Source organism: Canis lupus, chromosome 15 (genome assembly GCF_003254725.2).
Source record: "Canis lupus dingo isolate Sandy chromosome 15, ASM325472v2, whole genome shotgun sequence".
Taxonomy (NCBI): Eukaryota; Metazoa; Chordata; class Mammalia; order Carnivora; family Canidae; genus Canis; species Canis lupus.
In genome coordinates, this window is record NC_064257.1 from 10,882,038 (window position 1) to 11,026,216 (window position 144,179).

At 42.6% G+C, this 144,179-nt stretch overlaps 1 protein-coding gene and 2 pseudogenes across 6 annotated transcripts; 1 reads left to right on the forward strand and 2 right to left on the reverse strand.

The window, feature by feature from the left end:
- The first annotated feature begins 8,993 nt into the window (after positions 1 to 8,993).
- Positions 8,994 to 10,349, forward strand: LOC112642238 (glyceraldehyde-3-phosphate dehydrogenase-like; annotated as a pseudogene).
- Positions 10,350 to 20,120: 9,771 nt separating this feature from the next.
- On the reverse strand, positions 20,121 to 111,650 carry ELAVL4 (ELAV like RNA binding protein 4). Of its 6 annotated transcripts, XM_025420132.3 has the most exons (8): positions 107,388 to 107,755; positions 102,712 to 102,860; positions 71,364 to 71,604; positions 44,979 to 45,082; positions 29,447 to 29,600; positions 27,583 to 27,808; positions 25,918 to 25,956; positions 20,121 to 22,549 (listed from the first exon to the last, which is right to left on the reverse strand). In XM_025420132.3, exons 3-8 carry the CDS (start codon positions 71,590 to 71,592, stop codon positions 22,180 to 22,182), a joined length of 1,122 nt encoding a protein of 373 aa, XP_025275917.1. In that variant the 5' UTR covers positions 71,593 to 71,604; positions 102,712 to 102,860; positions 107,388 to 107,755; the 3' UTR covers positions 20,121 to 22,179. The 6 variants fall into 6 exon arrangements, with proteins under 6 accessions (XP_025275917.1, XP_025275911.1, XP_025275915.1 ...); XM_025420126.3 differs by lacking the exons at positions 102,712 to 102,860; positions 107,388 to 107,755 and adding an exon at positions 111,490 to 111,629; XM_025420130.3 differs by lacking the exons at positions 102,712 to 102,860; positions 107,388 to 107,755 and adding an exon at positions 111,490 to 111,623 and having other exon boundaries at positions 20,121 to 22,507.
- LOC112642494 (40S ribosomal protein S12-like) lies at positions 53,857 to 54,255 on the reverse strand (annotated as a pseudogene).
- Positions 111,651 to 144,179: the final 32,529 nt, after the last annotated feature.

Consider the following 144,179-nt stretch of genomic DNA (forward strand, 5'->3'; position numbering starts at 1 on the left):
TCTGAAACTCAGAAACTGTTTGCAAAATAAAGATAATAATATCCACTGAGTAGTGTCCTTGTAGGATTAAATGAGCCATTAGATGTGAAATTGCCTGGCAGGGTGCCTAGGATACTGCAAGGGTTTCCTAAGGATTAGCTTTTCTTCTCCATCTCTGCCAGCGCTCCTGGGAAATCAACCAGATAAAAGTCTTCCTTTGCATAGTGTCATCTCCCCTCCTGACCCCCAAAGGTCTTCAAAGAGTTGGAGTCCTGTGGAAAACTGCTTAAGAGTATGCAAATGATTTCCCTTGTCTTTGAAATTTCTGGATCCTCCGTGCCATTTATTGAGCTGTGAGTAGAGAGCAGAGAAGCAAGGACCAAGGGTCTGTTCCATCACATATTTTGTGTAACTTTGGTTCAAGGGTCTTCAATTCAAGAAATACTTATGGAAACACAGATGCCTTGTCCAGGCTTTCAAGGCCCTTCATGAACCTCTGCTTGAACCCTCCAATGGTGTCATTTCACTTAGAGTAAAAGCTCAAGTCTTACAGAGGCTTATGGCGCCTGTATCAATTGGTGCAGCTGGCAAAACACAACTCACACCAGGTAATCTAGTGGAGAACATTTAATACAGGGAGTTAGTTACAAAGGTGTTAGAAGAGCTGAAAGAGCAACCAAAAAGGTGAGGCAACTCTGAAATTAGCAACTGCAGCAGCTGCTCCTTCCCCTAGGGATAGAGGAATAAAAGGAGGAGGCCATGTTGCTAGAGCCCAAAGGCTGGAGCTGTCCCACTGGAGCCCAAACCTTGCCAACCAGAAGCCAGAGGGCAAGGGAGCAAGCAGTATGGGGAAGGATGAATATGAGAGGAAACCAGCACAGGTTGGCACAGGACCTTTGAGCTATGGCGCACGCCTCCCCAGTCCCCTATTATGTCTTTGGACTCATGTCCAAAATCTCACACTTTGCTCACTGTGCTCCAGGCACGTTGGCCTCAGGATTCTTCGGGCACTCCAGCCCTCTACATTTGCTATTCTTTCCATCTGGATTTTGACCATGGGATATCCACATGGCTCCCTTCTTTGCTTCTATCTCTTTCTAAGTGAGGCCTTGTCTGACCATCCCGATTAAGTCTCCACCCTCCTCCCCTACTGGTCCGGCTTATCACTTTGTTGCAGTATTCCTCTCTCTAGCTTTTAAGACCATTTAGCAGCCTGTGTAATTCACATATTTATGTATGTATTTTTAGTATTCACCTCCCTTCTCTAGAATGTAAACTCCACGAGGGTAGAGATTTTTCTCTGCTTTGTCTACTGCTATATTGCCAGTGCCTAGGACAGTGTCTGGCAAGTAGTGAATACTCAGTATTTGTTGAGCAAATGAAAGGATGAACCAAAATTCAAACATCCTCCTCATTTGTATTCATTTGTTCATACAATGAATCTCACGTGGTGAAGGGATCGGAAAAGGGAACGTAAGGGAGCAGTCTGAACAATTAGGATGTGTTTCGGTTTCCCCATTCATAAGGCACAGAGGTGGAGTGGGAGACCTCAAAGGACCCTTCAAGCCTCACCATTCTACAAATCTTAGAGTATTTCCCTGGCAGAAATACTTGGAAGATAAAATTAATCCTCTCCTTAATCAGAGGTTCCCATCTCTGCATGTGACTTGTCAGGGGAACTTTTCTCTGATGCTCACACGATGTGGGAACTTGTCACATCTTCCATCTCTGGGAACATCCTCACCTGAAATTGAAAGGTAAATATTTCAGTTGTGAGTCTCTTTGTCATGACTCAAATAATTTTAAAATTGCTTAGATGTCTTTGCCTAACAATGTTCAGATTGTTCTAATGCAGGGGAAAACGGTAGTTTTAGACACAGTAATATTGATAGCAGCTAGTAATTTCCATGTATTTCTCACGGTTATTGGCACTGGGAGGATTACCAAGGAGAACTTTTTACTTATTAAAAAGATGTTCTATGTCAAAGGCCTAGCATGGCACCTGGCAATACAAGGTGCTCACTAGATGATGATGTTTGCAAGCATTATTTTTATGGAGTTGGGCTGGAAAATGCCATGCTTGCTTCTGGGATGCTATCATGTCATCAGGGATCACGAGATTTTATCCCCAGTAGACCACTTTAGAGACCAGGACAGGATCACTGCAAGGGTAGCAGAACGTTCATAAAAAAGAATCAAAGGTTTATGACTAGGGGGTCAGTGGATGGACAGCTTAGGGTTGGCACAATCTTTCCCTCATTCATTCAGCAGATAGTCTCCAATGCCTTTGTGTGAATCAACCTCTGTTCTTGCCTTCTAGCAACTCCCTATCTAATCCAAAGGACAATATAATGTACTGTAAATATTGGTTAATGGATCTCAGTGCAATGGTTAGAGAGGGTAAAGGGTGCTTCTGTGAGTCTTTAGAATATCAAAGATGTTTCAAAAACTACACATTGAATCAAGCACAAATTTTGTTTTGGCACCTTCACTTACCAGTTCTAGCAAAAAGGGAAGAGGAGCTAATATGATAAGCAATTATCACAGCATTTAAAAGACTATATTAGGGGATCCCTGATGGCTCAGTGGTTTAGCACCTGCCTTTGGCCCAGGGCGCGATCCTGGAGTCCCGGGATCAAGTCCCGCGTCAGGCTCCTGGCATGGAGCCTGCTTCTCTTTCTGCCTGTCTCTCTCTCTCTCTCTCTCTCTCTCTATGTCTATCATGAATAAATAAATAAAATCTTAAAAAAAAATAAAAGACTGTATTGTTTATTTATGTGGTCATTTGTATTGTCTGTTTCTTCCTGGAGGCCAGGAAATTTTACCTGTTCTGTTACCTGCTTTTTCCTCTGCGTCTAGAACCATGTTGGGTGCATAATAAGCCCCCAATAAATATTTATTCACTGATAGACTAGACCACTTTAGGCCACTGTATAGGAAAAAGAAATAAAATTGGACCCTGGTCAAGAGAAAAAGTCTGGAAGAGCCCTGATGTCCTTGAAGTCAATGGGCACATGGAGGTCAGGAGTTGGGGGGTGGAGCACAAGGTGGCAGAGATTGGAGGTGTGGCCAGATCCTAGAAGTCTTGAATGCCAGGCTAAGCATCTTGGCCTGTGTTCTGAGGCCCTGGAGAGACATTGAAGGATTTTTTAGTTGAAGTGAGGACTTCTCAAACTCTTGCTCCATGACCTTCTTTTTCTTTCCAAGTTTCTTTTGTGTCACTTGCCTTATTGGACTGGCCCAGTCTTACTCGGGAGTTTTCTGGCCAGCAAAAGTCCTTTGGCAAGTGAAAGAGACCCAGTTATCTGCTCCCCCTTCCCTAAATCCAACTCAACCTAACTGAAGCCCACATTCTTCCTGTAATTCAACCCAACTCCAGCTAAGTTAGGGAAATATTTAAAAATGGCAACTCAAGAAGGTTGTTTTAACAATTATGTGATGAAGATGTCAGATCTCTATTGTCTCATTGCAGCCTGAGGGACAGCTGGGAGGGAAGTTACTTTGAGGGATTTTTATAATGTGCCTAATTACTGATGTGTATAAGGATGATGATAACTGGATGCTGGTTTCAGGGAGGGTGGGTCAAGTTTGGTTTGGTGTGTCTGTGCTACCCACCTTGTATATCAGGGTCTTTCAAGAAATTATTAACAAAACTCTATATTCATTGACAAACATTTTTCTTTTTCTTTTTTTTAATTTTGTTTATTTATTTAAGAGAGAGAGAGAGCACAAGTAGGGGGAGCTGCAGAGGGAGAGGGAGAAGCAGGATCCCGCAGAGCAGGGAGACTGATGCGGGGCTTGATCCTAGGACCCTGGGATGGACCTGAGCTAAAGGCAGATGCTTAACTGACTGAGTCACCCAGGCCCCCCGACAAACATTTCTTAAGCATCTACTAGATGCTGAGGTGAGGGAGTCTATATTCATAAGAAGCCAAGTCATTGCCATGAGGACCTTTTCATCTAGGAGGGATGATCTGACACAGGCCCTAAGATCATCACAACAAAAACAACATTTGTTATTTATTAGGTGTGTTTACATTTATTTTCACATTTAACCCTCATGACAACCCATTGGGGTTGATATTTTTGTTTACATTTTATTAGAAAAGGAAGCCAACTATTGTTAGATCAGTAAGTGATACAGTGGGGATATGAACTTAGGTCTGACCCAAATCCCCGCTCTTTCCAAAGTGTCTGTGTCTTGCCTTAGGGGAGAGCTGTTGCGTGTATGGGGAGTAGGACCAGGAGAAGAACAGCCATGCAGCACATCAGGAATTATTAGGAATGACGAAGGAGCAAATGGAAACTGGCTCAAATTACACAACGATGACTAGGACCAACCTGTACTAGGCTCTTGCTATGTGCTTGCCTGAGTTCTAAGTCCCTGAAATTCTTCCAACAATCTGACAAGATAACTATTCTTAAATTTCCACCTGTAAGGGGCCAAGGTGCCTTAGATGTCCCTTCCCTCTGGTTCTATGAAAGGAGGGACAAGTTAGATGCCCATGGAAAAGGTAGTGAGACTTTGTGGAAAGAGTTCATGAGCTTTGGAGCCAGACAGACCCCCTTCCCCATGGCCAAGCCGTAGATGCTGGAAAGCTTACAGGGCTCCTCTGCACCTCTGATTCCTTACCTGTAAATGGGAAAATATATGTACTTCAAAGAGGTGTTAGGAGGATCATAGAAAATGTATTAAAGCCTTAGGCTCCTGGTTGGTACTCGTGAAAAAGCAGTTGTTTTTATTACCTCTGCTCCGAGCTCTGAGGACCCCATGCCAGGGCCTGGCCTGGCCACGTTAGCAGTGGAAGTCTCTCCTCTTCCCTGACCTGCTTCAGCTCCCTTTGAGCAGCCGTAGGCAACTGTCTGAAAATGCAGGAGGAGATGTGCTGCCTGTAGCTACCGCTTTGCCCGGCCGGTGCTGGCTTGGAACCCTAGCCTGGCTCTTAGGTCACCAAGGCACGTGGTCAGCCTGACTCAGATGTCTTACTCCTTTTGTAATTCCTCTGGGGATGTCCTGACCTCCAGATAGCAGTGGCTACAGTGGCGTTTGGCTTATATGAACTCTCCCTGAGCAGAGATGAGGCGTGCAAGCCTAGCAGAGGGAGGAGGGTGAGAGTGGGGGTAGGCAAAGGGAGCCCTGATGAGGAGGCCTCAAGAGGATGGAGTTCTCACCTCCAGGTACTTACTTTTCTTTTTTTTTTTAATTAAAAAAATTTTTTTTTAAAGATTTTATTTACTTATTCATGAGAGACCCAGAGAGAGGCAGAGACACAGGCAGAGGGAGAAGCAGGCTCCATGCAGGGAGCCCGATGTGAGACTCAATCGGGGACTCCAGGATCTTTTCTGTCAGCAGGTCACTTCTCAACTTGTCTCTCAAATGCCAGGAACTTGGCTGGAATGCCTCAGGCATTGCTAGGAAATACCTTTTAACTTATACCATAGCTAAATAACCCTTGCTGACTTTAACCATACTTAACGTCTTTAAATGCAAACCATTCCCAGCTTTCCATTTTGCTTAGTCCACGTCTTTAACAATCTGGTTTAAATGTCCCCTAAGCTCTGGTAATGACACCTCTGAAGGTCCCTGGCTAATCTCACTTGAATCTGAAGACAATGGTACAAGGTAAGCAGGTCAGAAATAGTTATCCCTAGATTATAGATGTGGAGTTCAGAAAGGGAGAGATACTTGCTAGGGGTCACATACTGTAAGCCTGATAGAACAGGGAGCCAAATCCTCAGGTCTCTACATTACTCTACATTTTTTATTTAGGAAGTTGACAAGTGAACTCAGTGACCTTGGAATTAAAATCCACATTCCTTACTAGGGTCTGCAAAAGCCTACTGATCCAGCCCTGCTCAGTAATCCAGTGTCTGCTGGTACCTCTGTCTCTTCCCTGTTCTTTCTCTCACCCCTCTGGCCATCTGTTATTTCCTAGATCCCCTTAAACTCATCAGGCCTTTGCATTGATGTCCTTTGCTTGGCTCTTCCATAATGACTCCTTCTCATCCTTCAAGTCCCATTTCAAAATCATTTTCTGAGGGAAAAGACCTCTACGGGAAATAGAACCCCTCTGTTATTTTCTCCCACAACATCTTTCTTCCCAGCCTTTACCTAATCTAATTATTTTATTAAATGAACATATGGATGAATACTTTGGTATCCAAGACACTCAATTAAAGTAATTTAGTTATTCATCTATTTAGCAAAAATTTTTTGAACACCTACTAAAGGCCATTCTTTCAGGAGCTAAGGTTGTGATAGTGACCAAAACAGATACCAATCTCTGCATGATGGGGAGACTTTCTAAAGGACGGAAGAAAAGCAAATGGAGTTAGTGTCACTGCAGGGCTTTGGGCTTGAATGACTGGCAGGACAGGTTGCCATTTGCTAAAATGGGGAAGGGAGCAGGTTGGGTGGATGGGAGAGTAAAAAGCTATTTTTTAAATTATGTTAAGTATGAGATGCCCTTTATACAATTAGGTGGAGATGTCAACTTGGCAATAGTGTATATGGCTCCCAAGTTCTGGGCAGAGATCGGCTGGAAATACATTTGGGAGTCATCCGAATATTAATATACTAAAAGCCAAAACTCTGGATGAATGATCTTGGGGAGTGAATGTAGTTAGAGAAAAGGCCTAAGAACTCAGCCTTCAACATTTAGAGGTCAAAGAGATGAGGAAGACACTGAGGAGTGGCAGAAAGGTAGGATAGGAAGCAAAGTCTTTGCTTGAGAATGAAGATGAAGGTGGGGCTATTGGAAGTTTGAAGAAGGAGGAGAGAGCAGGAAAGTGCCATCTAGGAGAGAGGGAGAGAAAACGAACTAGGGAAACAGTGCTCCTTGAGGCAATTTCAGGCCCTGAGGCTGGTGGTCCCTAATTTAGAGGAAGCGTGATCAGCGTTAGCAGGTGCCTTCCTCTGGTCTGTTCAGGTGTGAAGGAGCAGGTGAGAGTAGCCGGAGAGCTCGACGGTGCGGTGGGTGAGGGCTGGCGAGGACAGCGAGAATGCACCAAAGGACCTAGATGTTTGACCGTTGAGTTGACCCTGGGTCGAAAGGAAGTGAGGACAGTGAGATGGGGGAGTGAGAGGGGAGACAGGGAAAGGGGAGCTGAGGGTCCCAGGGGGTTGACAGAGGGAGCTGGAGAGGAGCTTGAAACAGAAGGTGGTAAGGCCCGAGGTGCAGCCAGAAGGGAGTAACGAGGTGGAAGGAGAAGCCAAGGCTGAGGAATGGAGAAGCGGGATACTGGAGGGCTCGCCTCTGTGCATACTGACATCATCCAGGCTCCGTCGGACTGGTTTTGGAGCGAGTCTCAGCGTGGTTTGGGGGACGCTGGGAGTGAGGAATGCGCCTGGCACACGGTGGGTTCTCTGTCAATGTCCTTTAGTCGTGTGTTTGCATAGTGCTCGGTCAGGGCGCTGGGGCCTCTCCCTCAGTTGCTTCCAAAACAGAAGTCTCTGGGGGGTCAGGACATACCTTCGTGCATGGGGGGTGGGTGGGTTCCGAGCTGGCCCTGAGGGAACATGTGCCTGGGGCTAGGCCCAGGCCCTCTGCTGGTTGCAGGCTGGACTCCCACCAGAGCCGCCCGCCTTCGGCTCGGCGGCAGCAGCAGCAGATGGTGAGAAGTGGGTGGGCTGGGGGTATCTGCAACTGATCCCACAGTTGCTGGATTAATGAGGCCTCGTGCCCGCCTTCTTTTCTGCAGTGTGCCAGCCGACAGTAGCTTCCTTTGCTGGGGTGGGTTTGTTTGTGGGAAATTTTTTGGCAGTGAAAGCTCAGCACCTGATGAAAACTTCCTCTCCCCCACACTGCTCCCCCTCCTCTCGCTCCTAGACTGGTTCTGTATATTCTGGGGCCTCCAGCCTTCCCCTGGGGTTCCTTCTGGAGTCAGCATGGTGGAGCTGAGATCACAAAAGGGGAAACTGAGGCCTAGATACTGTAATCATTCATTCTGTGGCAGGAGGCTCAGGATTCCACATACATCCCATGCCTTTCCAGGGCCTAGCTACATCCCTGGTCCACGTGGACTCCATGGGTGAGAACTTGGACGGTTCCTATTTGAGCTTCAGACATATGTAAGCATATCTGATGGGCATCGAGATCATGGGGATGGGCCACTGGCAGCCAGGTTACACTAAGGACCACAGGGTGGCAAGAGAAGACATCACTGTAAGTGAGGAGGGGGGTGGCACAGGGGACCAGGCTAGCAAACAGGCTTGGAGACAAAAGGCGCCGGGTGGGCCCTTCTTAGCCCACTGTGACCTACCCCCACCCTGGCAAATCCAAAGAGTCACTAGGGGTCTAAGCAACTCTGTGGCAGGCCTGACTCTTTCCTAGCCAAGGGGGATAAGAGAAAGGGAGGGTGCATCCTAGTGATGAGTGAGAGTGAGAGTGAGCAAGTGAGAGAGAAATGAGCCCTACAGATCTGGAGGTGAGCAAAGACGCTGAGATATTCCAGTCAGCGATGTGGTGGGAATTGGGGCCACAAGGAGCATCAGGGGCTAAAAATAGGCCAGTGCCCCTGATGGGGAGCCCTGAGATGCATGGCAATGACACTACGGAGACAGGTGGGGATGGAACTCCTAGAAGTGGGGACAGCAGGCATTTTTAAAAAAGATTTTATCTACTTATTCATGAGAGACACACACAGAGAGGCAGAGACACAGGCAGAGGGAGCAGCAGGCTCCCTGCAGGGAACCCGATGTGGGACTCAATCCCGGGTCTCCAGGATCACACCCTGGGCCAAAGGCAGGTGCTCAACTGCTGAGCCACCCAGGCTGCCCCAACAGCAGGCATTTGTAGAGGCATCAGACATCTGGGGTGGGTCTGAAGACCAACATGGTCTCATCAGTGTTGTCAGGTTGAGAGGCGCAGGCAATGACCAGTCAGACAGGGTCATAATCAAACTTAAATCAGTGAGACAAAGTCGTCTATCCTTTCCCACATAGTGACAAACATACAAAAATATATGTCACAATAGGGTAGAGGGACAGACTGTCTAGGGCCAGAGCAAACAGCTTGGGCGCTCTAACAGCCCAGGGCCTCACTCGGCTGCCCAGAGTGTTGAGGAACTAGAATGAGTACATCAATAAAAGTTCGCGCTGGCTCTTTGCTCCTCCCCGTTCGCAGACAGCCGCCCCCTCTGGTGCAGGGCCAGCTCTGTCCCCGAGACACAATGGTGCAGGTCGGAGTGAACGGATTTGGCCGTATTGGGCGCCTGGTCACCAGGGCTGCTTTTAACTCTGGCAAAGTGGATCTTGTTGCCATCAATGACCTCTTCATTGATCTCAACTACATGGTGTACATGTTCCAGTAGGATTCGGCCCACGGCAAATTCACGGCACAGTCAAGGCTGAGAACGGGAAACTTGTCATCAACGGGAAGTCCATCTCCATCTTCCAGGAGCGAGATCCTGCCAACATCAAATGGGGTGATGCTGGTGCTGAGTATGTTGTGGAGTCCACTGGGGTCTTCACTACCATGGAGAAGGCTGGGGGCTCACTTGAAGGGCGGGGCCAAGAGGGTCATCATCTCTGCTCCTTCTGCTGATGCCCCCATGTTTGTGATGGGCATGAACCACGAGAAGTATGACAACTCCCTCAAGATTGTCAGCAATGCCTCCTGCACCACCAACTGCTTGGCTCCTCTGGCCAAAGTCATCCATGACAACTTTGGCATTGTGGAGGGCCTCATGACCACTGTCCACGCCATCACTGCCACCCAGAAGACCGTGGACGGCCCCTCTGGGAAGCTGTGGCGATGGCCAAGGGGCTGCCCAGAACAACGTCCCTGCTTCCACTGGCACCGCCAAGGCTGTGGGCAAGGTCATCCCTGAGCTGAACGGGAAGCTCACTGGCATGGCCTTCCGTGTCCCCACTCCCAATGTGTCAGTTGTGGATCTGACATGCCACCTGGAGAAAGCTGCCAAATATGATGACATCAAGAAGGTAGTGAAGCAGGCATTGGAAGGCCCCCTCAAGGGCATCCTGGGCTACACTGAGGACCAGGTTGTCTCCTGTGACTTCAACAGTGACACCCACTCTTCCACCTTCGACGCTGGAGCTGGCATTGCCCTCAATGACCACTTCGTCAAGCTCATTTCCTGGTATGACAATGAATTCGGCTACAGCAACCGGGTGGTGGACCTCATGGTCCACATGGCCTCCAAGGAGTAAGAGCCTCCTGGACCACCAGCCCCAGCAAGAACAAGAGGAAGAGAGAGGCCCTCAGCTGCTGGGGAGTCCCTGCCCCAACTTAATCCCCCAACACACTGAGAATCTCCTGACCTCCACCTTACATCCTAGACCCAGAGGAAGGGGAGGGGCTTGGGGAGCCCTGCCTTGTCATGTACCATCAATAAAGTATACTGTACCCAGCCAAAAAAAAAAAAAAAACAAATTTGCTCACTGGTTGGGAAACTCTGCAGTAAGGAAAGTATTTTTTCTTGTGTAATAAGAAGTGCAGGGCAGATAATCCAGGGCTGCTGCAGCAGTTTAGAGATGCCACTAAGGACCTAGGTGCCCCATATGTTTCTAATCTGCCATCTATGGTTATTGGCTGTTGCCTTCATAATTGCCACATGGCCCCTGCAGCTCCAGACATCACATCAGCATTCCGAGGGGGAAGAAAGAAGAGGTGTAGGGGGATGATGGCAAGGGGAAAACAATGTCCGCTGAGCTTGCTCTCCTTTAAAGCGCTTCCCTGGGAGCCTCACCAGGGACTTGCTACATCTCCTTGGCTGGAGCTGTGAGACGTGACCACCTCCAACTGCCAGGAAGGCTGGAGGACGTGTCGAAGCTAGGCGTTTTGTTGCCTAATAAAATTAGGGTTCTGTTAGGAAGGAAGGAGAGAGTTCATAAGGACAGTTTTGCGCAGGTAGACCCGGACCTGCGGGCAGGAAGGGGAGGGGATGAGGCTCATTAGCAGGCAGAGCCTCTGTGGTACAGGGCCTTGAAGTTGTGCTGGGGCATCCGGACTGAGTCCCCTGGGTGACGGGGCTCCCCTCTGGGGATTTAGGCTGCGAAGGGATTGGTCAGATGGATATTTTAGCTCATTCTGACTGAGGGGACGGGAGGGGTGCAGGGGCTGAGGAGGGGGTCTCCTGTGGGGTTAGTGCCAGAACCCACAGGCGCAGGAGGGGCCCAGCTCGGTCTCTGAGCCCTGATGGAGCTCACACTAGGAGAGCGGCTTCGGGGAGGGGGGGAAGGGGATGGATTTGAGAAATATTCAAGAGGTAAGAATCAGTTTGGTGACTGGGTGGTTGGGGGAAAGGGGTGGGGTTTTTAAGAAGCCCGCTGGGTTTCCCTGCACGGATTGGGATGTGGAACAGCAGAGAAAGAGCAGGTCTGGAATATGTAATTCGTTCAAAATCACACAAGAAATTGGTGGCAGAGCTGGGAATTGAGGCCAGGTCTCCTGGCCAGTGTTCCTTCCATTACTATACTTCATACTCCAGCCTCGATCCTCTGGAACCTGGAAAACAGTCCCCTGATCCCCCTTTGTCCACCCGCCAGGTCATGAGATCCTAGGGGTGGGATTCCCATGGCGGTGGCATCGTGCTTCTGGAAGCCACGTTGACAAGGCTAAAGCGGGCGGGCCCAGGGGCCACCCAGACAGCACCCTGGCTCTGACTGGGGCAAGGGGTGCGGGGAGTGCCTGGGTTGGGCATCGGCTCTCCCACAAGTATTCCTTCTCTAATCCCTGCTTTGCGCTTGGCTGGGACATTAATTTCCTACTGCTGCTGTAGCAAATTACTACAAACTGAGTGGCTTAAAACAACACCAATTTATTCTCTTAGGATTCTGGAGGTCCTTACCCCTTTCAGCTTGCAGAAACCCCCTGCAACCACCTTCCTGGGCTCCTGGGCCCAACCTTTTGCATCTCCTACTACTGACTGATCCTCTGGCTGCCCTTGTGATCGTATTGGGCTCACGTAGGTAATTCAGGATAATCTCTCCATTTTAGGATCCTTAACTTCCGCGCATATTTGCAAAGTCATGTTTATCATGTAATAAGGTAACATACCCCAAGGTCCAAGATCAGTACGTGGACATCTTGGGGGGCATTATTCATTCCGCCCACCGCAGTTGAGCACCTTCACTGACGTTCTTTTTGTGCCCAATCTTGTGCTGACAAATAGGTCACAGCCCTTGCCCAAGGAGCTTACAGTTTAGGGGTGAAGGCAGAGATGTAAGCAGCAAACGACTCTGCAGGCTGAGGCAGGGGAGCACAGAAACTTTGGGCACCCAGGGGAGTGGTCCATTATCCGATCTAGGAAGTTAGGGAAGGAGGGAGCGGGGGGGGGGGGGGGGGGGGGGTGGCTCAGCGGTTTAGTGCCTCCCTTAGGCCCAGGGCGTGGTCCTGGGGATCTGGGATCGAGTCCCACATCGGGCTCCCCGCATGGAGCCTGCTTCTCCCTCTGCCTGTGTCTCTGCATCTCTCTCTCTCTTTCTCTCTCTCTCTCTCTCTCTGTGTGTCTCATGAATAAATAAATAAAATCTTAAAAAAAAAAAAAGGAAGTTAGGGAAGGAGCTTCAGAGGAGGTGGCTTCCATGCTGAACTTTGAGGAATGTGTGAGAATTAGCCAGATGAATAATGACGGGATGATGATGATGATGATGATGATGATGATGATGATAGCAAACATTTGTATTGCTATTTGCCAGGTTGGGCTTTAATCACTTAACACATTAATGCATTTGATTCTTTCAATACCATATGAATTGGGAACTTTATCATTGCTAGTCTATAGATGAGTAAACTGAGGCTGAGAAAAGCTGATCCATTGGCTGGAATGCAGGTCCTTCCCATTACTCTTAAGGTACAGATCAAAGTCCTTTCTGCAGTGAGGCCCTGGGGTATCGGGTTCCTGCTACCACTCCCAGCCCGGCCCTAGCGCCTTCACTGGCTCCTTGCTGCTGAGCCTCCTCTCCACCTCTGGCCCTCCGTGCTCTTCCCCTCTGCCTAGGAGGCAACATGCCCCCTCATCCTTCGGACCTCAACTCAAATGCCACAGAAGCAGGGCATTCCTTGTCCTCAGACAGGCAGGTGTCCCTGTTACTGTCAGAGCAGCCTGTACTTGACTTTAACAGCATTCATCCCCCGCTGTATACAAACATCTCTTTTGTCCCCTCATTGTATCCTTAATGCCATAGAGGAGGTGGTCAATAAATATTTGCTGAATCAAAGAAAAACATAAGGAAAATGAAAGTCTAGCAGAAAGCAGGAGCAAGACCATCAGGAACCATCTAGTCCAACACCTTCCCTTAACTTCTGGGAAACTGAGGCCCAGTGAGGTGTATTGACTTGTCCAGTGTCACACAGTAAGTCATGGGGAAGGCTGAGGATTCTGAATCCTGGTCCTGGGTCACGTTCTTGGCTCCCGTTGTGATGCTCCTGACCTTGCCCCGGTGGCCGGCTGTCCAAGTCTGATTGATCCTTCAAGGCAAAGCCGATTCCTAAACATCTCTAGGATGCCTTTCTTATTACACCTCAATCTCACCCTCCCCTGCCAAAGTTACACTTGACTGTCTTTTTTCCCTGTGCTCCCCAAACACCCTCTAGCTTTGTTCTTGTTCTTCAATGCTCTGCTTGTGTTTGAGCTCTTCCAAGGCAGGCACTGCATCTGATTCCTCCGTCCCCAGGGAGGCATGCACGCAGCAGTACAAATGTGGTGTGTGAAGTGTGCTGTGAGACAGGAAAGGAGAGGGATATGGGATTGTCCAGGAATCCCTAACCCAGCCTGAGGTCAGGGAAAGTTCTCAGGAGGCTGTGAACCATGAGCTGAACAAGCAGGATTGGCCATGTGGACTGTGCAAGTGTTCATGTGTGTTTTGAGTGACAAAGGGCCTGGGGTTGGGGGGGAGGAGGGGAAGGGCTTTTTAAGGAGAGGAATCCTAATGTTTGTAGGATAGAATAAGGAGCTAGTCACCAGGGATGGGGTCGGGGAACCCAAAGTCCTTTTTCTCCCAAAGATTCAAATGCGGGGATGGAAGGAGCTCCCAAGGGTGTTCCCCAGCTAGCTGAGCAGGCAAGACAGGCCAACTGGGTGACAAACGGGGGAGGGCTGCCCTTTACAAATGGTCCAATTGGATCCCTTTCTTGTCTTGAGTCAGAACTTATGAGTCTTTCTTGTGCCCACAGCTAAGATGGGGAGGGCTTGGGGGTGCCCTCTTCCTCTGCCCTGGTGTCTCCGCCGGCCACCTGGCCCGCTGAGCCCCTGCTGGGGGCAGCTCCCCCAGGCCCTCCTTTGCAGCTCTCCGCACAGGACTGCAGCCCGGCCTCAGCCACCTGCACTGGGTGGTCTGTGAAAAGGAGAATTCACGGAGACAGTAGCCTCTAAACGCCAACCACCCAGGGCCCGCACGGTCCCTCTCTCTCAAGGACCCTCGCCGGCCGCTGGGAAAGGGACATCCTTGAAGGTGAGGTGAGAAGGTCACTGCGGTGGCCGGGCACCCGGGGTGGGGGAGGGGTGTGCACAGGGCCTGTGTTGCCGAGGGGCAGTCAGAGCCCCGATGGCATGTGGCTGGAGTTGCTGTCGTATTTCAAGAGAATTGCTCTAATTCCATGAGGCCGAGTGAGATTTCCCAGTGCTCGCTCTCCCTTCATCCTACTATTTCCCCCCTCCTGAGGCTTTCTGTGCTCTTTCCATCCATCCATCCATCCATCCATCCATCGGCACCCGCCAAACCCACTTCCCCTGCCAGAGGGTCTGGCCCAAGCGCCTTTCCTCTGGGAATCTTTCTGGCTACAGTTGAATTCCTACCCCCGTTGACCCATAGACAGCAGAAGTTTGAACTGTGAGCGTCCATCTATACACGGATTTTTTTATAGCACTGTGAATATGTTTTCTTTTCCTTATGATTTTCTTAATAACATCGTCTTTTCTCCAGCTTATTTTACTATAAGGATAGAGTATATAACACGTACAACATACAAAATACGTGTTAACTGTGTGTTATTGGTAAGGCTTCTGGTCAACAGCAGGCTGTTAGTACTCAAGTTTTGGGGGAGTCAAGAATTATATGTGGATTGTTGACTATGTGGTGGTCAGTGCCACAGGCCTCGTGTTGTTCAAGGGTCAAATGTATTCCTCATCAAGTGCCAGGAACTTGACATATTTTACCTCTAATCCTTCTTTATCTGATCACAAATCTCAGAGACACTAAATGAGTAACCCAGGGATCCAGACCTAGAACTTTCTTTCCCTCAAGCATATTCTCCTTCCACCAGGCTACACTCTCTTTCCTTCCTGGCTACCAAAATACTGTTTCACTCCACACAAATTTTCAAAATTTCCTGTAATTCTCTTTACAGCACAGAAACTACCTGGCATGGCTACCTAATTGTTTCATATATCTTGTCTTTATAACAAAAGTCTAAATGTCCTTCCCTTTGCCTGTTTGTTTCCTGTCACAATCCACTGCACAAAATAGGTGGCAGAAAAAAGTGTTGAATATGTTTGCTTATCGCTGTGCCCCCTAACTCAGCGCCTGGCATGTGGTAGATGTCCAGGGTAGGGATTCAGGTGTAGACAAGGCTTAGGCTGGGTCTCCACCCTCAGCCTGCCATACCTCACAGGTAGGTGGCTGTGCGACAAGTGGTGGTATCACACTGAAAGGCCATCAGTGTGGTTTAGTGGAAAGACATTGCAGTGACAACCTGGGTATAAATTCCAGGTCTGCAACATGCTGTAAAATCTTGGGCAAGGTACTTAATATCTCTGAGCCTATTTTTTCAGATGTAAAATAGGGATTATACTATGTGCCTCCTAGGAATGTTCTAAGGATTCAGAGGCAATACGGGTAGGAAAAGGAGCTCTCATCGTGGTGCTAGTGTTCACAGGACACCTTCATCTCTTAGGGAGACTTGGAGGGCCAGCTCTGAGGGTGGCTGAGTTGGCTTGTAAGCATTTCTTACCTTACGGTTCTATCATCAGTTCCTTTCTACCTTATTGACTTTTGGTGGTTTGAATAGACTTGTCAACGAAATTTTCATTTTTAAAAGCTGTTGCTCATCAGTATTTAAAAACTCTCATTTTTAGTTTTTCCTTGCCAATTTGCGTATAAACCACTGTTACTGGATCTGTTTTTCCATTAAAGATTTGGGGATTAGCCCCAGGCACAAAGCATTAATGTTATTTCCCTTGTCCCTTACATAACAGGACTCATCTCTACCTTTAATTGAAGTAAGGACCATTTGGTAACGGTTTTGGTTCTAATTATGATAGAATTGGCTCATAGCCAGGATGGTATAACTAGGGGCTTTGGGGTCAGGCGGATCTGGGTTTGAATTCCATTTTTACCACCTACCTGCTTGCACAAGATAACAAATCTCTCTGAGTCTCTTTTTGCTCTATGTAAAAGGAGGATACTCTTAACTGATTTTGCCGAAGGACCAAACGCTAAACGTATAGTGCCTGGCATAGCAGAACGGTAATAAATGCTAGTGCTCTTTCTAGAAATAATCTTTTAAACCTCAAGGACTTTGGTGGAAACTGTTTAAGATAATTACATGGTATCCTGGAGTGGCATGTGAGTCTACTTTGCATTTGAACCACTAGCAGATTAAGCCGGACTTGCACAGGGAAACCTTCCTGTAATTAACCTGGGGTTGGGTGATTTTAAGCCAGTTTTCATCCTGCCGCAGAAACAAAAAAGAGGAGACTGAAGAAATGCTACTCCTTTAATTGAAGGAACACTTTTATGTTCTCAAGTCTATTTTAATCTTAAGTGCCGATTATGCATCATTCTCTCCTGTTAACAGACACTTCTGTAAGTGATCTGCATGGCGAGAAATATGATTCTTACATAAATACTGTACCATGAGAAATTACCTTATTACTTAATATGCCAAAAAGCTAATAAGATAAAGGAATGGTACGAGTCATTTTTGGACAATATTAAAACTTGATTTTAGCTCATGGAAATAAAATGTAATTTCCTTTTATTATTCTCTTTTCCAGGTAGGACGAAGGCAGTGGAGGATGGAGGGATATTATACAGCTGTGTTCCAGGGGCTCTTCTTAGGGCTGTGGAATGGATCCAGGCAGGATGGACTCGAATTAAGATTGTAATGACTCTTCCGTTTAGAAAACACACTCTTGCTGTTAATGATGCCTTGTCAGGAATGATTTTTTAATTTGCAAATGAAAGTAAAACACCCATTTCCTATTCAGTTGTATGAATGCTTGCCTCCGTGTGTTTGCATGCGTATGTTGGTTAAAGAACAAAGGCATGGTGCCTGCAGAAAGTTAAGTGCAAAACAATGTGAAGAACTGAGAGTTTCCTGAACCAGCTCTGGTGAAAGGCGATTAAGTGCCAAATTTTGACACGGCTAAGGTAGCTAGACACAAATACTGTCTGCAGAGAAGCACTATGAGACTTTGAGTTTCAAATGTACTTTTAAATGTTCTCTGGGATTGAAATTTTTTTATTTATAAATGAACAAATAATGACTAGTCTTGTTGAAAGAAATTTAAATAGGACCCAAGTTGATAAAATCTTCTGGCTGTAATAACATTTGGTCATTGCTTGATCTTCGCTGCCAGATGTAGTTAGTGTTGATGCTGGTGATGATGCGGGATGGTTACAGACACAAGCGCATGTTTTTTGCCTTCCTTTCTTCCTATCGGTTTGACAGAAATAACACTAAGTAAATGCCTTCAGCCTTCCCTGGCATGCAATTTTTCATCCAAGCAAAACATAATGTACCTAGGACCTAAAAGAAATGTAATAATTTCTGCATTCTTGTGATTTGTTAAAACTTTCCCACAAACACCTACAGAAACTATATAATGTTTGCCTGGAGATTTAAGGTAACAGGCTTACACTCACAGCAAGATGAAATTTTTATTAGATGTTAGGCAGACATGTTATGCTGATGTTGAGAAGTGCTGCCAAGAGAGTGTATGTAGAATGGCCTGTTATGGATATTTTACAGACCTATTTAAACGCCTACAGCCATTTGTGAAACTTTCAGGATAGATCTGTTGGAAGCCGGGGAGTGAACATTAGGAACTGGTAAGATTCCACCGACTTCTAATATTCCAAAATAATATATCCATTTGCTTAAAGTGCACTAAAACGACACCTTTAAGGATCAGAGGTGGTGATGATTAGTAATAACCATTGCAGGTTTAGCAGTGACGTTTTTAGATCGTATACACACATTGTGAAGCTCTGTTATTCCTGGGAGCAGCTAGGAGTTTGTCCATTTTTCTTCAGAAAAGGAACATAGGGGCTTGTCTTTAAATAAAACTAAAATAAGAATCTTTAAGTTCAACTACGTGAAGTTCAGGCTGACTTAGTTTTAATATTTAGCTTGGTTAATTAAATCCCATTCTTTGCCCTGAATTTAATTATCCCAACCATTGAGGTAATTTAATATAATAATAAAAAGGGGGGTGGCTAATGAGAAATGGAAGAGAATCTGACTATTCCTTCATCTGGCTCAGTGGGAGCATTTCTTCTGCAAGTGTCAGTTTATGGACGGTGATGGTTTATGGGGCATTATGAATTTTCAATTAGGGAGAAAATGGAAACGAAAGACAGACAGTAGATCATCCAAGAGTGATCGTATCAGGAAATCACTAAAAAGCTCATCTGTAAAGTTCAAGGCATTATTTTAATATGACTTCATGATACCTTAGGCATTTTGTGCCGCCTCTCAGGGGAGCTCAAAATCCATGGCTTTTTTTAACTTTTATTTTTTTTTATATACACTGTTTAAGTCCTTGCTTAGGGTTTCTATTTAAGGTAAGAAAGTCAAATATTTGCCGCTTCTATGCAAAAGTGAATGCTAAAATAAAAAGGTGACCTTTCTTGTTTAGCTGTCACTTCCAATGCAAAGGTCTGTTTTAAGGTCTGTTTCCTTAAAACTGCGCAAGCTCTGTGACCTTGATGCTGAGGTGCTGTGCAGTACAATCAGACTGGGATCCAAAACCCAGCTGGGAACTTGCTGGCTGTTTCAAGCAGCTTATTCTATTGTGCCTCAGTCTTGCCATCTGTGAAATGAGGATAGTGCTATCCACTTCCCCCGGATTGCTGGGGAGCCAAGTGGGAGAATGCAGAGGGCACCACACAGCCTGACAATAGATGCTCTGCAAATAGTGATCTCCTTTCTTCTGAATAAGTCACAGATAAGTTATAAATGGATAACAGACGCCAATGTATCATCATGCCAAACATAAAGCCAAACGTGCCAGCTCGTTATCAATCAGGGCAGTGTTCCTCACTTTAAAGTGCCGGTGATTCACCTGGGAATCTGCTTAAATATAGATTTGCATTCAGCCCAAGATTCTGCATTTTAACAAGCTCCCAGATGATGCAGATACTGGCGGCTGGAGCCACACTTTCAGTCATAAGGAACTAGGCCAGTGACTTTTGAATACAGAATTGACTTGGAGAGACTGGGCTAAGTTGCAAAGAACAATTTTACTCTACTTTGTTTGTTTGTTTGTTTGTTTTTGCATTTGTTTAATGATAAAATTATTGGGGAAATCTGAAGATGCTACAAAAAAAAGTTTGAGTGAACACATTTAAAAATCTGGGAAGCTCAAATCCATTCTACACACTTTCATTTATTGTCTGGACAGATAAAGTACAAATAATTCAAACACAACAAGGTTATGGAAAAAAAAAAAACATTTACAATACTTCCCCTCAGAAATCATCTAAACTAGCAAGATTAACATGAAGTCATTCATTATAACTAAAGTATACAACTGCCTGGTCCTAAGATTTTTTTTCCCTTTTTTTTCCCCCAAGAGTGAACACATTATAGAGAAGAGATTTTTGGCATGCCTTTCCCACTAATGCTCAGCAAATGCATCAAAACTTTGCCAGCAAACTGCGTTCATTCATAGCAGGCGATGTAAAAAGTTTTCCCTGAATGTTGAACGAGTGTTCTCTGAACTGAAATCTGGTGGTTGTTTTTTTTTTTTTTTTTTTTTCCGCAACCGAAAAGAGGAAAAAAAACAGAAAAAAAATGTAAAGGAGGAGTCTATGATGCAGCCTTGGTTTTCGTGATCTGTCTACCACTACGACTGCTACTACAAAGCTTGCCTCTTCAGTGTGAAAACAACAGTTCTCTCTACATGCACTTAGTGGGTTCAGCATGGGAAAAAACGCACAAAATAAGCACAAGTTATAAATAACCATAACGTTTTATTACCATTAAGACTAAACTTGTATTGAAAAGATTTTATATAACAAGACAAGAAAAGCAATAGCAAATTTAACTATCAACTAGATTATGCATAGCGAGTAACTGTTTCTATTACCCAGGGAAGAGCATGAACCCTTGTATTTTTTTGTTTTGTTTTTGTTTTAAATATATAACCGTACAAAGCACAAACATACTAAAATGATCAGTGCACTGGACGCGGGAGGATGCTCCCTCAGTCATTTTGTTCCCTTAGCTCTGTTTTGTTTTCCCCAATCTGAATTACATTAAAATAAAGACCCAGTTGTTTTTATTTTTCTACTGTGCAGTAAGAAAAAATATTCACAACAAACATGACAATATATCAAACAATAGTTCTACACAAGTTACCTTGATACCTCTTTAACTGTCACTTAAATATCATAAGAAAACATTGTAAGACATATACAAACAAAACTAGCCAAGTGTTACAACTTATAATAAATTAACCCAAAGAAAAAATAACTTTATATATATATATTTATATTGTATATACACATACACACACAACAGAATGACACAATAATATGCTTCTTCCCATAGTTTAAGTAAACAAATAAGTAGTCTAGCCAATCTAGCTATATTTGATCTCGGCCATAGGCATCATCACATCGGCGATTAAATAAATAAGTGTTTCAAGCAACATAAACAGTGTTTCAAATGTACCAACACAGCCCAATTCTATCAGCATGGGCTACAAAGTGAATTTGAAAATTCCTTAATGAATTTAAAGCAAATGTATCTTTTGTTTTCCTCTCCTAAACACATTACATTTAACTATGATACTAAGATATGTAAATAATTTCGTAGCACCTACTGCTCAAACTAAGGAAGTTTTAGATCAAAAGGAAAATTAATCTTTTTAATTTTTGTTCTGCTGACATCCCATACTGATGACTTAAAGAAAAACTGTCTTTCAACTCATCTCCTTGCTTTTGGGTTTTGACTGTGGGGAACTGTGGTACCCTGGGTAGAACGAACACTCCTTTCCCCTAGTAATTAATAATTGTTTTTTATTATTATTACATGCTATGAAAAGATATGAAGATCATCTGTTTATAGCCCATCCTTCAAAAAACAGTCTACGAATCCAGTTTAAAACACACATCTTGATCTCTAAAAAGTTACCAGTGCAGTATGAACGCGACAAAGTTGTCAATTTCCCCTAAATTAGCCAGTCAAAATATTTTTTTCTCAAATCCAGATTCTCTTGTAAAAATTCTTTATATTTTATAAAAATAGATTTTTCTTGAAACCCATTTTCAGCAAAGAGACCACCTCTTTGGCAACAATGTTAATGTTATTAAATTGTTAATGTCATCAGGTATCCCCCTTGCCCCCATCCCCTAACAGAAGACTGTTTTTAGTTCACATGATATAAAAGAAAAAAGGAAAAATAAAAAAATTTGCAAAAGTTTTTTTTTCATTTTTGCAATTTTTATTATTCCTCTTTTGATTTGTGTGGGGGGTTTTTACCAATCTGATTGGATCAACTTTGTGACAAAAAAGAAAAATCTTTTTTTTTTCTTTCTTTGAATCCCATTACTTTGTAAAAATTGTTTTATTTTTATTATTTTTTTTTTGTTTTTTGTTTTTCTTCTTCAAATGAGCGAATGGTCATCTTAAAAAGACCCACCTTCAAGGAAGGTAGTAAAGTTAGCTGGCTGGGTTAAAATCCCTGCACATCGCTATCTATGTATATTATATTCAACAACGACAGCTATGAAAGAACATTCAATGCATCAAAGGTATTTTTTTGTTTTTTTTTTTTTCTTTTTTTCTAAGCATTATAAAATCCTTTCCTGGTACACGTCAGGATAATCCAATGTTTTAATACTTAGGCAACACTGGCTTATAAAGTCCATGGTTGAATATAAGCCTCGAAAAGTTTGTTTCTCTCTCTTTTGTGTGTGTGCGTGTGTATGTGTGTGTGTGTGTGTGCGCGCATGTGTTTTGTTCGTATATATTTATATATATATTTTAATAAGTAAGGATGGGAAATTCAGGACTTGTGGGCTTTGTTGGTTTTAAAGGAAACTTGCAACACTCGGTCTCCTAGGCGGTACCCGTTGAGGCTGGCAATGGCCATGGCCGCCTCATCATAGTTGGTCATGGTGACAAAGCCGAAGCCCTTGCACTTGTTGGTGTTGAAGTCGCGGATGACCTTGACGTTGTTCACGGCGCCGAAGGGGCCAAAGAGCTGCCAGAGGACACTCTCGTCGGAATCAGGGGACAGGTTGTAGACAAAGATGCACCAGCCCGTTCCCGTGTGACCAGGGATGTTCATTCCCACAAGGCTTGTCATCCCATCAATTGTGATTGGGGAGAACCTGGGGGAACAGGTAGAAGGGGGGACTGGTCCAGACATCAGTCTGACCACGGATAACACACAGATGCACAGACACAGACATGGGGCAGAGGGCTGAGTGAGTGTTTGCAAGGAGAGTCTTCAGGGTTTAAAAACCATAACACAAAAAAACGAGTGTCTGTGGCATTTCTTTTGAATGGAAAGGCTAAACTGGCTAAGGCCCATATATGGCAAGAAAAAGGCTAGGTCGATTCCTAATAACCACAAGGAACTCCCAGAGCAAGGCTCCATTATGCTTCTGCCACAGTATATGGTCATAGGGTCTCCCACCCTGATCCTTCTTGTCCCTCCCCACAACAGACAGTGAGCTCTTGGGAGGAGGAGCTCGGTTTCATTCATTCTGTTGCTCTACTTATTTATTCAGCTGGGCACATACGGGAACATCACAGACATAGTGACACATAGAAAATAGACTCTCAGTAAATACTTCTTGATTGCATGAGTGAATAACATTGGTGGATATCAATGCTTGGGAAATTTTATTTATTTTTTAGGGCAGATTTGGAGATGGCCCCAGGAGTGCTCAAGTCTACCGTCTTTGCAGTCCCCTGACTTATGGTTGTCAAAGATCTCTTGATATTTTGAGGAGAGAGACACATGAGAATGAACAGACATAACTTGTTATTAATCAGATGGGTGGTTCTGTTTCATTTAGCATCTATTCAAAAGAGTTCCAAAAGAAAAACCCCCAAGCCATAATAATAAAGACATTATCACTCCTTGATGCTATATTATCTGGAATTCATTTCTAAGCATCACAGGAGTGAGATTTCAAGTGGTTTGTGCATTTATGTATCTTGAATTAGAAAAGCTGAAAACTGTTATTTGCCCTATTACAGCTACTTTTGTATTGGGCTTTGAAATCTCAGTTTTCATGTTATCTTGAAAAGCAAAACAACCCTTCAGATTCTATTCACTGTCTGATAAAATATATCCATGTGTGATTCATAATGGATGCATCTAGATTAGGTAACCAGGGCCCACGGCAGAAAAATATTTGTTAACATTTTGTTTTATACCAAACGTATACAGGGATTTGGGCCCTATCCATTGACTAGTGTCCTGGTTTTCATGTGGTTGGGTTTTGTTTTGTTTTGTCTTATGAAAAAGGGGATAGGAAGAAGAGAGGAAGCAAAACTGGGGAAAGAATGGAGTAAAGTGTTATCTGGGACTTTTTTTTTTTAAAGATTTTATTTATTTATTCATGAGACACATAGAGAGGGGCAGAGACATGGGCAGAGCTGGAGAAGCAGGCTCCATGCAGGGAGCTCGATATGGAACTCAATTCCAGGACCCAGGGATCACAACCTGAGTCGAAGGCAGACATTCAACCACTGAGCCACCCAGGTGTCCCATATCTAGGATGTTTTGTTGTTTTGTGTTTTGTTTTTTAGGAGGGGGGGAAGATGGAGAGAGAGTCTCAAACAGGCTTCACACCCAGTGTGGGAGTTTGATTAGACATTAGGGACTCGATCTCACAACCCTGAGAACACGACCTGAGCCAAATCAAGAATCCTATGTTTAACTGACAGCTGCCCAGGCATCCCTAGGATGTCTTAAAATAAGCAAATATTCTCGGAGATCTGAAAGTCCAATGAAAGAACAGTTCTGCATCTAAAGAGAATTTAGATAATCAAATGGCTGCTGAAGATATGCTAAACATAACAACTCAATAGGTACTAATTTTGGCATCAGTCACTAAGTCAATCTTGTCTCTTGCTTAAAAACAAGTAACAAGACAAAACCAAAAAACAGCATGGTAAGGATTCTTAGAAGGGCAAATCCATGTCTGTTATTTGCATTATTTCTGAAGACTGTCTTCTCAGCCTTCTCTCCTCCAACTGAGTGAATTGACTCCGTTCAGGTTAAAGGTAGAGAACAGCGAGGTATTTATTTTAAGGCCATCAAAATCAGGAGCCAGCAAAGAGGTTTCAAGCAGAGTCTCAGCTCTAGTGGGTGATGGCCACCTGGAGCACTTTGGGAGGAAGGAGTCTGGATCCAAATCTGGGTCCAACAGGAAAAGAGAATGCTCTTATGGACTAGTGGTGTTTGCTCTGAGTGGGGAACCAGAGATGGTGGCAGCGTGCATGCTGCTGCTATGCCTTCTCTGGCCTCATCATGCCTAAGCATCCGTACATAATTGGTGCCACCTCCCTGAAGTTGGAGGGTAATGAAGGCCTGAGGTGGGAAAAATGTAAAAGTGGGAGAGGGAAGAGGCAAGCAGTGTGCCAGACACATGGAAGTAATTCACAGTCATCCTCCTGGTGCCAAGATTGAGATCTGAGAGGCTGGCGCTGTGCTAGTGAGTCTGCAGTCAGCTTACTTCCTCTACTGTGTGCCAGTTTCCAGAGTCGGGGTACTTACCATGCATGGCCAAGTGGTGAAACACTGCCTCATATGGGAGTGTGACTGGGACTATTAAGGACCACATCTCTTTGCCTGACTGTAGGAAGGGGAATTAAAGTGTGCAGCTCTATTGAGCAGGATGATGAAGATGCTATGTCCCTAGCAGCTCAGTGGAGCTTATCAAAAGCACATATGGGAATCTCATGGACACAGTGACATAACGTACTCAACTTCCTGAGACTCAGCTTTCAGACTAGGTCTGGATCATTCCTGTGACTGCATTCAGAGAGCCCCACAAACCTTGATTCTCTTTGAGCCCCCGACCCCACAGAAAGGCTTTAAATTAAAGAAACCGCAAGTTTAAAACATAATACATGTAAAACCAAGGGAGGATTTATAACTGCTAAAACCTGTAACAAAAGAAACTCCTGGTTGAGGTGCACACAGATACACTTCATTCTCAGGCTGTGCCCTGAAATGCACCCTGAGGTGGGGGTGAGAGTCAGCAGGTCATCCACACGTTTATTCATGCTTCGGCCAGGCCTGGTAGTCCAAAATCTAATTTTTCCACTGACAATCATAAGATTGTCAACCATGATTAGCAAAATGTTCTAATTTTGATTTGCTGGAATCTGCCCTCTTAACTGAATCTTGGCATTGCTAATGCCAAACAGTTGCTCTGCAAGTTTGCAAGATCAGCTGGCAAAGAGTAGGAGCCTTCTCCCTTAGGGGAGGCATCCAGAGAACCAGATTATGAAGGGCTTGGTAGCTGTGGCACCTGAACCGTAGGAGAAGCCCACCTGCAAATAAAAGAAAAAGTGAAACACACAAGCACACTTTGTGTGCCCTAAAAGAAACAAAACCAACTGAGGTCTGAAATTAAAATTAAGAATTTGACATGCTGGTGGAGGAAAAAGGAAGAATTAAAAAAAAAAAAAAAGTAAAGTTAGTGAATTAAAAAAAAAAAATTTCTAGCCCCAGTCTGTGCCAACACGGACATCTGGCAATCTGTGGAGTTTTAATTACCTCTTTACGCCATAGGCCATATTAAGCAAATTGTCCAGCCTGCAAAGAGAAGGAGGGTCTCTGGGTTAATGCCTCACAGATGGCAAGATCGCTCAATGGAACTATTAATAAGAATGCTCCATTTTCAAAGAAGAAAAGCTCAATAACTTTCCCCAATGCTTAGGAGTCTATCCACTGGTAGTTCCCCCTTTTCTGCCTCCAACTATGAGTAATTCATGTTCAGGTCAATGCTAGAGTTTAAAGCAAGTGTCTAATGAAGCTCCCTTTCTTTCAAGGTCTGAATTAATCCCACTCCCCCCCCCTCAGAACATTTGTGTGGATTTCATTTTATATCGTGTGTGAAATCATTAAAAGGGGGCAGTTTCTTACATCGTTCACCTTTTATTACGATTCACCTTTTATTGCAATTAAACTCGTGCATGAAAGGAATACACGTGCATGCACAATGCATAGCAGAATGGATCTTTTCTCTTATTCTAGCTACATTAACTAAATCTTCTTACCACACACATTTTTTGGGGGGAAGAAGGAGTTTGAGGGTTAAGATTTTTTACAATTAGCTTACTATTTACAACCTGAAAGCTCCTCCTAGCAAATTGCCATTATGTTATAATCTCCCTCATGTTCAGTATTTTACTGGAGGACAAGCTATTCACACCATGGGGCAGTAGTAACCATAGTTTCCACCATTAGAAGCCTGCTGGAAAGGCTTTTTACATAAATACTGCATGTGCTCTCACACAAAATAAAAATTAGATGACTTGGACTCTTCATGAAATCATTAACCCTTTCAAATTCCCAGGACAGGACACTGCTGAGGCTGATTTTCCTCCTCGTCATGGCCAGATGGAGGGCCTGCTATCTTTCCATGTGATGTTTGAAAAGGAGAAAAAAAACCAAAAAACAAAAACCCTTTCAATTAAAGGGTAGTTGGGAGATCGTGGAATAAAATAAGTATTTAAAATTATTATGGACACGTCAAAAATGTTCCTATCTCTTGTACAACAAAGGCAGTCAGGTTGATTGGCTTCAAGGAGTGAAACCTGCCTTTCCGAAATGTCCCAGGAGAAGGGAAGTGCCCCAGCACATTGGGAGGGTTGGGTGCCTGAGGAAACATTAACAAGGCTTAGAAAAATCTTCCTTCTTGTCTTCCCAGAATCTGCTGACTTCAGAGTCAGAGTGAAGTTAACACAAAAGAGACTACCTACCCTACAGAGTAACCTGCAGGAGAAAGAGGAGGACAGGCCAAACCATTCTCCCTGGGAGGATCTGCCTCCTGGCCTACACTTTTCTTTAACTTTATTAAAAGCCATTCCCTCAGCCTTAAGTCTAAGGTGTTGAATGTGGCCATTTATTTGTGGATGAACTTTTGTTGAAATGGAACCTTCTGGTTTGGTTAAATGTAGAAATTTTGTTCTAATCCAAGAATCTGAAGTTTACCAGTCACAGTGGTAAGTTGAAAGGGGGCTTGGAAGAGCATCTGGTCCAACCATTTCATTTTACAGTAGTGGAAACTGAGGCTCAGTGGGGAGGTTCGTTCACACAGGGACTCCTGGGGGCGGAGGTTCTTAGGCTTTGCCCCATCTTTCAGGGCTGTGGGTTTCCCTGGCCCTCGCCCAGCTGTGTATTTGTGTAGCAGGGCCCTTCCCTGGAGGCTGTGCCTACCTGAACCTCTGGGCCTGGTGGTGAAGCGGGCCAGGGTAGCGCCGGTTGGGGGATTGGTAGAGCTGGGACAGCAGCGCCTGGCTGGACTTCTGGCTGGGGTTGTTGGCAAACTTCACAGTAATCGGTTCCGTAGCACCGCTGGGCTTCTGGCCGTTCAGCCCTTTGATGGCTTCTTCTGCCTCGATTCTCTTATCAAACCGGATGAATCCCACCCCTCTGGACACTCCTGCGGAAAGAGAAAGAGCCTTCATAAAGCATGAACAAACCAAACTGGTAAACATCCTTGGGAAGAGATGGGCTGGGCCACATGGATATTCTAGGGGGAGTCAGCCCACTAGTGGGGCCAGGGCTGAGCCTGCCTCCCCAAATCCCTCTCACCCATCAGGATGCATCTGCCTGTGTTTTTGCTACCACGGCTCTGGACCAGTGACTGCCACCCACAGAACACAGGCACCTGTTACATCCATTCCAGCCTCTAGCACTGGCCCGTTCAGTCCTGGTCTCCCTTAGTTGTTGTCACCCATCACTCAGCGTCTAGTCCTGCCATGTGCCCTTCACACCTAGCAACTATGTAATCTATTTGACAAGCAAACTCTGACCACATTACACTCTTTAAAAACATCCTTTATACATTTTTCATAACTTTTCAATTCTTTACCTTGTGCATGGTACCTGTTTCCCACTCCACACACAGAATAACAAACAAAACCCACAAAAACCCTTTCCGTGGGCCCATGTTGCAAACAGATAAGTCAGACTTCTCAGTACGGCATCTAATGCCCCTGATGATGTGGCCCCAAATCCTCTGTTGAGCCTCATGCCAGCCGTATTTACTCCTTGAACAGGTTGTGTTCTTTCTCGACTCCACGCCTTACAATATGTCCTATCCACCTATTTTATAGGATGCATCACATCCACCTAGAAATCTCTATCCCTCCTTTGTGCCAAGTAACTGCAGGTCATCCTCCAAAACCCTGCTCAAACATCACTTCCTTGATGGAGCCTTCGCAACAAGGTGCAGCACACCTTCTCCTGAGCTCCCGTGGTCCCCTGGACAGCCCCTAGCAGGTGCTCATCATACTGGAGTCCAGCAAGGGCAGGACTGTGCCTCCTTTATCCCTGGTCCCCAGTGTCCCTCTGCACAGTGTCTGGGGGGCAGAGCTGCCTTCACTGAGGGTTTGTTGCATGCGTTGAATGATAAACACACGCTAAACTGCTCTCAGGGGGTGTTTTAAATTGGGATCAGATGTGGAGTAGGTGAAAACATTCGGTCACTAAAAACGCAACCCAGGGCACCTTACATTTCTTACCGAGAGGTGGTGGTTGCCTTTCTTTATTCTGGACAAAGTAGCACAGTACCAGGCCCTGGGTTCCTGTCCCTGTGCTGCTACTAACTAGCCGGGCAGGAGTCAGAGCCTTCACTCTGGACCTCCATTTTCTCATGTGTGAAATGAGGCAGCATGAGGTTCCCTCCAGCTCTACGATGCTGTCACCGGAGCCGGAGCTCTAATGCAGGTTCTTTTCACGCATAAAAGTAATGTTACTTGGTTGAGGGTTGAAAGAGACTTTGAAGGTCATTCAGTCCCACTCACAACCTGATGCCTGAATCTGCTTTACAGCCCTGCCAAGTAGTTTAGCTGCTGCTGGAACAATTCCCATGATGGAGATCTACCTCCTAAGATGGCCCATTTTAGATGTGGGCATTTGATTGGTAAGAAGTCTTTCTCCTAAGTCAAAAATCTACCTACGCATGACCCGTATCTCCTTTACCGTAAGTAACCATTATCTCTCTGCTCCAATGGGTCACAGGGCACTGGCTGCGGCATTGAGACACAAGGAAAGAAATGACAAAGAAACACTTAACCTGTGACTTGATCAACCAGGATTCGAGAGGTGATGATACGGCCATATTGCGAGAAAAGCTGCTCCAGTTCCTTCTGGGTCATGGTTTTGGGAAGGCCGCTAACGTAGAGGTTAGCATCCCTGATTGAGGCAGAGCTCGGACGGGCATATGAGACCTGGGAAAAGGCAAGAGGAGCTAAATCCATTATAGCAACACCCTCCAAGTAGAGGCTGAGTCAACAACTGAAATGGCAGCCCCTCGTCTATCATTCTAACTCATGGTGTCAGTTGAAATAACTCAGTAGTTGAGATTCTTCGCTACTCTTGCAATGGTAACGAGAATCAGGAGAACAGCAATAGAGGAACAAAAGGAGAGTTGGCGATAACTTAAAACAAATGCACAGATAAGGGTCTCTTAGAGCAGAACAAAATAGCTACTGTATGGCAGCTGTTAAATGCAGAACTACCCACGCACGGAGTTCTGAAGATTTACCTCCTGGATGTGGGTGTATAGATGATTTACTGTATCCAACACATAATAATCTTTGAATAAACCAAAAAAAAAAAAAAAAAAAAACCTCCATGAAATTCTGCTCTGCAGATTTCTCTCCTTGCCGCCCTCCCCACCCCCAAGCCCTTCGTCTTCAACACATTAAAGCAATCAGGTTCTCTGCAAGATTTTTTATGTCCCGTCCTTTGTGTTGTTCCAATCTGCTCCCACAAGGTCTGCTCTCACTGAATGACAAAGTGCTGGTGAAATGGGGCTTCATGAACATCTGCTTGTGAAACTGGATATGTGACCTTGTCATAACATCTGCAAGAACCAGTTGCCTTCTAACTTTGAGGAGGAGCAGATAAAACCACAATCAACAAAACGAGGGGCGGGGGGAGACGGTGAAGGAGGGAGGGAGAGGGCAGGGGGAGAAAGAAGCGAGCCTCACGGATGGTTATAATAAGTTCGACTTTGTAAATTTGTCCTCCCAGATCTCTCAACTGCTTTTTTTTCCCCCAAAAAGCTAACACAGAAGTGTAAACAGATCTGAAATTCCATCTGCAAGAAGCCAAATCTGTAGCAGTACACATAAGCAAAGCAAACCCCAGCAGTCATTAATTTTAGACTTTCATTTACTTATTTATTTATTTTTTAAGAAAACAACATCAGACATTTGAAATATAATTTACAGCTAGTCTAACAAAAGCACTTTCCTGCTAAAGCTATTTCTGGGGCAGTTATGGCTCAGAATAGATGATGAAAACAGTCATTTCGGAGCACATCTGACAATGTTGGACAGGAAGGGACCTATATGCCTTAGCATTTTTCAGTTGGGAGTTTTATTTAATCCATATAACCAATTTACAAGGCCTGCTAAGACTAGAGGGGTGAGCGAGTGTGCATGTGCTTGTGTACTGCGCACACACAGAAGCCTGGGTACAGAAGAAAGTGTACATGTTAAACTGGACCCTTGGCATCAAGAACTACATCTCGAGTGGTGAAGCAGAGCTTGCATGTGAGAATGGGTCTGACAGTGGATCTAGCAAAGAGGAATGAAGGCTTAGCAGACCCCTTACCCTTGGCACTCGCTCCCACTCCATGACAGAGATGCCAGGTCCCTAAAAATAGATGTTGACTCAACAGATAAAATGATGTGAGTGACGAATCTGCCTCGCTGGTCTCCTCCCTCTATTGGAGCGAGGCAGCCTATCTGCAGTATCTATCTCTTCTAGAAACTCAGGGCTGGCCCCAGTAGGCTGGTTCCCAGCAGAGGGCTGACGTGCAAAGGGACATTTACATGGCCAGTCCCTGGGGAGTGGGGGCTAAAGGAGCAGGAATTTCATGTGACTGCTTGCACAGACCATCACTCCACACAAGGCTCTCCTACCCCATCCTTTGAGGAACAAAGTCTTTCAGGTTATAACCCAGCAGAACTAATTTTTAGGCATGAGAAAGGAGTGGTAGGGAGAAGGGAATAAGAACACTGTAGTGATACATTCACAGTAATAAGAGTACCCCTGTCTCACCCCTGCCAATTATTAGACAAATTAATTACCTGAATTACATTTGTGCTGCCCCATAACATACCCCATAACATACCCTCCTACTTCTATGGCTTTGCTCATGGGGAAAACTTTTCCACCTACTTTCTCAGGCCCTAATCGTATTCTCCTTTAAGGCGCAGCTCCAAAGCCATGTTCTCTTGACAGCTTTCCCTGATCTTACTTCCTCCTAAAAATCCCCCCAACACACTACTAGTGCTCTCAATGAACTGCACCCATGGTCCATACTTAACCCATTCTGACCTTGATTCACCACCTTTCTATCTGGTCTGCTGATCTCATTGTGGTCATGGTGTGTGTGTGTGTGTGTGTGTGTGTGTGTGTGTGTGTGTTATTCATCTTTGTGGGCTCTACCTTGCAGCACAGAGCCTCATACCTGTAGAATGCTCAACGCTGACAGAAAGAATAAATGAACATGCCCATAAAACATACTGAACAATGTAGGTGTTGGTGATTCTCTGGGGCTAACTGCAGCTTGGGTTTCTCCACTTAGGGGCCTCACCAAGAGTTAAGCATCCAGAATCATAGCTGTGTTTCCCTATTAAGCTAAGAGCTAAGAGATAGGTTTCCTATTCCCCGGGGTCTGGGGTTGGAAGGACTGAAAGGAGATGGTTCTATGACTAGACATCACCTAGAGGCCTTCTCTTAGCAAACATTTCCTGAGGATCTGCTATGCAGCAGGCACCGTGCTGTGTGCTGGGGATGCCCAACAAGCGAGAACAAAGAGTGGTTTCTTGCTCTAAAGGATTTCCAAGTCCAGTGGGGACAACACACAGGAGGTACCCAATAAACATGAGTTGAATGCAAGAATGGCACGCATATGGACCAATTACCACAATGCCCCAGGATGTGTGCTATTCCAGGGCTAGAGAGCTGGGACTGGAACACAGAGAAGGGAAGACTACTAGCCCTTCTGATAAAGGGTTAAAAGGGCCAAGAAGAAGACAGAGCCGAGGTGAGACTGGTTGTGAGAGAGGTGTGTGGTGGGGACAGGGACCGGTGGTCTAGTGATAGCCCTCCTCTGCTGTGAGGACATAAGATGATGACAGTCAAGAGCTTAGTGCAGAGCCTGCTGGACATGCAATGGATACTAATGACCTTGACACCCAATGGTCTGGGCAGCCAGAGCTGGGGGAGGAGGTGGGCTGGGGACAGACCTGCTAGGAAAAGAAGCTGCCACTGGAAAGTCATTGGCAGAACCAAAACCATTTCCCCAAACCTCATCCGGGGAGAATTGCTGCCACACAGCACAGCACAGAGCCAAAACAAGGCCCAAAGATGAACATGGCACTTAGATCATTCACCAAACCTAACTCCTGCTTAGTTGTTCTCCTTTACTTGGAGCCTTAAGGCTTTTGTTCCCTCAATCCCCTGTCCAGGAACTCTGTAGAAGTGGGTGTGGGCAAAAATGACAGAAAAAGGACCTCCTTTTTAAATTAGCATTTAATATCTGAGTGCTTGTCCTGGTATTTGCACTTTTAAAGTGCTTCAGACCTTTATGAAATCCCGAGTGACTACAGGCATCAGGCACTTCGTTGTGCTAAAACATTTCTCAAAAATTATCCACTCCTAGCCCCGGCAGAGGGCCTGCCATTGCTGTTTTGTTAACCCCACTAAACTAGTGGCCTAGAGCCCAGGGCTTCCAGGGCTGAAGGCGGCGCCCAGGACAATCACGTGCCTCTGACTTTCAGGATCCTCCTCAATTCATTCCCCCAGAATCCCTGAAGACAGGGCTGGCATTTCTAGGCCGCAATGATCTTGCTCTGGAGCTCAGAAAGAGCTGGGAGCTGGGCAGCCACTCCTTTCTCTCTGGGTAAGGGTGGCCCAAGGCAGGTGACTTTACACATGATCTTGATAAAAGATTTACAGTCTCTCCAAAGTCCCCATCTCTACAGGCTCGACCTAACTCAGCGCTCTGCAAGCGCAACAGTACAGCGTGACGTAAGCCCTGACTGTGGGCTGGCCCCGGCGCTCACTAGCTGTGAGACATGGGGCAATTTGGTCTTGATAAATCTCAGTTTCTCTACTGGTATAAAGGGGGACAATTTTCCTTTGGTGAAGGACTGAGATAATAGATTTAATGTGTATAGCAGATTCCTAGGACTTAGTAGATCTCCAGTAAATATTATTATGTGGTAGGTACTACAGGCTTTTGTGGGCCAGCGTGGAACTCTAGCCCCATTGGACACACCTCAGTTTTACTGCACAAACATCTGGGATACCACCAGTGAGCACCTAGAGAGGCACCGCTGTCCTCCTCCATCAGCCTAGGGGAGTCATCCTTTACGACTTGGCTGCCATGCATTTTCTCTAGCACATTCCTACAGATTCCGCTGTACTTCCCAGTTTCCACAAAGTACTTCCTAGTTTCCAAAATGACTTCATAAGGTGCTGCCAGTGATTCTCACCAACATGGTATGGCAGGCCCAGGGCTGGGGCTGCCCCTCCCGCGCTGCCCAGCACTCGCAGGCTCCACTCCCTGCTCACAGCCAGGCCTTGGCCTGCGCACGGCGGGAAGGACAGCACAGCCTGGGGAGAAACCTATCCCGAATCCTCTGGCCACCCCTCCCCTCCTGTCTAATGTGCCACGGTACAGGAAAAGGAGAGGACTGGGAAAGCTGATAAATGCTCGCTTTGGGGTGCTGAGAAGCTGGTAGGATAAAGACGTCTTCCTCTGCCTTGGAAAGGTGCTCCTTTAGCAGAATCCTGGCCTTAGAAGAAGATGAGAGAGTTCATTCATTCCTCCCCTTCCTGAGCACTTCCTGTCTGGCAGGCCCCGTGCTGGGTGCTGGGTGCTGGGTGCTGGGTGCTGGGTGCTGGCGGTGCCTCTGCTTCAAGGACCCCGTGGTCCAGTGAGGAAGTGAGCAAGTAAATGACGGGTGCCGTACAGGGCCTGTCCCGGGCAAGGGGCTCCTCATTTCCCACCCGGGTGTTAGCTTCTGAGTGCAGGGAGCCCCTGGGGTGGCAGTCCAGGCCTCTCAGTGCCCCCCGCTCCCCCGCCCAGGGGACATACTGGGACCACTGGGACAGGCTTCAGGAAAGGCAATGGGCACGGGGGCCTCAGCTGCTGCCTGCTCCCTTCAGCAGCCAGACACAGCTGGAAGTGCACTTTCCGGCCCAGGCTCTGTACTGTGGGAGCAGGCTCTGCTTTCGTGGGGGAGGCCTGTGGGGTCCATAGCACCTGTGACAAGGGCTGTCAAAGTGTGGGGTTCTGTGTTAGGAAGCCCATTGTGTTCAGGAAATCCATCCAGGATGAAATCCGTAATAAAGGGGACTTTAGGATTTAATACACCTTTCTCTTTTCGTCTTCTCTCTCAACCGGCTTACAGCTAGGATGTGGAAAACAAGGGCATCACTTGTTAGGCCCCCTCAAAATAGAGTAAGGATCTCTGTCATTGACTGGATGGTTTCATGAGCCGGGCATTCTATTCACAAAACTGCTAATCTCTACAACTGCGGCTCAGGGTAAGTGGAAATAAAGGTGACAGGTGCCATCGGCGATCCCAGTAGAAAGCACCATCCTTCAAATCTGCTCCACAGAAAGTTTGGTGTTGGAAGTGGCCTGCAAAGGTCTGGGTGAGACCCCAGGTAGCCAGCCACCCGCATAATGCGCTACACAGGAAGCTCACTACTTCACGAGGCACCGCGCCCCATCACTGGCCATCACTGATTATTGGCAAGCTCACCCTTCCACTGAGTTCAAACCTGTCTCTTCTATAGCTTCCATCCTCCTCCTATTTCTGTTCTAGCTCCACACACTAGGACAGGAGCATCCTTCCTGTCCACATCACCCCTTATCTCGTGGGTTTCTCTCGTTGGGAGGTGTTAGGGCAGTAAGCAACTGTATTTTGAGACGGGCCATTCCAAGGAAGTTCTTGCTTATGTTACTTTAACTGCCACTGAGCATCTATTTCTGAAATGGAAAAGAGACAAAGGTTAAGAGCAAGGGCTTTGGGGCTAGAAAGATATGGATTTAAATCCTGATTACTTACTAGCTACGTAAGCTTGGGTAAGTCACAACCTTTCTGAGCTGTATCACTTGAATAACATAGATTAGAAGCTTTCTAACAGAGCACTTGGAGCATGAAACAAGCTACTGCGTATAAGATTTCTAGGCACTCTGGAGCACCTGGGTGGCTCAGTCATGTAAGCATCTGACTTTTTTTATGATTTTATTTATTTATTCATGAGAGACACAGAGAGAGGCAGAGACACACACAGGCAAAGGGAGAAGCAGGCTGCATGCGGGGAGCCCGATGTGGGCCCCGATCCTGGATCCTGGGATCACGCCCTGAGTTGAAGGAAGGCGCTCAACTGCTGAGCCACTCAGGCATCCTGCATCTGACCCTTAATTTCAGCTCAGGTCATGATGTCAGGGTCATGAGATCGAGCCCCATGTTAAGCTCCCTGTGCTTGAGATTCTCTTCCTCTCCCTCTGCCCTTCACCCTATTCTCTCTCTAAAATAAATACATAAATAAATCTTAAAAAAAAAGATTTCTAGGCACTATCCCGGGCACACAGGAAGTGCTCAATAAATAGCAGCTTTGATATTACTGCTCTGGCCTTACGTGAGACCCTGCGGGAACAGAGATGAACACAACAATCCCTGACATGCAGGACTATTAGTCTAGCAGAGGAGACACATACAGAGACCCACCATTTCAGAAGATCAGGGCACAGATTTTCCCCAATCTGTTGTAACGCCCTACTCTCTGAGCAAGTGCAAACTCCCCAGAGCATATAGATCCCTGCGGGATACTCATTCCAAAGAGACAGGAGAAATGGCAGCAGGGAACAGACTCTGGTGCCACCAGGGCCTTCTAGAAGCAAACCCTTGCGGGTACCTCTGATCCCACCTCCGGGAGCAGGAAGAGAAGAAAAAAGCCGGCTGGCTTCTAGAAACAACAGCTTTGATTGTGAGGATAAGCTTGCCCCCCGCCCCCCCGCCCCGTGCCTGTGGCTGCAGCCCTGCCCACAGGCAGAGCAGGTGTCTGCTTATGTGGCCCCACTCCTCATACTTTCCCCCACCTGGCACCTGATACATGATATTCTTTTATCAGGGGTAAGACCCCATGGTCATGTTTCTAATGAGCCCTGATGGTGCCACTTCTCCCTCTTAAAGACGTTCAGTGGGTCTTCAGCACCTTGAGATGGATGTTCACATCCCATGTGGGAGCGCTGACGGCCCTCTGGGATCTGGGCCAACCTCTCGTCTCCTGCTAACTCTCATGCGCCCTGTGCCTCAGTTCAGATTTAAAAAGGTCAGTTTTCTGAATATGCACTTAATGTTTCTACTTCTCTTGGTTCATCATCATGTCAAAATGAACCCCTACCCATCCCCACAGACCCCACCTGAACGCTGCCTCCTCCACAAGGCCTGGGCACAAATGACTGCTATCTCCTTGAACTCTACAGATGACACACATTTCCATGGCAGCAGCTTTCACAGTACCTCCATCATGGTGTTTAAGAGTATCTGGGAATATCATGAGAATATCTGGCATACAGTAGACTGGATAAGTATTTCTTTTTAAAAAAATGGTGGGGTGATCTAGTCATATGCCTACAACTTTAACAGAGTCCGTTAAATTACCAAGGGGCTTTCCTTAGTACAAGGATCTTGCCATGTGTCTAGCAGTCCCCAGAAGGTAGGGATGTGCTAAAGGTTCCACGGGCTGGTTAGTGGAAGAGCTGGTCTCAGACTTAGAGCTTAAGACAGTCTTCTCACTAAACTGCAACTCCTGATCTTGCCTTATGGAAGTTTGATAAGGTGACTGCAGCCACTTGGGAGCCCCACTCTACTTCCCACCACACAAGAGCCTCTATATATGCTGCCTGAGTCTCAGTAAGACTCAAGACTCTGGCCTTACTTTCTTATGCATCTTTGAAGAATGTACAGTTCTGAAACATGTAGATGGGGACAAACCTTCCCGCTTATGTGATTTTCGCCTAGGGGGTAACCCTACTCACTTTTGTCTTCATTCTGGGGAGCATTACTTGAGCAGCCTGCTATAAACCATGATGACCGAGAAGTGAGGTATTATTCGTTCTGTTTTCTGGGTGACAAACTCTGGCTCGGTGAGATCAAGTACTTGTCCAAGGTCACACAGCCAAGCTAAGACAAAGCTGGATATGACTCCAAGCTCTGGGATCTTTCCACTATGTCAGGCTAACTTGGACAGTGAAATAAAAGCAGTGTGCTTGGCGCAAACTGCTACTTTCCCTGGAAAGTTACCAAGCTGACAAGATCACGCTATAATATTTTATTAGTGAGATTGTCAGAGCTGGAAAACACCATTTTGCAGATGAGGAAATGAATCCAGAGAAGTAAAGTAAGTTGCCCAAGGTCATCCTGGTAGTTTTTGACAGAGCTGGGACCTGACTGACTCTTCATCTTAACTCAGGGCTCTTCTGAATGGACAACAAAGGGGAAGGGAAGTGGGATTGGCTCTATGACCTGTGACAGACCAGCTGACTTGCCTTGGGGCTTCATGATGGCCACAGAGAAGAGAGTATTCCCCACAGTTGCTGTTGTTCTAAGCGAGCACTGTCCAATAGAACTTTCTGGGATCATGAAAATGTTCTGGATTGTGCCGTTCGATGGTGGCCACTAGCTCCATGCAGCTACCGAGCACTTCAGATGTACCTAGCATGACTGAACTTTCCATTTTACTTATTTTTAATTCATTTAAATTCAGATTTAAGAAGCCCTGTGTAGCTAGTGGCTACTCTACTTGAGAACAGTGTGAAGCCTAGAAACGTCACAAAAACACAGAATCTCCGAGCTCAAGGGACTTTCAGGTCAGACTCCCATGTGGTATAGGAATCTCTTCTACGTCACCCCAATGACTCTATCAGGATGTCCCCGACAAACAGAGACTCATTCCCACCCAAGGCAAATGTTCTGCCCTGATGGCTGCAACGGGTCTCTTCCCGGATTCCTGCAATACAGGATGGAGCCTCAGAGGCACTGCAGGCTTCTTTTCCCATAGAGAACAGAAGAGCAACCAGCGTGGATGAACCTCTGAGGCCTGCACCATCTTTGCTGTCTTCCCCACTTGCCTCTGGACACCCGTTAGCATGGGACCCAGATACCAAGGGCAGGTAGCCCAGGCTGGATGCCTGGAAGCCCGAATCCACAGTTCTCCTAACAGCCACGGCTAGCTGGCTTCTTGAAGGCAGCTCACATCCTACTGCTGGCTTCTTCCCCACTTGCAGACAGCTAATGCCCCCAAGCCCCATTCCACACACTTCTGAAACCACGTGTCCTCTCAGCCTGGATCCATCTGATTTTCTTTTGTAATCCAGACCCAGGACACTGGGGATGACCTTTAAGATCCTGAAATCACAACAACCTCACTGGGCAGGGAGAGCAGGGATAGACACCTGTCCCTGAGATTACTCACTTGGAGGAAGTCAGCTGGGAACCGGGGAGCAGAGCGAGCGAACAGAAGCTCTCACAGGAGAGAAAGAGCAGCCTGGTACAACTGGGGTACACAGCTCTCCAGTTTCCCCTGCTGTGGCTACATGCCCTCCCTCTCCTGGCTCCTTGGGGATTCAATGATCCAGCCTCCCCTGCTGACTTTGGCAGGGGAGAGCTCCCACACTGCTCTGTCTCTAGCTGTAATGGAGGAGGAGAGAAAAATGCCTTTTTATTATTAATAAGATTGGGGGAGGCAGTCTATCATTTCTGGGTGGGGTGATACCCGTCAGCAAAAAAATGATCTGCTAACTGTCCGGGAAGCATTAAGAGCAGTGATAGGAGAAATAATTGCTTATGCCGAGTGCAAAGAAAAGATGCTTCAGCGGAACGAAGGCCTTTAGCAAGGCAGGTGGATTGAGGGGGGGAGGGAGGGAGGGGGGCGCAGCGCCCTGATGACCCTTGGCAAGTGGAAGAAGCGGGAGGGGCAAACTGGACTGAGCAGAACTCCAGTGCCAGAGACCCCTGGAGGCCCCGTTAGGCTATTAGAACAAGGCAAGTGTGGAGAAATGGCTAAGCAGCCTCCCAGCACCGAGATGCCCGGATACAGGGGCTCAGTCTGTTGTCCTTCCCAGAGAAGGGAGGTTTTCTCCTTCTGAAAAGCCTTCACTCACACCTTCCACTTCTCCAGTCCTTCTCCCTCCGGAGCTGGGCTGCTGCCTTGTGATAAAGCCTCCTTCCTACTCTCACGGCCCCTCTCCTGACTGAGTGCCAACCTCCTTGGGTTCGCTCTGAGTGGCTGAAGCAGCCTTTGTCCCCTCATTCCTGCTCCAGTCCTGAAATCACTCACACCTCCGGTTTGCACAAAGCTGTACTCTGGGAACGTTTTCTTAAAAAACCATATTTTTATAATTTGAGTAATAGCTTAATGCAATTATTAGAAAAAGGCAAGACACAACATCATTTGTAAGCCTGTAATGCAATGAGAAAAGGAAGGAAATATATAAAATGGTGTTTACAGTATTGAGTTGGGAATGGCTGATACTGCCTTCATTATATGGTAACCTATTTTCCAAATTATTTATAAATATGTATGCCTTGCTTTTAAAATGAGTAACAAAGCTCCTAAAGAGCTGATGAAAACCAATGTCTAAGGCTGACAAAACCTAGCCCCGTAGCCTGCAAGCTGCTGGTTTCATTCGTCAAACACCCCAAGTGACACACCATTGCCAGATGAGCCTTCTTGGAACTTCCCTTTGACCAGGTCCCTCTCCTGCTCAAACCTCGCACAGCTTCCTACTCCCAGCTTCTCTGCCCCCAAACCGATGGAAACCCCCGCAGCCCGACAGCCCCATCTCATGGCAGTAGAGTTGGCCCTTTGTGTGTCTGTGTCCCAAGTGAGACAGGAGCTCCCCATGGAGGCAGAGCAATGACCACTGCTTTACTCATGCTCCTTGAACTCAAGTTAAAATCCAAACTGGTGTCCCACTACCCTGAAAGGCTTAGTGGGAGTGATTCCAAATCCTCATATTCCACTTTGGGTCACTTTTTACTGAAGCTTTTCAGTGTAACTTGAATATCAACACACACTTTCTGTAAAGATATCCCTTTTGAAGGTACTGTAGACCATCTCATTTTGTTACTAATTAATGCAACAAAGAGTTGGAATGCTACAGCTGGATTCGATGCAGGGCTTCCTAGTAAGAGGCTGAAATTACAGTGTGGACTCCGAAGCTACTGTTTTAGAGCACGTGGAGACAGGCAAGAGCCCAGGACAGGGACGGGCATCCAGAATCCACAGCCATTTCACCCACTGCTTCCCAGAGTCTGAAGGGATCTCCATTGGAGACAAGTGAGGAAAAAAGCTAATCAAAAATGCATTCCAAAGCCCTAAACGGGGCAAATCATCTCCACTGGGTTCAGAGTTGAAATCCTCAGAAAAGACTCAGTTTCCCAAGTGGAGCACCAGGCTGGTCTGGCAAGCTAGATGTGGAAGCCCATGGTCCATGCCATGCTCGCTGACACACGTGGATGAGAGAATGCCCAGGGCACTGCCCTCTCGGGGTCTCCTAAATCCCAGGACCTAGCACAGAGCCTGGAAAGCAGGGATTCAAGAAGAAACAGCCTCAAGTCAGGTCTATCCACAGATTGATGGCAAAAGCCTCAAACCATGGGTCTGTTTACTGAGGGACCCGGAGGGACCACACAGTTTGTTTCCTTTTTTTAGCTCCTAAAAATGCCGGAGAGTATAACCTGTGTGTGTGTGTGCAGAGCCAACACACACCCACACAATCTTACAGAATGCATGACCTTCCAACACTTATGACCCATTGCCAGAGTTATTTTTGAAACACACTTCCTGTCTCCAAATCTCACTTACCAACTGTGTGATCCTGGGCAAGTCTCCTAACCTCTGTGGGCTGTAGTTTCCTCAACTGTACGAAGGAGTGAGGAGTACTTCTTACCGGGCTTCTTAAGTAGAATTAATGTATGTAAAGCCCCCAGCCCTAGAGCTCCTTCAAGGATTCAATCCTATCAAGCATGTGAAGGGGCTGGAATACTGTTGGACACAGAGTAAAATATTCAATATAAGGTAGCATTACTATTATTAATTATTAGTATAATAAGTCATTATTATCATTTCCTTTTAAGCTCATGCTCACATATTAAGCAGCTCTGCTTGTAGCAGGATCCTTCACAGGACCTTTGGATGCTAACTCAGCTCAGCTGCTGGTCACTTGCGTGCCTTTGCACAAGTCATGTCATCTTTGAGCCTGGCCACTTTCTCCCACTAAACGAGTTATAATCCAAAGAATAATCCATCTGCAGTCACATGTCTGCAAACATGTACTAGATGTTCCTAGGAGATCACTGTAATGCACGTTTCCAAAGAATATGCTTGTTTTTTCCAGATAGGCACATTATCAGCAGTCATCCATGCTACTTGTAGGGGCTTAATTAACGAGTCATGCTCTCTCTCTCTGCTTTGATGTTGTGTCTAGGCTAAGATTGTATTCTCTTTGAGGACAAAGGCCTGGCCTTGCCCTCCAATGCCCTCGGTATTGGCACATAGTCATATTACATCCCCCTTACTAAAGGGGTGATGAAAATCTGTTAACTGGGAACCATCATTTGTGGGCACCTTCCCCTAGCAGCCCAGTAACGAACCATTTACTTCCAATAGGCAAAACAGTGTTTGTGTATCCAAATTTGACTCCAGAAGCTGCCACCTGCTTGTCCACAGGCCAACTATTAAGTTTTGTTTGGCCTGACCACCTATGCTTTAAAATTTTCAAATTGGTTTCCAACCTTTAAAAATTGAGAGATTAAAAAAATTTTTTTTTCAATTATTTTATTGAATAATTGGAAGATCTGGCAATAATCAGGGCTTAAACAATCAGCAATAGCTGAAGACGGGCTGCTGTTTTTATTGCTCACCAAAGTCTCACCACTCCCTCAGGGCTTTCTAGAACTATCCCTGAATTGAGCTGCTAATCATTAATCATCAAAATTTAGGAATTAACTCTTGTTTTGCCTGTAACCACACTGTGCATTACATTTAAAGTGGGGTGTTTTTACACGAAGCAGTCCAGAAAGGTGAGAAGGAGGGACAAACTTGACCACATCTTGCAAACATGTGCTAGATGATTCTGGGGAGATCTCTGTAAAGCATGCTTCCGGGATACTTGTGTTTTCCAGATAGGCAAGTTATCTATTCCTTCATGGGAGTCAGAGCAAAGAGATAAATCTCGTGTCACTTATCAAAGCAAACTGAAGCAGAAGTAAACAGTGGCCTGAAAGGCAGAAAAGCAATTTTAAAAAATTAATAAATGATGAGACTATTAACAGCACATGAAAAGGGTTTGCTTTTTTCCCCCCTCCCCTTTAATATGATTTTTACCTTAAACATTGTGTCCCTTTAGGAAAGGGAAGAAAAGTTAATAAAGGAACCTATCACTCAAACTTAATTTTTAGTATGGCAAATAAACTGCTTTAATGAAAGGGCTGAAATCCCTAGGTTTGCACATTAAATTTTCATCCGTAGTAGAGAATGGAAATTATTGATTCAGTCGTGGCATCATGCATTCTGAATCCTACGGTACCTCGGAAGCCCACGTTACTGCTGGGTGCAAATGTGTTGGCAGCCTTTTGATGCGGGGTGAGCCCAGGGTGGGTGAGGGGGTGGCACAGACTGTCTCCTCACAGAATGAAAATAATCAATGTTCCTTGTCTGTATGGTTCACCTAGACAAAGCACTGCTTCCAACGGCATGATGGATCAGGGGGTGCATTCTGAGATCAGAAAAGCCGGGTCCAATCAGTCTTACAGGAAGCCCAACAGCTTCATGGAATATTAAAAAAAAAAAAAAAAAGGCAGAATGGATGGCTGATGATTTGATCCTAAACTCTTGGGAAGGTTTGGGTTTCAAGAAAACTGTAGAGGAAAGAAAAGTACTTTCTCAGTTCAAGGTCAGGGTGTCCATCAAGGGAAGAGTAAATGTCTGACATTCTAATGCTGAACTAGATAGCACAGAAAAATCAATCAAACCCACAAATACAGCTCTCCACCTGGTGTGGCCTCAACAAACAGCCAGGGACGTGAGCCTCCCATCTTCACCTAAAGCATAAAAATAGGTATGTTTTTCCTTTGAAAGAAATTAATCCTCCTGCCTCTCAGAGGACTACCCCATAATTAAACAACTCTTAATTATTTCTCCAGTAGATAACTCATAGGGATTGATTGTAAGATGAGATGGAGGCAGCCTGAGTCAGGCCCATTTTGGGGTCTGTGTGCACCATAGCCCGTATGAGGTCAGGAAAGCAATCATTTTTAGAAATAAAACTAAACTCAATTACAAAAGTAAAGCTGCTTAAAATAAAGGAAGGAAGGAAGACAATCATATAATATATTACAAAAAGAGAAGGTTTTGGTTTTGGTTTTGTTTTGATTACCTCCTAGAGCTAAGGTTATCTTATACCAATAGTCTCCTCTGTCAGTCTGGATGTTGGAAAAGTAGCTCTGTTGAGCCCAAAAGTTCTGCTTTTGTGTTTTCATACGCTGAGAGCTGGTGCCATCTATAGATTTCCATTCTGGGAGAGGTTTCTCTTTTGTCCTACTTTGCGTCAGACCTGCTGTCGTGAGGATAAGAGCGCCCAGGAGACACCTCCCTGTGGTTTAATAGGCTATGAAGGATGGGACTCATTAATGGGCTGGCAGCTGCCCCCAAGCGGACACTGCCTGGAGGGGGCGGGGGAAGCGGGGGAAGAGAGGCTGAGGAGGAGAAAGCTCCATCCAGGAGACCACCACTGGCTGTCGGAGGGGGCCCTCAAAGCAAACAGCATGCTTCCTCAAGGATCCCTACAAGGTGAAGTCTGAACGGGGAGAGTGACAACCCAGGCACAGAAACCTGTCTGGAGGAGCAGGCTCTGGGTGACTGTTTCTCTTTTTCGAATTAAAACAATCCCATCTGAGATATGATCTACAGCCCTGATTATTTTCCAATTGCTCCAATGCCAGTTTTTCTGTCATTCCTCTACTATGTTCCTATGTAGCCATCCCTATTACACCAGGGTTTATTTATAACTGATTTTTTCTTTTCCAGTCTCAGGAGACTAACTGTCCACCTTTAGGTAAAGCCAAACTGTTCAGCCCGGCACACGAGGCCCCTGCCCACCTCCCATCCAAACTTAGGCCATGCTATTCTGTATGCTGTTCCCCACTCATAATGTTTACGTTCATTTCCACAGCTTCCCATGTGTGGTTTCCCCTGTCTAGAACAGCTTCCCTGCCCCAGCTTCTTCCCATGGCTCAGTTCTGGCCATCTTTGCAGACTTGGGCTCACAGGTCTTCTTCGTGGACCCTGACACCCCATCTGCCCTCTGGTCCCTTCCCTCTACTCAGCCTGCATTTCATTCCTTGTAATGATCTGTGTCCCCCACTTAGTGCAGGGGATGATAAATGTCCTTTGCATAAATCAAGGACACCACTTCCAGCTCCCTCATAGTCTGGATTTATTAGAGCAAAGGGATGAAATGTAACCAGTGCTTCCCAATCAGGAACCAGCATATCTCTTCTTACCTTTATGGTTTTGGTCTGGAGTCTGAGTCCATTTAAAGTGTTGATGGCTTTCTCTGCATCCTTTGGATCAATATAGTTAACGAATCCATACCCTAAACTCTGTCCTGTGGAAACATTTTTAAAAAAAAGAGAGAGAAAGAGAGAGAGAGAAAAAGAGAGAGAGAGAGCTCAGTATCTTTATAGCAGTAACACTTCCCATTGCAATGAGTCAAAACCCTCCTCTAATACATGGTTCCTTTTACATCAGGGTTTACCCCAGGTGGAAAAGTTTCCAGTTTTTCCATCTCTCACTTTGGTCAGTCTGTGAACTCACAGGAGCTGCCCAAGTTGGGAATGTGTAAGTGCCCCTGCACATCGACATATATACACAAGGGTCCACTTAATTGAAAAAAGTGAGAAGGTAGTGGAAAGAGAGCAGGTGTGGGTTGTTAGATTTGAACTGGAGTCATGGGGCTTTTCCTGTTAGCTGTGTGGCGATGGAGAGAAGTCATTCAAGGTCCCGTTTTTTCCCCCACACGTCTTCTTTGGAGATAACAGCACTTGGCACCGACAGGTTTGAAAGTGTTAATGAGACACTGTGCATAAAATGCCTACCAAGTACATTGCCTAGGATATAGTAGCTGCTCAACGAAAGACCGCTGTGCTATGCCCAGTCCTGTGAAAGTGGGGCGAGCGCCTGAATGCAGTAGCTGCGCCTGCTGCCTCGGTCACATGCCAGCCACACCCACACTCCGAGGAATGTAGCAGGATCTGAGCAGCAAAGACTGAGACATTTATAGTGAAGGCATGACCAGAATTTAAAGCAGTTGCTACAAATCACTGGTTGCCCTTATCATCCCCCCCAGCCCAAGAACAATTAAAAAAGGGGGGGGGGAGGGTTCTACTGGAAAGAACCGGGGAGCTCCTAACACAAAGGGGAGAGTGCAAACGCATTCTGCAAAGAGGGCTTAGCTCCTTTAGGTGGAGATGGCATCGACTTGTCTGCAAAGAGAGGTAGCAAGTGACAGGGCTCCCCCCTAAGTGAAATAAAAATAATGTGCTTGCGATCGTGCCACTGATTATAAATAGTCCATCAGCTCTGCCATGTGTCATCAGCCAGAAATATCATTAGGGAACTTTACATTTTCTGACATAGCCTTTAAGAAACACAGAGCTTAGGGTGGCTGCAAAACCAGCTTGAACTTCCCCGGCAATGTTATTGATTTGTGGGCGGCAGCAGAGCCCAAGGGGAGGGAAATGACAGGACGTCACATGTCAGGGAAGACTGATTACATAAAGCTCTTTCTGGAGTACCCGGGCCAGGGCTGGGAGACAATACAGCAAAAAGCCTGCCATGTCCTGGTGACAGGAGCCCATTTCGGCAGCCAAAAAAATCTTTCCAACAGCTTCTGTTTTGCTGGTAAATGTCTGTGTTTGTGTTGGTTGTAGGAGGGAACCTGGGAAAACAAGTTGGGTTCTGGATCAGAAAATGGGTGACTTTGTTATCCTTCATAGGACGCAAGCAAAGAGAATCACGAGGAATGGCTAAGTGCCCATTTTTGTCCCCAAAATGGAAAACCCGAAATGACAATACTTTCCATTAGAATATTCCTTTGTGTTTGGGAATTACAGGGTTAGAACAGGAAAGACAGAAGCAAACTTTGCCAGATATACCCTTTATAGGCAGAATTAGTAACTGAAGCAGGAGGGGAGAATGTTGAACATACTCCAGCTGCAGGGCCCCTTCTGCGTGTGTGTGTGCACGTGCGTGCGTGCAGGAGAGTAAATGTGTGTGTGTGAGAGAGGTGTGTGTGAATTACATGACCCTTCTACACGTTCTGAGGAACTTTTGCAAATCCAAAAATATAAGAGACATTAGTTTAAAAATATCATTTATCCTAAATTTGGCTCCACCTCATCAAGCCTCACTAAATTCACCTAATTAAATCCATTTTCATCATTCAAATTTATCAGTTCCATTTTCCTTGTAAATAAGAGAAGGCTTAAAAATTGCAGTACCAAAATATTCTTACAATTATTCATTTTAAACAGTCATGCACCAAGTTGAGATGCTTAAAGGGCATTTTTAAAAGCAATAATCTCAATGATAAACCTTAGTTATGAGTTCTAGGAAACAAGTCAGACAATCTATCCAGCTAAATTGAATTTGTATAAAATTAAAATTGAAATATGAAAAAATATAGACAAAACACTCACCACTTAACTGCAAACATTGAACCTAAACCCAAATAGTTCATGATTCATCCTACTGATGGAATGTATATGGAAGAATTTATCATGCCTACCTGGGGTGCACGTTCCCTGGTATTTCTTTCTAATTATTCATCTATTTATGGAAATGTGCAACAAATATAGTGGCTATGATTTCTACAGTCTATATTTTATCTTTGTTTTAGACCCTTGCTTCAGATCCTAGGAAGGTTCTGAAGGTCAAGTCAAAGAAAGGACTCCTTTTTTTTCTTTAAGATTTATTTATTTATTTGAGAGAGAGAGAGAGAGAGCAGGGGGAGGGGCAGAGGGACAGAATCTTCAAGAAGCCTCCCTGCTGAGTATGGAACCTGATGCAGGGCCTCGAACCCAGGACCGGTGAGATCATGGCCTGAGCTGAAATCAAGAGCCGGACGCTCGACCAACTGAGCCACCCAGGTGCCCAGAAAGAAAGGACTCCAGCCCAGCAAGCTGTGTCAGATCCACTCACCTGCCTGTATGAGTCCCACACCCACCATCACCTCAGGTTGGCAGCAATTAGCACAACTGTGCCATCATCATCTGCTCAAGGTTTAGAGACAGATTGCACTTAACATCAGGAATGAGGGTGCTTTTGAGAAAAACTAAAAACCAGATGAACATTGTTTCAGAAAGGAAGGTGGGGTGGAAAGACTGGAGGTCCTCCTTGATGTGAAATAACGAGGTGCAAACTCCAAAACAGAGCACCTCATTGAACAAGAGGGGGACAGAGGTGGAAAGCGCTGCCTGTGAACTGAAAGACAGGAGATAAACTGCTGCCCGAGGAAATGGCCGGTGGTTAGCCTAGTTCAAGAACAGCTTCTGCACGTGCTTCTTGCCAACACAGGAGTCCAGCTAAGTCAAATAAAAAATACTCAATGGAGCTAAGCAATCTCTTTTAAAACACTCTAGAGAGGATTAAATCCCGAGGTAGAAAATATAAAAACCTAAGCCTCATTTCTTTCAAAAAGTATTAGTAGCCAGGGAGAGTAAAATGAGGAAGAGTTTTATGTTTTAACTTGTATGTACGGTGGGCATACATTGGTGATGAGTTTTGGGTTTGCAGTTCTATATTTAAACGCACATAGAAAAATACAGATGAAACACATTCACAAAAAATACCAACACTAGATCCATGGGGACCAACAGAGCCACCATGCTGGGAAGACCCCAGGGGACCCAGTCTGGAGCCTAGAGCGAAGTGTGTGTGTATCCGCATCCCAGAAATAGATAAGGTCCTCTTATTATTCCTTTTCCCCCAAATAACAATAGCTTCTTCCATCAGTGGAAGCAAGATTTGACCATAGAGGTATAGCGACAGTATTTTCAGAACAGAACATTTTTTTAAACTTTATTTTTCTTCTCAATGTATGCGTTTGATAGCAAGTTGATTAAAAAAAACCACTGAGGTTATGTTTATTGATCATCAATAAAAAATAAAATCAATAAAGAAAAGAGGATATTATGAAATGAAGAGTGTCTCCCAAATTCATAAACTATTGTGAGTACCTGGCTCCTTGAAGCTCAGGTGATCCACATCACTTACATGCGACCACCCCTCATGGTCCTGTCCAGAAGGCATGGATGACAGATCTCTGGTAGCCAGGCAGGGGCAGGAAATGCATTCTTGGCAGTTTGGGGTGGAAACTTAAAATTAGAACGGAGTTCTCAAGGGGGAAACGTTATCTGTAGTGGCGACATTGCAAGGCATTTCAGGGTAGTTTGGAAAAAGAGGTTCATGTTTTTAACCAGCTTTTCTAAACTCTGAACCTGAATATTTCTGTTTTTATAAATTGCACAAATGCGCGCGCACACACACACACACACACACACACACACGATGTGTCCTCCTCTGACATGGCAACCTCTCCGTTCTGCTAGGATGATTTGTATACAAACTTCCCCCCGGAAACCAAACACCTCTTCTCGCAAGGACTGGCTTATACAGCGTGCTTCCTCCAACGCAGGTGCTCAACAGGTAGATGAACGAGCGGATATGCACGTCCGCACCAATCCTCCTTTTCTGGAAGAACACTTTGTTTGGGTGGAAGGAGGGGGACCTGGGGAATTCTTTTTGCTTTTGTGAGAAAGGGAGAGCATGACAAGCTGGCACCAAGGACTGGAAAAGAAAACACCAAGAATGTCTGGGTGGGCTCTCCTCCAGCACAGATCAGGTGCTGCCCACCCTCGGAGTTTCCAAAGTGCCTGGCCGCCCATTCTGTTGCATCTGGCTCTCACACCAACCCTGTGGGAGACATAATCATCATTTTATAGATGTGGAACTTGAAGATCAGAGGAAATAGTGATTTGCCCTACATTATAGAGCTGGATCTCAGTCTAGATCGGGGGTTGGCAAACTTATTTCTTTTTTTAAAGATTATTTATTTGACAGGCTGGGGGCGGGGGGCGGAGAGAGAGACAACACCAGAGAGCACAAGCAGGGTAAATGGCAGAGGAAGAAGGGAAACAGACTCCCCACTGAGCTGGGAACCTGATGTGGGGCTTGATCCCAGGACCCTGGAATCATGACCTGAGCCGAAAGCAGACACTCAACCGACTGAGCCACCCAGGCCCCCTAGCAAACTTTTTTACATACAGGGTGAGATAGTGAGTAGTTTAGGATTGGTGGGTCCTCTGGTCTCTGCCATGACAACTTTGACATTACAGCTTGAAAGCAGCCATACATAGGCTATATGTATTCCAACAAAACACATTTAGAAAAACAGGCAGTAGGCTCAACCTGGCCTTTGGGCCATAGTTTGCTGACCCTTGGTTTAGATCTTTTGACTCCAAATCCAGTATCCTTTGCCATACTCACAGTTACTCCATTTGAACTAAAATGTCACTGACAACTATTCCAAAGCCCTGAAATACCTCTGCTACTTTTTTGAATCATCTAAGAAAAACGAAATTACCTTTAGTAGTTTGTGCTAAGCGTTTTTATTGTATCCAAACTCTAGGAATCACCATCATAGCTGATTATAACCCCTCGTTTTCCCAGTCATTCCGGATAGAAGTTGTTTTCCCTTGTCTTTGGGGCTTTGGGGGTTATGACAGCAGGACCCCAAATGTGACATCCTCATGGTTGATGGCAGCAAGAGAGGCCACCCCTTTGCAGGGCTGGCTGGAAGGGACCTCAGCATTTCTGCACTCCAACCTGCACACTTGGCTCTTTCTTTCTTCAAAAATCGTCATTCTCCAGAAACCTAACAGCTACTCCCCTCAACTATAAAGCCCCCAAGGGGGCAGCCAGATGGGTAGCTGCTGTTGATAAAAACTTCTGAGTTGAGTAAGGAATTTTTTTAATGTTAGAACCCCTAGCTCAGGCTGAAATTCTGTTCTCAAAGCACATGATAAAATCCCCAGTCACTTTAAGATCACCTGCATAGCGGTAATCCACATGCTGGGTTAACTGCAGCCAACTCTAACTCCCAGGACTCCCTCCCTGCCAGTCCTGAAATACCTTTCCTTGTTGTCAGATGCCTCAAAATTGACCTGAACACACCCTAAACAGGGTCAGAGAGACTTGCAGCTGCTACTACTACTACTACTACACACACACACACACACACACACACACACTCTACATACCTCTGTATGTGTATGTATGTGTGTGTGTAAACTATACTTACTTGTGTAACTTTGGTTTAGTCACTTAAGGTTTATTAGCCTGTTCCTTTACCTGGAAAAACAGGGATGATCCCTTATCTTCACAAAGAATCACTGTGAGGATTAACTATGTTAACATGTAGACTAACAGGGTCTATCTTGTGTCAAGCACAGTGCTAAGCTCCCTACTAATGTTTCCTAGCTTAATCCTGTGCAAAGTGGGTATCACTGGGCCCATCCTGCAGATAAGGAAAATGGGCTAAGACATGTTAAGTATCCTGCCCAAAGACAACCAGCAAGTAGGGTCCATGGCTAGGATTTGAATAAGCCCAGGTCTGTATGACTTCTCAGCCCATGTTTTTCTCCCCACGGGGTCTGGCCTCTGTGAAAAGGCACAGCAGTGTTCAGCATCAAGTAAGCACTCGGGGATGCACACACTCTGCACTGGGGAGTGCTTTGAGATGCTGGAGCACCCATGGTTCTGCACCCATGGCTCTGTTCCCACCCAGCCCACCTCTGTGGACTTTACACAATGTTAGGCAGTCTGAGTCTTGGCTTTTCTCCTGCAAGCTCAGGGTCAGTAGAAACAACTAGTCAGATAATTTATTTTCTTTTAGTAGTTCATACAATCGCCTCAAACTAAGTATGGCTTAAAGTCTTGGGAGGATGGCCCCTGTACCAGCATCGTTGGCATCATCTGGGGATTTGATACAGAAATGTAATGATATAAGAAATGCAGCTGCCGCTTATTGCTGTGTGGCCTTAGCGAACTAAGTTAAGTTAACCTCCCTACACCTTGGTTTCTGAAAAAGCTACACATCCTAATCCATAGTAACAAGGAAGGGAAGCTCCAATACGAAAGTTCTCAGAATTTCTTTGTATATATTATTTCTTTTCTTCCCCCAATTCTGCATTCCTACTTTGTCCCTTTCTGCTACTGTAATCTCATCTGTAAAATGAACCTAATGTTACTTTTTAGGAAGATTAAAAGTGATAATGTATGCAAAGTGCCTGACATATAATAGATGCTCAATAGATGGTGGATCCTTGCCTTTTTTCTCCCACATCACATTAAATACTGCCTTCTACAATCGTCTATGAGAATGCTATCTCCTCAGTAAGGCCCCCAACCTTCTTAAAGGTAGAGAATGTTTTTGATGCTTTACTCTTATATTGGAGCACACGATATGCAACAGGCACAAATTCCATACATAATAGGCACCTACAATGAGCTACATACTTGAGTGGGCCCCAAAATAACCAAGAAGTTGTTCCTAACTTCAGGGGACTTAATATGCAGAAGGGAAAGATGGATATAAGAATTACTTTTAGGGCAGCCCTGGTGGCTCAGCGGTTTAGTGCCGCCTTCGGCCCAGGGCCTGATCCTGGAGACCCGGGATCGAGTCCCAGGATCGAGACCCAGGATCGAGTCCCACGTCGGGCTCCCTGCATGGAGCCTGCTTCTTCCTCAGCCTATGTCTTTGTCTCTCTCTCTCTTTCTCTGTGTCTCTCATGAATAAATAAAATCTTTAAAAAAAAGAATTACTTTTAGTTCAGCAAAAATAATAAGTATATCAGAGATATTTCTTTTAAAACTATACACAGGAACAACAACAAAAAACTATATACAGGAACAGAGAGGAGATGGAGACTGATTCTGACTTAGCACAGTGCAGAAGGCTTCCTGGAGGTGGGAGAATTTGGGTTCAGAGATGAAGAAACAGTAGAATTTTGGTATGGCTTTCCCATAAAGGGATGATCAGCTTCCAACCTAAGGGCTAAATCCAAGCACGGCATACATTTACCCCTCAAGTATTTATTGAGCACCTATTATGTGCCAGACATAGTTCCATTTGCTGAGATTATAGCAGAGAACAAAAATACTTGGTTTCTGCCATCACTGAATCTATATTCTGATTGGGGGTGACAGAGCAAGATGAGAAAGGTAAATAAAATATAAAGTTTGTCAGATGATGGTGAGTTCTTGGGAGGAAATATAGCACAGAAGGGGGAAGACAGTGTAGGGGATGAGGCTACAACTTTTTAACAGAGTGGTTAAGTAAGACTAAGGTGACATGACAGCAAAGACCTGAGGGAAAAGAGGCAGCCGGTCTGAGGGAAAGTCATCCCAGGCAGAGGAAATCTTATGTGCAAAGGCCCTGGGGCAGAACCATGAGTGGCATGTTGGAGCAATGACACAAGTGAACGTGAGGGCAGCACACCACTGCCCTTGATAAATGCATGAAAAGAAGAAAGGAGCAGCCCTGTTTTCTTTAAAATACTTCTACGGTGCTCTTGAATAAGACATGTAGGAAAACCACTCAGCCCCCTCTCCTCCATCTTGCAGATAAAGATGGTTCTGAAACCATCTCTTGATGTGACTCTGTTCCTCATTAGACAGGGGGCAACCTGAGGCCAAGATGGTATTTTATTCATCTCCGTACCCCAGCACCTACCAAAGGCTCCAGGACATTTTTGGATAAATGTCTGTTGGGTGAATGGATAAATATCTCTTCACATACATAGTTACATCCTCTTGACCACATTCAATCTCTTATACACTGAACAGAAAGAAACCAGAAAGAGCAGCAAACTCTTTTCCCAGGGCCTTACCATGTTCAGAGGAACCAAACTCATGAGATACACCTGACAGACCTGCAGTCTCTAGTCTGAAGGAGACTTTATTGCTGCTCAGAGCCAATCCTAATATTGGAAAGGCTGTCATGGGAAAGCAGGGAGGGGTAGGCCTGCCGTGTGGTGCTCAAGGGAGAGAACAAAGACCAGGGAGAAGAAAGTTGTAGAGTAGACTTCTGCCTTGATAAAAGGAAGAACTTTCTAGTAGGGATTTATAAGGGTGTGGCTGCCTCGTGAGGTGGTAAGGGCTCCATGACTGGAAGTATGCAAACAGGCCAGATCAATGTCTTACCAGGGGATGTGGAGCAGTCAGCAAGATTTACTGATGCCTTCTAATGCTACGGTTCAAAGATTCTAAATTATATTTTATTTATTTATTTGAGGAACAAAAACCAGGTTTTTTATTTGTTCATTTCTTGCATAGGAAGTATTCCTTGGTGACATCCTTGGCTTGAGATCCTTTACCACAGTCCTCGACTACCACACAACTGCAACCAACCACTTTACGGGGTTTTCCCTGTCTGTCAGTTTTGTAGAGGCCTACCCATCCCCCTACTTTCTTGCTGCCATCAACCTTAATTTATTTGATTTGGTGCTCAGCACAAAGGGCTTCCACCAAATTGACATACATAAGCTCAACACAGTTGGATGCAAGCACACAGAGATGGGCTCAGTGCTTGTCTAAGGCTGTGGCAGCTTTGGGAATTCCTTACACCAGGCCATCATGGATGAGGGCAGTCTTCAACACCTCTTGTAAAGCAGTATTAACATCCATTACACCTCCATCAGCAACGCCTTTCTTGGCCATGGCAGTGGGCGACTGGGGGGCGGGGCAGGGAGGGCAAATCTTGAGTGCACCTGAGCCTCTGCCTCTGTGCTGCCTGGTGTCAGCAGGGAAAGAGCTAAATTATATTTATTTTAGACCCTATGCTCCCAACTTCTTTCAGTTTATCCTGAGTTCTAACTGAGGGAACAAAAAGAATAGAGAATAATTACTAAGCACCTCTTACAAGCTAAACACTTTACATATACCATTATTTAAATCTTCACAACCTCTGACGCATGCATTTCTATCCCTGTTTTATAGAAGGGGAAACTGAGACCCAGAAAGTAGAAATCACACACCCAAGGTTATTTGGCCACGGAGTAGCAGCCAGACCTGTCCGATTCCAGAGCCTGTGCACTTTTTTGCTGTGTCCTGGTTTCTTGAATATGTGCTCATTTGTATGCTAAACACACCTGCTGGACATGCATAGCACAGTGTGCCTGAGACTTTGAGAGAGCCTGGTTTTCTAGTACTATCTCCAAGTCCTCATTCTCTCCATTTAATTCCAATGTATACCCTCAAAGTATCCCAGTCCCACCTTTTAACTTGGTTGTGCCTGCCAAGCTGGATCTGGTACATCATAGAATGACAGTCTTGGAAAGGACTTTGGTATCAGTCATCTTCAAGTCTGTTCTATAAACTCTAAAACTGAGGACCAAGGAAGAAGCAAGGGGTTCATGGTCTAGTAGGACAGTCAGACCTATGAATCAATGATAGTAGAGTATGGTTCAGTGTTACGACAGTTAGAAGGAGAGAAAGCTTTCTGAGACTAATCCAAAAAGATTGATAGGAGATAGCCAGGCAATAGATGAGAAGGGCATTCCAGCAGGAGGGGACAGCATGAGCATCCATTCCTCGAGGGGACAGATCTGCCACTCAGTTTACAGCCATTACTTCCAGGAGGCCGCTGATGGTTGATATCAACCTGAACTGTCAATACCACTTCCAAGTTGAATCTGCTCAGATGTATATATGACATCTTCCTAGACCTCTGGAGCATATTCAGGAATCATTTAGGCATCTGAAATTTTGAGTGTATCTGCTTTCTGTCAACAACAAACACTATTGAAAGAGATAGACCCAGCCTCCCTTATTTTGAATTCCCAAAGTATTTAAAATTACACTGAACCGGTACTAGGTTATTTCCAGAGGTTACATTCTGGCTTCCTAAGTAGATGTAATTTCCCCAGAAGCTGAGAACTCATCATGTGGCATCAAGATGGCAATGAGCAAAAAGCACTTGTCCCACAGGAGGCATTCAATAGAAGCTTGCTGAACGAAATGCAGTTCTTAGTGAACCCTAAAGCCCTTCTGGGCAGGGACATGGATATTATTAATCTTGGTATGACCAATGTCTGGCACATAGTAGGCTTTCAATAAATCTATGTTGAACAGATGAATAAGTTAACAAATTCAACAAGTGAATAAATAGGAATAAAAATAGTTATTTGGGGGGCACCTTGAGTGGCTCAGTCAGTTAAGCATCCGACTCTTGATTTTGGCTCAGGTCACGATCTCAGGGTCATGAGATGGAGTCCTGTGTCAGCTCCCTGCTGAATGTGAAGCCTGCTTGAGATTCTCTCTCTCCTTCTCCCTTTGCCCTACCCTCCCCCCACCCACTGGCTCTCATGCTCTCTCTCTCTAAAAAAAGAAAAATAGTTATTTTTTTGAGTGCTTACCATGTGCCAATCACTGTACTGAGTTCTTTGGGGTTTTTTCAGCTTTATTGAGGTACAATTGACAAATAAGATTATAAGATATTAAAAGTATACATTACGATGATTTGATATATGCATACATTTATTTATTTACTTATATTTTTGATGAGAACATTTTTCTAGCTGACTCCTTTATGTCTTTTATCTCATCTACTCCCTAAAACAATTCTACAAAGTAGGCATTATCACTACCATTTATAATCCAGAAGACTAATGTCCAGAGGCCTCAGATCCCAGGACACAACTCCATCTGGCTCCTAAGTCCATACAGGCTTTTGATAGAGTTTCCCGATTTCAGAGATCGTATCAACCAAATTGTTCAAGTAAATGTGAAACAAAGCTTCTGTTATTGGGGAGAGGCACATGGAAACGCACAGACTATACACAACAATTTCCAGCAGTCCCCAAAGCAGGAAGGACCAGTTACAAAACTACATTATTCCAAAAAGAAAGCCAACCAACAAATTCTCAAAGGAGTTTTTTTTAAGCCTCTTTTGGTTTCTCCTATAAAATAAGTTGCTCCAAATGAGAGATCTTCAAATATATATTTCAATAATAAACCTCAATAACTGACAAAATGAAACTAATCTGAACCCTATTTTTCTTCTGTCTGTTCAGGGAAGAAAGGCGATTCATAAGATAAAAAGCTAGTATCAAGTACTTAGTTTTAAAAAAAAGCTGAAAGGGAAAAAGAGAATGTGCCAGGGATAATAGAAACCTCAGTGACAACCACCTCACCCTCAGCATCTATCACACAAAGAGAAGTGTTCAGACTGATGACCCTGGGGCAATGAAAGGTTCTTAATCGAAGCAACATTCAATTAAATTATGCACAGAATATTCTTACAGACAGGAAAAAATAGTCAAACATTTAAACATATTTTTAACAAGGGTTGAAAGAAAAAAAGGAGGATTTGGCAAACTCCCAGCTACCCACAGAAATGAACCAGAATTCTTAATTCTTGGTTGGCTTGTTCTCACATAAAACAAAAGGTCTGGATGTCAGACAGACAAGGCTTGCTACCCAGAATGGATGCACACCAACAGGTGATTCCAGAAATGCAGCCGATGTTAGACAACGGTCTAGCAACAAAGGAAAAAGAGGTAGAAAAAGTTATCAGGTTAGTACTAATTACATACACTGTAATTAGCCTTCGGGCAAAATGAGGCTGCCTGTGGGTGAAATGTCTGTGGGTGAAAGGAAGTGCTGTGTTTAACACTAAAGACAAGGCTTCCAAAACTCCCATCACACGCTATTTGTATAAAGCCTGTGTGGAGGCTCCTGATACCATGTCGGGATTTAGATTAAGTGAGATAAGTTATGGGAGAGGGCCCAGCACACAGTAGATGCTTCATAAATATTAACTGAATATAAATCTATTAAAACTGCCTCTATCCAAAGTAAAAGAAAATTCATGGCTCTCGATGAAGGAGGTGAGATAAATAACTTGTCTGTGCAGAGAGAAGTCAGGATGTCAAATATGAGCTGGAGAAGGACATTCTCTGAGAATCTTTATCAGTGTGTCATTTCTGAAATAAGGGCTTGCGGATCTCTGGCCTTGGACTTACCGCTAAGAGCTGTGTGAAATGCTGCGATGAGTACCCCGTCCCTATCATCAAGGAGTTCACTGATAGTAAAGTACCAGACAGGAAGCTCACAACCATGTTCGGTTCCAACAAATGTTAAAAGAGAAATTCCCCAGATCCATGAAAAAGAAAAGAAACAAGAAAGAATAGCACATTTCCCCTTTTTATCACCATTCAGCTTGCAGGTAAGAAATAAGACAAAATCAAGAAATAAAAACCCAAGAACAAAGGACTCACACAGAAATGGGTCTGCAGAGTAGGAATCAGGGAGGGAAGCGATCTTCTTTAATTTTCTTTCTTTCTTTCTTTCTTTCTTTCTTTCTTTCTTTCTTTCTTTCTTTCTTTCTTTCTTTCTTTCTTTTTACAGCTAAGGGCTTCTCAGGGAATGGCTATACCGTGCAAGTGTGACCAGCCTCATTACACTGAGTCAAGTAAGTACCTGGGAGAGGTGAAAATGAAGGAATGCCCGGAAATGTGTGTGAGAATCACAAAATGTAAACACCTTCTATGGCTCAGCTCTTTTGGGCAATGGAAAATGAAATGTCACCCTGACAGAGAACCAAATGAACCCATGATTTAAATAGTGCCCAGGACTTGCTCAGTACTCGGTGACTTTCAACAAAAATGCCTAATATGTGATGGGGCTGTGTTGGTGCTGAAGAGATGGACCCATCTGGCACCATATTCAGTTTCTCTCGGGGAGCTAGCAAGACTTTTCTAGGACACCAAGGCCTCCACTTGCCCACCCATATGCAAAAGAGGACCTCACCTCTTTCTTAACAAAAGAAATGAGGTCATCAGGTAGGAACTGCCCCAAACTGCCTCGTTCCCTTCTACTTGCAAATTTATCCCTAATGGAGCTCCATCCCTCTCTCTTAGCTTAGAACCATAGTTCATAAAATGCTGGAGGAAAAAAGGTTCTGAGGCGATGGTTACATATTATACCTTCCTTTTAAGATTTATAATGCACATTAGCACGGACTCAAAGAAGTAGTGATAAAAAAGAAACCTCTTTTTAACTTGGTTCACTTCCGTTTCCCAAACTCATTTGGTCACAAAACCTCTTTTAAAAAAACATATTACCTATTAAACTTCTTTTGGAAAGACTTTTAGATGAGATTCCCAAATGAACATTCCTATTTGAAACAGGACCGAATACTGCCTCAGGATATAATTACCCTGAACTGGGGGGTCTGGGCCTGTGCTCTGAGCTAGAGTTCCTGAGATACCAGAGGGGCCCACAGAAAAAAGGAAACCAAACCAGAGAACTTCTAAGGTCTCTTTTCACTGTAACAACCTATGATTCTGTTCCTCAGAAGACATCACAGAGACTTGCTTCTGGGATAATCTACACAGGACGGAGATGCATGATGGGGAGGGGGTCAGACGTTTTGAAGACATATTTTCATGTTGGTACAAGTCGTAACAGGTCTGATTTCTAGCTTACTATGTGTCAGTGGTCAGCATGCAATCACTCAAGGAGTTTCACTCAGAGAACCAAAGACGCAAAGGAAAAACAAAATACAATTGTGTGTGGGACTCCCAAGCAGGAGCACACATGTATACGTGCACACACAAACATCTGCACATTATCTATGCTTAACTGACTAGGCGCATGACCCTGGGAGCCAATATAGTATTGCAGATGAAAATAGAGCCAAACAAACCTGGGTTCAATTTTGCTCTGACATTTAGAATTTGTATGACCTTGGACAAGTTATGTAACTTTTCTGAGCTTGTTTCCTCACCTGAAAATAGGGCTAATAATACCTACACCTCACAAAACTGCTGTAAGAATTATGTTACTGTACACCAGGTGCTGTTTTTGAGTATTTTATATGTACTGATGCTCGCAATAATCCTATCAATATCCCTATTTTACAAATGAGAAAACTGAGGCACAGAGAGGGTAAGAATTTTCCTGTCAAACAGCTAGTGACTAGTAAGGTGGGGATACTAAGGCAAGCAGTCAAGCTCTCCATTACCAGGCTACGCTGCCCAGCACAGTTCCAGATTATAGTAGGTCCATGATATCCCCTGGGAAGACACACACACACACACACACACACACACACACACACACACACAAATACACAAAAACCCTACACCTCTTCCTCTCTGGGATTTAAAATGTGCTGTTTTTGTCATTAGTTTATTACCCAGGCAGTTCAAGTGGGCAGCATGCAGACACCAGCTTCCCAAACACGAGGATCCTATGTGGCTGCTCAGGGAACAGAAGAACAAATTCAGCACTGAGAAATGTTAGTTCATTCTGAATGATGACTCACAACCACTATTTTCACAAACAGCCTGCTAATTAAACTTTCTTATGAACCCTGCTAACCAATTTTTCCAATGCATGGAGGAAAAATCATTCATTATAGACCGGAATCCAAAATCTAATATTAACAGCACAAGTAGGATCTGTGGCATTGTAATTTGATCAGCTTGAGCATTAATAACAGTTAGACACTGATGTCTGAGAGAGTTAATCAGCTTTTGTTGAGATGTACGTAGATAACTGAACAAAACATCTGGAAGGCAGACTAGAAAGCAAAACTAGCTTATCGCAAGGGGTTTATATTTGCTTTACCCTCATAAATACCCTGCTTACAATGTCCTATCTTCTAGGTGAACACAGTAATATCCTGAATTGGTATAACACTTTAAAGACTTACCAACATATTAGCAGCTCATCTTACGTCGAGACACAGTAAGGTGGAAAGAGCCAGTGTTATTATCCCCGTTTTATGCACAATAATCTGAGGCACAGAATGGTTTGATCCACTGAAAGTCCCATAAGTAGAGTGAGAATTTGGTGGGTCCTTCCATTTTATCATGTTGCCACTCATAAAGGTGGCTTGATTTTAAAAACAATCTCAGAAATCATCCTGGCATTTCTGAATATTGAACTAAAGGCTTTCATTTACAATCTTCCAGAACCACTAAAACGGCTGTTCATTGTTACTGTAGCTATTTCTGAGGTTTACTGGAATACATCCTACACAGCCACATGCAAGATTCAGGATGAAACAGCAAGAATGCGAGGAGCCCTCTCTGTGAAGGGCCCTTGTTCCAACTGGCAGCAGCATGTGGTCAGACAGACATGGGTACACAGACAGTTTGGTCAGTCGCTTCAAACAACGTGAGCTTTGGTTTCCTCATCTAAAGAATGGGGCTGCTATTACCTCTTGGGGTTGTGGTCAGGATTAAATGAGATAACAACCACAGAGCAACTGGCATCCAGCGGCACCTAATAAATGTAAGGTGCCATTCCACTCTCCGGCCTTCTCCTCTGGCATCTCTTACTTCCAACTCGGAGTTACGTAACTGAGGACTAAACCAGGGACATACAGATACCAGCTTGTCCTTTCCTCTCTCTTTATCCATCTGTTGGCCCAGGGGTAGGACACTTGGTGAGAAAGAAGAGGGAAGCATTTAGGAGACAGAAAGGGCCCCTCCCATTTACAGGTTGCTTCAGCTTACAGGTGCCTCCACGTGTGTCAGCTGGTTTGGATGGCAAGTACCACGCAAAGACAGTAAGGTAAGGATCTATCCTACTATGTGTTGAGAAGATGGAGGTCCGTGGGGATAAAGTGCCTAATGCAAGGCCGGGCGCACACCTGTCACATGTGTGTGTGAGAGGAGCTGGGGGATGGTGTGGGACTCTCCTGGAGGTCGGTCTCACTGTACCGTGCCTGGAATTCCTGACAAAGAAGCATCCGGGCTGTGTGTGTGTGTGTGTGCATGTGTGTGTGTGTGTGTGTGTGTCTGTGTTAGGGAGTGTGGAGCACTGGATGGAGTGCTCTATTTCTTTTGGACTTAGAGTGGGGTCTGTCTCCTTGTGGGCTCCGCTGCCTGGCAAGGGGCACCGAGAAGAGGAAAGGTGGCTGAGTTTGCAGCCACTGAACTGAAACCAGTTCCAGTTTGCAGGATCAGGAGCAAGAAGTGAGAGTCACCTTTGATTTTCCTGTTTGCCATCCAGTTCAGAGTCCCGGGCAGCGGGGAACCCACCAGAAGTCATTGCAGGAACCCTTCCCAGGGAGATGGAAGCAGAGGACTGAAGTGCCTACGTGCCCTGCGCCAGGCTGTGAGGGGCCGGGGAAGACTGAAGCTGGGATACCTCAGTTCAGGGCAGCAAGTGAGGAAGCCCAATTCAGAACACCCCCTTTGGCACATTATTTACAAAAACAATGAACTCAGGTACTCCACTCAGGCAGCTTCTCTCTGGCACTGCCTGCCCTGGCCAGAAAAACAAACAAACAAACAAAAACATGTCAATCAATCCAACATGGGTTCAGGCAAGAAAGATGAGGAAAGGAAAACTCTTTGTATGTGATTCCAGGCTCCCTATGCCACCCTGTATCATAGCTGGCAAGCGTCTCCGTGGAGATCTGCGGGCTAATGTCAGTGTGGGGGCAGGGAGGGGGGCCGGGGCTGGGGTCTGCTTACCACTTAAGAATGGGATCAAGGTCACCATCTATTTTCCCTTGATGTAAAGAAAACTTGGGCTAGGTGGTTTGTTACTTCTCGGACAACTCACCTAGCCACATTGAACTTACTTTTTCCTTCTCGTTCTCCTTTTACCATTTCTTCTACACACAATTTGGTCTACCTGGCTTTTTAAAAAATCCATGGCTATTTTAATTCTATCTCTTTTCCGTACTATCTTACAAAGCCAATTCAAATCCGTTTTTAATCAAATGGCATGCAAATAAATAAAAAGAAAAAGAGGAGTCAGGACAGGCGACGAGCAAAGAGAAGAAGGAGCAAAGAGAAGAAGGAGCAAGGAAAATAAGAAGCCAAGTGCTCCTGACTCCAGTCTTCCTTGGCTGCACTGGCCTCATTTGCAGTGAGTACAGACATTGTCTATATTGGTGATTTCAACAGGGTCAGAGGAAGTACTAAAAGTAAAAGCCTTTGAAAACAGACAAAAATGGCAAATATTGGGGATGATTAAGTATACATTTTAAGCCATACCACCAGTAAAATGATTTAATCTGATTCAAGATGTTTGTGATGGGAAATTCCATTAGCAGCCTTAGGAATTAGAGTAATTACCCTAACTAGCTGTATCCACTTAATGCTGATGGGACCTCACGTATCACCAGACATCAACTACAAAACAAGGGCCAAGCAGAAAACCAGACTTACAAGTCAGCAAGAAATTGAAGGAGGTGAAAAGAGAGTCGCTGAGAGAACACGTAACTGACCTCAGCAAGATAAACAATGATTCTCAAGGCCTAGACGCCACGGAGAGTCTGCAAATTGTCCACCTCCTTCCCCGTTAGGTCGGGTTATTTATTAGTAAAGTAGAAAAACACAGACTTTGGAGTCTGACAAACTTGGGTTCAAATCTCAGCCCCACTGCTTATTAGCTGTGACCTTGGATAACTTATTTAACCTTTCTGAGCTTCAGTTATTTTATCAACACAAAGGGGGCACTAACACTCACCCACAGAATAGTCCTGACTGTTCCACTCACTGTTCCTTGGAGAGGTGTCTGAAACTTGGCTCAGCTGCTGCCTCTTCAGCGACCGGTCTCCCCCAACCTGCTCTCTACCAAGATCCCAGCTCACTCCTATTTGATACTTGTTCCGAGATCCCCAGCCCACTATCATCTTGTTCCCCTTTGAACCCCAGTAGCCGATGTCTTCGTGTTCATTCAGCAGAGGCAGAGTACTAAGGTAAGAGAAAGACCGTAGACTTTGCAGCCAGACAGATCTAACTCCACTCTCCAGCTAACTGATTCTCAGTCTTGGCCTCCTTATCTGTAAAATGGAGATAATACCAGTGATTACACATGACTGCCACACAGCTGCAGTGAGATAGCATGTCATGATGTGCCTCGCCCTGTAGCCGACACATAGCAGGCCTTCCGTCAACCCTCCAGCTTCACTGCACTGTTAGGAGTCTTTCTGTGCTAATGAAATTAATAGGCAGGTCAGAAAGGGTGAGCTTGGACCTTGGTGAAAAACAAAACAGAACAGAGGCACCGGGGTGGCTCAGTCGGTTGAGCATCTGCCTTCAGCTCAGGTCATGACCCCAGGGTCCTGGGATCGAGCCCTGCATTGGGCTCCCTGCTTACTGAGGAATCTGCCTCTCTCTCCATCTGCCTCTCCCCTCACTCATGCACTCTGTCACTCTCTCAAATACATAAATAATAAAATTAAAAAAAAAATCCCCACACAACAGAACAAAACCCTCTACAAAATAGCAAAGGTGATGTGTCCACATCCCAGACCTGCAGGTTGCTGCAGGGCCCCATAATGTGTCCTGGCTTCCCCCATCCCTGCCCTGCCAGCAGCAACATGTAGGCACAAACTATGTTTTAGCCTCTCTGGCTTCCTCACAGACCCTGATACAGAATTTAAGAGAAGAGAAGGAAAGGGAATAACATTTATTTGGTCTGAGAGAGCAGACACTAAATAAATACTGTTGGCTGATTGAAAATGTTTTACAAATATAAAAGCCTTATACAAATATATGGTCTCTATCTGAATTTTATGTTCTCTCCAAACTAGAAATATCTTCTCCCATCAAAGCTCAATTTGAGGACTGCAGAAAAAATAAAAAGGCAACTTAAAGATCTTTAGTTCTTACAAGGCATAAAGACAGATACAGGGTTCATCGGTTAAGAGCAGTAAGGAGGATGTGGAATAAGGAGGGGGGAGCCAGACCAAAAAGAGAAATCACCCTGCCACACCTCCCAGAAGACAAGAAAAAAATGAATTTCCCATTAACACATTTCAGAAAGCACTTTCCTCCTACCCTGAAGCTGATGAATTACATTTTTAGATAATGTGTGGAAATTTCAACTTGACATTACCTTCTTCCTTAGCTCCTAGTCTCAATCAACCAGGTCATTCTCCAGAGAAGGGGGAGGGAATGAGGGAGGGAGTGTGTGCGTGTGGGGGGTGTGTATGTATGTACTGGGGGAAGGAGGGGAGGCTGGGTGAGCAGGGAATTGGTCCTACGAACCAAACAGTCAGCTAAAGTACAGAAATAGAAAATCCTTAAAATACCCAGGCCTGATTCACATCCTAGGTAAAAATCCTTTGAGACATCTCTCCTGGGAAGTGAGAATACTTTCCTACAGTTATCTGAGTTTGGAACAGGGCAGAACCATCTGATAGGGAAGGGGAGATGAAGGGGAAGACAGCCAGGGGGCAAAAGGAAACCATCCCTGGTCTGTAATCCTGACTACTGCCATCCTGAGAGAGGAATTATGTGGAAAGAAGCAGAATGTACCTGTACAAATTCTAACCCTCATGGCTCCACTCGGTTGCCAACCTATCCTGATTAGAAAGGATGGGAGGTCTCTGACTGCCCTGACGGGTGTGTTAGAGGCACAATAATTACGTGGTCTACTGTCGTTACTTAACATTCTGACATTTTCCAAGTTCCCCTTAATAAGGGACACCCCTGTTCTCCCATTGTGTCTCCACCAGGCTGCCAAATCTTCTCCATAACTATTTTCCATTCACCCCAACAAGAATCCATTTTTCTCCACAAGTCAACAAATCAAAATTCTTTCCTTCTTCATAGAAGATGACTGCAGGGAGGTGACAAATAAAATGACAGATGCAAATCTGCCTGATTTTCTTATAAATTCAAGGGACACATTGCACTGTACCAAGCATGTTTTCAAAGTCAGCAGCAAAATGTGATGATGAAGGCTACTATTTCCTCTCCCCTTCCCATCACTAGTGGATATCCCTCTGATGTGCATGTAGAAAAGTTTATTTAGCTAATCAATATCTTGGGATTTTCTTGGATTATGCATAATTGAGGCTGGGTTTTCACTATGCTTAACTTTAAGGCAACATCCATTTTTAATACAGTGCTTGCAAAAGAAAGAAAAGGGGAACATAGTGAAGGGTATTTTTTGAAGAAACAAAATCTGAAGTTAAAAACCACTCTTAGTCTGTTTTTCCTTGTTCAGGTAAGCAGTGACCTGCTTAATTAAAAAAAAAAAAATCAGGGGGATAGGGCAACTGGGTGACTATATGTTGGCAAACTGAATTTAGATAAAATGTAATCTTCTTAAAAAAATTTATCACCAGGGGCACCTGGGTGGCTCAGTGGTTGAGCACCTGCCTTTGGCTCAGGGCATGATCCCGGGGTCCTGGGATCGAGTCCTGCATCGGGCTCCTTGTAGGGAGCCTGCCTCTCTTTCTGCCTGTATCTCTGCCTCTCTCTTTCTGTGTCTCTCATGAATAAATAAATAAAATCTTGAAAAAAATTATCACCAAGAACAGAACAAACCACTGGTACTTTTTTTTTGTAATGCATAGTACGCTCTTTTCCAACACAAAGATTTTGAATTCGAATTATGTTTTCCCTGAATTAAAAGTTTTCATTCCCTAGGTAATATAATATAAGCTGCGTTGGTTTGTAAAGGGGAGAAATCAGTTGAGTATTTTTCGAGAAACTGTCAAAGATAAACTACAAATTGGGCAACTCACAATTAGATAGTCCTGGGTTCAAGTCCCAGCTCCCCTACTTAGAAGGAAGTCACCTAGGGCTAATTACTCACTCATTCCTAAATCCGACTTTCTTCACCTATAAAATGACCGACTTGAGCATTACATGAAATTCCACCTACTGATCTCAGCAGTAGTGCATAGTACGTGCACATAAACACTGGCTATTATTATGAGTCTCCAAGAAATCCCAATTTACTATTTAAAGGAGCTGCTCTGTTTAAAGCCTCTAATATAGTGCCCAGAACACACATAAGGTGCACACAAATGTGCAAAAGCTGGTGCTATTATTTTTATTTGTCTTTGCTGGCTGACGTAAGAAAGCATGCCAATAAACGCACCTTAGGGCTGAATTCACATTTTAGGAGTGAATTAAAAGCACTTTCATATTTAGAATTTTTCAGGGTCTTTTATTGTTTTATAAAGTTACCTCAGAAGTAAAACTCAATCAAATTCCCGTGGTGTCCTGTAAATCCAGTTCCTTGAAGGTATACGAGGTAACTAAAGCAATCCACAGCCCTCAGCCTCCTTTCCGTCTTCAACCCAAGAGACTATATTCCACGTAGTGCCTCCTGGCCTAGGCCCCCTGCCAGCCCCTCCCCACGCCCTCGCCCTCCCCGCTGCCGTAGTCCCTGGCCCACACGTCACCCACTGAGAGGGACACATGAGATTAAGAGCATTTTCACAAATCCGAGAAAGAACATAAGTTACCCAGTGTCACCAAATCAAAACAGAGTTGGTTCCTTTAATTAGAGATGTGATTCCAGATACAAAAGTGGTGGCAAAGCATTCACCCTGATGTCCACAGCAGTGAAAGCTCTTTTTTTGCCTGTCCTGCTTTCTCCACTGAATGAGAACATTAATTAAGCCAAAGACATGTCTTATGAAGAAAAAAATGAAAGAATGGGCTAGAGGAGAGGTTTAGGAAGTGCTGTCTTAGCTTCGTTTTTCACTATGCTTAACTTCACCTGGCAGTGCCGCTTCACGTTGGATCGCTGCTTCCAAAGAGCCATGTCCCAGCTCTACCTCCCGGGTCCAGAGCACGAAAGAATAAGAAAGGCTTTCATTCTTAGACTGGAAATTTAGCTCTTTACTGTTGGTTTTCTTCCCTCTACCTAAATCCCAACCCTATCTTTCAAACCTCTGCCCGCAGCTCCAGCTCACACAGACCCCACTCCTTTATCAACCTGTTCCAAATCCAGGTCACTCCACATATTCAGCTTTATAATGGATAATGTCCAGTTTGGACCACTCTGTCCTCAAAACCCTCCCTTGAGAGCTCTCACCTACATGAAATGGATCAAAAAAATGACACTGCATGGGCACATGAAGAGTCACATCAAGTAAAAATATAATTCTTTTTGATTGCTGTGATGCAAATCATCACACACTCTAGATAGGCAGATCAAACTGTTGTACACTGATTTCTGGGGATTTTTTCTTTTGTTACTTTTTTCCTCCTTTCTCTGTTCCTTTGGGAGAGGGGTGATAACAAGATCGACAATTATTAAAATGTAATTTAGCATTCTAGCTCTGCTGGCTTTAAGAGACACCCTGAGCCACCTAACTGTATCCTCCCACCTAAGCCAAGTTTCCTCCCCTAAAACACGGAGCATCTGTAATGCAATCTCAAAGCTTGGAAAAAAACAGAAAGGCAGCGAAATTAAAAATTAGAAAGTAATTCAATTCTCTGCAGTTCACGGGAATAATATAATTTCTATCAGGGATTTGGTGTTTCCTTGCCTGAGTTTCGAGGTCGCACAAAGCTTGTGGCCCACGTACCACTTCCCTTTCTCTCCAGCAGTAGAGGCTGCAGGTGGATGAAGGAAAAAAATGAAGAACATGGCTTCACGTGGCCACAGCTGCACACGGAAGCAACTTGGGAGACGTGTTTTCTCTCCCTGGTACCTAGATTATCCTGATAAGTGTCCTTTCTCAATTGGAAAAAAGAAAATCTAATATCTCTGAGAAGATAAATAACAGAGATGTTCAAAAACACTCTAACAGATTCTTAAACCTGGCACTTTCAGTAAATTTGGTTCTACTCCGAAGGCTGAGTTGTATCCCCAGAGGATGATAAATATTGTTATCTCGGCATCCCGTTGTACACAGGAGTCTAGTTTAAAGGCGTGGTGCGTTGGGTAGACCCTCCAGAGGGTGGCCAGCAACTGCTACTCAGAGGATCACAATGTTTCCTTGGGTTATGGGCTGAGGGTTAGGCGGGGGTCTTCACTTAACACAGCCAGAGGCATCCTGCACGCACTTCTCCATAAGATCATGCTTTTCCAATATGGGGTTGAACCCCAGCTCTACCACTTGGTAACAACTGTACCAGGGGAAGTTACTTGACCTCACAAAGTTTCGGTGTCCTCACTGAAGAAAATGGAGGCTGTTTCAGGTATGTTCAGTGCTTAGCAAGTAACTAGGATAGAGTAAGTACTTGCTAAATAATAGCAATTATGCACTTAGCAGCAAACATTTAAGTCCATGCCCAAACTTCCTCTATGTGTTCTCAGATGGAGAATTCATTGACAAGCCACAGCCAGGAGAGAACCCAGCCTACATGCAACGCATCAATGAGTCTCTCTCTCCTCTTCCTCTCAAAGTCTCTCTTTCTCTTCATTTGTTAAGCTGGAACCTTTGAAGGGAATCCATTCTCTTAGGGAGTGGTTTGGGCTGGAAAATCTTAATCTTGAATTCTTATCTCTTCACCACTTCCCACCCCCCCGATCCTCCCACTAGATATTTAGAACTCCTTGTAAACTTCACAGGATCGAGATGTATTGAGATCTGTAGGAGGTGTTGGAGGAACAGGGGGGACTGGGATGTTAAAAATCAGGGCAACAAAAATACCTATGATGTCATTCACCCTGACTTCTGAACCACCAGCAGCAGCCTTTCAACTTGCCTGGTATTACACCTCACCTCTCCCAGCCTGTGTTACCACTTACCACCAAATGTAGGCCTCAGACGGTCTTCCATTAGAGCGATTCTCACTCCTTCCCCACCTCCCCACAGCCCTAATCTCTCCCTCCTTCTCTGACTTTTAGCGTAGTCAATTAAACCTGAACAACTGGTGGATGGAGGAAATATGCTGCATCTATGGAATGGTACAGCAGGGACCAGTTTCACTGTTAATTTAAAATGCTAGAATTAATTAGGTAGTGTAAATGAAGAATTTAATAAGCGCTCTTTACAACCACAAGTTCTACTTTTATTAAACACTGCTACCAAATGAGGGCAAATATCTCTGGTCTCTCTATATTTCTTTGCCTCATTCTCATAAGTTCTCTGCAAATAGAAAAAATTTTTTGTCTGAAATTTAAAAAAATGCATAATTATAAATTTGTGCCTGAATTATATTTCTGCTCTCAACCCATAAGCTTCTTCTTTAAGCTCAGATGCTACTGTATGTCTCTGCTTGTGCTGGAGAGGGTGCTAAACAAACCAAAGTTGACAATTTTGGTTTTGTATACCAAATTAAAGGCTGTCTTCGAAGCTGTCACTCCTATTCAAATCCACTCGGTGAACTACCAAATTAGCATTCTTTCAGTAAAGGAATCTGCTTGTTTAAACATGTGTCTTTAGAAAACAAGGAACAACACCATGAATCAGTACTTTACAAAAATCTCACTACAGTTCTAAGGGAATTCTTTTGAAAAGGTGATTAATAATGTTCACTAATATAGCTGGCAGAGTCCCTATTTAGAAGGTAAGGCTACACCAAAAATACATTTTCTATACAGGAGTGGGAGGAAGAATCATATGGTTAACTGGTTTTAATTTTGTTTGAATTATCATCCTATTATATAAAGATTATTCAGAAATCTAAACATTGACTCTCTGAGAGCACAGGCAATTCTGTTAAAGGATGAATGATCCGGCGCTCTCAGATAAAATCACCAAAGCCCTGGCCCTATTTGGAGACCTTGATAAGATTTCTCTGTTCAGCCACTCTCCCTGTAACCTACTACCTGTATCTGTAATAGTAACATCTCCCGATTACTGAGAGACCGCTAGGCACTGGACGGTACGCTAGGCAGTACCGTGTATATCCGGTCTCTCATTTCATCCTCACAATAAGCCCTTTGAGAAAAATATCCTTTTCCAATTTTATAGATGAGGAAATCATGTTTGGAGGGTTATGTGACTTTTATTTTCAAGTTATTTTAGTTTCATGATTTTGCAAAGTGCCTTAATTTATATGGGAGACAGATTTACAAGCGAAGCAGAAGAACACATATAGCGACACGCACACATGTATGCTGGATTTCCCTATTTAAAACCAACATGATATATCTTCCTATTTTAATGGTAGAGTTTCCTTTTTCTAATACAGGCTCATCACTTAAACTGTCCACCGAAAGGGAAACAAAAGTCAATGCTGAAAAATGTCCAATACTCCGTTGAGTGTGAATTATTTTAGGAGTGGAGCTCCAGAGAGCAGTGGCTGCACTGCCATCACAATGTAGCCCAGCAGTTTTCCAAGAAAATAGTCTCACTTTGAAAGAAATTACAGGAGAATGTTACCCCCCAAAGAATCATAGTGTCTGGCAAACATTAGGTCCTCAACAAATGGTTGTCGATAAGGAAAAAAATTAGAAGCTAAAATTTCAAGTATTGAAGTTGTTTGGGTATTGTTTTACGTTCAAGTAAAAAGTCTCTGGCTTCTCACAGAGTATCTTCAAAACAAAACAAAACAAAACAAAATACCTCAACTGCAGACCTTCACTAAGCTTCTCCTTCCTACTGGAGTAGTTTTATTCCAGAATAATCTGCTATCCTTAGAGTGTATTTCTCCCCAGGGACAATGGGCAGTGGTGATCTCCGTCCAAAGTCCACAACACCCCCCCCCCCCTTTAAAACACTCTCTCAGACACATGGAAGAACACTGGACACACATAAACCAAATGCTTGAGAATAAAGGAATAGATAAAAACTCGTGTGGAGTACAGGGAGGGCCGACGGCAGAACAGAGAACTATAGAACACAGGGAAGGGGTGGCTGATTGAGAATAAAAGGGGATAAAAACAAAGGATTAGTTCACAAAAAGTAAAGCTCAAGGAAGCTCCAACATCCTCATCTGCTTCCCAGTCCTTTCAATCTGCGGTCTGGTCTTATGTGGTTGCACACACACATGTGAGTTTACAACTGTGGACCCATGCCATCCTTGAATGCAGGCACACATAGCGGACACTCAGATGCATCCACCTCTGTGTACATTTCCGCTGAGGTCTGTACAGCTAATGGAACAATGCAGCTGCTAATCCTAATCCTAGAACATTGAAGAAGAACATACCTGTAATTTTGTCTCTCACGAGTTTGCAGGATTCTATTTCACCAATGCTCCCAAAGAGACTCCTGAATTCCTCCTGGGTCATGTTCTGGGGTAAATAGTTGACTATGAGGTTGGTTTTGCTGTCATCTGTGGCTGCCCCTGTCTGCATGGGAGAAGGACAGTTTCTATTGTTGCTGGAGGGTCCATTGCTTGTATTGGATGTCGGGCCATTTGACACCTGTGGCTCCATGGTGCTAATTATCTAAATAAAAATAAAAATAATAAAAATAAGTCTCCTGAAATCTCAAAGACACAACTAAAGTCTCTTTCAAGATTTTATTTTCCATTTTGAAAAGGAAGAGAACAAGATAAAGCAAGATGGAGCAAAAGAGACTGGGTTGTGAACACAGCCAATTTAGAAGCATGTTTTTAACCAAAATGTTAAACTCCCCTTGCTATTTTTAGGCCAGCCCATAGATTTTGAACACAGACTAGAATGCAGTGGGAACTCTCCCATTATTTTGTTAATGAAAAGCTAATTCCTGTTTTCATTACACAATCACTCTCAGAAATGTATACTTAAGCCACACCAAATTATAATTAAAATGTAAAGTAATAATCATGATTAAAATTATAGTTCCATTAAAGCTGAAAAACTAAATATAGAGGGCTATGCTCACAAGATCAAATACAGTACCTGTTTATTAACTATCTCATAAAGTAAAATGACATTAAATTAAGTGGGGCCGTTCCATATGGGAAGAGCTTAGACTTTCACTGATGCTTAAGCACTGATCAAACTTCAGATTTCATAAGCACATGCTGGGGAGCTACGAAGTCATCTAATGATTTTTCTCCTTAATTGCTCTATTACTGTTTCTCCTGGACCTCTAATAAAATAAAAAACATAAAGGAAGAGTTCTCTCTAGGTCTCCACCTTAGATCCAGCACAGCCTGAGGCTACCCTCTTAGACTTTACTCAAAAAGTCAATAGTTTAAATTTAAATTAAATTTGGATTCAAATAGTTAATTAAACAAAAGTTGCCACAAATGTGTGAACTGTTCCAGGCAGCATGTATGGGGGGAAACAAAAAGAGATAAATAAATCTTAGTCTCTACCCTCCAGGAGCTTACAGTCTATTGAGGACACAGGCACAGGCTCCCAGGAGGACAATGGTCATGGAGTAGGGGAGCCAATAATCCTGCTTCACAGGATGGGATTCAGGGAAAGTACTGAGAAGATGAGGCTGGATTAAAGCTCTACATGGAAAATGGATTTGAACTCATATCATGGGCCTGGTTATGAAGAGGTCCTGTGTGGCATGACAAACATGGAGAATCACAAAACTGCAACACCAGAAAGCACTTAAGGAAATAAAATCTAGTTCAAAACTCATGTTTGAGATGAATTCCAGAGACATCCAATGAATTCTGGCATCACGAGAAACGGGCAGAGTCTGGGTCTGAACCCTGTTTTCATGGCCCCAATGCAACTCAGCAGTCCCACATTTCCACTCTCTCCTATCATCATCTCTTATTCGTCCTTCATGATATGACCTCCATCACCTCTGACATTGGTCAATTCTTAAAGATGGAATCATGCTCTGCCATTCACTAGATGTGTGACCTTGGGTAAGGGACTGAAACTCTAGGAGTCTTAGTCTTCTTCATTTGAATAACGGGAACAAGGCCACCCATCTTACAAGAAAGCCCCTGAGTAGTAGTGGGAATGTAGTCCATCATCACTGATAGTCCTTAAAGTCACTCTACCAATCGTCTGACATGGCTTCTCTCACTAAGTCCTCACAAAAAGTCAGTGAGGCATATTCTAATATTCTCTACATCCACAGATGAGGAAAGGAAGGCTTAGCAGACTTCTGATAACTAGCAGCTTCCATTATTATCACCATTTAGCTGCTGAGAGAATTTCTGGGGTATAAGCACTTTTATATACATGTAAAGTGTGCAAACCTTAAGAGTACAACTCAAAGAATATTTATAAACAGAACACAATTCACACCTGAGTAATCACCTTTCAGCTCATGATATAGAACATGACTAGCATCCCAGAAGCCTTTCTTGTGTCCCCATCTCCATCATTCATACCATCCCCCAAAGGTAACTGACTTCTAATCCATAGATTTTTTTATTTTTTTATCTGCTTTTGAACTTTATATACATGGAATCACATAATATGTACTCTTTTATGTCTTTTCACACATTATTTCTGGGTGTCATCCATGTCGTTAGATACGGTGGTAGGTTTTGCCTCTACGCTGCCGTAGCGAATTCCATTGTATGAAAATATCACATTTTATTTATCTCTTCTGTTGATAGACATTTGGGTTGTTTCTAGTTTTTAATTATTATAGATAATGCTGCTATGAACATCATGCACATGTCTTGTGGTTTACATATACACACATTTCTGTTAGGAATATTCCTGGGAGTCTATTTTTGGGTCAGAGTAGATGTATATTCTATGTAGTAGACACTGTCAATATCCTTTTAAAATAGTGGCACCAACTTACACTCCCACCAGCAGAGTATCAAAGTTCCAGTTGCTGTACATCCTCATCAATACTTAGATACTTTTTTTTGGTTTTGTTTTGATTTTTGCTTATTTTCTCACTGAAGCAGAAGGGATAAAGTAAAAAAAGGAATAGGATTTTAGTCAAGGTAACAGCTGACTTAAAACTGTGGATCTAGGGGTGCGTGGGTGGCTCAGTGGTTGAACGTCTGCCTTTAGCTCAGGTTGTGATCCCAGGAGCCTGGGAGCCTGGGAGCCTGCTTTCCCTCTGCCTGTGTCTCTGTCTCTCTCTCTCTGTGTCTCTCATGAATAAATAAATAAAATCTTTAAAAAACAAAAAACCTGTAGTTCTACCACTTATTAGCTATGTGATCTCAGGCAGGCTACTTCAATACTCTGAGCCTCAGTTTCCTCTTTGTAAATTGGAATAAAGCCTCCCTTGCATGTTTCTCTTCAGAATAAATGCCTGGAGACATTATGACTATTATTCTTCATCATGCCCTACATAGGTGTTACTCTAATTGTTTCCTTTTCTGCATGATCACAAATGGGAAATGAAACCAAAAGAGAGAGAGAGAGAGAAAAAAAAGTCTCAAGAGGAGTCAGGGAAATAAGGCAGATTGAGGAAGGTGAGGAGCTTCTAAGATTCTTTACCATCATGTAAGTAACTTAAGTGGCTCCGCTTACCACATCATTAGAACTTCTTGGATTCAGGTCAACTGTGAGATTCTGAAAGGCTGGTCCAGACAGCAAGGAGAAAACAAAGGGTTTCTGAGAAGAATCTTAAATCAAGCTCTTCTCGGCACTGATAGAAGCTGTACCCAAACAAAGCCTCTTCAGCTGCTCTGTCCAGGAAAACATGAGGGAGATGAGCCCAAGGGAGGCACACGCTAATGGAGATGATGGCGTAGAGCATCATCACAGCTCCGGGCTGGGAGGTAGGTTTCTGCTCTGCCCAACTGCTGGGCCTCCTGGGTTTGAGCAGTGTCTTCATTTGCTATGTCGTCTCACTGCTTCACTAAGTCAGGTGTCCAGGCAACAAATACAAGAAACACTGCCAACTTGATAAGGAACTTTAAAACAGAATTTATCCAGCTCAGGATGCTGGGCTGGTAGAAGCACGGAGTACCCAACTGTTACCTTTTGATTTTATGGCAAAAAAGCCAGTCCCACAATTTGTAAAGCTTGCCCCCTGCTCTCCATCTTTCTCAGGTTACCCTTCTATGGCTCCCGCACAAACACTTAGAAAATATCCTGCACCAAGGCAGCTTTTTGGGCATTAATGTTGGAGTATGAAGAATGTAAGTCATACCTAAGCATGCTGAGACTTTATGGGACCAGGACTATTAAAGGTCACTGGAGAGCCGGCTTCATCTTTTTTTCACTGGATGCTGGCCTCACAGACATGTGTGGTGAAAGCCAGCATTCATCCATGTGAACATTTCACAGGCCTCCCTGCTCCAGAGAAGCCCAGGAAGTACCAAGTCCACAGCAAAGTAATTTCAGTTCCCCAACCAGCTTTCTGGTCTCCTCACATCTTATGTGGATTTCCTAAATTACGCCGACTCCTGGAGTTGAGCCCCATGCATAGGTCAGCCAACCTTAATTGGACCCAAACCTCTGAAAAGAATCCATGAGATGCAACATTCAGTACCAAGCTACTTCCACTGACCAAACCTATAAATTAGGCCAAGTCATTCTTGGTTTATGGAAATGGAGATCTCTTTGCAGTTCACACACACTACACAGTTATCCTTTTGTGTATTCAGAAAGAACTGATGAAAATACACACATGCACAGAGTTTGCTCAATAAACACGTACCATTCTAAAGCTGAGAAATACTTGCAAATGTGTTAACATACATTATGTAATAAGACCCCTCATTGGTCTTAATGATACATCCCAGATACAAGACAGGCTTTAAAAAGGAATCAGAAATAGCAAATGTCAGGATGAAATCTGACACACAAGTGAACCAAGAGGATTTTAAAACATTACTTGGAAAATAAGAGAAATTGCTAAGCTCTAAAGATATCAAACTCAAGAATACAAAACTATAATATTTTAAGGTTAATGACACATCTAAAAGGAAGGACACCTGTAATCTCGACTTGGGAAACAGACCAGAGGTAAATGTGTGTTAGCAGGAAAGCATATCCTCCAATAAGCAACGGAGGCTGCTCAGCAAGACCAGAACACTTCCTTCCCCAAGCCTTTGAAATTCTAACAGCACAATTTTCATTGCAAATAAATGTATCAGTTACTCAAGTATGCCTATGTACTTTCTTGAAACAGTCTGTGTGGGTCACATGGCCAACTTTGCAGCTGACCAGGTTCCAAACCCCTGACTTGCCCTCCTTCCCTCTTCTGAATGGCAATTAAGAACAGAATTACAGTGAGCATCCAGGATAGAGCATTGAGGAGGTTCAGTTGACGTCAAATTCTAATGGTTGTACAAAGCACTGCATTAAATCTTTTATGTTCCTGTGATATATTTTAAGAAACATTATACAGGCAGAAAATTTCAGGGATAAACTATTAGAGCAGTGCACAATAACGTACGCACTCAAATCCTGTCATTGTAAATGTCAATGGTTTGAATGACTAATTACTCACACTCAACACATTAACCTCACCCCTCTCACCATTTTTTTTTCCGGCAAAATATACAACAAAAGCAAGAGGGAAGGCCTCACACATGCAGCTGCTGGATCGCTATTCAGGGTCATTTATCTCTGTGGAGGGAGGTAAGAAGCAGAGGCCAGGTTCAGCCTCTTTCTTAGGGTGCTCCTGAAAAAACCAACCCTTTCGGAGCATCTCTATTGCCAGAACCCCAGGTCCTTTCTGATAACCCCAATTACCTGCCCAATCCCGTCTTTTCTTATTGTCCACCCAAGGTATCTGCTACACTATTTCCTGGACTTGTCAGGTCAAATGCACATAAAAAATAAGGTTTACTTCCACTATGGGTAGATCTGGGAATGCTAGATGAACAGAGATGGAGCCCTCGAATGCCAGGCACTGTGCCAGGCCCTGAGGATACAGAGACGACAAAGACAAGGAGCTGGCCCTCACTGAGTTCACGATGTGGGTGCATGACAGATATCAGAGAACATGAGGGACCACAGAGCCCAACTCCATAATTTAATGATGAGGAAACTGAGGACCAGAAAGAGAAAATGACTTGCCCAGGATGACAGTGCTAGTTAGAGCAGGAAATGGGACTTGAGCCCAGGTCTACAGACTACCTCACTTGAGTACACATGAATACAATGACGGGGTACAGTGTGACAGTGCAGTCATAGACATTTAGATGAGGTTTTACTTTTCCCTTTCTGGGGAGAGGCAGTGAGGGGTAGCCATATCATAAAAATGCACTTTAACAGACCTGTGGAGACATGTCTACCTCCATACTTTACTGAATATGGCACTTTACAGTTCACAAAGAATGGTGACCTGAACTCTGAGCTCCATAGCTCAGAGACCACATCTATTTTGTTTATTATAGCATCTCTTCCTGCATGTAGAAGAGGGCCTGACGATTGGTAGGTTCTGGATAAAAGACTATTGAATGAATGAAAGCCCTTGCATGTTCAATAGTTCACTAAATCCCTCAAACAACTCTGTAAAGTACAAGCCAAAGAGGTATTAATGTCAACCCAATTTTACATATAACAAAAGAGGGGAGAACACTTACTGGGTACTTATTATATGTCAGGCATACCTTTAGGTATTATTTCAAATATAGATTTTAAGAGGCATTCATTCAAGAGGAGGGGCTGAATCTTTGGGTGACAAGGACCCCTTGAGAACCTGTTGAATGCCTTTGCCCATTCTCACCAGAAAAATGCACACACACATTTTATGTACACTAATGGCAATTCTTTGTCTCCAGATTGAAACCCTTTGGTTGATTCTAAGAGTAGCAATACAATCAAAGTGCGAAAACTTCGCTTCCTTCCCAATCATTCTTTTCATATAGTTTCTTGTTCTCAGAATTCATTCATTCGTTAACCAAATATTTATTGCTGAAGGGTCTATATGCCAGAGGAGAGTGCAAGCACGACCAGAAGGCCAGAAGGCCCTTTAAGTGTACTAAGCAAGACCACTGTAAATTTCTAAAAATGTACTTAAAGCAGCATTTAATATTTCTTCCACCAGCTCAAGAAGTCTTCACAGTTCCCTCTGTTCCCCTACTCTTGACAGGCTTTCATTTGCTCAAATTTGGGGAGAGTCAGGCTGAGAGTTAGAGGGCTGGTCCTCCTAACCACTAAGGACAGTCACTGTCCTGGGCACCAGAGAGCCAGCCACATCAGAGGTCCTACCACAGCCCCTTCACCAATCCTATCCTGTTGGCCATACTGTGTGGCCTTGCTCCAATATTTTCCATAAAAAATGGCAGTCCCAACAATAAACTGCATGGTCTTGCATTTACACATCTTAACCTACTTACACTCTTAGGATTTATTTCATGAGGCACTTAAAAGGTTCTGGCTTTATGTTCTAGGAACCTGTGCTACTGTAGAACTCACTACTGATATTTGTCATCCAAGAGCCTAGGCCACACCTCCTATACTCCCAGCAGTCCTCAACTTCTGGTTTTCTGGCAGAGGGGTGGTCATGATGTTCAACTCAGGCAAAAGGATCTAGAGAAAAGAAACTAAGAAGGTCATAGGAATGTGATCCTTCTGTTCCAAATCCTCTCCCCTCTACCTCCAGTGCCCTCTAAATGTCAGCACTCCCAGAAACTAGAAAGATGTTAATGGAGTGTACTGATTGCAAACATGTCTCAAGTGTGTACATCTGTGACACATACACGTATTTTATTCAATATTTTAATGAGTATTTAAAGGTGTTTTCTTTTACCGTGTTGGAAGGACTTTTGAAAATTTATGTATAAAGGCTAACCCTTATGTAATAGAACAAGCGCTCCCGAGAGCATGAAGAATAATGTTTACCAAGGGCAGTCACTGAATCGAACCATTAAAGAAATAGATTTAAATTATTCATAAGAACAAAAATAAAAGTCCTAATTCTCTTTGTAGGCATTTCCCACTTAACCCTTATAAAATCCTGACACGCAGTATGTTAGACTCTGGTGGTGCAGCCCAGACTATTGCATCTCACCCGCCTTTCGAAAGCCTGAAAAACAAATCCCCAAAGTTAGAAAATTACACAGCAGGCTCTGTGTTCCTGAAGACAGATATTATTTTTAGGAATAATTCCTCACTTCTCTCCTTGCTCCTTGAAAGATACTAAAAATGTCCTTACAACCCCCCAATTTCATATTTTTTAAAAGTTTCGTCCGTCAGCTCATAAAATCCATACTCTCCCCTCCTTCTCTTCAAGAGGCTTTAATTCGCTCAAGTCCCTTCAGATTAATATTTTTTTCTAAATGCAATGCTTTCCTGGTTATGATTCAACTGGGAAGGAGACACATGTTATTAATGGGGCTCAAGAGCAGGGCCGAGATTGATGATCTGATCACTCTAGGAAAAGGGAACTTGGGAATAGCTCCCCCCTACCCCCCCACCCCACCATCGAAACCAAATTACAGGTGATGACTCCCAAAGACCCCTGGAGCAGAAGAATCTGGCTGAAGACTGTACGTGTGTCCCTCAAAACCATTTGTAGCAAGTTTCTGTAATTCTGCTGGAAGGTAGCTAGAAAACTCTAGAAAAAAAATTTCATTCCAACTGGGGAAAACATGCTGACAGTTTAATAGTACCTTTGGGTAGAGGCACAAATAACCTGAAGGACCTATTTACTCTAGGAAGTTATGTGGCAATAAATTCTCGGCATATCCTTAAAACAAGTGTGTTCAATTCAACACAAGTTTATTGAATGCTATTACAGACCAAGCCATGGTTCTAGGAATCTGGAAAACAAAAATAATTTTGTCCTTGCCCTTAGAGGGTTCAAGACAAGAGGATGGGAGAGGAGGGCAGGTAAACAAATTATTAGAGTCAATCGCATATACCCCTTCCTTTATGGAGTTGCCTCCAGAGTTTCTCTAACGACTCTCCCTCCTTGCCAAAGAGCACAGACAGGAATACACCCAGACATGTCCTGACACTGAACTGACCGTCCTGTTTCTGGTCTAAATGCTTACGTCCTAAGCAAATGACTTCGTAACAAGGAGGTAAGCTTGAGGCATTACTCCTTTGAAACAGCATCTTCTTCACTGAAGAGGAATACCAGGCATGCCAAGAGTATTCTCGGTGGGGGTAGTCAGGGTTTTTAAAAAATCAGCAGCCGCTGGAGAGAACAAGAAGCATTAATACTTAAAAATAGCAGGGCCAGGATGGATATGAAAAGCATAATCAAAATTTAATTTCTCTTAGGCATTCTTCTCAAATTCACAGAAATTCACATTTTTAATCTTCCTCCCCAGATACATCACACACATTTGCCCTCCTAAACAAATACTGGCCTCCTTTATATCTTACAGTGTTTCTTTAGGGCTTCAGTCTGGGTCTAAAATGATTTCCGGGGGATCCCTGGGTGGCGCAGCGGTTTGGCGCCTGCCTTTGGCCCAGGGCGTGATCCTGGAGACCCGGGATCGAATCCCACGTCGGGCTCCTGGTACATGGAGCCTGCTTCTCCCTCTGCCTGTGTCTCTGCCTCATTCTCTCTCTCTCTCTGTGACTATCACAAATAAATAAAAATTAAAAAAATAAATAAATAAATAAAATGATTTCCGGTATGCCCAACCTGGGGAAGTCTTAGTAAAACTCCTGGGTATTTTGGTATTTGCAGACTTTTACAGCAAACCCTCCAGGGTTGAGGGGTGGCGTGAACATCCAGTTCATTATAAAGATGATTTTTAAAATAATTTTCTTTCACCCGCTGAGCCCCCAGTTCAGTCCTCTTTTCCAAAATGGCCAATAAATAAAGATGATCTCAAACTTTTGATAAGCTTTCTTTGTTAAAGAAATATCTGAAGAGCATAAATGTTTTCATTTCAGTATAAATGCAATTTTGTGGCCAAGCTCTTCGGCTTCCTGCAAAAAAATGTTAGATCTAATAAAAAAAATCAATTGGAAAACAATTCTGTTCCCATCCAACCCCCTAAGCTCCCAAACTCTGAATGTTTAATGTAGATAAAATAACCAAAATGCCTCCTGAGAAGCTATGGGCACATGTTGGGGTGGGAACCAGTTGTGATGGTAGATGTGTTACCTTCATCTTCCACAGAAAGAACATTAATGAATCATTTATAAAACTGCCCCCAGACTGATTAAGTTGAGCTTATCTCTGATTAAATGCATAACCAAGAGCCAATGGTACAATTCATATAAACATAAATATTGTGTATTTATAAAATGCCTGGCTCCTGGCTCAGAGTGTGAGCAAACTCACCTAGATTCAGCTGTACAAAGCAATGTGCTATTCTGTATCTATATCATGATCTCCAGCACTAGGTCACATCTCTGAATTTGTCTTATGCACAGATTAAATTATTCAGAAATACAAATAAAATATTTTTTACTATGAAAGTTTATATTTGTTTTCTTAAACCTAGGTGGAGATGGAGAGGATAATAAAGGGAGAGAGAGAGGGAGTCAGTATCTAGGAAAATCTGCACAGGGCAACCTTCTCTTTGTTAAGAATTGTAGGATGCCAATGGCTCTTCCAATTGTGCAATTCAAAGGAGAGAGATTATTTGGGGGCATTTTGTAGCTAAAGATCCTGAGTGAAAGAAAATGGTTCTCAGTACTTCAATGTTATATATAAGTGGCCACGAAAAATTAGACCCATGGACTATTCACACAACCTCATGTTATTATAGCTACACATTCATTAGTGAAAAAATCCTGAACATCATTCTGATAGGGCAGTTTTAAATTTAAAAATTACTTATCACACTTGAAATTTTATTTTTGATTCATTCCTTCTCTGAATTTTTTCTTTTTTCCTTTTCTTCTGTTTCATTTCTTCCTTTTTTTAAAAAAAAATAAGAAAGATGCATTAGAAAAAGGACTTTTTGGTCTGATAGGAGAACATTATCCGTCAACTACTTTAGTAAGGTATTTGATCCTAGACACCCCCTGGGAAGGCAGATGAGTGTGAGTAAAACAGGACTCTATCATATCAGTTTTGGTAAGAATACAGATCTGGGCTGGGAGAAGTGTATCTTTGAATTATTTGTGGACACCTTGCTTACAGAGAACACAGAAATTCAAGGTTTGCAACTGGCAAGCCTTAAGAAGGTGCAGTGAAATAGTCTCTCTCATCATCACTGGTGGAAATATAATTTGGCACAATTTTTCTGATCCTTCTGTTCAGATTCTTAGACCCAAGGATCCATTCTGAAGCTCAGAAAAGAATCCAAAATTCTAAAGACCAAAAGTGTGCATGATAAGGTTTATTATGAAAAGGGTCTCTAAAAGAGTGAAAAAACAGAAATAATCTAAGGGCCCAACAAGGAGGAGTGACTAAGTAGGTTATTGTATAGTTTCATGATACAGCATTCCACAGATGGCAAAATCATGTGTATAATGAGCTTTATAACATGAGAAAATGCGTATGATAAATATAGAAAAAAAGTGAAATAAAAAATTGATTATCTTGATTATATAAACAGGTGCAGCATAAGAGCGAAAAATGAAAATGCTAACAATAAAGTGTGGGATTATGCTTGTCTCTATTTTCTAAGTTTTTTGTTTTATAATGAAAATACAGCACTTTTATGATCCGAAAGGAAGTTATTTTTAAAAATGAAAGAAAATGGCAAATCCTTCAAAGCAGTTTAGAGTCACAGGTTTAAAAATGGTTCCATCTCCCTCCCAGAGCCGTCCTGCAGACTCTCTCCTTGGCCACACTCTGTTCTTACATTAGAGGACACATAGGAACCCAAATGAATAAAAATCGCATTTCTTGAAACGGACTGTGATTCGGTCTCTCCTTCACCTAAATCACTGTGTATTAGCAAGGTTACAATCTAAGTCGGCCTTATCGCCCGGCAGCAACCTTCAGGAGGACAGCAAGGAGAGAAGATGATTTATAAGAACCCCGTTCCCTGGATCAGGGAGTGAAAAGTACTGATCCGTTCTAAGAGCTCCTGCTGACAAACTCTGATATTATGAACATTCTGCACTTGGACAAAAGCTCCCACTTTTCTTAATTACATGGTTTGAGCAGGAGCCTGCTTTTAGGATCTGCCCAATCACACAACAGCCATTTATTTTCCCAACTGCAGCTGCCAAAATTTCCCTGATCTCTGTTCTGTGCTCCATCTTCAAGGACATCTTGTGAATGTATGACACTGTCAAGCGGCATTCCACGCCATGCTCTTTAAGCTTCTCCCTCTCTCCTTCCTGCATACGGAGATCTTCCTAATACATATTTATTAAAAATCTCATGAACAACAAGCAATGTGTGGAGGCAAAAAAAAAATCACAAATACCACATATCAGAATATTTATCCACTTTAAGACAAATACTTTATTAGGACAATGAACCGCTAACATTCTTTGTCCTCCGTATGATGGGTTTGCTTTAGTTTTATGGCCTCTGCATCTTGTAATTCATTGGGTCCCCGCTTTGTAATATTGCTAGGAAAATGAGTGGCTAATCTGTAGCCCTCTGTGTTTAAAGAAAGAACACAGAATCTCGCTGCAAACTTTTAATTCTTTCTAAACACAAACTTTACCTCTGAATTTCTTATTTTTCTATTCTCTTAATTTTCCTTTACTTAAATTTCGTCATTGTTATATGTTTAAAAAAGAAAAACAGATGGTTTTTTTTTTGCCTCAAAGCATAAGACATTTAATAGATGTGTTTTTATGATTTGCCTTGTAACAACAGAAAATTTTGGATTAGAACAAAGAATAAATAAGTTAATAGTTATGTCTTCACAAATAACCTTTTGCTTTTCAAGATATGCTTTTGAAATCTCACTAATTCATACCAATTGGGCAGGAGTAAAATAGACATTTAAAAAAATCAGAAATGGTAAGAGTTTTTAAGATATATGATAAGGTTTCAAAATGATTATCTTTATACTAAAATTCAAACTGTATTATATATAATTCTCAGATAAGACCCATTTAGGACTAATTTAATAAGTCCCTAAGAATAATTTGGATAGATACATGTATACACTCAAGTACTGAAAAGAGTTTACTTCTTTGAGTCAGGTAACCATGTCCTTTAAAATCACAGATACAAAGTAAATTTGCTTGGCAATCTTCTCCAACTCTTGATATAGTATTTTTATCCCAGAAATTTATCTTAAAAAAAGTGAAAGGCTAACAAATATTCAAAATCAACAGTTGTCAAATTAGGGCAAACAAATTATTATTTTTTAGTTTCAGGCATATTTTAAAGCAAGTCACAATTTAATAATGACGATACTGTCCTCCATTTGAACAGCTCCTCCCCACAACTGAGGTTCATTCCTAAAAGAAGAGGAAAGGCAGTACAAAGGGACAAAAGTCAAGCTAACTTCCTTAACGTTAATGGGTTCCTTCAATGGGCCAGAAGCCATTATGACAAATGCCTGGAATACAGGAGAGAAAGGGGGTTCCTGTCTGTAAGGAAGTAAATAAATCAACAAAGAAGTAATGTATAATGTCATAAACGTGGTCACAGAGAAGCACATACGGAGTGCCCAGCAGAGTCTCTGCCCCGAACATGGCAAAGGCCCAATAAACAGAGCTCCTGTGGTAACACTGATTAAAAAGTGCTTTGGGTTACACGAGAAAAGGTTTAGGCAAGCAATTACTCTGAACTCCTTCCAATATACCAGCAGTTAGCGCATAATAAATGGGGGCAGATGTTGTCAGGTATGCTACTTCACTTAATTCTCCCACAACTTTGCAAAATAGGTAACTGTCATTCACCCCACTTAGAGTTGGGGAAACCGAGGCTTGAAGAACTGAACTCTATACAGGATGAAGAAGTAAGGCCTCGGGCAATATCCAGTCTCACTTAGCCAGAACTGCATCTTGACCTCAAGTGTGAACCAAACTCTGTACCCTTCCTGAAGCCTCCAAGTTGGAGGGAAGAGTTCCTAACACCGTAACATGCAACCGAGGACTCTTGGAGAAAGCAAACGATCTAATCTGATTAAAACCGTATCTGCTGTTAGTCACTAAAACTGCCAAATACATAGCTGTTAGAGGAAAGATCTTAATTCAAAATTCTACACGGTGCAATGGCAAGAGCATGGAGTTGAGAGTTTGGGTTTGAAAATTGGCTCCAGCCTTGACCTCGGTTTAGACACTTCAGACTCTCTGAGGTGCAATTTAAATTTACTCATCCGAAAAATACACACAATTCTATCTGCCTTGCAGGGTTGCTGTGAAGATGAAAAATAACAAATTTAAGGCATCTGACTCACAACTGGGCACAGAGTAAGGACTCAATACATGTTCACTCTCCTTATCAAAAATGGAACCTTCTGAATACATATTCCCATTAAAATGAGGTGGCAAAGTCGATTAAGAAGTAAGTGGTAACATTTATCCTTGGAATTTAATTTCTGAAATGGAAAAGAACACTTAAAAATGTTACTACTCATCACCTCTGTCAATAGCTATTTCCTTCATCTTCAAAATGTTTCACAAACATTAACTAATAAGTTCTTACAATAATACCAGTCAGGAAAATACTGAGCAATGAGGAAGGGATTAAGTGAACTTTAAAAAGTGAATCATGAAAGCACCATTTTTAACACTTACAAACATAATTTCTGGTACACTTTGCCTTTTTAAAAAACCCTCTGCTGTGAATGGCTTAAAGTTAGATACTTCAAATGTAATAAGTGCAGTCATTCAGGTTTCTGATTTCCCAAGAGGAAAACCCTCTTGTTTTCATGGGAAATTTCGGGAAATTGCCACAGTGTGCTCTGGGTATGGATAGCAGAGGGCATTTCTGGCTTTCCATACCCTGCTCAGGCTGGAAGAACGGGGGTCATCCTTGGTCCACCCTCCGTTTGGATTGCTCCTTCCTTCTTATGGACCCAAAGGAGTAGCTACATTGACCAAATTCACTTCAAGAGGCTTTTCCAGGGCACAGTTGGAAAGATGTGTTGGGAAGTACAGAGAAAACACAGAAATTGTTAACTCCCTGCAGAAGCGAGATGAACCCTTACAAAGCCACTGGAAAGAATCCTTTAAATCACATGCTAGACTCTGTGAGCACATTCACACCTAACACCCCATCCCATCTTCATGAAGACCCTGAGGGATGAGCGGGGATTTGCCTCCTTCTCCCCCACAGTCCCATGCATCATTTGCATTTTATAGGTGAGCAAACCAGGGGTCAGGGAGTAAACAAAGTAGAGTGACTAGCCCTGGCTCACAAGGTGCAGAGCTGGAATCTACACCAGACAGGTCTTCCTGTCACTGATTCTCCTCTTCCTCCTTTACCCACCACAACCTCCATAAACCCAGGAAAGCAAGCTCCCAGCAACATCCTTCTGCAGCCAGCAAGGACAAATGAGTACACGCTGGGTGTGTTCCATGTCACACTCTGCAAGAACACTCTTGTTGGCCTGGAAAGCCGTCCTCTCCCACCATCAGGCCTCACTTGCCTTTCCCCAGCTCCCCTTCTTGTCCCAGCTCCAGGCCCATCCATCGCACACGCTTCCCTCACAGACGTTTACCACACAGCCCCAGACTCTCCATCTTCCTGTCTCTACCACTGGACTGTGAGCCTGTGGAGGGCAGGGACTGTGTTTGAGTCATCGTCATCCCAGGGACCAGTGCAGAGTTTTGGGTTTTGTTGGTAGAACAAATGAATAAAGGGATGGCTCTCTATGGCTCACCTGCTCTCCACAGCTAACTCTGCTTTCCTTGTTCTGCTCCCCACCACTCTGCTCTCATCATAAACTTCTCTCGTATCTCTCTCACCTCTTCAAAATCAATTTAAAAATAGGAGCACTTTTATCTTTTAAAGCTATATTGCCCTTATCACTCTTGCCTTCTTCAGCTTCTTTCAAACAGTCCCCAAAGAACGTATTTTTAAGGCCATTTTCATAGCCTCTGTTTCTTTACCTCCACATTCCTTCTAACTCGGATTGCCTCTGCATCAGGCCTAAACTCCTATTTCATTTTAACTTTGGGTCTGAATCTGGCTGCAGTCTAGAGGTTAAGAGTCCCACAGAAAAATTCCACCTTTGAGAGTTCCTAAAAGTCACATAAGCCAAAGTCAAAAAAGCCAATGGGGACTCATTACTTTGTTGCAACAACTATCAGAGCTAGGAATGCCTTGCATGTTTTTGGTTTGTTTTTGTTTTTGTTTTTGTTTTGTTTTTTTAACAAATGAGCGAATACATTATCACGCAATAACTTCTACTTTCATTCAATTCAAATCAATTTTAGCAAGTCTCCAATATCTATTGCACAGCATAATGGTTAGGAACACATGCACCAGAGCCTGAACGCCTAGGTTCAAATCCCTATTCCACTGTGTGGTTTTGGGCATGTTACTTAACAATTCTGTGTCTATGTTTTCTCAGTGTTGACAGTGTTCATAGGAATGTGGCAGAGATTAAATGTATTATTATGGTTAGAGAACTGAGTTCCCTGGCATTTGATCCCTGCCCTCTAGGAATTTAGGCTTGGACAGGGAGGGCGGGTGGCAGTGGTTAGTAGACAGATCTATGAAGAGACAAAGTTCCAAATTGCAACCAAAGCAAGTGCCATATTCTGAATGCCTTCTGTGGTATGGATGTCTCTTCCCTGCTGTTACATGTGTGCTTCCTCTCTTCCCCCGACTAAATTGCAAAGTTCAGTTGAAGGCTGCCTCCCTGCCCCACGCGGCCTCGGCACCTCCTCTCTCCCCTTCGTCACGGCACTCACCACTCCACATTCAGTCACAGTTTACACTACTGGGAGCTCCTGGAGAGCAGGACCCGAATTTTACTTGCCTTCTTGCTCCAGGCATGCAGTATACAGGAAGAATTTGACCATAAGGCTGCTGAATGAATCAGTGATCAGAGGCAGGTGCAGGGCGCTAGGAGGTTTAGAGGGAGAGGACATGGGAACATTGCAGATTTCCTTTTTCCCAACCCACCAGACTCTGCAGTGTGCTGAGAAAATCAGAAGAGAAATGTATGGTTTTATATTTTTAAATCCTTTTCTTAAGCCTTTTCCTCACTCTACCTGCACTGTTTATTTTAGATGAGTGCAGGCATCAAGATCAAAACAAATGTGAACTAATGGCCAAAGGCAGGGCAAATAAATTTTGGGAGAATCACAATCCTTACATGCCACTAAACACAAGAGGCAGAAAATACTTAGGGCTTCATCCAGTGCTCTACACAAAAGGTACCTGCCAAGTGTTCAGTTATTCTTCTACTCTCAGAAACATTTGATGGAGAGTTTGGCTTTTTCTTTTAAGTAATTTAAATCCATACATTGCAAATGAAAACAAAAGAGCTTTGGCACGAGAATAAACTCTATCGCTCCTTTAATCTTAAGATTTCAATCTAATTTTATGCAATAGTATACACAATGGAGAAAGGAGATGAAAATACACATATCTATATTTTAAACCTAATGCTTTCTAGTTGCTCACAATGGAGCATCAAGTAGGCTTATTTACAATTCCAGCTAATATAAGACTCTTGGCCTGAGTACTTTTAACCTATGAAAATACATATTCAAAAGTAAACACTTTAACTTAAAACTAGAAAGCAGGAGATTCAAGACCTGAACTCAGGATCCCACACTCCAGAGCTCTTTTATCTTCCTCTGGCATCTGTGATCCTTTCTGGGATGATATATCTTCAGTTTTGAGGCTATCTGTTCTCCTTTTTGTAGGTTATGAAATGGGAAGTAGCCTGCATATTTTATTCTAGATCTTCTTTCCCTATGAGCCTTGCAAAAAAAATGACCAATATCTAAAATACACATCCTGGGGGGGGGAGGTTGAACTATATCTTTAGATGTTCCTTTATGAGATGCTTACTATGTGCCAGGCCCCAAACCAGTCTCTTTACATATGCTAACAATCCTTTAAACTAGTATTTGAAGTAGGTATTAACTCCATTTTACAGACAAGGAAACTGAGGCTAGAACAAGTTAGTGACTTGTCAGTGGGGAGAAAAAAAAAAACCCTTAATTTCTCTGACTTCAAAGCCCATGCTCTTAACCACTAGAATACCTTTATAGAAGTGAAGAATCCAGGGCACCCGGGTGGCTCAGTGGCTGAACCTCTGCCTTTGGCTCAGGGCATCATCCTGGGGTCCCGGGATCGAGTCCCACATCAGGCTCCCCACAGGGAGCCTGCTTCTCCCTCTACCTATGTCTTTCTCTTTGTGTGTCTCTCATGAATAAATAAATAAAAATATTTTTAAAAAAAGAAATCAAGAATCCTATGATAATGCCAATGACTACTGCACTTTTTAAATGATTGGCCTAACCTTCCTTCTGATCTTCTTGGAACATTTACCCAGTTTGCAGCCTCAACTATAGGGAAATAGATTGGAGGCTTTTCCTCATATTGGAGACCCCTGGTCTATTATGAGTTCTCTTTGTTGGGTATTCCCAAACAAATCTCTTAATTTTCCGGTACCCCAGGGATGACCACCCCACACTGAGTACAGGTAGGACAAGTCTGTCACCCCAAGAGTCAGCAGCTGGACAAAGCCCAGCCTTTCACAACAGGCAATGACTGCTCCCACCTACCAAGCAGAAGCAAGACACTGGCTGAACTGTTGTGGCCTCATTACATGTTCACAAACAAATTCTCATTGGTGTCACTCTTCAACCCATTATCTCATTGTATTTCTTTAAATAATATTTCATCACATGAAATTATAAAATATCACATAATATATCCACTAATTCTACTTATTTACTTACTCTATTGTCTGTCTTCCCCCTCTAAAATGAAAGCTCCAAAGTCAATTGGAGAAAGACAATTATCATACGGTTTCACTCATATGTGGAATATAAGAAATAATGAGAGAGACTATGAAGAAAAAGAGGGAAACTGTTGGGGAAAAATTAGAAAGAAAGGCAACCCATGAGAGACTCCTAACTCTGGGAAACAAACAAAGGGTTGCAGAAGGGGAGGTGGGTGGGGGATGGGGTAACTGGGTGACAGGCACTGAGGAGGGCACTTGATGGGATGAGCACTGGGTGTTATACTATACGTTGGCAACTTGAATTCAAATAAAATATTAAAAAATAGATAAATAAAATAATGATAAATAAACCAAAAAATGAAATGAAATAAAACGAAAGCTCCATGAGGGCAGGGACTTGTCTTTTTTTTTTTTTCCATGTTTTTTTTTTTAATTTATTTTTTATTGGTGTTCAATTTACTAACATACAGAATAACCCCCAGTGCCCGTCACCCATTCACTCCCACCCCCCGCCCTCCTCCCCTTCTACCACCCCTAGTTCGTTTCCCAGAGTTAGCAGTCTTTACGTTCTGTCTCCCTTTCTGATATTTCCCACACATTTCTTCCCCCTTCCCTTATATTCCCTTTCACTATTATTTATATTCCCCAAATGAATGAGAACATATAATGTTTGTCCTTCTCCGACTGGCTTACTTCACTCAGCATAATACCCTCCAGTTCCATCCACGTTGAAGCAAATGGTGGGTATTTGTCATTTCTAATAGCTGAGTAACAGCAATTGCACTGTTGGGGATTTACCCCAAAGATACAAATGCAATGAAACGCCGGGACACCTGCACCCCGATGTTTATAGCAGCAATGGCCACGATAGACTTGTCTTAATCACCACTGCATTTCCAGTACCTAGAACAGTGTCTGGCCTATAGCAAGCACTCAATGACTATTTGAAGAGTGGGACACAAATTAATATTACATGATAATAATAATGATGATGATCAACAGCACTTTATATGCCAAGCACTGTTTTAACTTCTTAATACACATTGGTCTATTAAATCACAACAACCTAGTTTACACCTGAAGAAACTGACACATAGGGGGGATAAGTGATCTGCCCAAGGTTGTAACTGGTAAAGACAGGATTTGAACCCTGGCAATCTTGCCTGCAAGTCTATTAATAACCACTAGGCTAAATGTCTCTCATTAGTCACTTCTCTTTAAGAAATGAGTAATACAAAACAGGACACAGAACATGGGCTCTGGAATCAAACAGACGAGGCTTGGAATTCCAAGTCTGACACTCCCTAGCCAAGTGACCTTATGAAAGTTATGTAAACCACGTGGTGTCCTTTCTTCCCTTCTTTTATGGGAATAAAAATACCTGCTTCCTCTAGTTGTGAGGTTCAATGAGATAAGCTAAGTCTGTACTTTTTGTAAAGCCTGACACATACACTATAAAGGGTCCCTATTATCGTGATATATCGTTGTTAACTGTATGGTAAAGACCAAGTGACATAAAGGAGTCTGAAAGAAAGGAGAACTACTGAGGAAGTGCAGGTGAGTCATGGTAGTCAGGAAAAGTTTCGTGTAAATAGATACACTCAAGATCCTCAATCCAAAGTTACAGAACTCCCAAGATTGCTAGAACTCATACAGCAATTCGGTAGCGTGGCAGGATACAAAATCAATGCCCAGAAATCAGTGGCATTTCTATACACTAACAATGAGACTGAAGAAAGAGAAATTAAGGAGTCAATCCCATTTACAATTGCACCCAAAAGCATAAGATACCTAGGAATAAACCTAACCAAAGATGTAAAGGATCTATACCTTAAAAACTATAGAACACTTCTGAAAGAAATTGAGGAAGACACAAAGAGATGGAAAAATATTCCATGCTCATGGATTGGCAGAATTAATATTGTGAAAATGTCAATGTTACCCAGGGCAATATACACGTTTAATGCAATCCCTATCAAAATACCATGGACTTTCTTCAGAGAGTTAGAACAAATTATTTTAAGATTTGTGTGGAATCAGAAAAGACCCCGAATAGCCAGGGGAATTTTAAAAAAGAAAACCCTATCTGGGAGCATCACAATGCCAGATTTCAGGTTGTACTACAAAGCTGTGGTCATCAAGACAGTGTGGTACTGGCACAAAAACAGACACATAGATCAGTGGAACAGAATAGAGAATCCAGAAGTGGACCCTGAACTTTATGGGCAACTAATATTCGATAAAGGAGGAAAGACTATCCATTGGAAGAAAGACAGTCTCTTCAATAAATGGTGCTGGGAAAATTGGACATCCACATGCAGAAAAATGAAACTAGACCACTCTCTTTCACCATACACAAAGATAAACTCAAAATGGATGAAAGATCTAAATGTGAGACAAGATTCCATCAAAATCCTAGAGAAGAACACAGGCAACACCCTTTTTGAACTCGGCCATAGTAACTTCTTGCAAGATACATCCACGAAGACAAAAGAAACAAAAGCAAAAATGAACTATTGGGACTTCATCAAGATAAGAAGCTTTTGCACAGCAAAGGATACAGTCAACAAAACTAAAAGACAATCTACAGAATGGGAGAAGATATTTGCAAATGACATATCAGATAAAGGGCTAGTTTCCAAGATCTATAAAGAACTTATTAAACTCAACACCAAAGAAACAAACAATCCAATCATGAAATGGGCAAAAGACATGAACAGAAATCTCACAGAGGAAGACATAGACATGGCCAACATGCATATGAGAAAATGCTCTGCATCACTTGCCATCAGGGAAATACAAATCAAAACTACAATGAGATACCACCTCACACCAGTGAGAATGGGGAAAATTAACAAGGCAGGAAACAACAAATGTTGGAGAGGATGCGGAGAAAAGGGAACCCTCTTACACTGTTGGTGGGAATGTGAACTGGTGCAGCCACTCTGGAAAACTGTGTGGAGGTTCCTCAAACAGTTAAAAATATACCTGCCCTACGACCCAGCAATTGCACTGTTGGGGATTTACCCCAAAGATACAAATGCAATGAAACGCCAGGACACCTGCACCCCGATGTTTCTAGCAGCAATGGCCACGATAGCCAAACTGTGGAAGGAGCCTCGGTGTCCAACGAAAGATGAATGGATAAAGAAGATGTGGTTTATGTATACAATGGAATATTACTCAGCTATTAGAAATGACAAATACCCACCATTTGCTTCAACGTGGATGGAACTGGAGGGTATTATGCTGAGTGAAGTAAGTCAGTCGGAGAAGGACAAACATTATATGTTCTCATTCGTGTGGGGAATATAAATAATAGTGAAAGGGAAAATAACGGAAGGGAGAAGAAATGTGTGGGAAATATCAGAAACGGAGACAGAACGTAAAGACTGCTAACTCTGGGAAACGAACTAGGGGTGGTAGAAGGGGAGGAGGGCGGGGGGTGGGAGTGAATGGGTGACGGGCACTGGGGGTTATTCTGTATGTTAGTAAATTGAACACCAATAAAAAAAAAAAAAAAAAAACAAAGTTACAGAACTGTGGCTGGTGAGCAACAATAGCGTCAAAACCAGTCTTCACAATAGAGGGCTTTGGGTCCCACATCCCTCTCACAGCTTAGAGGTAACAGGGTATCTGATGGCAAGCCCTTTATGAACAATCTAACCAACACCCAACTCCATCATTCAGTTAGCAATTCGTTACTGAGCACCTGCTAGAGGCCAGACACAGAGAGGACCCCAGACTGCTGACGTGGTGGTGAGACAAGACAAATCAACAAATGATAATGCCGTGGGGAAGACCAATGACGGAAGGATGCTGGCAGTGCTCAAAGATGAGGCCCTAACTCAGCGTGAGTCAGGGACACTTTCCTGGTTGAGAAGTCACCTCCTATTGGTCTCTTGAAGCCAAGTGAAGAAAAGCAGAATGATGTTTGAGACCAAGGGATCTGTTCGAACATAGGTGTGGATGGAACAGCACAGCGAAGTCCCATAGTGGAGAATGAATGGAAGGCAGAGAGCTGCAGGATGGGAGGCTGGAAAGGAGGGCAGCAGCCAGGCCACAGAGGGTGTCCGGGGCGTTGTGAAGGTGGCTGGGCTTGATCCTGAGCCACAAATCTATTAAGTGGCCATCTCTGTGATCACATCTCAACTGTGTGCCTGCAGCAAATACACTGGTTTCCCATGAAATACAAACAAAATAGCATGGAGAAAAAGAAAGAATACATTAATTTTTAGGTTCACCACCAAATTGTCTTTGGGGCCCTCCTTTCCTCCTGAATAGATCACAGGCATTGTGAGCACAGCGTAGTTTATCACCACCTCATGATACTGTTCCCCTTTTGTACTCTAGAGTTTTTTTCAACTCAACTCTGTTGAGCAAATGTTACTCTCCCTTTCCCAGCACAGCACCCTGAACAACTTGGTAAATATTTGCGGAACTGGGCTGGATTTATTGAGTGATAACTATATAAGGCAACCCTGCACCAATGGGTAAGGCAGGGGCCGAGGGGTAGCAGAGGATAAAAAGATGACCATCATGGCATCCTTATCCTCAATAAACTTGAACTTCCAATGATGCAAATGAGACATGCATGACGATAACATATACACCGAAAGCAGACTGCAAGGGGTGCATTCTTTCAGGTGTGGGCTTTGCAGGTAGCGGGGCTGAAGCCTCGCTGCACTTTCACTAGACGCTCAGCTCCCTGAGGGCGGGGAGCTATGCCTCCTTTACACTAAGTCCTTAGAGACCACTAAACAGTAAGTGCTGAACGAGGCTTTCTCAAACGGAACTATTCCATCCTCACAACAACCCCAAGAAGTATAAATCATCTTACAAACGTGGAAATGGAGGCTCACAGAGGTAACGCGACTTGCTTGAGGTTATGAGGTTAGTATAAAATAAAAATAAAACAGCAATAGTAAAAATAGCAATAACAACAATAATGACTATTTTTCAATCTAAGATTTGCCCTCTATTTGTCATTCTCGAAATGTTTCTGCCACAGGACTCTCTTTTCATACTAAGATGAAAAAGGTTCTCTCTGCCTGAATGAAATTTGAAGTTCATAATTTGAGTTCGTGAGCTCTGGTTGGCTTTTTGCTGCTGCCAATTTCATGAGTTCCAAAGGGCACCGAGCAGATGGATCTGCCACTTTCTAGGTTTAAGGATATTCCCCAGCACAGAGGTTCCTCAATAGGCTCCCACTCTCTTCCAAATCACCAGGTGAGAGTTAATCCATTTTCAGTTCAGTTCAAAAAATCTTTACTGAATACCTAAACTATGTGGCAGGTACTCTTCTCACTACTTCCAAAATTAAATACTTAGTAAGAAAGTCTTTGTGCCTGTCCTCTTGTGATTAGATCACATCTCACCCACTTCCATGCACAGTAAACCCTCAAGGGCAGAGACCAATTGACCCACCATTCCCTGTAAAGAAGTTCTAACGCAGAGTAAGCACCTTAGTACATTTTCATGGAATTGAATAAATCGTTTACATTTTGTTCTAGAATTAGACACATCTGGGTTTAAACCAAATCTGGCCTAATTGCTGGCTGTGTCACCTTAGTTTACCTTTCAAAATCTCAGTTAGTTCATCCATAAAACAGGAAAATTAACATTTACCTCTTAAGGTTGCTCTAGGGATTAAAAGGAATGATGTGTAAGGCACAGCGCCTGACTCAGAGTAAGAACTCAAGAAAGGGAAGCTAAAGCTAATTTCATTATTTCTAGTCCCACCTCTAGATCACCTCCACTACTTAGTACTCTCATTATCATTATTACTTTGAAGGTTCAGCTAGGTAGCATGACCAAGGTATAAAATTTGCTAGTTAATAAATACTTTAATAGAGAGCCCCAACATATACCATGCAGATAGCCTTAATTTTCAAAGATTTAAGATACATTTTTCATGTTGGGATGTCTTGGTGGCTCAGTGGTTGAGCGTCTGCCTTTGGCTCAGGGTGTGATCCCAGGGACCCTGGCGAGTCTCGCATGGAGCTCCCTGCAGGGAGCCTGCTTCTCTCTCTGCTTATGCCTCTCTCAAGAATAATAATAAAAAAAATCTTAAAAAATACATTTTCCATATTAAATCTAAAATAATCAGATGTCATTTTTTTCTTTAATAATTTGGAAGATCCTAGAGATTTTGCATTGCATAGCTCTGAAAAAAAAAAAGGTGACTGGTTTTTTTCCTTTGGATAATGCAGAGCTCACTATCACCTAGAACAGTGTTCGTTAGGGGCGCCTGGGTGGCTCAATCAGTTAAGCATCTGCTTTTGGCTCAGGTCCTGATCTCAGGGTCCTGGGATCGAGCCCTGCTTTGGGCTCCCTCCACAGCAGAGTCTGCTTTTCCCTCTCCCTCTGCTTCTCCCCCTGCTTGTGCATGCACAATCTCTTTCTCTGTCAAATAAATAAAATCTTTAAAAAAAAAAAAAAAAAAACGACCAAAAACCAAAAACACAGTGCTTTTCAAATTTACTGACCAGGATTCAACAAAGCAAAAAAAGTAAGACATATAATGAACAGCAACTTCACATCACAACTCAAAACATAGGTAACTGAAACAAAAGTTTCACGAAATAATACCCTTAACAAGCACTAGCCACTGATCCTTTCCATTTCACTTATGTTTTCATTTTAAAAAAATTCTGGTCAAGACCCAGTAAAATAACTGTAGGCAAAACTAGAACCTAGTAATTTACTAATATTGTTATTCTATCTATTGGAATGTATCGAGGATATGGCTTAACTGATCCTCCCATCAAGACATGAAGTTGCATTAATGTGTTTTACATATTGAGAACCTGGAACTCAGCCAGGTTAGGTGGCTTGGGTGAATAAACTAAAGGACAGACCTAAACTCTCAAGTCAGAACTCTGTAGTTCAGACTCTAAAAAAATTATAACTCAATTCAATAAACGTGTGCCCAACATTGAATCAGAGAGCATTTGACACAATCTCTGCTCTCCAGAGCTCACAGACTACCAGGGAAGACAAGCATGCTCTGGCACATGCACTTGGAAGTCTGAAGTGGGTAGTTTTCTATTCTGGAGGAAATAAGCTGATTCCCCAACTACCATCATCCTTTCTCTGGCCACACATTTTCCCATGACATGAGCAGCTGGTGAGAGAATGCAGCGTGCTCCTCTAATGGCACACTTCTTTGCAATCTGAAATAAAGTTGATATTTTTTCCTCCTAGTGCTTTTTGGCACTGTAACCCCAAAAGCAATCCTCGATGTGACTGCACCAGTGAGCAGCATCATCATCATAACATCACACTCTGATTAGAAGAATGCTTTAATGCCAATTCTCTCTAAATAACCAATGTCTAATTCAGTAGTATCTTTTGGATGACCTCAACTTCTGAGAAATCATGACCCAATAAAGGCAAGTCTCAACCCTCCCAGACAATCAGGAAACTATAAGTCTCTAAGACATTTCGTAGCTACTGATTCAAATAAAGTTAAAACCAAGTCAGACACCTTAATCTTCCTAAATGATAAGTTTTCTTTATCTCTCTAGCTTTATCTTTACGCATCCTGTGTTGCATTTACACCATACTAATTATCATTCCTTAGGCAAGTGTCCATCTCGTGCCTTTACTTATACTCTTCCTTCCACACGGGATGCCCCGTTTTCCTGATTTCCCCGCCTACTCATCTTTCCTGGCTCCACCCAAATGGCATTTCCTCCTTGAAGACTGTCTCCTTCCCCCAGCAGCATGGGATGTCTCTTCTTCTGTCTATTGGACCTCCTCTGCTGAGACACTTTGCACATTTTGCCTGTCATAGTCCTTACTCACTATTTTAGAACATGTTTTAAAGACTGTGACATTCCAGGAGGCACCCAGAATGTGGTTCATAGGCCCAGACATGCAACTGTATTTGCCTATTCCACACTGAAAAATCTGATCTAGAAAAGGAATTATTTCTACTGATTTGCTTTCATTTTTGCTTTTTGCTCCTAGGGAAGTTAACTTTGTCTGAGCTGAACGTATTCCTCAGCACTCCGGAGCTAAGACGTCTGATACTGTTAAACATGTATCCCAGGGCAGGCAGCTGAGCTTTACTTTCTATAAAAAGGGGTTAACAACACCTGCCCTAACTACATTAGGGAGATCAACCCAACACCATAGGGCAAAAATGATACAATGTGAAGTGAATATGAGAAATCATCTCCTTAGTCACAGAGCCATTACAGCAGAGCTGTGCTGGGAATTGTGAAGTTCTAGAAATACAAGCTCCTCTGTTCTTGGAAAATTGACATGACGATAGTTCAGGAAGAATACTGTTATGATTATAGCCAACTGTAAGCCCATGTCTCCAAAATCCACCAACTAGAGACCTGTTTAAGAGTTTTTACTAAAGTTCTTCTAAGCTAAAAGTCTTTTCTTCTTGCTGATAACCTTAAGCCAAAGGTGTAAAGCATAAAGGAGTGGAGACTCAAGTACTGGTTTAAATATGGGGCAATTTTTTTAATAATATAAACAAAATATAAATATTTATCTAGCAAGGAGATCCTAAGAATATCCACCTGCCCCTTTCCTGCCCAGTCACCTGCTCAAATAGCTCACCCAATCTTCTTTTTTTGATCCACCATTAATAGGTGTGAGATTTTTCTAGGCTAACCTATGCACAAACATCTTCTAGCCTCTCTACATTCAAGCTCCCTTCTTCCACTACTGTATTCCCCCCCCGTACCAAAACATGCTATAAAAATCAACCAAATTCTTCCAGAAAGCTGGTGCACAAGGCTGCTTGCAAAATCCTTAGAAGAACTTGGTGAAGCCTTGAAATAGATACACGTGGAAAGAGAAAAATTCTATTGTCTGTTTCACAGTAAAGAGTCTTTTTTTTTTTTCTTTTTTTTTTTTTAACAGAAGCGTAGGTCCTGCAAAATGGTGCTTGGGGGATCAAATCAATTTATAATCCTTCCCCTGATTTTAAGGATTCAGTTGAAGGAAAAAAAATGACTCCCTTTCACAATCTTCTCATGATCATATAAAGTGAAATCCCAAATCCATGACATTAAAATACTGTTCCAAGGACATTACATATTTTTTTCAGTTTCAGTCGTGAACCCCTTCAGGTACTACTTGCATGGTTTCTTCACCCTCATTGGTAACAGCAACAGGTCTCATTTTAGAACAACCTGTGAATTTTATTGAACGTGCCTGTTTATTCCCCCTTTGCGAGCCTTGGGGAAAAGGCACAAAATTAGGCTCGGCCTAACACCGGTCCTGACAACTCCCATTACCCCTTCCCAAGTGCATGTGATCAGCAGTGACATCAAGGCCCTTATGGTGACTCTCGTCCTGTCCTTTCCTTTCTGCAAATGGGAGGGTCATAAATTGAGGGCCAGCATTCTGCTCACATCTCCCACACCTCTCCAGTCAATGCAATCGCTTCTAGAGCTATTTGCACTGCCAAAGCCATCCATCATCCTGCCTCACCAAGCAGGAGAAAGAAAACTGATGGCAAGTTAGAAAAATCTCATTAAGCCACTTTTTGCCTCAACCTCTTCACCACTCCTTGAAAAATAGGACTTCAAAATTCAGTCTGTTGGGGAAATAAGAGGGATAGAAGAAAAAAGCTGGTGTGGTAAAGAGGAAAAAAAATAGCTCCAAAGTAAGCTGGTTTCTGGGCCAAAGTCAAATAGCTCACAGGTTATAATAATATATTTTAGACAGCAAAGATGAGACTGTATTCATTAGCTTAACCCATTTTTTTTCCTGCTTGACTTCTGAATTTCCTAACAGACTCTTTCATGAAATTAAAAAAGGAAAAAACAGCGCTGATTAAAATTAATTTTATATTCACCTTTTTTCTCTTTTTAACAACTAAATCCCAAGTTAATTCTAATTCCAAAGGGGACTATGAATGCACCTTGCAAAAGTCTATGAGAATGCAGAAAACCTAATAAAGCCACACAATTCCAGGGAAGAACTGAGGGCTTGTTTGTGTTTAAAAATTACTGTATGTCACCCCCACCCTCCTTGAGTTCTGGGGAGAGCATTCAATGTCACTTCTCCCCAGGACATCTGGCACAGGGAGACTGAAGGAGACCTAACATTCTCTAGGCATCTTTAGTAGTCAGCTGTATGACTGGTGCCTTCCCATACTGTGTCTCGTCTGATCTTCACAAAACCCTGTGAGTCAGGCCTTCTCATCTCCTCTTAAAGATGAGGACATTGAAGCTTGAAAGCTGAAGGACCTCATCCAAGATCACTCAATTACTAATAGGGAAAGTCAGGATTCTAGCCCCAGTCCACCTGACTTCAAAGTCCTTGGCACTTCCTGGTTTCTTAAAACAAGATGCAACCTTTCCAGTTGGTTGCCTGTACCAGGCACACCATGAAGATCCTGTGAATCCAGAGAAAGACTTGTGGTTCCGTAGCCTCTGAGCTGGCCCTGCCACTAAGGACATGGGGATAGTGGTATCTAGCAGAAACAAATCTAATTTTTCTACATACGTACAAGTCGATGTAAATGCTTTTAGCTCCATCTGCACACTGGCCCTCTGGGTCCTAATCACAATAACAAGGTTGATTTCAGGATTGGAACCTTTTCTACTACAGAGGTGATTAAAATATAATCAAGCTGGAAAGTTATCCTCCCCCAAAGCCACCTAAAACAGAGCAACTCCAAAATAAAACCAATTTACATATTTTAGCCCAAATTAAAAAGTAAAAGCTAAGGATTCCCTTTTAATATCCTGAATAATAAATGCACATTTATGTAAAGTTTCCTTTGGGGAATGGTTACTATGAAGACAACTTTCCCAATATTATTCATAAATATCACTTTTGTTTTGGTGTTACAGTAAGAATCTGGACTTGTGGGAATTGTACTGTCTGTACCCAGTGCATCAACAGAGATAATTAATATTGAAGACAAGTACAATATCCAGAATTTTAGATGTGTGGTTGGCTGCATTACAAAAAGTAACATAAGAGAGGATGAGTCAAATCTGGTCAAAATCACACATTCCAGGGACTTAGTCGTTTACTCCATTTTAAGTGAGCACTCTCCTAATAAAAGTTTCATTAGTAAAGATTGCAAGTTCTCAGGCTTTCCATGACAGACTTTTAAATAGCACTTAGAGCTAAAGTTTATCATTAAAGCTGTATTTACTACTGCTGCATCTTCAAAGGGGGCACTTGAAAAGAGAAAAGTTCAACTCAGCCTGTTAATTTTCAAGTACAAATTAAAAAGGAAAACTCTAAAGGTTTGGACTGCCAGCTTAGGAAAACAGGCTACTTGAGAAGTCATTATCGGCACATCCCAAGCACACTGGGCATCGTGGCTGTCCATCTATACCATCCTCACCCCGCTGCAGGCAGGATGTGGGTGTGTATCACGACATTACTCTATGACATCTGCTCCATGTGCAAACTTACCGTTTGCACAAGGGCCTGCCAAGAGGGTCACTATCTTCTGAGGTCCTCCCTGGAAGGTGACATGAGGGAGAGGTACTCAAAGAAGCATCTCTGTTAGAACAGCCTTTGCATTTCTGTAAAATTGATTGGCTCTAGCCAAGCTCATGGGTAGCAGACAGAAAGACAAATTCCTACTCCTGTCTAAACTTTACCTTTCCTGGAAGCGAACATCTCCATACATGGAACCTTACAGACAAAAATATCCAGAAGATCTTTGACTTCTATCTTTTGGAGTCATGCCTAGGCTCTTACAAATACAAAAAGAAAACATTTGTGTATTTGAATGTTCCAACAGATCTCTTCCCATAGCTTGACACAAACTGGGTTACGTAACAACCAACCTTACAAGCCCTCACCTGAACCTTAGCCCCAACCACAGGGACTTACTTACACTCTTATTCTGTCTTCTGATCAGTGCCAGAAGAAAAAGAAACGGTGACCTTGAATTCCACCTTCCAGAGAAAGGTACATAGTAAGTCCTCAACAGATGATAGCCTAGCCTCCTCGATGAACACAGCTGGGAAAACAACTTCAAGGGCTAGTCGCCACAAGACAGTAGACGACAGAAGGTAACTGAGTCATAGAAGGAGCAGGAGTGGATTCAACGCCACAAAGTGCAGAGAGGAGGCAACCTCCACGTTGTGGTGTGTTTTTCAGAATTCAGCATCTTGCTAGAATTGTTTCTCTGCTTCCTCATATCCTGAAAATAGAACTAAACTTCTTATAGAAAAAATATATTTATGAATTATATTTTTATAGCTTTAACATGAATAATTAAAAAAATTAAACTCGAGTTTAAATGTTATCTTTCAAACCAAGAGTCCCAGGTGAGTTATTTTTAAGAGAGACCTATGACTTGTAATCTTTTTCCATTTTTAAAAAATCACATATGCTAGTTTTGCACTTTACTTTTGTGGTTAAAAATAAGGCTTTCCAAAAACAACAAAAAACAAAGCGCAAGCACAACAATTACATTGACCTTATTTCTTCAACATTTTCACTGCTTCCTCAACAAAAATTATTTAAAGATTCCTTTATGGTGTTCAGCATTTCGTGATCCTGATGGAGAAAGATCCATATTGAGGGGAAAACATCTCTCGTATTAAATAGAACGAGGAACTGAAGGATGATCTTCCCCATAGCAAAAATGGTCCATCCTAAAATGGCCAAGTAAAAGGCAAAATCTTGGGGGTGGAGCGTGGGGAGAGAGAGAGAAGAGCGAGAGCGAGGGGGGCAGGGGGAGCAACCAGCATATTAGGAGCACTGACACTGCATAATTTATTTCTTAATGAATGTACAAGGAACAGCATAAATATTACCATTAAGCAGAGTGAACATCCAAAGCAAGCTAGCTGGCTGATTGCTTTCTTATTTTTTATTCTTTTGTAACAATTCCATTTCCAAAGTGCTTGATTCCTAACACTGATGCTCCAAAGCTATTGTGAGCACTCTGCCTGAATACTTAATGAAGTAAACAACAAACAAAATGGCTCATCTTTGGTGCCCCTAGCTAGCATCCCAAACTGGATATAATTAAAGGTGTGAACAAGCAAGCAAGGAAGTAATGAACCTGCAAAGTCAAGGTTCTGAGAAATGATCAGGCTCCCGCACTGCACCAGTTCAAATTTCTCACTCATTATCTCTTCTATCGGCAGGCGCAGATCCACATGTTGGTGCCCCTCTCCATTCTTGTCCTCCAGCCTTTTTCTCTTTCCATTTCTAGATGAGTAATTTATGACAATTACTGCTTGTGATAACTCCCACCCATCCACAGATCACCTTTCTTTTCACCCTTAAAAAGCCACTCACCTAGAATAGCCCTCTACCCTTAAAATACACTGAGATCTTAAAAATACGAGGATGTTTCTGAAGCACACACATACACACACAAACTCCCAAAACAATGCAGGAACTGCGAACACAGGCACCCTACCTCCTACTTGTTTTTCCAATGGTTAAAGATTAGGTTCAAATGCTCCCAAAGAAAAAGCAACTCTCCTTCCACATACATGTACATTTTAATTTGAACCCATCCCCTTGATTGAGAGAGCAGCTTCGAGATCACAAATATGGTTATGGATCTGCACATTTGTAGTTTCTCAAGTGGCAACTAAAGGAAGGTGTTTGGTTACTAATGGAAGTCTGCAGGGTCTGGATATATCTTTTTGATTAAGTTTTGCATTTTTCTAATAAGAAAACTCTTGGAGTTTGTGAGGAGGAGAAGCCACTTCTTATGGGAAGCCAGCCCAGTTTGGTTTTCTTTCCATTTTTAGATGCACATACACTTGCAAGTATGTATACACATTTGGTAATACCAAATAAGGAAAACCTAAGACAGGTGCAGGATTCCAGAAACACACATGCCTACACAGATACACACACACACACACACACACACACACACACAGAATCTCCCTCTTTCACATATACATATTTGCCACATATCTATCTAATGGATGGAAGAACAGACAGCGGGCAATAAAAGGTTGACTTCACTTTTAAAAGGAGATTTGGCCAATTCTTTACAACATGGTCCATCTACTGGAAGATAGTAAGATAAAAGCTTGAGAATGTTTGTGCCCCTTTATACCCCCAAAATTCCTAATGACATTGGGAAAAAATACTGCATTGCAGCATTTGCCAGCGCACACTCATGTGTCTAGCATCCGCTGGCCAGCTCACCAACAAATGTACATATTAAGTGTCCAGGCATATAAATTAAGTGCCTGGTGGCCACAGATCATTGGAACTGATGAAGAAATTTATCAAGGCCAAAGTACCTCCGTCCACACACAATGACCTCTATCAACCCCGCCATTCCTTAGTTGCGGTACACACAATTTGTTTCTTTTTTTTTTTTTTTATTAAAATAAGGCATTAAGATGCCAAGGACTAAGTGAAGCAGCATATATTCTCATGGAAGGAACAGTATTTGGTCTACATGTAGGAAAAGAATCCACCCACAATAAAGAAATAAGTGCAAAGGGAAGAAATCAAACCAAAGAAAGGACTTGCCCTGAGGAAACCTTTTCATTGTTAGTGGTAATTCTTACTTGAGAAAAACACCTTGATTCACCCACAAATTCTTTTAGAGACACTGAACATACACACAAAGCACTATTCAGGCATGATCTCTAGATTCGAAATGTCAAGCAGATTACCCCCAACAGAAATGCTAAGTTTAAAATACGTGAAGTCAACCAGGTCTCAAACCCTTTTTCAAGACTGAGTTACGAACTCAAACGCAGATGCGTAGCTCATTTTCTTTCTCTTTCCTTAAGAGAAAAATTCCATTGTTATTAGCTCACAACACTCTGGCCCTCCTCTCATCACAAAATCCTTGAATATTCAAAGGACCAATAAAGGGCTATAGGGAGAGGAAAAACTTTTAAGGCTTTGGAAAACTATCAAACAGAAGCAAGTTCATCTGTATCTGGCCAGGACGATGACTTGAATGAATGGCAGTTAGAAATGAATGGGACTACAGAAATGAGTGGCTAAGTTGCTTGTTAGGCTTTTTTTTTCTTCTAACCGAGATATTAAAATTATCTTATAAGTCTGTGATTCTCAAAGCAGTTTCTCAGCCATTTCCCTAGCTATTTTCATTTTATCCTTTTAAAAATTTAAATATTAAACGATGTAGCCATGATGTTACAATGATATATACGGACATTCTGATCATTAAAACTGCGATGTAGTCAGGTGTTTTTTGCAGAAATATTTCTGATCAGATTTTCATTTCTTAATAAATGCACACTCAGCCCTGTGTTTCCATAAAGGCACACCTCCACATGCAGGTAGTAGGCATTAATATTTTTAAGACAAAGAAGCAAGAAAGGTCAGCAGTAGAACCACGTGTCTTTTTTACAACCCATGACAAGGTGACAGTTCTTATGGAAACGATTTTCCCCCTAACTAAAAAATGATAGAAATTTCTCAGAAAAAAAAACTCTATTAGAGATAATAAAAAACTAGTCTAATCTTTAAGAGATATATGGCTATGCAAAGATTCGAGTGTTCGACATATGACAAAAAATAAGTTTATATATATTTCCTCAAGAGTAGACAAAACAAAAAGAAGCCCTTTGCAAGGAAAAAAGGGGGGGGGGGCGGTGAGTGCAGAGATTTGCAATGGAGAGAGTAAAAATTAAGAGTACCTTCAGTAAAGCCAACTATATTTCCTAACCTTTTAACATATTTCAGTATAATTTTAATCTCTCATTTTTGGGCTTAACATTAGCTACATGATCATGTATCTAATTTGGAAGGAACCATAACAGATCATGGTTTTATGCTACCTCCTATTCGCCTAAGCACTATACCTTTCTGTTCTCTGGTACCCACCATCACGAGAAAAAGAGCCTACTAGAAAAGCACACTCAGAGAAAAAGGGAGAGACGCCTGTCACCCAGCGCACGCACGGGTCCTAGACGTTCAGAGACACTAAAAAAAAAAAAATTAGCTTTTCACTCAGTTTATGCCAAGATCAGACCCAGGACCAAATGCCTTGCAGTTGCTGCAAGGGTGCAGCCTGATGGACCTTGTGGTTAGAGGTATAGAGTGGTAAACGAAGCAAAGGCCAAAATGCAGTTTTTCATTTATTATTTTTAAAAGTAATTTCTACTTAGGATATAAAATGAGGGATGCAATAAACTCCCTGGAATTGTAGTATCAACATCTGATTTAGTAAAAACACCAATATCACCTAGCACAAAATCATTGCTTTAGGGTAAATCTATTCTACCTATATTTTTCCTATGGATATTTGCTGGAAATTTCTAAGAAATCATTTGCAGAACCTATCAGCTGTGGGAGTTCACTATTATGCTTCCGTCAACTTCATTCAATATAATTTACATTTTTTTCAAATGGCCTCACAGGATTCCTTGCGATTTTTCGCACGTACAATTTCACAGCAGGGAAAAGGGGGAAAGAGAGAGAGAGAGAGAGAGAGAAAGGGGGGGAAAAAAGCAAGATTCCCTACCCTCCCTTCCCCCTCGTCTTCTTCCCTCTCTGTTTTTTAAACCAAAAAAAAAAAAAAAACCAACAACAACAACAACAAAAAAACAAAACAAAACAAAACACAAAAACCCAGGAGAGACAGAACAGATGCTTAAAAATAGATTTCTAAAAATCACTGTAAACCAGAGTTAGAAATGTAATTAACACCTATTTATAAAGAATAATTAAAGTTGGGCCGGCCACAAAGAACAGCAAAGATAATCGAGGTCCTGTCCTCCCCCCTTTTTACACTGTTTGCAGTGTGTTCTCATGATAGCCACCTGCTCCCGACTCGGCTTTTCCTCTGTTCGTTTCCCCGGCAACCTTTCATTGGGTTTTCCTCCCAGCTATCGCTTTCAGTTGGGCTGCTCGGTCTAATCTTATTTGTTTTACACCCATCAAAACAAGCAGCCAGACAAAGGCAATCCTCTAAGAATGGGAAAAAGACCACAGCTTTGTTATAACATCTATGCAGAGCGAAAAGTCCTCCCCAGGCTTTGCTAGCAAAAAATAAGTGAGATGGATATGAATTTACAGCCTCCCCACACACCCGGCTTTGAAGCCCCCGTGAAAGCTATTGCTGGTGAAATTCAAAGTCAAAGTGGGCACCCGTGGCATCTGATTGTGCCATTTTGTGCCATGTCTTCGGGGTCAACATCAGGCGACAGGAGCGGCACTCAAGGAGTTTCCCTGCTTCTTTTTTTTTCCCCCGAAAAAGATGATACTAAAAATAGATTTACTACTTTGGCAGAAAGGTTTTCCACTTCCCCTTCCACATCCCAAAGTCCTGTTTCACAAATGCATCTGCTGGTACTGAACCCCACCTCCCCACCCCTCATATCCAGCCTTCCCCATCACTCCTAGTAGGAGACTAAAAAAGAAATGTGCCTTTAACTTTAACAGTCATGTAATTCTGCTGAAAGCTCACAGAGGCGGTGGACACGCCAGCCAACAGCGACGGTGACATTGTGATTGTCAAAAAAGGCACCAACCTTGCTTGGCTAAATGTGTGTTCGATGGAAGAGGCAGTGTGTGTGCCTTGTGTGCATGCAGTGCCATTACACTTGGAGATGGATTCTGGCTTTCAGAAAAGAGAAATACTAATAAACACACACATACACACACACGATCTGCACGGTGATTTACGATGCACGGTCCATCATCCTTACACACACACACACACACACACACACACACACACACGGCTGGAATCTCCAAGCTGCCTTCCTCTGAATTTTCACTTACCATCTTCAAGCCATTCCACTCCATCTGTGATCAGAAGAAGATGGACCCTCACACAGTGTGTCAAAAGCGGAAAGGAACGTTATGTAAAAGCTGACATTCCTTCTTACAGAGCTGCTGCCCAGGGAAGGAAGCAACAACTCAACACGCCAGGCACCGCTACACATACAAGCCGCCTCCTCTTTTTTATGAGGTCATGACAGGAAACTCTTTGAAATACAAGATGCAGCATTTACTGAAGCCCAAATAAATCACTCTCTTTGCCGTTTTGACTGCGCAGTCCCCCGAAACACCACTGCCCATCTCAACGTTCAGGATCCAGGAGCTGCCTCTCAAGCTTTACATTTCCAGCATGGAAATGGAGATTCCTAGCCCCGCTGCATCCACCTCCAGCCCCACAAAACCCAGGCACATAGACAAACCCCCCTCTCCCTTACAAAAAAAAAAAAAAAAAAAAGCCTTTTCTGCCAGTATGGTCTCATGTAATATAACCTCTTTCAGCAAACCAGCAATTATTTCAGTCCACCTCCCCTCTATACCAGCCCCCTCCTTTATGTTGAAGGGAAAACTGACAATGACCTGTTAAAAATGACAATCTATTTCCCCACTGCTTTTCAATAAAAGGACCTACCGGCACTCTCTACACAAAAGAGATAGTAAATGTAGGAACCAAACAGCAGCAGAGAACTAAACTCTTGTGCAAGCATAAGACTGGTCAAGGTGTAGATGCTTTTCTTCCCTCCAGCAACACAAACAACAGATTATAAATCTAGTCATACCTACCATAACCATTCTTATTGGCAAATATTGGGTCTCGCAGAGCTTCGACTCTTCTTTTAAAATTTGCAAAGGTTTCAGGATATATTTTTTAAATGACTACTATTGTTATATATATTTAAAGATCCACAAAACACAATGTGGATGATTGTAAAGTAAATCAATTATTTGGGGGGAGGGGATGGGGGAGAGAAAGAAAAAAAAAAAGAAAGAAAAGGAGCAGTGAGCTGAAACCCCCGATTCTAGGATGTAGATAAGAACAACTGAACAGAGCCTTGCTGAAATTGGCTCGAAGCTTCCCCTTTTTACATCCATTTATGGGACCATCTGTCAGCCGAAGCCAGGATCTGATTGGCTGGGAAAACGAAGGGAGGCGTTGCAACATCAGGTGCTATTTAAATTAGCTACTGCCAGATTGACGATGTTAATGATTTGGTGACCTCTACAACAACAGAGACCAGATTTCTGAACTGCTTCTTGTGTCTGGTAATTAAGGCCAGGCTGAAGCAACAACAGCCATACTTGTATTTTTACCTTTTCCCTCCTCCTAGCTCAAAAGTACTGTAACAACTGCAGGTCACCGGACGGCCGCTGCTTGCAAACCCTAACGGTGGGAGTGTCCCCCCTTTCCCCTGTCCTGAGGGCTGCAACGCCAAACCCCTTTGACAGAGGGCTTTTCCAGGATAGAATATTTTCAACCACCTTATCTTTCTCGACAGTTGCTTTCTAGCGAAATGCATATTTAATGATCTGCCTCTAGGCTTAAAGATACAACAAAAGCACTTTAATGTGCTAATACATCTACATTTTAACTTTATTATTTCCTAATATTGCTGATTTTTAGTAAGTAATGCTCCTTCTGCAGCTAACCAGGCCAGCGTTTCAGGAGAAAGCAAGTTTGAGATTGTGTTTGCTCCACAAACTGGGTTCCTCCAAGTTTGATTCAGAAAACTACTTCCTAATAAACAAAAAAAGAAAAAAAGCTGGTGGGGGGGGCGGGGAGGAGGGCAGCTGTCAGCCTCTACCTTTCTGCCTTCTGTCTGAGCTTTTCAAAACACAGAATGATGAATGATTTATTTAAATGAATTTATTTCTCAACTTGGATGGGGCATGATCTGAATTTTTAAAAATCCACTAAAACACAATCTCTCTTTACTATCCTCACTGCTATAAAGAATGGTAAAGCAAGCTTTTAACAACAGCGTCATTTCATGACCGGTGCAAAGTGCTCATCTTGCTGACTGAACACGTGATTTTGCTTCTCTCCTCCAAAAGATGTCTTTTTCCTTCGGCCTCTTAAAAGACTTGCAAAGAGACATCTAGCAAGTGTGTGGTGATGTATACAGTCCGCCTGCCTATGTTGTGCATTTCATAACCTCTGTGATACCAGCCTTCAGTGGTACAGTAATTTGCTCTGGTTTGGGTTTTAAGGTGGCTTACCTGAGGAACTTATGCTTTACTTCTAACCAAAAAGCTAATTTATCACTATTTATTTAATTCATAGTTTAGTCAATTTGTTCTTCAGTGAATACAGAGAGGTAACAAATGTTACTAAAGAAATAATGCAACATAATTTAAATTTTGGCTGGACTTGGCAGCGAGATGGGCCTGGGAAGAATAGAAATACAGACTGAAAATCATGCTACACTCTGGACCCCAAGTCCGAGAATAGATGGGCCCGTGAAAAATTAGTCAAAAAGGAAAAAACCTTTACATTTAAAAAATTAGAACTATTGTCTCCCAGCTACTATTTCACAAGCACACACCCATAAATATACACGCTTAGATATGCACGCTTTGAAAAATACAGATACACCATGAAATAATACATGTTGGGTACACTATATGGAAAATTAGAGTTGAATATTAACATATCGAGCTGTTAGAAATACAAATCCATGAAACAGAAAAGTAGAAATGTCAAAACTATAATCCCTTCAAGTGGAACCAGACTGAATTAAGTAAACTTTTAAGATAATTTCTCTAGCAAATACACAAAGAGTCGTACAAGTCACAATAGTACTACTGGATCTGCTGAACTATGTTCCCGGGATGAAGTCCTAGGTTGAGTGTTCTACAGAGCGCAACACACAGATGCAGGGCAGGGACAGGTGCCCTAAATCAATGACAGCAGCCCTGAGTGCCATCTCCCCCACACGGAGTACTGTGAGGAGAAACCCATGAACGCAGGGCTGAAAAACACACAGATGAAAACAGCTCACTCCAGAGCAAAATATTTCCTTTGCCTTTCTCTGGAGGTTACCAAAGTCAGAATTTCTTAAAACCACTCTCCCGCATCCAGCCTAACCCCAGCACGCTCAGCGAGCTATTAATTACCATCAGGTGTATCAGAAGATGCTGTGGCCGCTCAGCTGAAGCAGGACTGTGCACTACGGCCCAAGTAATCAGCTGGCTTGCGAGGCTGGAAAATCCATGCACTTTGTATATTGATCACTTCTCCAAAAACCCTCCACTCCGAAGTCTTTCAAGGGAATCCTCAAGCAAATGCACAAATGTCCTCAGAGGCCTTTTCTCTAAAGACAAAGGCCGAATGCTATTGTTGGGAAAAGTCAACCTTATTATTGCATTTCCAATAGTACCATTCATCTTTCAGAGTGAGGGGCTGACCGCTCCATCAGTGGTGTGACATTTGTAAAGCAACAGATTCTCAATATATTATCTCAAGAATCAGGCAGGCGAGTCTCCCAGTCATGCAGGATTTTTTTTTTCCTTCTGCCACAATCCTCCACCACCAGAGAAATAAACTTGTCTCACTCGGGCAGCTAAGGCGACCTAAAAATGACACCCCGGAGCTGTGGGGCCGCCAGCGTCGCTGGATCCCTCTTACCATAAATGAGCAGTTTCTGGACTCATTAATAACAATTTCCCTTAAAAGGAGGACTCTCCTATCAGTCAGCCCCTTGCCACCATGCACACATCCCAAAGGTTGCAGACATGTCAGCATCAGTCGCCGGCAGCCAGCTTTCCCACACAGGGTCCAGATGGACTGTACCAGAAGCCAATTCAGCGTTAATAACTCCCTACTCCGCGCAGCGCAGAAGCCTTACGTGGCACAATGGGCCAGCGAACAGCAGCCGGCTGAAGCTGCAAACGGAAAAGACAAACCAAATTCTCCAAAAGCACCAAAAGGAAGGAACAGAAAGGGAAGCGTGAACTGTATTCCTTGACTTCCAGGAGAAGAAAAAAAGGGGGGAGGGGGAAGAAAAAAGAAAAAAAAAGAGAATCCTTCATAAACATAGGGGGATAAAAATGAAGGGGGGGGGGGGGGGAAACAGATGCTGCCCAGAAAAAAGTGACAAAATATTACCTCATTATTTAACAAAGCAGCATTAAGCGTCCTGCTGATTTCAAACATCTTGCCACAGATTTTGTTTTAAGAGAAACAGTTAGAATCCTTTGCAAAGCACTCCGTCTGCAAAGGGTTCTTCAGTGCTGCTGCGCGCCCCGGAACAGTCAATATAGGATTTCCCCGGAGTTTGCACATTAAAACCTGAGCCCGTGAGCCGCGTTCTCCCCGCATCTCCCCCACCGTGGGCTCCTTCACGTGCGCTGCTCTCTTTGCAGGAAGGAGCAGCCTGCCCCAAACATGGCTGGTGTCTAAACTACTCTTTAAAGTAACAGTTCACGACACAGCCACCAGGTGGGTAGAGGGCACAGACTCAGATGAACCATCCTAGAGGGCTGTTGTCCCCCCCCCCCTCCCCCCCCCGCCCCAGGTGTGGAGTGTGATGCGAGAAACGCCAGCCTCCTAACGGGCACCGGGTCTCCTCTCTCCCTGTATCTTGTCAAAATAAATAAATAAAATTCCATCTCCTGACTTCTAGCGAGGAAGCAAAACAAAACACCAGCACCAATTCTAATAAGAGCTGTGAAGAAGGAAACACAAACATGCTTTGTTTCATTCAGCGAGGGATGAGCAAGGAAAACCCAAGCAACACAGAGCAAGCGGGTGGTGGGGGACGACCAGAAACTCCACGGAAATGATCCTCCTGCAGCAAAGGGAGGAGAATATTGATTCACATGATAAAAAACCAATTCAAAAGTAAACATATGGACGAAGCACATACAAGATGGAGGCAAGAGTTTGAGGGCGCAACTTTGCTTCTGGGTAAAGCATTAGGTTTGTCTGATAGGGTCCTTCATGATAGGAAATAACCCAAAAGCTTGAAAGTAAAACAAAAGCAAGATCTTAAGCACCTCTTTCAAAAATCCAATTATATGAATAGCTATAAACAACCACAAGAGCAAAGTAATCATATATCTCTCCCCAGTTCTGTTCTTTTTCCCTAAGATCTGCCTCCAAGTGGAACGTTTCTGTCCTGTGTTATTTTGGGTATATAGCTAACTTGGTGTCTCCTTTGTACAATTCTATTCCAATTAATCTGCTCCTCTGCCAGGAATAAATAGAATGTCCCAGGCTGAGAGCTCCAAGTGATGGAGGGTGGATGTTCACAGATAAAGGACCACCTGGACAAAAATAAATCTCATCACTTACATTGTTATACGGCCTGATTTTAAGGAGGATTTTATTACAGAGCGTGCATCCACTATTCTACGTCCCCTCGTATCTAAAAGAGAAACCAACACGCACAGATACCTGGGACTTTGTTTTCTTGGCTGGACAAAATTAAAGCCCTGGAACTTCCACATCCTTTTGCAAACACAGATGTCGATACTAGTATTTTTCCAGCCCATCCAGGCAATATTTAGCCACACACAACAGTGACTGTCTCCTTCATCTTTGAGTCAAGGCTGCTTCACTTAATACCATTTAACCTCCTCGCATATATTAAGTTTCAAGTGACAATTTTTAACTGGGGAATGAGAAGGAGGAGTTGCTCTCATCAAATTCTGGTTGTATGAAATAAGCTAATTTGTACACTCACCATATGTCTTAAACACTAATTAAAAAATGTCACTTTCTTCAAACATTAAAATGTAATCAGCCCAGTAAATAAAATATTCTCGACTTTTCTTGCCTTGGTGATAATTTAAAGAGTGTTTATCTCAAGGTAACCTCTCTATTTTGATTACCAAGAAAGACTTTTGATTTGAAAAGGAAGAAAAAAGAGATATTGGGGGCTTGGGGAGTGAGAAGAGAAAACCACAACTGTACGTAGCTGCACAAAGGAAAATAAGATGAAGCGGGGTTTTAAGGACCATAGTCTTGTTACCCTAAGGCAAATCTAGCCAATCAATACCACCCATTGACGGCCTACCATCTGCCATGCTACCCAGCGATGTGGCTAAACAGACCTGTTCCATATGACCGTAGCCGGCTCATTTTCAGTCGATTAGGGCAGTTCCAGAGCATTCACGTGCAATAGCACAAAACTCCAAGTCTGACTGAGCCTCTCTCTTCATACCAGTAACCTCCCAGCACAGCTGCAGACCTTTTTCTCCTGTTCTGGGTGTCTGGATTATCTCTTCCTGCCACTTAAAGGAATTAGTAAAATAGGGTGGGAAGGTAGAGCAAACAGACACTCACACACACACACACACACACACACCACACACACACTGATAATTGCTGGCCGTTCTTCACTGTCATGAGAAATCGGGAATTCCATGTGCTCTGTCCTAATATGATTATGGCACACGATTTAAATAGCATCATCAGTGACTATGACCTGACATTTTCCTGTAATGCTATTTCTTTTTATCTTCTCCTTCTTTCCTTGAAAACTCAACCTAAACTGCTGGTCTTTCTTCTTTAGAGAAAATGCAATCAACATGCCCTGATGATGGTATATTCTATTTAAGGGCTTTTGATAAAATTTAAAACCTAATTTTCCTTCGATGAATTGTGGTATTGGTTTTGTCTTTTTTTCCTATGAAAAACATTAAATCAAATTTTATGAGAAAAATACAAACATATCACAGAGGCGAGAAAGATGCACCAGACTGACGCGGAGCCTACGGGAAAGATCAGGATTTCACTGTCGATGTTCTCTTAGAGATATATGACCCGACCATATGATGTTTTTCTCTTTCCTAAGTAGTTTCATCTACTATGGATTGTGAGAAAGAGCTACAAGGATGCTACTGTGTAGGAAAATGTGAGAAATGGATGTCTAGTCCACTTAGATTGCCAAGAGTCCACCTGTGCAGGTAAACCAACCTCCAGGTTGATTCACACTTGATCTTCCTGTTTTCTTTCCATACTCCTACGCCTTACACTACAATAGCAGCTGAAAGTAGAAGGTTCTTTCTAGGATCAATGTACACTTTTTCAGAAGTGCCTTTGACTGTACCCTTAATGCATTAGGATGTCTTTTCTGGGAAAAAAAATTTAAAGGACAGGAAATCTGCTTTACTTACAAAATTCTTAAAAAGGTAAATACACATTCATCAAAAAAATCTAATTTAGGTGGAGTCCCTGTCTGGACGTTTCACTGTTATATTCTTCATCATAGCCTAAGAAAACTCAACAGGGTCAATGTGCAAACACAGAGATTTCTGAAAATCCCTGCATTAAGGGATTTGAAATCTTTCCATTTCAATTCAGATAAGTTTCACTAAAAATTTAAAGTAAAGAAACAATAAACCTTCGTATAAATATTAATCTTTCCAAATCAGAGGCCATTGAGCAGATAAATACGGAGTAGCCATACCAAAAGATACAGTTTTTATCCATATTAATATAGTTTTGAAAATAATTCAGTATAGAGTTAAAACAAAACCCTGGACTCGTGTATAATTCTGTAACTATAAATAAAGAAATAGATGTATTGTAAAAGGCAAGGAAGGAAGTTTGTAGGAGGAAGAAGGAGGAGGAGAAGGAAGGAAAGATAAAGGGAAGGGGAGGAAAGGGAGGAGATAATGAAACAAATAACAGGACTTATAAAGTACAAATAAAAACTTTTTTTTTTTTTTACCAAGAATCTACTGTATACCGAACACTACAGTAGGTACCTGACGTGCACAATCTCATACGCCATCATAGTGGTGACAATGGTTATAACTAAGCATTTTTCTAGAAAGATGTTTTCCTCATCTAAAAGTGGCCAAGAGGGGATCCCTGGGTGGCTCAGCGGTTTGGCGCCTACCTTTGGCCCAGGATGTGATCCTGGGGTCCCAGGATCGAGTCCCACATTGGGCTCCCTGCATGGAGTCTGCTTCTCCCTCTGCCTGCGTCTCTGCCTCTCTCTCTGTGTCTCATGAATAAATAAATAAAAATCTTTTTTTTAAAAGGGGCCAAGAGATTTCTTTGTGATGTGCTTCTAACTCAGCATGTCCTCAGAATATATCTCATTTAATCTATCATTATGACCAGGCTATACATTTGAAGTAAGAGAGACACAAAGGATTAAAGCTGGAAAGCAAAAAAATCTTAGCAAGTAGAGTGAGTACCTCATTAGGTCCTCATTCCCTACTTCTTCCAAATCTGGCAAAACTCCTTACATAGAGCAGTGGCTCAGCAAACATTGGTTAGGTGAACTTCTATGTCCTTAGCCCCTTACAGGAGAGAGCCTGGTTCCAGGCAACACTCAGTTATAAGAAAGGAATAAAGATTAACAATTCACTGACCACCACCTCAAAAACTATCCCAAGGCCTATTTCATGTGCTTCAACTAGGGGGCGCTGAACACCATTTTAGGGGAAAAGATATGCTGGCTTCCTAAGCCTCAATTTCCTCTGTAAAATGGGCACAGTAAAACTTCTCTCAATGTTTGTTGCCAGGATTAAAACAGATATAGGTTTGGTGGAGGCCGCACTCGAAGTGGTACCTATTATTAATATGGAGAACAGGGAAAAACTGTATGAATTAGTACCTAGCTATAAAAGAATTCAATCATGTTGAGGATGATACAATTCAGAGACTCTCAAAAACAATTAGAGAATAGTAAAAGAATAATAACTAATAAAGTCTGAATGATCTGTTCCAGTTCTTTTTTTAAAATAGATTTTATTTATTCATGAGAGACACAAAGAGGTAGACACACAGGCAGAGAGAGAAATAGGCTCCCTGCAGGGAACCCAATGTGGGACTCATTCCCACCACCCCAGGATCATGACCCAAGCCAAAGGCATGCTCAATCACTGAGCCACCCAGGTGCCCCCAATCTGTTCCAGTTCTGATGAAAATGCCTGTTGCAGATTAGGATTTTGCCCAATAGGCAAAGTTCAGTGCTAAATTCTGAGTGTGAAGAACAGAAAGAAATACAAGTCATAGATCCCACCTTCAAGGAGCTTACAGTCTGGTTGGAAAAGGAACTTCCCTCTTTATGCATGAATCTTGATAGTGTAGAGAATATAAAAAGAGTGAGTATCGAAATGAAATAGTGAAGGATAGTTGATGGTGACAATGCCATCTGGATTGATGGGGGAAGGCTTTCTGGAAAAAGCTGGAACTAAGGCTAAGCTTAAAGAATGATAGGCTTTGTCTAAGAAAATTCCAGATATTCCATATAAGAACAAAGGTGGGGAGGAGGACAGGAAGGGGATAGTGGCAGCCAGCTCATTCTAGCTAGATCCCCCATGAGATTTCTTCTGAATCTATTCCAACCTCTTCCATTTTTTAAAAGTTATAAATAGAAGAATATTATGATGACTGTGGGAGAACAGACCTTTTATTCAGTAAGTACTTTCATAAAAGGAGTAGGAATTAACATTTATTGCACATCTATTATGTGTCCAACATTGCACTAGGTACTTTGCCTATAAATCTCATAACTCTGAGATTTCCAATTAGGAAAACTAAAGTTTAGAGAATTTGCTCAAGATCACACAGCTAGTAAGAGGCAAATTTATACACGTCTAACCTCAGTTCACACTCTTCACTACAAATACAACCCTACATAGAAGAGTGAAGATCTAGAGAAATTTAAGTCTTATTCTCTATATTATTCTACACTCAGAATCTAACATTCAAGATAATGTCTATTATGGGGCGCCTGGGTGGCTCAGTTGGTTGAGCAGCCGACTCTTGATTTCAGCTCAGGTCATGATCTTGGGGTCCTGAGATGGAGCCTTGTGTCGGGCTCCACACTCAGCAGGGACTCTGCTTGAGGATTCTCTTTCCCTCTCCTTTTGTCCCTGCCCCACCTCTCTCTCTAAAGTAAATAAATAAATCTCTTATATATTAAAAAAAAAAAAAAAGTAATGTCAGGGTGTCTAGGTGGCTCATCTGGTTAAACATCTTACTCTTGATTTTGGCTCAGGTCATGATCCCAGGGTCATGGGGGTCATGGATCAAGCCCTGCATTGGGCTCCATGCTTAGCAAGGAGTCTGCTTGAGATTCTCTCTCTCTCTCTCTCCCTCTCTCCCTAGCTCCTCCTCCTCTGGTGTGTGCATGATCTAAAATAAATAAATAAATCTTCAAAAAAAAAGCAATGTCATTGATATTTGTTGACATTATAGCAAAAACAATAAAAAAAAAAAAAACCCCAAGAACAAAAAAACCCTAATCTATGCTTACAATTTCAGTATTGTGCCACCAGGTGATGATAGAATCCTGGCCTGAAGGGGTGAGAATTACAAGGGTCACCTTTTGCCTGCTATTATTTTTTGTGTGTGCCTCCGTCTCGAAGTGGAGGAAAGAGTGCTTGATCTTCCAATGGAATTGTCTACTAAAGCCCCAAGATATTAATCCTTCCAAATATTTTCCAAATTTTATTTATCAAAAATTCAACTCCGGGCATAATTCTAAACTTCAACAATTTTCAAACAATTCTATCACCTATTGTGTTCAACGAATTACAGTTCTTTGTTACTTTCACGCTGTACTGTGAGCTTACAAGGTGGAAATTGTATGTTATTTGCCTTATCATCCCAGCATGAAGAATGTCAGTACCTAGGACATAGTGGGCACTCAGTAAAAGAACATAAATAATTGATTCCAATATTTTAGAAAAACTTTTGAACCAAATGCTTAGGGCATAGTTGTTTGGTACTTTATTCATTAACACATACCTTTCTTTCTCGTGTCACCCTTAATGCAGGGTTATTATAAAAAGCCCTTTCCTGAGGTTGGTCATCAGCAGAAGCATTTCTCTCAGTGGTCAGGGACTTGCTTCTGCTTTAGCCAGGGACAGTATACGTTCATTATAAGCCCTGCCCTGCACAGCAGTCTAGTTTACCTTTTCACCCTTCTTATGCCCAAGAAGGTTGCTTCCTTTTTCTGTAGGAGATGAAGAAAAAAAGTGAAAAACAGGAGAGGCATGCTATATACCTGTCAGAAAGAGGAAACTCTCCACTTGACCCTCTTTGGTTCTCTTCTTTGACTCTGAAGCTGGGGGAATGATTTAACTACTTTTAAGCAGACGAATAAAGTTACACATTAGTGCTGAGTAGCTCATTTCCCTTAGCAACCCCTTAGCAACGGCAGCTTCAAGTTCAAAATACCTCCTTGAAAAGGATCACATCTTTAACGAAGATGAGTATTTTTTTTAATGTAAGGTTTTTGAACAGATGTTTTAACATTACAACCCCCAAAGCCTTGTAGTCTACAAATACCTATTTAATGCTAACTTTCCTTTATGATATTATGAGGCAACCATAATGATGCTGGGCTTCTGTGAAATTTCAGTCCCTAGACAAGCCCTGGTCCTACTCTGAAATTATTCACAAATACATAACTTTTATTTTATCAAGTCACCATTAATCCTGGGTTATTACAGAAATTACACTTAAGTTCTTTAAAAAGAGTTATTGATATTGACCTCACTATTCAGTTTGCTCCCTGAGAAGAATGAATAACTAAAATCACAGTTTTTAAAACCTACATCAGGGTTTTACAAACTATATTTATTACATATAACCTAAGGTTCTGTGGACAGTTTAAAGAAAAATATAAAAAGAAATTCCAACTTTACCCCCAACTGGTACTTATTGATATTATTATTCAATATTTATTTTGCTCACTTCATTATCTATAAAATGGATCATGAGATAATCAAAAAGTCATCACATTTAATTGTTTTTACATTGTCAGTGAAATGAGAATGCTGGAAAAAGGTTTTGCTAGCCTTCAAAAACCCTTAGGAATATAAAATGTACATGTCATATATATTATCCTTGTCATTAACATTTTTATCTTGTTCAAAAATTTTGAAGCTCTTTTGTCATCTTAAAGGTTTTGTAACTAGGATAATATATAAATGTCTATTTGAGTGTATTATTATTTATTAGCACATGGGTACCCTGAGGCACAAAATGCACAAGGGCTTAGGACAACAAACACCTTCACTTTTGATTTCTGTGTGCCAATTCCAAGATGTGGGGAGTGAAAAGACATCTTTTTTTTTAAAATATTTTATTTATTTATTCATGAGAGACGAGAGAGAGAGAGAGAGAGAGAGAGAGAGAGAGGCAGAGGGAGAAGCAGGTTCCATGTAGGGAGCCCGATACGGGACTCGATCCCAGTCACACCCTGGCTGAAGGCAGGTGCTAAACCACTGAGCTACCCAGGATCCCTGACATCTTTTAACTTGGTATCAGTAGATAGCTAAACTGTGCCATCCACCTGACATGAAGTTTTACATGTTTCTGTGTGTCAGGGTATTACTGATAAACATGCCTAGAACAATGACCCTTATACACAGTAGGTGCTCAATGTGTATTCCTGAAAGTAAGATCCATTTTAAATCACTAGGGAATACAGGAGAAGCCAGAAGACCTCAAGGCCAGTTCCATTTCTACCACTAATAATTCTATGACCTTGGGCAAAGCACTCTTCTCTTTGGACCAGAATCTTTTTGATTAAATAAGAACTGAAACTAGGCAATTTCTGAAGTCCCTGCCAGCTCTAATATGTCAGAGTCTATAAATAAATAGTTTTTAATTAGCAAACAAAATTTTCCGTAAGGTTAACTCAGATTTTCAACTGACTTTACAGTGTAAGAATGCTGGCTAAAGGGAAGTCAAGCTTTTGAGGATTTTAAAATCTGCCTCAAATGAAGAGCCAAGTTAGCATCACATTCCTCCAATATCCTGTCTGGTCACCAAAGTTATCTTAATAAAATAGAACTAGAGATGGTTGGTTAACATCATTAAAACCAACAGCTTTGACCAGGACCTTGATCAAGTTCAAAGGTTCCTTTGAGCTTTAGTGTCATCATATTCAAAATGGGGACAATAATCATGCCTGAGATTGTAAGGCTTAAATGAGATAATGCATGCACGGCATGTATTATAGGGTGTAGTATATGCTCTATATGTAGTATTCAAAGATACTAAACATTTTTTTAACATTTTTTAATATTAGGGAGAAACACACACAATTATTTTTGTAGGTTAAACAGAATCAAATATGGTCACTTTTGTATGGTTCAACCTATGTTGTTACTCTCCTGCCTAAAGTACCTTCCGTGATCCTCACTGCTTATATCAAGTCTAATTTTTCAGAGTGACATTCAAGGCTCCTTGCAATCTCATCTTCATTTAAGCTTCCTGGTCCTTTGGGACATTCCCTTCCATATATACAGCTCTACACATGCCAATCTATTCTCCCATGTTCCATGATCCTTCTACCTCAAGTCTTTGTTCCTGCTCATTTCTTCCATTTGAAATGACTTCTCTCCCTGGAAAATCATACTCATCCTTCAAGGCTTCAACCTCACTAAGCAAAATGAGCTGATTCATTATTTGAGCTTTTGTAGTGGCCTATTCTTTCTACCTCCACCCCAGTTGTTTACAGGTCTGTCTCCCTGAGCTGCTTTCAAGATACTCCAGGGCAAAGGCTGCTGTTCTTATTTGTCTTTGTTTTCCTTTGGTTGGACACATTGGTGGTCTCATAGTTGGTGCTCAGTAAATATTTGCTAAAGTAAAATGAACATATTCACATGGCAGGTTAAGCTATGGCTTCTCTTAGAAATAAATAATGAACAGATGAATACCAAAGATGACTCCAAAAAAATTAACTTTTGGGATCTACCCTTCCATAGAACCATTTTTTTGATGTGAGAAATCTCTGCCAAAGTAAGGTCTTTCTCCCTCTGCAAATGCTTAAATGACTAAAATCAAGAACTGTGCAGTGGAAGTTGCTCTTCAGGACAAACCCATGGTGCTGAAGCCATGAGCTTTCAACAAAGACTGTTATTTTACCACTAGAGATGACAATGCTCTCTGGCTGCAACCTCATTTAGAGGCTATAATGTGAGAGTTCGCAAACTAAATTTGAGCTTCCATTACTGGAGAAGTAACAGTTACAGACAATTCCAATGAGTCCTGTCTGATGTGGAAGGCATGGGAAAGAGGAGGATACTGCTGATGCTGAAGCCTGGAGTATGAATTCATCATTTACCCACATTCCACACTCTATGCAACCAGGACTCTGGAAGAACTCTAGGAAGTGCAAGTACTTAAGAGAATTAATAGTGTATTCCAAATATTCTTTAACAATGTTACAGCCTTTATAAACAATAACTGTTAATATTTAATGTGTATATGTATATATATGTGTGTGTGTTTGTATAAAATTATATCATTATATATAGGTATATATACATACACACACACACACATATATATAGTTAGTTTAAAAGGACAGCCAGCCAATAGTTCTGCACTATAGGAGTACAGGCTATTTAGCCAGTTTGTAATTCCAGAGGATTTACTTTTGAGGCTTTTTTTTCCCCCAGAAAGTGCTTTTTATCCAAGCAAAATCTATTAGAACTCCTAATATTTAAACAAATAAAATAGTACTGCTTTCCTGGTTGGGAAAAGAGTGGGTCCCACTAAACCAATTTAATCTAGTCTAAAGCTAGTCTAGTCTAGTCTATACTACAGTGGGGAGAAAAGTGAATTGAGAATCAAAAACCAATGCTGCTATCTTAGGCCCAAGCCTCCTCATCTAGTACCTCTAATTCAAAGCATTTGGTAATTGCTATGCAAGATTCCAAGCGCAATGCCTCAGTTTCTGGGGCTTCTCAAGCACACAGGAGAACAATGACAGTGCTTACTCCTCTCCTACTTTATACCTACCTTAAAGGTCCACAACTAATCTACTTCACAATCATTCTTTAATTACACAAGCACAAAGTTCAACAATTAACAGTGGGGACACACAAGTTTAGGGGGCTTAGAACATATTGAAGTGTCTTGATCTTGTTCTGAGAGATATACTTCCCTCCAGTCAAGAAAACTTAACTGTAAGCTTCTTAAGGAGTCTTGCCAATCACTTAGTTGTGTAGATTCTATCTCCCTAACTTTTCTTATACCCAATGTTACTCACTTGATATTACTCAAGTCTCTGTATCTCTCACCTGGATTATTATCATCAATATATCCTTATCTCTAATTTTGACTGAACCCCTTTAGCCAGACACATCGACCTAAGATTCCAAGTTAATCACATTGCTTCCTCAATTAATATTAATTAATGTTCATCCCTGTCCTGCTGAGATTTCCAATGAAATCTACCCAGCAGACCTCCAGCTCCACAAGCTAATAGGATATTGTTTCATGACACCAATGTATATAAGTTCATGACACAGATGTATATAAGTTCATAGTCTTCTTTTGCATGTCTATTTCTCCTACCAAGCTTGAGCTCTTTAAAGGGTGGGGCACATATATGATTCACAATAAATGATGGATGAATAGATTAACAAATCCAACCTTCCCTAAACAAAGATTCCAAAGAGTTGCTATTCTCATTTTTAAGCTGCAGAGAGCTATAGGTAGCTCTCTTCCATTTGCAACGTGGTTTCACACAACAACTACTATGTACTGAGAATTTACTATATCAGGTGCTAGTATTAGCTCTTTACATGCATTAACTCACTTAAATCACAATAATCCTATAAGGTAGGTGCTATCACTGTTATCTCTTCATTGACAGATGAGGACAACTAATGAGAACAGAGAGGTTAAATAATAAATACTGACTCATCATAATCATTCAACAAATATTCACAGTGTTTACGGTGCTATTTTCACACAAACTACAAGCAAGAAAGGATATGTGCAATCATCACTTTAAAATAAAGGCAAGGAGAAACCATGTCTTGTTCATCCTTAGGAGTCTCTAGTATCCAGGATAGAATCACATTCAATAAATATCTGCTGAATAAGCACTGAATTAGTGCTCCTGAAATCTGGTAGCAGGCCTTTCTTTCTACATCAACCACTTTTCTTGACTGATGCCCAAGAGAAGGGACCTCTCCTTCTTTTGGTCAAATCCAGACACTGGAGAGTGCAAGGAGACTCTATTAATAATCACATCGAGACAAGATACAGAAACCAGCACCGTCCATGCAAACCAGAAATCCCATTGATAGCCATACTCTCCCAGAATGCCCTCTTTAATTATATTTAGGGAAATAACTCCGGTAAATAAAAATGCACACTTATGTATATTAACTTTGTATGAGCTATTCTCTCTATTCTTCTGCTCACTGAACAGCTCTTCATCCTTCAAAATAAAGTTTGAGTATTATTTCCCACAAATTCATTCAGCAAATATTTACTGAGAACCCACTATGTGCTGGACACTAAATATTAAACATCAAACAAGGCGCATACATCCTCTGCCTCAAGAGTTTACATTGAGCTGAGAGTCCACAATAAAGCTTCCCAAATCTCCCCAGACAGAATTAGCAGTTTCTTATTTGACTTCTCATAGAACTTGTCCTCCAGATTACTCCATTTCTCACGGAATTGCAATGGCTGCCTTCCATGTCTACCTTTCACTGAAGACTGAGCTCTCTGAGGGCCATAACCCACCTTCATCTATGTTCCCCAGGACTGACACAGTCCTGAGTTACCCAGTTGATCTGAAAGCTCCACACTTTCTTTCTCGCAATGTCATAGCCTGCTAACATTCCCTTGAGCTCGCTGCTTGATTTCTGAACATTTTTAAAACACCAAGCAATTTCTTGGCACCCACAATACACTGTTCTTAGCATTGGGATGGTGATGTGGCAAAAATGTGATATGGTTCAGGATCTTTGAGCATTTATAATCAGACTTGGGAGGCCAGGTTTATTGATGAGAACAGGGACAGAACAAGACAAGACGGTACATATTCAAGGACTAGATAGATTGTGTGGATCAGACTTAAAATATTCCCTAAGTTTTGAGAACTAGAATGTCACCATGGGCCCAGAAATGAAGGTGAACACAAGTATTACAGATCATCATCCTTCATTTTAGCCCAGCAATGCTGCCAGGCTGCACCCTGGGGTTTACCACTCTCCAAAACCATCCCCAGTGTGCCAGCATATCCTTACACAGGCCACATTCTCTCAGGCTTCCTTGCTTTTGCACAAGCCGGTATCCTACCTGGGATGCCCCAATACCCCTTGTATATCTGATGGTCATTAAGATTCAGCTCAAATGTGGCCTCCTTTGTGATACTATTCCTGAACTTCTTAAAAAAAAACTGACCATGCTTTCACTGTGTGTCCAATTCTGCTCCTTCCCCACATATATTACCCACTGTACTCTGTCTATATAGTTAATTGTATCTATTTTTTATTTATCTATAGGTCCATCTCCCTTACTAAGCTATGAACTTGTTGAAGGCAAAGACCCTCATGCATCTTTGTATCTCAAGCACAATGCCTGGTGGAGATTTTGTGGATGAACATATAGATGAATGGATCAACATACAGATGGACTCAGTTATGACCTGGAGTGTTCTCTCCTCCACACCAAAAAAAGCACCAGCTGATATAACCTCATGTAGTCTAGCGAACTATAGAGTATGGAACTATAGAGATTTAGATGCCAATCCTGAAGTCACTTAACCTTAAGTGAAGGCACTTAATCTCTCTAGACCTCAATTAGTCTTATCTGTTAAATTGGGATAAAGCATGAAATCCCTTCCTCACACAACGACTGGGAGTTTTAAATGAGATGAAAGAAGTGAAAATGCTTAGAATAAAATGTTGCTTCAATATAACATGATTTCAGGTGGGGAGGGGAAGCATTAGCCACAGTAATGTTATCTGGAGATACTTTAAATTTAGACCAATACTTCTTTCCTTCTAAACTGACACATGGCTGTGCTTTTTCTAGGTCTGCTAACAGGACAAATAGGTGACAAACCTCTGAGCTAGGAGTCTCTGGGGTGAGTTTCTTTTGCTCTCGCTAGATAGGAGAAAGAATTTGTCCTTTTTATGGGCCTGGGGTTTCAACACTCGAGGTCTAAACATTTTTGATGGCCTTGAACTAATTTCGGCCACCATCGACAGAATGGGAGTGGAAAAATCCCCACCACATCTGCCTTGTCAGGGGGTGGAGGAAAGAACTTTCTAAATAGCCTCATTATTGGTCCCAGCTGAATTCTGCTCCTGTTCCATGATGCCAGCAAAAGCATTTTACTAAGATGCTGCCAGCATCAAAAGCAGATCCACTTACGGTTTCCTGTAAGCGTATCTGCAATGGCAGAAGGTGGCGGGTAGCCAGGTGTGAGTGTGCGTGCTAAAAACCTCCAATACGTCAAGCTGGAAGAACAATTTATGAAATGAAATTCAATGTTCTATTTCTACTCCAAGAACTCAGTTTAAGGCACCGGAAATTCGGCTGGGTAAATCGGCTCCAATTCTCTGCTGCTTTACTGAATCAGAGAATCTGAGAGAGAGAACCGTCCTCTGTATTCTTCTAGCTTGAACTTGTCCTACCCCACCCCAGCACGACATTCCAAACAAGGGGTCATCAGACTCTGCTTACACAGTTTCAGTGAAAGGGAGCTCATTCACTACTTTTCTAGTAGTTTGACCAATTTGGGGTTAGGTCTGGCCATGGGGCAGAGATTGTCATGTGTCCACCAAATCCTGTTTCCTTTTCTGCCTGGCCATCTAGCTAGACTATACTGGAGCTGAGTACCTGGGTTCTGGTTATTGGAATGTGGATGGAAATAATGCATGCACATCCTTCCCAGCCTGGTCCTTCAACAACTTCTGTATGATGCTTCGTCTTCTATTTCTTCCCTTGCCTACTGAGTAGATGCAGATGGTACAATGCTGAACTCTTGAGGCCTGAAAGGAGAGCAGAGCCACTAGGTGGAAGGGGCCTGGGGCCATGAATGACCATGAGGAGCACAGCCTCCTGCAGACCCATTTGACTGTGATATGCGTGAAAAGTACTTTCACTGCTTTAAGCCACTGACATTTGAGGGCTGCCTGCTATAATAATTCATATTCTGACATAGAGACCAGCCATCCAATTTTTTTAAGTGGCAATACCAGCCTAAGGGTCTTAGGAGTTCCTGTATACAATCTCTCTTAGAAGGCTTAGTGGCGCACTTGTACAGAATATATGTAGAATATAGCTCTATGTACCATTAGCTCCTGAAAATGGAAAGGAGCAGTGTGGGAAGGCAGGGGAAGAGGATATGGGAAGGAGGGAGAGGTGGGAAAAGCCACATTTTCTCAAAGACTTGCCTCCTTATGCATGTAAATTTTATTGATCTCTTATAATAACCCTATGAGGAATCACCACCATTTTAAACAGGAGGAAACAGATGTTCAGGCAGGCTGATGTACATAACCTGAGTATGCTTGGGCACAGCCATTTCCCACTGATTTCAGCACTAGAACCTACCAACTGGCTTCTGTGGATAAACCTTCTCACAACTTCCACCTATCTCTCTGATGCCCAAACACCAACCTCAGAATCCCTGTTGCTATGCTTTCCATGTTAGGACCCATATGCCAAGTGTTTTCATGACTCTTAAAACAAACAATTGAGTCCCTTGGACATTGGGTCTCCCCGTCTGGGTGCTCTTCTCCAGGTGGCCATAGCAAATAGCTGTGTTCTTCTGTACCGGGACTCATCCTTCCCATCCCTAGTGGCATCTGCTGAGAAAATGCACCCCTACAGCCCATTCTAACTACAGGAGGGATGTGAAAGAAAGATGTTTTTGAAAAGCCAACACCTGAGAGAATGTTGAAATTAAATCAAAGTTTCCGAAAGTTTGAAAGTGTAAGCCTCTCATCTTCCCCACTGCAGAGCTGGTGCCCTTGCACTGGTAAATCAAGCTGATGTCAAAATTGGAAACTAACACTTAACAGCACAACCTTGGACAAAGTATGAGATCTAAAAGCGTATGGCTCTATGTCTAATAAAGTCCTTAAAATGCAGGAAAGCCAATATATATCAAAAGTCTTGTTTTTTTCATTCCATTAGAAGCTATGGAGATCACCTTGGAATCAAAGGGAAAACCTTCCTAAGTAACAATATCTTATCTCTTTAACTTAAGTTGACCAATTTTTAAGAATCTGCATTAGGTATCCTCCTCTCTGCCCTCACAGCCGCCTCTGCTTCCTTTCTAACACTGCAGCACTTTCCCCACTCTAATGATCAGTTTATGGGGCTTTCTTTCCCACTATATTAAGAGTTCTGCAAGGCCAGGCAGGGACCATGCCCGATTCTTCTCTTAATGCCAGTGCCTGGCAATGTGCCAGATAATCCTTGAGGAGCTGGTTAATTTTCAGTGTGGTTCATAGTAACAGAGCTGCTCGATTCCTTTATTGTGGAGCCCTCAAGCCTTGCTTTGCATCAGCATCATCAGCTGTGAAATGGGGCTCTGGTTGCACCCAGCCTACTTTACAGAGTAACTACCAACTCTGAGTAGGAACCAAACACAGTCATTTGAATGGATCTGAAGTATTACTGACAGTCACCAAGGCTTAACTGATTATTCTCTGTCTAATATTTGGAGAGCAGGGTCAGTGGAAAGATGTAGAGGTATTGGCTGGCTATGTGGGTGGGTGTTCTTTCTTGTTTCATTGTTTCTAGTGCCCTGAGTGATCCAAGGAGCCTGACCATCTTGGGAGGTGGAGGACATTTGGTGGCTAACATTATGGAAGTAACATTACTATCCAGTTAAGACATAAAGACCAGCAGGTGGCTTTCTCTTATTTCAAGAACTTTATAAGGTACAAAGCCATACATTTTTAGATCTCATACTTTGTCCAAGGTTGCATTGTTAAATATTTGTTTCCAGTTTTGACATCAGCTGAATCTGTCAAAGCAAGGGCACCAACTCTGCAGTGGAGAAGATGAGAGGCTCAGAATTTCATTAGAGATGCTTGCGGAAGAGTTGGTCTACAGAGAAAAAGCTGGATGACCTCCTAAAAGGATTCTATGATTCAGATGTTTTACACAAATGTTAATGAATAACTCAGCATGGCAGGGAAGACAAAACCAGTGCAGTAATGTAGTTCAGGTATTATGTGCACTTGCCTTTAATTAAGTTATTTCAGGAGCCAAGAACTGAGTTCGCAGCCCAGCAAAGACCTCTGGCTGCAGTGACATCACAATTCTAATGCATCCTTTATTCCTGGTTCAACGGAGGACAGGCCAACTTCCATCCACCAGTTCAATTTGTAAGTGAGGCTATTTCTCAACAATAAGTTATTTCTTACAAGTAAAATAAGTGCTCTTAAGTGCTCACAATCCATATACACAAAAGGTATCCAGAGTATCAAAGATCTGGGTGTATTGGGTCTAGGAACCAGAATTTAATAAGACAATAAAACTTTTGTATTAGTCAGCTTGTACTGCCGTAACAAAATACCATAGACTGCATGGCTTAAATAACAGAAATTTATTTTCTCATAGTTCTGGAGTCTGTAAGTCCGAGATCAGGGTGCCATGGGTTCTGAAGAGGATGCTCTACCTGATTTGCAGATATGATCACCTTGTGTTGGCTGTGTGCTCACATGGCAAAGAGAAAGATCTCTCTCTCTTATAAGGCCAACAATCCTATTTAAATAGGACCCCATCCTTATGAGCTCATTTAACCTTAATCACCTCCAAAAAGCTCTATCTCCAAATAGAGTCACATTGGAGGGTTAGAGCTTCCACATATAGATTTTGGAGTGACACAATTCAGGACATTGCAACTCTCATACAGAAAGTTCAGTGCCTACTTCATGTGGTTACAGTTTAAGTGACATTGCTAAGGTGTAATTAACAGAAATAAAAATATATTTATCTTCAATGGGTTATTTTTTAAAAATTTTATTAAGTAATCTCTATATTCAATGTGGGGCTTGAACTAATGACCCCAAGATTAAAAGTGGGATGCTCTACCAACTGAGCCAGCCAGGGTCCCCTCAATGGGTTATTTTAGCTTTTAAAAAATACAATCCAAAAGATGTATGCTGTTTGCTGTTCATAACTAAAGTTGTAAAACATATTTCTCTGGAGATTGTAAGAAGAGACAATGGAAAGTACTGGAATGGAAGCACGAACACCAAGTACCTTTATTCTGTAACTAACTAGCTGTGCCACCTTGACTAGGTCCCCAGCCCTTTCTGTGCCTCTGTTTCCTCATCATACCAAGTTAGTTTAAACAAGAAAACACAATTTAAAATAAACCATGTTTTAGAATGCCATTTCTAGTCAGTTGTTTTGAGGATCCAAATAGTATAGTGATTAGGAAAAGAATCACCTTTGGAAGGGTCTAAAAAGGAAAATAATGGATGATAAAATAAGTATCCTTAATCTATTTAGTTTTTTCCATTTTGTTTAGTTTTAAGCCCTTAAGATAATTAATTGCCCTTTCACACCCACCCTCTTCCTTGGTACTGACATTTGGAAAAATAGATAAGAATAATCAGTAACACTTGGGAATCTTTCTCTTTAGCTGAAGAACAGCCAAGGCCAAGATGTGACTTGAGGGACAGAGAATGAAGAACTGGCCTTGGATCTGCAGAACCCCTGAGACAATGCGCTGACACTACTACAGCCCCCATTCCTTTGGGAATATAATACACAATCTCCCCTCCCTGAACAGCAAACAACAAAGGAACACTGGCCACAATCCAATTATGGGGGGGATGCACGACTCCTAGGACGGCCAGCAGGAAGGAGGGCCTGGGAGAGCTCACAGCAAGAAGAGCTCTGAAAATGTATCTCTGATATAGAATGCAAGATTCTGACTTAAAAACATTAATTCCATTGCAGAGAGTCACCGAACAATTTCCCAAGGATTCCCAAGATCTCTTAAGCCATAAAAAGCATCCTTATTATATTAGTATGCTAAAGAGTTCCTCTGCGTACTATTCCAGGAGATAGAAGGGAGAGCATAAAAAAAAAAAAAAGCTGAATGATTCCAAGGAACTAAACAAAGAAACATCTTTAAAGCTTATCTAGTTACACCTAATTTTGAAATCTATTTTTTCAAAACCAAATTGGAAAAAAGTTCACACCAATTTTAGGGAAGGTACTACAGAACCAGTTATTTACAACTCAAACAATTTCAGTGTTCCTTTATACCATTAAAAAGCACTTTCTAAACAAGACATGCTTATCAAATTGTAAAATAAGAAAAAAATAATCATTTGTCTAATCCTAGAGTTTTCTAAGCTTAAAATAATTAACAAGGAAAAATATTGATAGGCTTGACTACGTATGTGTAAATTCAAAACTTCCATAAGTCTCTAAAACAATAAAAATTATAAAGAATATGAGCTGGAAAAATATTTGCCACAGGTATAAAAAAGGACTACTGCTTTTTAAAGCACTCACATAAATTATAAAAGACGTCAGTATAGATTTAGGCAAAACATGCAAACAGTTATCCAAAAGAGGACTTACAGCTGATTAACAAGTATGGAAAATATCTAACCTCACAGCTAGTTTTAAAAACTATGTACATTAAAAGAACACTGATAAGAGGAAGTCTGAGTATCTGTCTCCCTCTTTACTGCCCACTTAAAGAAGACACTTGCAGGAATAAATCCAGTCAGGTTTCAGAGCTTTTTATTGGATCATGATCTCAGGGTAAAGTTTTGATCATGTCATGCATTAAATATTATCAATTTTTAAAGGCTTTGTTGATTTGATATATTTGAATAAAAATGGTATCTCATCTGTCAAGGAGATGATATGGAAATGGCATATGGACAGGTCTATACCAGCAATGATAGGGCAAATAGTCTTTCTTACTCTGAATAGGACTTTCCTCACCATTCCAAAACAAATGGGGAAAAGAGACACAGGACAACCCCATTTTTAGGCTCCGGCCGCATGTAGGCCCGGCAAAAGGAATTCTTCACAAGGTCCAGTCCAGATTATAAGAACTACAGATGGAGTTCATCTGTGCACCTCTGCTCGTTCTCTGCACTTATATTGCTCTGTGATCTCACAAGAAAAGGAGTCCAGAAAAGGATTTGAGTGTTCTTGGAACCCTGGCTAAATGCAACCTTATCAAATGAGATTCCTCTATTCATTCAACAAAAATGTCCTGAGCACCTAAAATGTGTGGGCATCATTTGAGTCACATATCAAAAGAGCTAAAGCTGTGTTTTTGGTCTATTTTACTTTATTTATTTATTTTTAAACCAATTTATGGAGGTGATGGTTTCACAGATATATACTTAGCTAAGACTTAAAACTGATCGCACTGGTAAAGGTACAGTGAAAGCAGCATCCTCACACAGAGCTCACAGAGCTTGCAGTTATATATATTTGGGATGGTAGGATGAAATTTTTTTTCCTTTTTTGAGGGGAGGAAGGGCAGAGTGAGAGGGAGAGAGAGAATCTTAAGCAGGCTCCACTCCCAGTGAGGAGCCCGATGCAGAGCTTGATCTCATAACCCTGAGATCATGACCGGAGCTGAAATCTAGAGTCAGACACTTAACCAACTGAGCCACCCAGGGGCCTGGAATGAAATTTTGGCAGTAATATGAAGCAAGATGCTTCAAAATGTTCCTATAGTTTGACCCAGTAGATGAACTACCATAATAATAAAGTATATTACACACAAAAATGTCTAGTATAGAATCATGTGTAAGCCCGTGGTAGGCTAGACCTAAAAGGATGAAGGTGACATGAGGATACAGTGAAAAAGCAAATAAAATAAACTAATGGTAAGTTATAACAAGTGCTACAAAGGAAACCCACAGGGGGCTAAGAAAGAGAACAGGACCTACTTGAGATAGATGTTCAGGGAAAGCCCTCTACATTTAAGTTGGGGCCTGAAGGCTGAGAAAAAAAATGAATCATTTGAGGGCTGAGACAAGAGCAATTGAGCTAGGCCAGTGCGAATGTCCCCAGGCAAGAACATTCTTGGTGTGTCCGGGAAGACAGAAGGCTAGTGTGGCTGGGAGGTGACATGCAAGGTGGAAGGTGGTATGAGCTGAAGTCAGATAGAAAAGCAGAGCCAGATCGTATAAGGAAAATGCTTATGCCATTATGTTAAGTGAAAACGGGAGGGTCGAAAATTATCTTCACAGTATGATCTCAGCCATGAAAAAATACGCATAAAAAAAGACTTGGAAGAAACATACTAGAATGTTAACAGTGGTTATGTGGGAGAGGCACAAAAAGCGTACTGGCTTTGGAACTAGAAAAAGACCCGAATGTTATATCCAGGCTTCACTACTTACCACTTAGGAGGATAGATGTTTAACCTTTCCAAGTCTTAGTTACCAAATCTATAAAATTAGAATTATGTCTCCTCACAACAGTGAGCTGACACACAGTAAGCATGCCTGATTTAAAAAGCATTTTTTATTATTACTACCATTACTCTTGAATAAGAGGATTATGGGTGATTTATCTTCTTTATACCATTTTATATTTTCCTAATTTTTAACATTCAAACCTAGTTCATAATCAGAAAAATACAAACTTTATTTTTTAAAACGTTCTGATAGCTAAAGGAAAATGAATACACTGTGTTCAATCAAATGCCCTTCCACTGCAACAAATGCATTTTCACTGGCATACAAGGCATTCAAGGCAGCTCCAAACATTGAGGGCAATGCAACATTTATAAGGGACCTTTAGCAATAAAGGTTCAGCTATGCAAACATGCAGAGACTCACAATTAACTTGAAATATCAAACAAGTTGTTATTGACCTTTTAGGAGTGTCAACAATGCTGCAGGTTCTCTACAAAATACAAAATTAAGGGCAGCCCCGGTGGCGCAGCGGTTCAGCGCCGCCTGCAGCCCGGGGTGTGATTCTGGAGACCCAGGATGGAGGCCCACATCAGGCTTCCTCCATGGAGCCTGCTTCTCCTTCTGCCTGTGTCTCTGCCTCTCTTAGCTCTGTCTGAATGAATAAATAAATAAATCTTTAAAAAAAAATACAAAATTAGATACATGGTTGCCCGGTTTGGTCCTAAAACAACTTTCAGAAACCTCTAAAAAAAAAAAATCACAGCAAGTATTCTTTTTTCTTCAGTACAACTGAGTTTTAGATTTCCCAGAAACTGGGAAGATATTAGCAGCAGTGCCCTGGAGAAATTCTTGATTTGCTAACTTTCCTAAAAACAGAGTTTCCAATTAAAATTGAATGTTTAATGAAAACAAACTGACTAGTGGACCTGGAAAAGGTCAACGAACTTTGGTGCCCATCTGTGTAGCCAAAGATACAAGTTCATTGAGAGAAAGGAAGCAGAGAGTTTTGGAGTCAGACACACCTGGATTCAGGCATAGTTCAACCTCCAAGACTCTGGAGGACTTGAGTAGTTACATAATCTCTCCCTCTCACTTTAAAAAAAAAAAAAGATTTTATTTATTTATTCATGAGAGACACAGAGACACAGGCAGAGGGAGAAGCAGGCTCTGTGCAGGCGGCCTGACCCAGACTCGATCCTGGGTCTCCAGGATCACACCCTGAGCCGAAGGCAGACACTTAACCAGAGAGCCACCCAGGAGTCCTGGCTATATAATCTCTTTAAGTTTCTGGTTTCCTCACCTGTGAACTACCCTCTTCTGGGTTAGTAATGATGTACCTAAGAAGGCCTGTAGAGTACCAAGTACCTCACAGGTACTCAAGAAATGGTTGTTGGTATTATTCTCAGGGGGGTTAGTTAGTTCCTGGCCAGCACATTTCACCTTTAACCATCAAAAATGCCAGAACCCTAGTGTAACCCGTGTCTCAAAAGACTGGCTTATCCCGTGGTTCACGTTGCTTCACTGAACACAAAGCGCATAAATCTATGAGTGGATATGTACATAGCTACACAGCGAGGTAGACAGGTAGATGGGTACAAAGAAAGACAGGGAGGTGGAAAAGGAGAAGTCTGTTCCATAGTTGGAGGTCAAATGATAATTCTAACTAGCAATCTCATGTGCAGAAATGAAGACCACGTCTTTCAAGCCAAAAATCAGGGCATGAGTCTAAAAAGGGTGCTATCAAAGGACAATGGTTCAGAATATCTGAAATCATAACTTCTACTGAAAGGTGCCTAGCCACGGAAAAGTGTGTAAATGGCTCTGTAAAACCCATCCACACTGCAAGATGCGTGTCCATTAGAATCACCCTAGGGTGCTTATTGAAATGTATATTCCTGGACTATAGCCCAGATCCACTGAATCAGAATCTGGAAGAGAGGCTCAGAAATCAGCATTTTAACATAGGGTGATTCTTGGGCACGGCAAGGGCCATTAATCTAAGAAAAACAGACTGAAAGTGTTCTTCATAGTGCTGTCTTCAGTTTGTGAAGGCAAGCGAGTAGAAGCTGGTGTGCATCTAGCACTTCACCTGCCAGAGGCCTCTCTTAACCACACGTGACCTTTTTTCGTGTGCTGTTCAGAGCCTTCTCTTTGTGTATTCTAATGTTTGTGAAGAACCATCGGATTTACCAGAGGCAAACTGAATTCATTTCGGGGCACGACTTTCCATACTCTAATTTTTAAAAATATGTAACTATCTACACGTGGTAGCCTGACTAAACAAAGCAATGAACAATCCACAATATATTTCAAGATCTCTCAACCTGGGGAACAAGGTTTGTGTTTTTGTCTATCGTCTCTGGGCTCTTGCAGCACCTCCACAAGGGGGCAGTCAGGGGAAAGTTTTACTTCTGTCACGAAACCTCTTCTTAGAAGCTCCTAATCCTTGGGTCAAAAGGTGGTTGGTTCTTGGTTCTTCTTAAAACCAAAACCAAAATCAAGGATCAGATACATAAAGTCATGCTTATAACTGAATATTGACTCCATAGGATATAATAAGTTTTAAGTAAAAGGGTTTTGCTTATTACTTCTCCTGTTCTCTCTCCACCCTGACCCTGTCATCTCTTGAAAGGTCCATGAATTCATTTCTCTCCCATCAGGTGGCTCAGTGGGAGTAAAGCCTGTACAGAGCAGCAAGTGACACTGTGGCATTGTGATGAAGCCAGGGAAGACTGCTTGGTAGGGGTGACATTGAGAAGGCTTTTTTGAGTAAAGGAAATGGCATCCGCAAAGACACAACAGCATACAAGATCCTGACATATTCAGAGACTAAAAGAGCTTTGCTAAGACTTTAGATTTTATGGTGGAGATGTCAAGGGAGCAACAGAAGATATTTTGGCAGAGAAAGGACATGATGAAATTTATGAGTTAGAAATACACACACATGTATGTTTGAGAGAAATCACATGATGCTGGAATTCACAGTGGTACTGCCTGGGTACATGAGTGTGTGTGTGTGTGTGTGTGTGAAATCAACAATATATTACACCTTTGAACTCTCATACATAGTTCTTTCTATAAGCAGCTGGCCCCCGGAATTGACTCAGAGTTGCTCAACACTCTTGATCTCTGGAACATTCATCTTTCACGTTGACGGCTTTTGCTGTGGTGTTCTCATGTCTGAGCTCTACAAGCTGACAGACTGACTCCAGGGTCAGTACAGAGTTGGGAATGCTAGGGCTGGCACTCAATTATGTTTAATTAACCTCACTGATAATAGGAATAGTTAATGTTAGCAATGTTTAAAAACTGCACTCGAACTTAGAATTTCCCTAAGCCTATATGGAATATAAAGTGTGAAGATAGATAGATAGTCAAGAAAGTGCTTCCAGTTGCTCCAACCACCCCAGATTAAGGTCAGGGTTCAGAACAGTCATTTTAGTGGAAAGGAAATCAAATCAAACCAACCCTAGAGGTTTTAAAATAGGACGGCATAAGCACTTTTAAGAGGATATTAATAACAAAAGAAAGAGGGGAAAGGGTGTCTTTGGGGGAAGTGAGAGGAATAAAACCACGGTATATACCAACTTCATGATTCTTACTGGGAATCTGTCCTGAAAAAATAGACTCAACTTAGCTGAAATATTTCCTGAGCCCCAAATGTACTACTGCTAATATTACCAACTAAAAATGTTACATTTGTTTAGCATTTCCCAGTATGCTTTTACAAGTATCAGCTTTCCAAACACCCCGTGAAGTTGCTATAGTGGAGGCTGTAGGGAGCTGCCCAGCTCCTCCTTCAGGATAGAAGGACTTCATGCCCTAAACAGCCCTCAGCTGACAAGACAGATTTGTCTCTCCCAAAGTCATGCCCCGTTCTTGGGGCACCCCACATCCAGTGCCTGGTCAGCATAGGGTCTAGAGACCTGGCACCCCTACTCTGACTCTGGACACTGGAAGCGCTATCTTAGCTTTCTGGCTCCTCATGGGCTTGGCTGAGGTCTTCACTGAGACCGTGCCGTAGCCCCACTTCTCCCTCGGTCTGATCCTGCTTCCTCCCCCCATTCCACCTCCCCCTTCTCTTCCCCTTCCCTTCTCTTTCCTTCCCTCTTTAGGATCCTGATGAGGGAGCAGGGCTAGCTGAGGACAAAGCACAGCTGATGTCCCACAAATGACCCCCACCCAGGGTGGGATATGTGTGACATTCTTCAGGAAACTTGCAGTTATCTTAATGTGAAAGCCTTGCTAGAGGGAAAAACAATCTAACTTGACAATAGCAAGGCCTCCAATATCTTGTAGCTCCTCCTTAGCATATGAAAATCCTTTTGAAATCTCCCTTCTGCTTACTTCCTCCAACTCTTGGGTATATAATCAGCCATGGATCACAGGCCCAGGGCAGCCACTCTTCCTGCCCCTGGGTCCTGTCCCCGGGCTTTAATAAAACCACCATTTTGTACCAAAGACGTCTCAAGAATTCTTTCTTGGTTGTTGGCTCCAGACCTCACCCATATTCCAAAACTTCATCAATCTCAAGAGCACTCACTAAAAGTCTCCTTCTGGCATGCTAGCACACATCTGAGAGTCTGTTTCCCAGGTAATACAACCTGTGGGAATTATTCCAGTCCTGAGGATGGAGAAATTGAACATCTTAGACACTACACTAATTGCTCAAGTCCACCATCTGTTGAGAGATGGACAAGAACCAGAACTTAGACCCCGCAGATGTTACTCAATGGATACCAGTGTGCTAGGGAAGCAGGAGACACAAAGATGAGTAAGGCCTCAACCCTTCTGAGCTCACAAGGGAGTGGCTAACACAAGTGCAAGCACAGCCACAACCTCTGTGGCCACGACAGAGGTTCCTGTGTTAGGCCTAAGAATGGCTAAGAGAGTGAGGTCAGAAGGGGATGGGGTTTGCCTAGGGAGGGCCCTGTGTTCAGTCCCAATTCCCTCTGGTGCTTACTATGTGGGGAGTGGGCTTTGATTCTGACACCTGTAAAATGGGCCACCCTGCTAGCAGAACTGTTAGGTCCTCATAAAACACACATTATAGCAGCTTGGCATGAGACAGACGGTGGCGGCTGGGGGCGGGGGAGGGGGTGGTGGTGGTGGTCTGAGCATGATTTGTAAATTCCCAAATTTCAGTGCCTTTATTTTATTTTATTTTATTTTATTTTATTTTATTTTATTTTCTTAAAGATTTTATTCATTTATTCATAGAGACACACACAGAGAGAGGCAGAGACACAGGCAGAGGGAGAACCAGGCTCCATGCAGGGAGCCCCTTGTGGGACTCGATCCGGGGTCTCCAGGATCATGTCCTGGGCTGCAGGCAGCACTAAACCACTGTACCACTGGGGCTGCCTTCAGTGCCTTTAAAGGAAGAGGGCACTTCCTAGTTCTACACTGACTCTACCACTCCTTACTGACTTATTCTTGGTTGTTTCACACCCTGATGTTATCTGACTGGCTCCTGAAGGCAAGTGAGCTTGTAATTACTGTGATCACCACCACTGCAACATGCACACGTACACACTCATGTGCTACCTCTACATATAGACGTGCCTGGCATATATTTACATACTAAATGCTAGGCTCTTTTCTAAGCACTTTATAACTGTTATCTCATTTCATAGGAGAGGAAATCAAGGTACAAAGAGCCAGAATTCAAACCATGGCAGGCTGGCTCCAGAGCCTATGCTCCTGCTCTCCATGTCATACTGCAGGCAGTCTACCTGCAGTAGCAATTATAGACATGGACACTCTCAGGGTAAAGGGAGAGATAAGGTTATTGTGAGAATTAAATGAGAGAAGGCAAGTAAAACAGAACACTAACTGGCACATGGGAAGCACTACGTAAATGTACGCTATTATCATTAAGGAATAAACACCTTTTCCCTTGAATAAATGATGGCACTCTTATATTTGTGCGGTATTTTTTAATTCCCGTAGCATTTCTACGACAAGCATGGGAATTGTGATGGTTAATTTATATGTCAACTTGACTGGGTCATAGGGTGCCCACATATTTGGTCAAATATTATTCTGAGTGTCTATGAGGTGTTTTGGATGAGATTAGCATTTGAATGAGTATATGGAGTAAAGCAGATTGCCCTCCCAAATGTGGGTGGGCTCATTTAATCAGTTGAAGGTCAGAAATGGAACAAAAAGATTGACCTTCCAGTGAGTAAACAGAAACTTCTCCTGCTTGAACTGCACTGAGTTGGGACATCAGTTCCTTCATGCCTTCCAACTCTAATTGAAACATCAGCTCTTTCTAGGTCTTGAGCTTGCAGGCATTCAGACTGGAACTACACCATCAGGTCTCCTGGCTCTCAGGCCTTTGGACTCAGAATGGAATGACACCATTGGCTGTCCTGAGTCTTTGGCTTGCTAACTACAGATCTTGGGACTTGTCAGCCTCCATTAGCACATGAGCCAACTCTTTATAATAAATCTCTCTATATATACATCCATCTCTGGAAAACCCTGACTAATGAACCAATACAGGAAGTATTCTTACCTTTCTCCTCTAGATGTCGAATAACTTGCCCAGCTTTCAGCTTATCTCTTTGTCCTTCTTCACCAGGACTCTCTGAGTCCTGCTAATTGTACATTCATTCGGGAAACTGCCATTATGGGCCATGCCTGGTACCCCTACATAATTTTCAAATCCTCCCCCTCCCTCTCCATTCCTAATTGTCTTGGCTCTATTCTGCACAGCATGCCTTGCAGCCATGATGAGCCAAATACCAGCTCACTGTGTTATTCACATGGTGTACTGAAAACATCCAGAAGGCACCTGGAGGCCCAGGAATCTTACCCGGAATCCAGAGTCTGGCCCCCTATGTTAGAGCTCTACTTTTCTAAGTACTTAAGGCCTTTGGTACCTGTGGCCTGCCCAATTTGCTTATGGTTACCATTACATTTCAGGCAAGACTCTCAGTATTTTCTTCATCTACAAAGCCACCAGATCTCGGGACGCCTGGGTAGCTCAGCGGTTGAGCATCTGCCTTTGACTCAGGGTGTGATCCCTGAGTCCTGGGATCGAGTCCCACATCAGGCTTCCTGCATGGGGTCAGCTTCTCCCTCTGCTGGTATCTCTGCCTCTCTCTCTCTGTGTCTCTCATAAATAAATAAATATAATCTTTAAAATAACTAAATAAATAAACAAAGCCACTAGATCTCAAATCCCGGCAGACGACCAAAAGTTAACAATGCATATTAATGTTTCATACGTGTGTGTATTCACTAAAAGGTAAGGAGTTGTTTTAGCCTTAATTCACCTTTTCATAATTTTTTCACGTATATTATTGATTTTGCAATGAAATAGTTTTGCAAAGCATTTTAGCTAGAATCCTTATTTAGCATCTCGCAGACCACAACACCTAGTAATAATGATTTTTCACAAAAAGAGGGACATGGGTTTTTGTTACTTCGCTTTAAAAAAAAATCAATAGAGCATTTGTGCCTGTATTAGTGATTAAAATAGCTTTTACCACACAATTATGGTAGGCTTTAAAAAAAAAAAAAGACTATGTCAAATAACCTTGCCTCCATCAAGAAAATGTCTAAGTCTCTTAAAAGTTCAAAGATGCAGAGGAGGGGAAATGACTAAGTATGATATTAAGAAACCTGAGTTTATATCCCAACTTCACTGCCGATTACTAAAAAGGACTGGGAGGATATCTCTTCCTCTGTAAAATGGAGTAATACCCCCTCCTCCTCCAAAGGTGCTGTGAAGCTTGGGGAGACTACCTGGCTGAGCAAATGGCTGAGTAGAATACCTAGGTATAGGCATTTTTTATCTTGCAGCTCGAGATATAGATTAGGGCACTATCCACATAAAGACCACAGATTTGAGGGACCTTCAAAGTTAAGTTTCTTTTTTTCCCCAAAACTTTATTTAAATTCTGGTTAGTTAACATACAGTGCAATATTGGTTTCAGTAGTAGAATTCATTCATCTCTTGCACACAACACGCAGGGGGCTCATCATAACAAGTGCCTCCTTAATACTCATCACCCATCTAGCCCATCCCCCACCCTACTCCCTCCGTCAACCTTCATTTTGTTCTCTATCATTAAAAGTCTCTTATTGTTTGATTCCCCCTCTCTCTTTGTCCTCACTCCCATATGTTCATCTGTTTTGTTTCTTAAATTCCACATGTGAGTGAAATCATATGGTATTTGTCTTTCTCTGACTGACTTACTTTGCTTAGCATAACACACTCTAGCTCCATTCATGTCATTGCAAGTGGCAAGATTTCATTCTTTTTGATGGCTGAGTAATATTCCTCTGTGTGTGTGTGTGTGTGTGTGTGTGTGTGTGTATGCGTATTTTTAAAAATTTTCATCTTAATAACCACTGACCAAGTAGGGTATTGGGGATGAATGGGGATTAAGGTGAAGGAGATCTATCTCTCCTTCCAAACACTTCACAGGCTGGCAGAGATGACAGACCACCTTACAGATTGACAACCCAGCAGGGGCTCTGGAGTCAGATGATTTTCATTGACCTCTCAACTTCTCCATTTTCTAGTTGGGGTACTTTGGGAAAGTTATTTCATCTCTTGAAACTTCTGTTTCAGGGTGCCTGGGTGACTCCATCAGTTAAGCATCTGCCTTCAGCTCAGGTCATGGTCCCAGGGTCCTGGGATTGAGCCCCACATCAGGCTCCTTGCTCAGTAGGGAGCCTGCTTCTCCCTCTCCCTTTCCGTGCTTGTGCTAAATAAAAAAATAAATAAATAAATAAATAAACAAACAAACAAACAAATAAATAAAATCTTTATAAAAAAGAAAGAAAGAAACTTTAGTTTCCCCATCTGAAAAAAATGGGACAAAAATAATACCTATACCTTCTTGTGCTGTGGAAGGATTCAGATGAAGATTGAGTACAATGTCTGATACTAGCAAGTACTCAATCAAACTTTGTATCAAGATTATTATTATTTATGTCATTCCCAGAAGTTGCAAAGACCATAGATTTGAGAGACCTTCAAATTTAAGTTGGAGTCCAGTTACCAAGAAAAGGAGGATCTATGTATCCCCCTTGATAAGCTAGAGGAAAGGTGGCTTGCCTATAGCCCTTTCTTTTCCATGACTCTTGTCATTCACCAGTGATGGTGACAGTGAGTGGCTGACACTCAATGGATCTTGGCATCTGTCTTATAAAACAGTGGGAAGACCCAGTAGGGCTGTGTGAACCAAGCATGCGTCTGTCAAGGAGGAAATACAGGGTGGTTCACATTCATGCAGTGGTACAAAAGGCATCTGTGAATTATCTAGGCCACAGTTTATTTCTCTTGCTTCTGGCATTTTGGCCACATGCTTCTTTTACATGATGGACAGCAATTTGAGAGAGAAAGGAAATTGAAACTTGCATAGGCTAAGATTAGGTTTGGGCACTAGTCCATTTGCCTACTTATTCATTCACTTCAGGATTTGCACTCATTTCTGTCTGATTCCAGAGTCCAGATTCCCACTGTGCTCAAGGGACCTCCTATGCTTACTAAAAGCAAACAGAGAGTAGAAGACAATCCAACAGTTTGTTTAAAATCTGTTGAAATCCAAAAAAGGTTGATCATTAACACTAAGACACTGAAATCTTTAAAAGTGTTTCAAATCATTTCCAGTGCTTTAATAATTTTAAGACAAACAATAGGTGCCATTTGTTGAGTATTTACTGGGTGCCAAGCACTTCATATGCATTTATATTAATTTATATGAGTTCCACTTGATGAGTTCCACATTCTCCCAACAGTTTTACAATAACCCTTATGTGATAGGCAGTCCCTCCCCCATCTCCCTTCTTCAGTTATGAGTCTCATTTTACAGAAAAGGAATCAGAAGTGTAGAAGAGGTCAAAGGACTTGAACAAAGTCACATCATCAGTAAGTATAAGGCCTTCGGCACTCCTTACCTGTCCAGTTTGGTTACAGCCCTGTCATGTTCAAACACGACTCTTGTTTTCTTCACCTACTTGAATCCAGTTCTTCCCATCCTACCTTGGCTGCTTCTCTAGAAATCAGCTGTCAGCAATAACCCTGCACTTAACAATTCTTACCCCATAAGGTAGCCACCTAATCCTTAGGAAGCTGTCTCCATTTGTCCGGATTCAATTTGACCCTGATTTTCTGTAACCAAATTGTTCAATAAAGTTTTACTGGTTAAATACATAAAAATAAAAAAATGCATAACCCAGGAAAAAAAGTTGCTACAAAGCTTTAATTAAGAAGTCTACCCATTCCCCAAGAAATGGATCATGTGGGGCGCATTTATATACATGACAAGAAACACTGAGTGCTTACCACATGCCAGGCAGCCCTGGAGGGACTGAAGAGAAAAGGAAACTTGATGGACGAAACCCCTGCCCTCATGGAGCTTTCATTCAAGTGAGGGGAGAACAAATAAGTAATAAAAAATAAAGTAGTTTAAGATAGCAGTAAGTAGTATAAGGAAAATAATGCAGGATAAGGGGAAAGACAAAACAGGGGAGGAAGGAGAGAGGGCTCTTCTAGATTGAGGGTGGAAAGGTTCTCTGAGGAGAGGTCATTTGAACAGAGGCCTGAGCCAAGGGAAGGAGGAAGTCAGCCAGCCACCTAAGGATCTGGAGGTGTGGGTAGAGCAGGATGGCACAGGGTCAGGAGCCAGCCAGGCCCCCTGGAACAAGACAAGAAATCCAGTGAGGCTGGACTGGGGTGATCTGAGATGTGAGAATCAGGGGGAGATCAGGTAATACTGGATGTTGTAGGTCACAGTTAGGTATCTGGATCTCATTTATTCCACCAACAGTTCTATGGAGTACATGGTATTTACAGAGGAAAACACTGAAGTCTAAAATGATTATACAACTTTCTCTGCCCTTATGAAACCTCACCATTTAGTTGTGCAAGTTTCATATTCTATATTCTTGCCGTCAACTGAAAACACAGGTCAGTTAAGGAGAAAATGAAAATGATGGAGAAGAAGAGCTCATAGAAGAGCCCATGTTCTCCCCTTCCCTATCCCACCCCCACCCCCAGCACCAAGAACTACTCTTAAATAGTGCTAAATGAGTAGAAATCTGAATGAGGTCTCAGGAAAATAAATGCAGTGTCCAACCCTCCTTGGCCACTGTAATTCTTTTGCACCTCCCCAAAACTAGAAATACCATCCCCAAAACTGTTATCTCCTCCGTCCCAGTGACCATTATTTACATCACAGATATCCTTCTGTGTCCAACCACATTAACAGTGCCAAGAAAGCTTTAGAAAACAGGGAATCTTGTTCTCTGGCAAAGCCAGGGGTGGCAAATACGTCAATTCTAGTCTACTCTAGATATTCCCTGTATTAATCCTGTATTTAGCCAATTCAGCAAAGAGGAAAAAGAAACCACAGAATTTCATAGAATATATTCATAATAGCCCTGACACTAAAATACAAAGGACTTAGAAATGTTTAAAATGCTTACGCAGAGCAGCCCGGGCGGCTCAGCGGTTTAGCCCCGCCTTCGGCCCAGGGCCTAATCCTGGAGACCTGGGATCGAGTCCCACATCGGGCTCCCTGCAGGGAGCCTGCATCTCCCTCTGCCTGTGTCTCTGCTCTCTCTCTGTGTGTCTCTTATGAATAAATAAATAAAATCTTTTTAAAAAAATGCTTAGGCAATGCCTTCAATTGGCTTTCTCCTGAGAATCTTGAGGGCTGGAAG

Bases quoted from the DNA above. Each gene is read 5' to 3' on its own strand.
- ELAVL4 (XM_025420126.3), bottom strand. From the start codon at position 111,537: ATGTTTGAAATCAGCAGGACGCTTAATGCTGCTTTGTTAAATAATGAG. The intron at 71,605-111,489 runs GTAATATTTTGT...ATTTTTATTTAG, and splicing joins CTGCTTTGTTAAATAATGAG to ATAATTAGCACCATGGAGCC. The intron at 29,601-44,978 runs GTAAGAAGAGAT...GCCTTTTCCCAG, and splicing joins TCCAGACCAAAACCATAAAG to GTCTCATATGCCCGTCCGAG.